Source organism: Mobula birostris, chromosome 2 (genome assembly GCF_030028105.1).
Source record: "Mobula birostris isolate sMobBir1 chromosome 2, sMobBir1.hap1, whole genome shotgun sequence".
NCBI lineage: Eukaryota > Metazoa > Chordata > Chondrichthyes > Myliobatiformes > Myliobatidae > Mobula > Mobula birostris.
In genome coordinates, this window is record NC_092371.1 from 153199775 (window position 1) to 153343953 (window position 144179).

Sequence of the window (144179 nt, forward strand, 5' to 3'; positions counted from 1 at the left end):
TCCCAGTATCAATAGACTTCTGGAATATCTTTTGCGAAACGGGAGCTAGACTGGAAGCACAATTCTTTAGAATCATAGCTGGTATTTGATCAGGTCCTGGTGCTTTCTTAGGCTGTAATTCCTCAGGAAGCTTCTTAATGCCTGTTACAGTTATAATGAGATCAGGAAAGGTTGGGGTATTGCGGAGGTCTAAAGTGGGGAATTCATTCAAATTTTCTGTTTTAAACACAGAGCAAAATGGCTTGTGCTTTGTCTGCAGCAAGAGATATAATATGGCCCTGGATGAGAGAGAAGAAATTCCATAAACTTCTTGCCTTGTAGATTTAATAAAGCTCCTGGAGGGTTTGGTTTTGTCACTCTTTAAGCCTTCACCTATTACCTCATTAACATACTGATGGTGAGCTTTCCTGATGTTTCTATCAATAAGTCAGCGCAAGGATTTGAACTTTTGCCAGTCTTCACTATGACCGGATTTCCTAGCTTTATTATAGAGTCTTTGCTTTCTACGTATCGCACGCTGGGTGGTTTACCCATGATAAGTTGAACCTGGATGAGCTCATTTTAGGGGGAAATACTTGTCAATTGCTGCTTGAAGGACCTCTTGGAAGTGAGACCAAAGAATATTAATACTGACTGATGTTAGATATTCCTTAGTTAGTGACTAATTAAAATCACTAACAAGTTTTGCAATTCCACTAAAATCTGCTTTCCTATACAGAAATATTTTCCTCTGGGGGGGGGGGTTCAATTAATTTTGCAGTGTTTTGCATTCACTACAACGACATCATGCTCTTTCTTCACCCCCACTTCCCCACCCACCTGACTTTACCTATCACCTTCTAGCTTGTCCTCCTTCTCCTCCTCCCATCTTCTTATTTTGGCATCTTCTTCCTTCCTTTCCAGTCCTGATGAAGGTCACAGCCTGAAACGTCAACTGTTTATTCCTCTCCATAGATACCACCTGAAGAGCTGAGTTCCTCCAGCACTTTGTGTGTGTTGCTTTATAATGTATTGAAATTGTTTCAAAGGCAAATATTCTAGTCACCAAACTCTAAGAAAGTTGTAATTGTATTAGAGAGAGGGCAGACAAAGTTCAGCAGGATATTGACTGGACTTAAAGGATGACAAGCAGAGACTGGACAGGCTGAGCTAATTTTCCTTGCATGCAGAGAAGACTGATATGGGACCCAACTGGAGTGTGCAAAATTCTGAGGAGCATTGTTGGGGCAATAGTAATAAATTTTTCCTTTTATCAGAGGCATCTGTAACCAGAGGACATAGATTCAAGTAATGAGTAGGAGATTTAGAAGATGTCTGTGGAAGAATTGTTCCACCCAGTAGGTGGATGTAATTTTAAACATAGTGCCCTAGGGTTGGAAGACAGAGTCTCTCAGAACATATATGATATAGACAGGCACCAAGGCAAAAGGTACTGTGGGCTGAGGCCAAATGCAAGATGCAGGAGCAAAATCTTATCTTCCATCTGGGTAATATTCAAAAGTCTCCAACTTAATAGCATGAGCATTAATTTCTCTAACTACCGGTAACTTCTCCCCTCTACTTCCCTTGCCCCATTTTCTGTTTTCCACCATTCTGGTGGCCCTCTCACCCCTTTTCTTCTCCTCTGCCAACCTCATCACCTCCCTGTCATCTTCCTCTGGTTATCCACTTCTTTCCCTTAACTCCATGGTCCACTGTCCTCTCCAATCAGATTCTTCTTTCTTAACCCCTTTACCTCTTCCACCTATCAACTCACAGCTTTTCTTATCATGCCCGCTCTCCCACCCATCCAGGTTGTCCCTCACTTGCTCTCATCTGTCATCTACCAGTTTGGATTCTTTCCCCTCCCCCCACCTTCTCGTTCTAGCTTCTGCCCCCTTCCTTTCTTTCCCTGATGAAGGATCTTGGCCCAAAATGTTAAGTTTATTTCTCTCCATAGATGATGCCTGACCTGCTGAACTCCTTCAGCAATGTGTGGATGTTTCTCAAGATTTCCAGCAACTGCAGAATCTCTTGTGTCTGTGTATGCTAGTAAGTTGAATTGGTGTGAAAAGGTACTTAATGACTGGCAAGAGCACGTTGTGTGGCAGGGCCTGTTTCTGTGCTGTATGGCTCTACGATTCTAGAAAAATGGGCGGCAGTATTTGAGTACAAAGGGAATAAATCTGATTTACTATTCTACTGCAATCATTCCTGATGTAATTGCTCTGTAAAAGAGAAAACTTACCGCATAGGTAGAAACGGTACAGAGAAGGCAGTCTCTCACATAAAGTCAGAAGGAAGAAACCCATACAATATTTAAACTGCTGAAAAAGATGCAGAGTTTATTTGTACTGCATCTCAGCACAAACTACTGTGGTGTGAGGCAACAGATCCTTAAAGTTCTGATGAAGAGATTGATACAATCAGACATTATATTCAACAACAGTGTCCCACAAGGCTGTGTCTCAACCCCTTACTATACTTACTATTCATCCATGGCTATGTGGCCAGATTCTGCTCCAACTCCATTTGTAAGTTTGTGGATAACACCACCTTAGTGGCTGGATCTCAAGTAGTAACAAGACTGACTACAGGAAGGAGTCAGAGAGTCTAATGACATATTGCCAAGACAATAGCCTCTCCTCAATGTCAGCAAAATGAAGATGCTGGCATTAACTTCAATAAACAGGGCAGAGTACACACCGCTGACTCTATTAATGGTGTTGAAGTAGAGATAATTGAGTACTTTAAGTTCCTAACTGTAAATAGCACCAACAATTTGTCCTGGCGCCAGTCAGTAAAGCAATTCAACACCCTTCCTTCCTCAGAAGTCCAAGTAAATTTGACATGTTCTTGATGACTCTTACCATTTTTTACACCGTAGAAAGCATCCTATCCAGGTGCACCACGGCTTGGTATGGCTACTGCTCTGTTCAGCAATGCAAGGAATCACAGAGAGTTACAAACACCACTCAGTGCATCGTGCAAATCAGCCTCCCCTCCACTGACTCTCTCTATGCTTCCGACTGCCTTGGAAAAGCAGCCAACATATCAAGGACTTCCCCCACCTTAGTTATTCACTTTTTCCTCTTCACTCATTGAAAAGATACAAAAGCCTAAGAGCACAAATTACCAAATTGAAAAACTACTACTCTTATTAGACTCTTGAATGAAACTCTCATCTATAAAGGCTGAACTCCTGAGCCACTTGATTTGTCTAACTGCACTGTACTTTCTTAGTAACCATAAAACAATATTCTGCCATCTGTCCTCTTTATTCTCCTTTGACATATTCATGTATGGAATTATATGTCTGGATTTAAGCAAAACAAACAGCTTTTCACTCTATCTGATACACATTCCAAAAATGTAGGAATGCTAGTATGAAGAAGAATACATGTGGCATGCAGTTTTATCCCCTCTCTTTACTAAGGAACGTGCTCAGTCTCAAATTTATTTAAGAAAAGTTTTGAAGGCTCTTGGTTGGGTGCAAAACATGGTGTGCTACAAAGACAGTGACTACTAGTGTTAAAAATATTTGTGATGGATTTTGGCAAGTGTTTGACTCAGTTGGGCAAGGATTGGCTTGCAAAATTTGTGACTTATTTAGAAGAATATATACTTATGTCTTGTATGATGCATTCAGAGACCATGATATCTTCAAAGCTGACCACACAAGACTTGTCAAATAAAAAGGAGGCACCTGAGGGCAGGATAGCACTTGGTCTCTGGGGTGAAGCAGTGGCTCTATCAGCATCATCACTGTTCCATCCAGTAGTGGTGACTATAAGGATAGGCTGAAAGCTCTTAAAACAAAGTCAACGGTGCTATCTGGGGAATGTCACAGAGCTCCATTCCGTTTTACTTCAGATTCTTGTCTGATCTCATAATGGGATGTTATATTATCACCAACTCTTTGAAATCAAAAATGGAATCATTTTTTATAGATCCTTTTCATAAGCAGGGATGGTAGTGAGTGGGTATAAGCTTCTACTACCTATGAAATGCTCCCGATGGTATGTCCCTCAAACAGCTTCTGAGAAACAAGTCCAGTTCCTGTTCTTCATGTGTGGCTTAGCTACTAAGCCCAGTGGAACTGTTTCTACTGGCAACAGAAGGGGCAAAGGCAGGTTACTAACACCTTAAAAGCATTTGCTTCTGGCAGACAGAGCTCGCCAGCTGTGGTTGGCAACTCATCTAGGAGAAGGAAAACGTTGATCTCAAACCTCTGTCAACTTGTGGCTATACTCACTCATGGGGAAGGCTTCGGGAGTAAACCCCAAGGAAAACTCTAGAGCTGGAGTCCCCAAGGCAGTCCTATGTTGAGTTCAATGATGCCTGCCAGCTCCTGTGATGCCACTGGTGCCAAAATATATCTGTCTCTGCCGATCCTTTGGATTCATCAGCTGTGTAGAGAGGGAGAGTCTGCTGCATGGGGCAACTGCTTGTTCTCCATATCGTACTGCCAGTGATGTTAATTCTGATTCTGAATTTAATTCTGAGGAATCACTTGATGTAGGTAGTGAAAGAATGTTTTCCTCAGAGCAATTTATAGATGAGGATTTCCCATTATGGTCATAGGATCAGCTGAACTGGCAAGAGGTAGTGCTGAATCAAGCCAATGATGTACTCTGAGAAGACAACTGTCCAAATGAAGATTTACAGCCTCATTTTGAGGATAGAGCAGAGAGACAGCAACTAAAATGAAAAGTAATGACTTTATATGTAATCTGGCTGTTGTATGGGCATAGCTGGGGATGAACCCAAGAGCAGGACACAAGCACAGAGACAGGGTCGTGAGGCATTAGTACAGCCGCGAATGTGGAACAGGTATTCATGAGAATCTTTACACAGAGACAAGGTTTATGTAGATTATCCAGAGAATGGTGTGGAGCTTAGAACTGACAGTCCTAAGGAATCAGGAAACAAGGTTTACACACACTAGAATAGACCAACGAACTGGCAAAGCATGACAGTGACACCATGTTTCTTATCCTCAGTTCGCTGATGGAAAGCAGGTGTGCAGTAATTAATGAAAACCGGGAACAATTGGAAATCAGACGACGGGATTAAGACCTAATCAAGGAGATAATAGCAAGATGGGGCATTGCTGGATGGGACCATGACAGTGGCAAAGTGAAAGTACTAGAGTCACCAGACCAGTGAGGAAGTATTCAACAAAAGGACCTTGATGAAGTAATTCAAGTTTATGGTCTGGACAGGTATTTGCTACCCACTGGAAATAGGGTCAGGAATGTTCACACCAACTGACATGCTTGGAAATATTGAAGTTACAAGTGATAATGACTGTCTTCCAGATGTCAACATGAAATTAATTTCTGTAGAAGGGTCACAACACAATTAAGACATAAGATTGCAAGTTCTGCAGCTAAACAACATTAGAGATTCAGTGGATGAAAGTCAACACAGCAAGTCTGCAGTGATTGTGTAAACATTGACAGAGTGGAAAAATGGGTAGAAGGCAATGTGGTGTATTCTGCTCAATAGATAGATAGGTATTTGCATATAATGACTGTAGTAGATATGTATTTAAAATAAGCAGGGCTGTTGGGTGGTTTGCTGCTAATCCTTACCTCCTAAAGTACAGGAACTTGTGATCTCTGGGCGTTACCGAGTTTAGAGTTTTCTCCTGCAGTTGTCCAAGCTCCAAAAGCATAGTATACTGTAGTTATGAAGAAGAATGACATTATCTAAAGACTTTGGCAAGGCTACTGATGCATCATCCTGCACATGCATTTGTTCTAGCATTGGTGAACAGAGTTGACATGTGCAAACTGTACTGCAAATGTCCAAGTATCTTGAGAGCATGTGCCAAACCATGATATCTAGCACCTCAAATACCTTCATTGTTCCATCTAATTCTTCAGAACTCTCCCCAACCACATTGTGAAAGAACCTTTAGCATAAGGACGGCTGCTCATAACCACTTTCTCGAGGTCAATCAGTGATGGACAATAAACTCACCCTAGCTTTATGATAATAGAATATAACTAAAGCCCATTTAATATGAGGGTTTCACACTACAGATCTGAGATAAAAAATAATTATTCAGTCACCCAAAGATTTCTGTGATAGATTTGTAAGAATGAGAGATACAAACTGCCATTTCAAAATGCTATGAGAAACTTCTAAATATTTTTAAAACATTAATATTTTTTGATTTTCATGTTAATGAAAATTGATAACCCCCTCAAACACAAAATTTCTTGAGTGGTTTTCAAGAGAAAATTCCAAATTTCCTTTCAAGGCTCATTTAAAATTTATAACTAATTTCTATTTTGTCTATTGAATCTAAGAATTAAGCAGTTGGTGTCATCTCAGAGGTTAATATATAATAAGCCTGGATCAGGAATCGAACCCATCTTTAAAACTAAACTGAGTTTTAATTGAGTCAGACTGAGGATAATCGGGCAATCCATTGGAGAATTGTGTTGGATAAATCATTATCTTGTTTGTTATTGACTTCTGTACTCAATTCCAAATAGCCTTAAATCCCAGGCCTTTGCAAATACTAAAGGTGAGAGGGGCTGAATTAATGATTTAAATAGTTTAAAGTACTGTTTGTGAACCAGCAGAAGGAGTGCCTTCATTGCTAATCAGTTACCTTTCTCCACAAGTCACTCTGATTCTGTATGCCCACCCTGGACCACCCCAGATATCTCTAACTATTGTTAGATCCTTCAACCACAATCCTCTTTCTCAAACACCATTAACCTCCTGAAAGCTAGTTGACCCCCAGTCAAGTAAGCATCTGCTTTCCGTGCCTCCCTTTGAAACCTTAAACCTGCTAACAGGTGACCATTGATGTTGGATCACCCTCTGGGATCTTGTCTAACTCATTATCAATAGTCTTACACACACCTCCAATGAATTCAGTGCCTTACTCGATCTTCCCTGTGAATCAATTTTCCCATCTAGCAAGTCATTGGGGCTGCTTCGCTGCCTTGTCCAAAAGCTCATTTCTGGAAAGCACTATAGGGATATTAAACAAAAACTATGCTATCTTAAAAATGCCTTGCCCCAGGCAGCTAATCTGATCAACCATTCTAGTTCTCCCCACAACCCCCTCTATCTATTACCCCCATCACTGCACTGCACTGTAGACACTTCAACCACCTTCTATAATGCTGTTTACATTGCAGATACATATCAGTATTCATGCACAGTCTTTATGTATATTTTCTTTCATATGTCCTTTAACTTTATTTTTATATAATTCTTTATAATTATTGAATTTTTTTTGCATGTCATTGCCTGACCAACACACCACAGCAAATATCCTAATACATGTAATTGTACAATGTATACAGTAAATAAAGTTAATCCTTGATCCTTAAAACTTGAAGTGACATTGAAAGGAAACATAGTAAACCTCTGCGTGAGAGCTGAGAAGCATATCCTTCTGAGTTTCTAGAAATTACTTCTCCTTCCTTCTAAACCTCTCATGATTACAGTAGAGGTGATTGTTTCCTGAGGAGTCTGAGAATTAAAATTAAATTTAAAGGTGCCGATAGGTAAAAATACAAGTGTTCAAAATACCATGGTGTGAATATTGAGGCAGAATTATTTGTTTTTACTTTTCCATCATTTTGTGTTTATATCAAAATTGGAATTTGCATTACGAGCAATCTATTTGCATATTTATTGGCTGGATTTAATCTTACACAAATAACAGCTTGCAGTTTTCATTGTAGAGAGGTTATGACCTCTGGAACAGATTCACTTGGACACAACCCATACAACCGATTAGTTCTGGAAATGACTGCTTGAATCTTATTCAGCAAATTTCCATAATAATTACTATTAAATAAAATTTTACACACAATGCTTCCTTGACTCTAGTTAGATCACTTCATATTTCTGGCAGATTTAGTTTAATGAAGCCAAGCTTTTGCATTCTGCTATATGTTGAAGATTAACACTTATGAAATATATTTCCTTTTTTAATTGCTTCTGATTATACATCGTTAATACTTTTCTTTAAACACAAAGGACATTGGTATAAATATAAGTAATCTCTCCATGTAATCAATATCCAGACTCATTTTATCTAAAAAAAACAATTATCGTGTACTATAATTAAGCTGTTCAATATAATGGTTTTTAAAATATATTAAACCTTTATCCTAAATTATGATGACGTAAGATGATTAACTCTGCATAATACCATAGATTTAAAACAATCTCCTTTCTACTTTAGAACAAAGGTTTGAACTTGGGTAAAATTAACTAGTCTGGGAGGTGTAAGAGACTGCGGTCAGTAATTGGCTGTTTTGTGGGAGAGCAGGCTGCAATAGGACAATGATAAGGGAGGGCAGTGAAGCATTTTTCTTTCCATTAGCTGAAATGGGCTATTGTGCACCAGAATCTGTTCAAATGTTGGTATGAAACCTGCAGTGTTACTCAGGGACATCACAATAATATCTGACAAATATTTCATATATCAGTTTTGTAAAGGAACACTGGGCAGAGCAGAAGGTTCAATATTGCTTTAAACGAGAGGCTTTGAAATCCTACAGGGACGTTACCCTGACACAAGAAAATGAAGAAAAATTATTGTGAGTCCCAAGATACCTTCAAAATTCACAAGGTCTCAATTTAACTTAAAATCAATATTCTTTCTCTCCCTCTTAGTTATCAATACAAAGAATTCTTATATTGTTTGCCCTAAGTGCTGTCCAATTGCTTCTTTAAATCTGCAGTTTTTCACATTATTTTGTAGTCAAACATTGAACTCTAGATATGGTGTCAATCCCAAAATTGTTTTTAACTGTCTTGAATTCCTCTACTTGAGTTTCCTAAGTGAAGTTATGGATTTAAGTATTTCAAGAGTGTTTATAATCGATTATCTGAAACCATCACCACTCTTTCAGAAGATTCACCACATTTTTCACGACTTTTCACTGCTTCTTTTTCTCTTTATGCATTACATATTTAGCTTACCTTTAATATATATACTTGTTGCAATTTAGTCATTATTATGTATTGCACTGTACTGCTACAGCATAACAACAAATTTCATGACATATGCCATGATAATAAACCTGATTCTGAATCTGATTCTGATTCATACAGTGTCACATGAATTTTTAGACCTTGTTTTCTTGCAAAGTGGTCACTGCATCTTTGCATTGTACACTGAGCCTGATAGTCCTGGACATAGCTTATTTCCTGAAGCTGTGCTCCTTACCTAAAATACATTGTGTGAGTTTTGTCATTTAAAAACAGAAAATGCTGGAGGTGATGATGGGGGAAAACTGTAATATTGCCATTGAATGTCAAGGGAAGATGGTTAGACACTCTGTTAGAGATCATCTGGCAATTGAATGGCATAAATGTTATTCAGTATTTCTCAGGGGAAGAACATCAGGTAGATAGAGGCATCACTATTTCCCTTGCAGCCACACTCCTGACTTGGAAGAATATTACAGGCTTCAAGATCCTGGACATCAGCATCTCAGAAGAAAGTATTCAGCTTCATCATGGGCCCTAGTCTCTGTACTGTCCAAGGCATCTTCAAGGAGTGGTGCCTCAAAAAGGCAGCAACCATAGTTAAAAGTCCCCACCAGCCAGGACATGTTACCATCAGGAAGGAGGTACAGAAACCTAAAGGCACACACACAACAATTCAGGAACTGCTTCTAACCCTCTGCCCTATACATTTCCACAATATATTTCTGAATGTATATTGAACCCATGGCTTTCCCGTGGATTGTCACTTTGTCATGGTGGAGAAGCTTGTGTGCTCCTGTGATCCCGAGAGCAATGCTGTCTGGAGCTATGCTCCTGGTAGGGTCACCCATGGCGGTAAGGTTGAGAGTGAGGTCTCTGACAAAGAACAATCAAACCAAGACCTCAACAGTGGAACAGGTGGATGAAGTTACTTCGAACTCAACGGCTGTGAAGGCGGATGAAGGCTGCAACAAATCCATCAGCTCCAATCGTCATGTTTTCCATGCCATTGGAATCAGTTGGTTGGTTTGTGAAGTAGCGTGTGCTTCTTGGAGTGCAACGTCAAATACACATTAAACAAATACACCCACAGGCATCTTTGCTCTGTGGGCCACTTCTTCAGAATGAAGACCATCATCCTTGACCTCGAGAGATAGCCACGATGACCAACCCATCAACACTACCTCACTACTATCTTATTTCTGGTTTTGCACTACCTATTTGAAATAACTATTTAATATATTTATATTTACTGTAATTCAGTTTTTTCCATATTTTCATATATTGCATTGTACTGTTGCTTCAGAGTTAACAAATTTCTTGACATAGGCCGGTGATATTAAACCTGATTCTGATTCTGTTTCTGGATCTATCCTGGGTCAACACATTGATACAATTGCAAAGAAGAGACACTAGCAGGTTTATTTCCATCAGAGTTCAAGGAGATTTGTTACTTCATTAAAGACTGGAGCAAATTTGTATAGATGTACCATAGAGAGCTTTCTGACTGGTTGCATCACTGCTTAGTATGGAGGATGCAACACACAGGAAAAAAAAAGAGGTTGCAGAAGGATGCAACATCAGCCAACTCCATCATGTGCACAACACCACCCCCTCACCCCCTGGCACTGTCAAGGACATCTGTAGAATCAGAATCGGTTTATTATCACTGGCATGTGACATGAAATTTGTTAACCTAGCAGCAGCAGTTCAATGCAAAACATAATCTAGCAGAGAAGAAAAAAAATAATAAATAAACAATTTAAATCAATTACGTATATTGAATAGATTTTTTAAAAACGTGCAAAAACAGAGGTAGAGCCAAAGATTCAATGTCCATTTAGGAATCGGGTAGCAGAGGGGAAGAAGCTGTTCCTGAATCACTGAGTGTGTGCCTTCAGGCTTCTGTACCTCCTACCTGATGGTAACAGTGAGAAAAGGGCATGCCCTGGGTGCTGGAGGTCCTTAATAATGGATGCTGCCTTTCTGAGACACCCCTCCTTGGGATCTTCTGGGTACATTGTAGGCTAGTATCCAAGATGGAGCAGACTAGATTTTGCAGCACCACTCCACTAGTTGGCATATCTCACTCCTGTATGTCCTCTCCTGTACCCATTACATATTTGAAATAACTATTTAATATATTTATATTTACTGCAATTGAGTTTTTTTCCATATTTTCATATATTTCATTGTACTGCTACTGCAAAGTTAGCAAATTTCTTGACATGTGCCGGTGATATTAAACCTGATTCTAATTCTGTTTCTGTTTCTGGATCTATCCTGGGTCAACACATTGATACGATTGCAAAGAAGAGACACTAGAGCAGTGGGCTAAGCACACACCCTTGAGATGCGTCAGTGTTGATTGTCAGCGAGGAGGATATGTTATCACCAATCCGCACAGATTGTGGTCTTCTGGTTAGGAAGTCAAAGATTCAGTTGCGGAGGGAGGTACAGAGGCCCAGGTTCTGCAACTTTTCAATCAGGATTGTGGGAATTATGGTATTAACTGCTGAGCCGATGATGCAGGTGTTTGTGTTGTCCAGGTGGTCTAAAGCCGTGTAGAGAGCCATTGAGATTGCGTCTGTCGTTGACCTATTGTGGCGATAGGCAAATTGCAATGCGTTCAGGTGATGTCTCAAGAAAGGGACATTCATCATTAAGGACCCTCAGCACCTGGGACATGTCATCTTCTCGTTATTGCCACCAGGGAGAGGTACAGAGCCAGAAGACCACACTCATTCATTATCACTAGAATCAAGCTCTGAAACATACTGCACAACAAATTAGGCCAAAGCCAGAATAGCTTCTTTAAGGGACATCTCGCCCCATTGGAATTTTCTGAGAAAATAACAGGCAGGATAGACAATGGATAGTCAGTGGATGTTGTTTATTTGGATTTTCAAAAGGCCTTTGACAAAGCACTACATACGAGGTTGCAAAGCGAGGTAATAGGCTATGGTATTACAGGAAAAATATGAGCATGGTAGAAGATTAGCAGATTGGCAGAAGGCAAGAAGTGGAAATAAATGGGGCCTTTTCTGGTTGGCTGCCAGTGATTAGTGATGCTTCACAGGGGTCGGCGTTGAGACTGCTTCTTCTCATATTATATGTTAATAATTTGGACGATGGAATAGATGGCTTTGTGGCCAATTTTACTAAGGATAGGTGGAGGAGCAGATAGTGTTGAGAAAGCAGTGATTGCACAGAAGGACTTAGGCAGATTAGGAGAATGGGCAAAAAAGTGGCAAATGAAATACAGTGCAGGGAAGTATACGGTAATAAACTTTGGTAGAAGGAATAAAGGTGTACACTATTTTCTAAGCAGGGAATGAATTAAAAAATCAGAAGTGCAAAGGAATTCGAGGTCCTTCTGTAGGATTCCTTAAAGGTTAATTCGTAGGTTGTATTGGTGGTAAGGAAAACATTCATTTTGAGAGGACTGAAATATTAAAAGAAAGGATGTATTGTCAATTGTTTATAAGGCATTTGTCAGACTATATTTGGAGAATTGTGGACAATTTTGGGCCCTATATCTAAGTAAGTATGTTTTGGGTTTGGAGAGGGTCCAGGAGAGGTTTATGAGAATAATCCTAGGAATGAAAGGGTTAACATATGAGGAGCGTTAGATGACTCTGATTATGTGTTTGCTGGAGTTTAGAAGAATGGAGGGGGGGGCATTTCATTGAAACCTAACGAATAATAAAATCTAATGAATTATGAAACCTACCAAAACCTACTGAATGGCCCTAATTTTGCTCCCAAACCTATGGTCTTATGACCAGAGGATTGCAGTGATTCATGAAGGTAGTCTAGTATTAACATCTCAAGGCAATTAATGATAGGCAATACTTACATGGCTTTACAGAAATGCTTGCATAATATAAATAAAAAGAAGCCCACACCTGAATGTTGCCAGGAATTTTATTTGTTCTGCCGGCACTGACTACTTCGTTATCACACAAGTTCCAACTGGAATTGAAAATTGAACAACCATCAGAGACTATTTCTGTTCCTGAAATGATGGAGAGAAAGTTCTTCAACTCTTTCTGACTGCACTATATCTCAGTGTAGGATCGTACCTATCCTAATACCCACCCCCTGCCTTTGTTCTTTAAAAAGTTTTTCCAAAATGTTTAAATATCATCAGGGAATGTGTATACTCCAGCTAAAATGAAATGAAAGTGTTTTGAGGTGTTATATTAGAACAGTATTTAGCATGTAGATAATTCAGTGTGTTAGAATTGGTTAATATGTATTTGTGGCGACCCACTTTCTAGCACACACAAACCGGCTCACAACAGCACGCGCAGGCAGGGGGCCGGCCCCAAAAAGGGCGCCAAGCCATCTTCACCAGCAGGAGGAAAATCCCACGCGTGGAAAGGGTCTGGGAATATGCATTCCCCATGGTAGTCCCACCCAGGGAGGGCAGGAACGGGAAGGCTTTAAAGCAGGCTGCGAAGTTTGAATAAATCTCTTTATCGCAACTCCAACTCACTGACTCCGTGTGGTTATTCTAGCGCTGTGTGTAGCACACCGCTACATATTCATATTAATTGCTGCTGAGAGAAGTTCATCATATTGCCTAACCAGAAAATAGTCTCTATAGTGATTATGTGAGGGACAAACTGTGCAGTCAGTGGAACTGAAGTGAACAATGGTTTTGAGAGAAGGCAGGGATGACTTGTGCACTAACAAGATGATTGGGATTTGTCAGGCAGTGGTGAGGCACCATAATGGCATCACGGTTAGCACATCATTATTACAGATAGGGGCATTCCGGAGTTTGGCATTCAGTTCCGGCACTGTTCTATAAGGAGTTGCTGTAGATCCTCCCCATGGAATGTAGGGTTTGTTCTGCGACCTCCAGCTTCATCAAACAGTCTAAAGACCCACATGGTAGGCTAATTGGTTATTGTAAATTGTCCCGTGATTAGGTTAGGGTGAATTGGGTCTTGTTGGGGTGGTGTGGCTCAAACGGCTGGAAGAGCCTACTCCACACTGTATCGGTAAATAAAATAAATAAAAAATAAATTACCTTGATTAAAGGAATAAACAAAAACAGAATGGAAAGTGTAACAAGTTGTGTGGAACATGGGCTTACTAGAGAAATCAAAAAGAGAGAGACAGAGAGAAACAGAGAGAGAGACAGAGTCAGAGAGAGACAAAGATAGGGAGAGACAGATAAAGGAATAAAGAGAGACAAAGAGAGAGATGGAGAGAGACGGAGAGGGAGAGGGAGAGGAAGAGAGAGAGAGGAGAGAGAACACACACACACACACACACACACACACACACACACACACACACACACACACACACACACACGCGCACGCACGCACGCACGCACGCTTGGGCTTGCCTGCTTGTGTACCTACAAGAAGTCAGAACACCAGGACATCAATCAATATGAACTTTGAGAACCTGTGAAGACTGATCTTTGTTATTGTCACCATTTGTTTTGATTCATCCCATGCAACTGCTTATCAGAGGGGGCTCTCTGATCTATGTGTTGTTCCCATGGTCACACACAGAGAAAGACATCAAGTGCTACTATAAGATGAATAGCTCAATGAAAGGCACGTTTTATCTGCCCAAAACTTACTGGTGTTCTGGCACAGTGAGATGTCTGTAGAGAAGTGCTGCCAATTGACACATTTGTAGGCTATTGCAGTACATGCTGAGGGATGCTCTGAAGCTTGGTGCAACAAATGAAATGGCTTTTTTGGGGAAGAACCGCAACCTCAGTTCCTTCTGCTGCTGTACATGGAGGGTAGTCTGGTGGGGAAGCCCCTCAAATATCTCAAAGGCATATCTCCTGTGGGGGGGGGGCTGCCAATGACTGACAATGGTGCTATGTTTTAAAAGTATGTTACCACTACTGTTTACATTGACCAGATGATACTAAGAATATAAACGTTTTGCACTGTTTGTTCTTTAGTAGTTGGATTTTATTACAAATAAAAGTTTATTTTTGAAACAAAAATGAGTAACAACTGTAGTCTCAAAGTAACTGGAATTTGAAAGAATAAAGTAAATTAATTTGATATGATTCTGAGCACTTGATTGTTTAAAATAACATTTCACTTTCTGTTCTGTTCACACTAAAGTGTCTGATGAATGCCCTATTTTCACAACTGCTGCTGGGCAACTGAGAGACCTGAATCAGATGCTAGTGTGCTTGGGCTCATGAAGTACTGGGTCCTGACCACCATAAACCTCTCTCTTTCCCTCACTCCACCTAAACATCATACTGAGATGCATCTGGGAGTAGTGTATGAAGTGAGCCCACTGCCCAGTTTTAATCTTTGCTTTGCTGGAATAGTAGCAATATCTTCAGATTTCACATCTGCATATTTTTACTAGAGTCAGAGTAGTGGTGGTCCCAGTGATATGATGGTGGTCTCCAGGATTCTGCAGAGGCATATGTATCAGCAATGAAAAATCTTCACATTTGCTCCCCTGAACTTAACATTTCGTTAAAGCTTTACAATAAAGTTAATCCATTGAAGCTTTGCAATTAAAATTGACCATGGGAAAGCAAATACCCATGTTTGTCTAATAATATCTGTGTTCTGTTGTAAGTAAACCTAAAGACAATAATTAGGCCACCCAGATTGAAAGTATAATAAAATGCTATTATTAAATGACCTGGGCTTTCCAGAACATATGTACTGACTTAATAACATTAAAAGATAGTGGCTAACCCATTAACAGTGTGAGTTACTCAATCATCCAAGCACTGAAGTTAATTCATCTACTTTTCATAGTCACTTGAGACGATTTACATTATTGAGGTCAGCCATCTGCCTCAGTCTCTTTATTCATTCACTGCCAATCGTGTAATCGGCTAAGTGTGAAAAGATGAAAACAGATATGTAACAGCACAAAAGTTTAAATTTATAATAAATGAATGTGGTAAAAGTTAATGATTAGCTTTATTTATCACGTGCTCCAAAGCATACAGTGAAATGTAGCGTTTGTATGAACAACCAACACAGTGCGAGGATTGTGCTGGAGCCAGCCTGCAAGTGGTGCCATGCTTTTGGTGCCCACAACTTACCAGCCATAAACTGTACACCTTTTGGAACGTGGGAGGAAACTGCCAGAGGAAGCTCATGCGGTCACGAGGAGAACGTACGAAGTGTTTACAGACAGCCGTGGGAATCAAACTGATGTCTTCTCATTGTTGGCACTGTAGAGCATTAGGACACTATAAAGCTGAAGCACATGAATTGTAATATTCTCAGCTCTGCCTCATTAACTCTTCCAGCTCAACTGAACATCTAGCTTTAGGACAAGACATCCAGATAGGCATAATTTGTTTCAAGAAGTCCTTTTTTTTATTTTGGCATCTCTGTATCAGCACTGAGTATGATCTGGTTTTAAATTAGTGAAATGGCAAATTGCAGAAGGCAGAAATCTAAAATATAAACAGTAAATACTATTAATAATTTTTAAACCAAAATAAACCTTATTCATAATAAAAAAATATTTACAAGAATAAACCAATAAGCCTTTTCATTCTTTACATTCATAGTCAATGCTTTCAGTACTATTCTAATACATTCCTTCATATCAAAAATACATTTTCAGTAGGTCAGGCAGCATCTGACAAGAGAAGAAGCAGAGTTAATGGCTGATGTTGAATTTTCATCAAAGATAGTAAATCTTAAAGTCAAACAACTAAGTTGTAGAGAAAGGAGCCTGGGTGTAAGAGAACAAAGGGAAAGGCCTATGGTTGGGTAGGGGGCAGAGGAGATCAAATAATAAAAGGACAAAACAGTAGTATGAAAGAGGATAATAATGGTGAAGAAACCAAAGCTAGTTGGGTGAAGAAAATCTAAATCATAAAATGGAATTAAAGAAGGCAACTAAACTGTGAATACTGAAAATTGAAAGCAAAACAAAACTGCTCATAATGAATACACACAAATATTGCCTTGTTATTCTGATGTCATTGTGCTAAGTGTACACACACTTCAGTGTCTTCTCCGGTGTATTCTCATAATATGTCCTAAACTAATGTGATCAGGTTTGCTTTATGATGCCCTTCCCACCATACATGGCAGAATATTCCATTCCTTTAGTAATGGGGATGTGTAAATGTGTATATGTTGTTTGTATACTGTATTTAAGCTAGATACTTTTATTTATTTTGTAATACAATTGTAGCTACATTGCAGGTTGCATCATATTCTGATACATGTGTAATCTTAAGTTAACTTTTTTGGCAATTAAAGATGTTATATCCTACTCCCAAATAAAAAAGGGCTCATTGCTCTCAGTAGGGGAGTAGGGGAGAGAGATAAGGGCTGACAGGAGTTCACTCTGGACAAAAACAGTACAAAACTATTACTTGTGGTAGATATCCTTTTTGTAAATATTGGTAGCTTCCTTTTCATTACTTTTAATTTTTGTAATTTTTGTAACTTATTGACATTGACATATTGAATAAACACCCTTATACTGAAGTGCTTAGAGACTCCAGCCATTTTTTTCTTGGTCATAACTCACACATCTAACAGATACATTATCATGCTTATTATCTTTATCTTCATTTCCAGCATTGTTCCTTTGTTTCGGATTTTCTTCATTGTATTTTCAGTTTCAGTCACTTTATGGCATGTAGTTACTGTTTGAGTGAATATTCAAGAAAAATTAAAGCCTTTTGAAAGATGTTTGCTTGTGTCTTTTCAAAAGCTCCAGTGTCCTCAAACAACTGCAAACAATACAGTTCGTATAAACTTGCTAACGAGAGTGATATACTCTAGGCCAAGGACAGTTTTGTGTTTGAATGGGGTTACAGTGTGGATCTTCTTTAAACATGAGACATTTAATTTCACACCAAACAAAGTGTGCAATTAATATTCTGCCAACTTTTGAGCATTTTAGAGGATTTAGACTCAGATGGGTGGATTACACCACCATGCAACCTGTCTTGACTTGTTTCATTGGACTGAACACTGCTCAGTAAGAAGCAGCACCATACGTGGCATTTACAATCTCTTTAAAACCTTTAATTCTACCAGTCAGTGACGACTGTGGAACTCCCTCCACATATTGGCTCCTCACAACGTATTACCTCCATTATATATTGCTCAAGGCAGCATGCACACCATGATACTACCCAGCAAATCCAGAACCCAGCCACTCACAGTGAACATAAGCACGAGGAAATCTGCAGATGCTGGAATTTCGAGCAACATGATTAAAGTTGCTGGTGAACGCAGCCGGCCAGGCAGCATCTCTAGGAAGAGGTACAGTCGATGTTTCAGGCCGAGACCCATCGTAAGGACTAACTGAAAAAAGAGCTAGTAAGAGATTTGAAAGAGGGAGGTGGGGAGAGGGAGATCCAAAATGATAGGAGAAGACAGGAGGGGGAGAGGTGGAAACAAGAGCTGGACAGGTGATTGACAAAAGGGATATGAGAGGATCATGGGACAGGAGGCCTAGGGAGAAAGAAAAGAGGGAGGGGGGAAACCCAGAGGATGGGCAAGGAGTATAGTGAGAGGGACAGAGGGAGAAAAAGGAGAGAGAGAAAAAGAATGTGTGTATATAAATAAATAACGGTTGGGACACGAGGGGTAGGTGGGGCATTAGCAGAAGTTTGAGAAGTCAATGTTCATGCCATCAGGTTGGAGGCTACCCAGACGAAATATAAGGTGTTGTTCCTCCAAACTGAGTGTGGCTTCATCTTTACAGTAAAGGAGGCCGTGGATAGACATATCAGAATGGGAATGGGACGTGGAATTAAAATATGTGGCTACTGGGAGATCCTGCTTTCTCTGGCGGACAGAGCATAGGTGTTCAGCGAAACGATCTCCCAGTCTGCATCAGGTCTCGCCGATGTACAGAAGGCCGCATCAGGAGCACTGGACGCAGTATATCACCCCAGCCAACTCACAGGTGAAGTGTCCCCTCACCTGGAAGGACTGTCTGGGCCCTGAATGGTGGTGAGGGAGGAAGTGTAAGGGCATGTGTAGCACTTGTTCCGCTTACAAGGATAAGTGCCAGGAGGGAGATCAGTGGGGAGGGATGGGGGGGACTAATGGACAAGGGAGTCACGTAGGGAGTGATCCCTGCGGAAAGCAGAGAGAGGGAGGGAGGGCAAGATGTGCTTAGTGGTGGGATCCCCTTGGAGGTGGCAGAAGTTATGGAGAATTATATGTTGGACCTGGAGGCTGGTGGGGTGGTAGGTGAGGACAAGGGACACCCTATTCCTAGTGGGGTGGCGGGAGGATGGAGTGGGAGCAGATGTGCATGAAATGGGGGAGATGCGTTTGAGAGCAGTATTGATGGTGGAGGAAGGGAAGCCCCTTTCTTTAAAAAAGGAGGACATCTCCCTCATCCTGGAATGAAAAGCCTCATCCTGAGAGCAGATGCGGTGGAGACCTAACCAGTTCCCCTCTACCACCACTCTGCTCCGTCTAGCGGAAATTGTCCTTATTCTTAATAATTTCTCCTTTGGTTCCTCCCACTTCCTCCAAACTAAAGGTGTAGTTATGGGCACCCGTATGGGTCCTAGCTATGTCTGCCCTTTTGTTGGCTTTGTGGAACAATCTATGTTCCAAACCTATTCTGGTATCTGTCCCCCCACTTTTCCTTCGCTACATCGATGACGGCATTGGCGCTGATTCCTGCACGCATGCTGAGCTCGTTCACTTCATCTACTTTGCCTCCAACTTTCACCCTGCCCTCAAGTTTACCTGGTCCATTTCCGACACCTCCCTCCCCTTTCTAGATCTTTCTGTCTCTGTCTCTGGAGACAGCTTATCTACTGATGTCTACTATAAGCCTACTGACTCTCACAGCTATCTGGACTATTCCTCTTCTCACCCTGTCTCTTGCAAAAATGCCATCCGCTTCTCGCAATTCCTCTGTCTCCGCCGCATCTGCTCTCCGGATGAGGCTTTTCATTCCAGGATGAGGGAGATGTCTTCTTCCTTTTTTAAAGAAAGGGTCTTCCCTTCCTCCACCATCAACTCTGCTCTCAAACGCATCTCCCCCATTTCACGCACATCTGCTCTCACTCCATCCTCCCGCCACCCCACTAGGAATAGGGTTCCCCTTGTCCTCACCTACCACCTTACCAGCCTCCGGGTCCAACATATAATTCTTCATAACTTCCGCCACCTCCAAAGGGATTCCACGACTAAGCATATCTTGCCCTCCACCTCTCTCTCTGCTTTCCACAGAGATCGCTCCCTACGCGACTCCCTTGTCCATTCGTTCCCCCCATCCCTCCCCACCGATCTCCCTCCTGGCACTTATCCTTGTAAGCGGAACAAGTGCTACACATGCTCTTACACACCCTCTCCCACTACCATTCAGGTCCCCGGACAGCCCTTCCAGGTGAGGCGACACTTCACCTGTCGGCTGGGGTGATATACTGCGTCTGGTGCTCACGATGTGGCCTTCTATATATTGGCAAGACCCAACACAGACTGGGAGATCGTTTCGCTGAACACCTACGCTCTGTCTGCCAGAGAAAGCAGGATCTCCCAGTGGCCACACATTTGAATTCCACGTCCCATTCCAATTCTGATATGTCTCTCCACGGCCTCCTTTACTGTCAAGATGAAGCCACACTCAGGTTGGAGGAACAGTAGCCTCCAACCTGATGGCATGAACACTGACTTCTCAAACTTCCGCTAATGCCCCACCTCCCCCTCGTACCCCATCCGTTATTTATTTATATACACACATTCTTTCTTTCTCTCTCCTTTTTCTCCCTCTGTCCCTCTCACTATACCCCTTGCCCATCCTCTGGGCTTTTCCCCCCCTCCCCCTTTTTCTTTCTCCCTGGGCCTCCAGTCCCATGATCCTGTGGGTGGAGAACAGGGACTCTGACAGCATTTGTATGCACACGAACTCTTAAATGGTGTTCCTCTCCCCACAGATGGCATTTTTTATTATTGTTTCTGATTTCAAACTCTTTTACACTTTCTGCAATCTTATTTCCAAGAAAGTTAAAAATAGAGAGAATTATGTGATGGGAATAATAAGTAAGATAATTTAGACTAGTTTTCTTTTTCATTTTATCCAGTCTCTGGGAATTGTGAATGATTAGCCTTTTGCTTTGAACTTGTTGGATCTGAGGCAGCTGATGAGCCCAAACTGGAAAATGCCAACTCTTCCATAGATGCTTCGAAGCTGCCCTGGTGCCCTGCAAGGCAGGTACATGGGCAGCTTATGAAGTGGTGACTTATTTCCGCTCCTTAAGTAGGGCCTCTGTAAGCTCCTAACACATCTTCCTAGGTTATCAAAGCCATCCAAACGTGCCTTCATTTTGAATTGTCATGGACCAGAAGTTTCCAGGAGTTGATAAATTGAATTATTATCAGATATAGTGAAGTACAATGAAAAATTTAATTTTGATTGTCATTCATACAGATATTTCATCACATCAGCACATCAAGGTAGTGCAAGGGAAAAGCCATAACAGAATGCAGAATGATATAGAAAAAGTGTAGTGCCTGCTAACAATAAGGTGCAAACCCATGAAAAGATAGAATGTGAGGTTGAACAAGAGGTCCTACAATCATACAGCAAGATAGAAACTGTCCTTGAGAACTGATGGGGGATTTGCATTTCTTCAAGGTGCAGTTTGAACGCATCATTAAATATTTTCCTGTGGTCTGCCTGCTAATCTCCTCCCATGGCAAAGCTTGGAACAGAGCGTCTATTTGGAAGAACTGATGATGGAATGTGAATGAGGTGGCTGACCCAACTTAGGTGATCAACTTTTGGTTCATTAACAAAAACCTCAGTACTGGGGAACGATATAGATATTGATTTATTTTTTATGCATTTTTGTTGTATTTCATGGTGAATCCACTTCCAGACAGAATGAGTGAATGGTTAAACACGTTGCAAATGCAAAATAATGTGAATAAATGTGAGGTTATTGACTTTAGTGCCAAAACTGAAAGCAAGATTCTTGTCTTCATGTTGGAGAATGAGAAAAGGAGGAGTGCAGCAGGACCTGCTGTATGTATTTTGAGGACCTGTTGATGAAGATGCAACAGGCAATCAAGAAGGCAAACAGTACATTTCCCTTTGTAAAAATGGTGTTTGGCTAGAGAAACAAGGGTGTCTTTAGTTATATGGAGAAAACACTCTGGCTATTGTGTTTCACCTTAGTCTCGTATCTGAGGATGGCTATTCTTACCATGGAAGCAGTTCAGAGATAGTTCAGCAGTAGAGTCCTTATGTATGAAGAAAGGTTGACTCAATTAGGATTATGTTCACTAAAACTTAGAAGGATGATGAAAACAACAGGAATTCTGCAGATGCTGGAAGTTCAAGCAACACACATCAAAGTTGCTGGTGAACGCAGCAGGCCAAGCAGCATCTGTAGGAAGAGGTGCAGTCAGAAGGATGATGAAAACTTTATTTAGGACTAAGATCAGGAGATCTTTTCTTTTCAGCCACCCAAAGAACAGTAAACCTATGGAATTCTCTCTAGTCATATCAGTAAATATTTTCTCGAAGTATTAGTAATGGCTAAAGAAGCTAAGGCATATGAAGAGAAAATAAGAACAAGGTATAGAATTTGGGTGAACATCCCTAATCAAATCGAATGGCAAAGCAAGCATAAATGTCCAAATGTCCAAATTGTGCTGCTCCTGAATTCAGTGCTTCTACTTTTCTATTTGCTTCTGGCCCATGGGACACCTATTGGATGTAGGGCAAAACAATGAAGAAAGAAAAATGCAAAAAATTTTCAAGTAATGATGCAGCCTTAGTTAACATTGGTCTTCACTGTGAGTGGACACAAATAAAAGTTGCTGGTGAACGCAGCAGGCCAGGCAGCATCTCTAGGAAGAGGTACAGTCGACATTTTGGGCCGAGACCCTTCGTGAGGACTAACTGAAAGAAGAGCTAGTAAGAGATTTGAAAGTGGGAGAGGGAGGGGGAGATCCAAAATGATTGGAGAAGACAGGAGGGGGAGGGATGGAGCCAAGAGCTGGACAGTTTTCCCACCACAGTTTTGCAAAGGTGGCTCTCAGGATGCACAAATACCCTGGTACTGATTGACGGAACAAGTTTGACTGTGACCATGTTTGATGCATTCTGTGGCAAAACAGACAATATGAAACTCCCTTCATCTCACTCAGAGCTTCCTTTATTTAAAGTATAATGCAAAATACCTTTGCACAAGATATCTGATACCTGAATTAATATAGTCCAATTAACACAGCCCATTTGCACAATGCGTTTGAGAATGTCAGTTTCTGAAGCGTATCTCCTAAGTGTCTTTCTCTTGTGAGGTGGTAGTCTATCTCCTTCATTGAAATATCTTTTCACACCACTCTCCTTGTAATTTCATAAATGATGATTACCTCTGGAATACATTTAAAAGAAGTTTGGAGGTTGGTTCTCATTTCTACAAATAATGACTTTAACTTGTACTTAAAACCCTTCCTACTAGGGCTACCATTCACTAATTGAGAAAGGGTAACATTAGTTTTACTCTTCATCACTTTTACTTTACACTGAAGTAATTAAATAGTTAATAGTGTTTGTATAACCATTGATCTAAATCACAACTGATTGCATGTGCTTCAGACATTATCTTCAACCTGCAGTACTCAATGAATCAATACTCTTCCAAGTAGGTTCAATGATAGCCATCAGTGTCTGACTTTTACACAAGAGGAGTAGTGACAAACTCATCTTTTCAATCAAAAACACAAGAGATTCTGCAGATGCTAGAAACCCAGAGCATCACACATCAGATGCTGAAGGAACTCAGCAGGTCAGGATGGATCTACGGAAGTGAATAAACAGAAGACTTTTTGGGCCAAGACCCTTCATCAGGACTGAAAAGGAAGGAGAGATGGTGGAGGGCAAGGAAGGAGGATAAGCTGAAAGGTGATTGGTGAAGCTAGGTGGGTAGGAAAGGTAAACAGCTGGTGAAGAAGGAATTTGATAGCAGAGGAGAGTAGACCATGGGAGAAAGGGAAGGAAGAGGGTCACAAGGCTGAGGTGATAATCAGGTAAGAGGCCAAAGCGAGCAATAGAAGAACGTGAGGAAGGGAAAAATATTGATTAAAGAGCCCTGAATATTTGTGTTAAATTTGACGTAGTAAAGTGTTGGATTTATTTTCGGTTAATTTTTTTTCTCTGATACACCATCTTTTGAATATCAAACCATAATGGACCAGGACCATCGCGGGCAAATAGAGTGTCAATATTTCTAAGATCAGTTAAATAAAAACTGAATATTGGACCTGGAGCCACACACACACACACACACACACACACACACACACACAAACATTATATTAAAGATAAGATTAATATTGGCCAATCTGAACATTAGTCACATATTCCTGGACAAATGTGAGTTGTTTTTACAAGAGTTGTGGAGACTGAGGGGAGATGGATTGAAGACTGTGAGAGCCACAGGAGGAAAGCTAGTATCTTCTTCCCAAGGGTGAAATGCTTAATACTAGAGGGCATGCATTCAAGGTGAGAAGGTTAAGTTCAAAGGAGACGTGCAGGGCAATTTTTTTTTTACACAGGGATTGATGTGCCTGGAATGTGCTGCCAAGGGTGGTGGTGGAGGAAATATGACAGAGGTATTTAAGAGACTAAGATAGGCACAAAAGTGTGCAGGATATAGAGACATATGAACATTGTGTCAGCAGAAGGGATCAGTTGATTTAGACATGTGATCACTAGTTTAATTAGTTCAGCACTGCACTCTAGGCCAAAAGCACTATTGGGATGATGTTTTTGCAGGGAAATGTACTATGGACATGTGGTCGATGTTTAGAGATCTTTTGTGGGCTGTAAGGGATAAATTTGTCCCGGTGAGGAAGATAAAGAGTGGTAGGGTGAAGGAACCATGGGTGACAAGTGAGGTGGAAAATCTAGTCAGGTGGAAGAAGGCAGCATACATGAGGTTTAGGAAGCAAGGATCAGATGGGTCTATTGAGGAATATAGGGAAGCAAGAAAGGAGCTTAAGAAGGGGCTGAGAAGAGCAAGAAGGGGGCATGAGAAGGCCTTGGTGAGTAGGGTAAAGGAAAACCCCAAGGCATTCTTCAATTATGTGAAGAAAAAAAGGATGACAGGAGTGAAGATAGGACCGATTAGAGATAAAGGTGGGAAGATGTGCCTGGAGGCTGTGGAAGTGAGCGAGGTCCTCAATGAATACTTCTCTTTGGTATTCACCAATGAGAGGGAACTTGATGATGGTGAGGACAATGTGAGTGAGGTTGATGCTCTGGAGCATGTTGATATTAAGGGAGAGGAGGTGTTGGAGTTGTTAAAATACATTAGGACAGATAAGTCCCCGGGGCCTGACAGAATATTCCCCAGGCTGCTCCACGAGGTGAGAGAAGAGATTGCTGAGCCTCTGGCTAGGATCTTTATGTCCTCTTTGTCCATGGGAATGGTACCGGAGAATTGGAGGGAGGCGAATGTTGTTCCCTTGTTCAAAAAAGGTAGTAGGGATAGTCCGGGTAATTATAGACCAGTGAGCCTACGTCTCTGGTGGGAAAGCTGTTGGAAAAGATTCTTAGGGATAGGATCTATAGGCATTCAGAGAATCATGGTCTGATCAGGGACAGTCAGCATGGCTTTGTGAAGGGCAGATTGTGTCTAACAAGCCTGATAGAGTTCTTTGAGGAGGTGACCAGGCATATAGATGAGGGTAGTGCAGTGGATGTGATCTACATGGATTTTAGTAAGGCATTTGACAAGGTTCCACACGGTAGGCTTATTCAGAAAATTAGAAGGCATGGGATCCAGGGAAGTTTGGCCAGGTGGATTCAGAATTGGCTTGCCTGCAGAAGGCAGAGGGTGGTGGTGGAGGGAGTACATTCAGATTGGAGGATTGTGACTAGTGGTGTCCCACAAGGATCTGTTCTAGGACCTCTACTTTTCGTGATTTTTATTAACGACCTAGATGTGGGGGTAGAAGAGTGGGTTGGCAAGTTTGCAGATGACACAAAGGTTGGTGGTGTTGTAGATAGTGTAGAGGATTGTCGAAGATTGCAGAGAGACATTGATAGGATGCAGAAGTGGGCTGAGAAGTGGCAGATGGAGTTCAACCCGGAGAAGTGTGAGGTGGTACACTTTGGAAGGATAAGCTCTAAGGCAGAGTACAAAGTAAATGGCAGGATACTTGGTAGTGTGGAGGAGCAGAGGGATCTCGGGGTACATGTCCACAGTTCCCTGAAAGTTGCCTCACAGGTGCATAGGGTAGTTAAGAAAGCTTATGAGGTGTTAGCTTTCATAAGTCAAGGGATAGAGTTTAAGAGTCGCGATGTAAAGATGCAGCTCTATAAAACTCTGGTTAGGCCACACTTGGAGTACTGTGTCCAGTTCTGGTCACCTCACTATAGGAAGGATGTGGAAGCATTGGAAAGGGTACAGAGGAGATTTACCAGGATTCTGCCTGGTTTAGATAGTATGCATTATGATCAGAGATTAAGGGAGCTAGGGCTTTACTCTTTGGAGAGAAGAAGGATGAGAGGAGACATGATAGAGGTGTACAAGATAATAAGAGGAATAGATAGAGTGGATAGCCAACGCCTCTTCCCCAGGGCACCACTGCTCAATACAAGAGGACATGGCTTTAAGGTAAAGGGTGGGAAGTTTAAGGGGGATATTAGAGGAAGGTTTTTTACTCAGAGAGTGGTTCGTGCGTGGAATGCACTGCCTGAGTCAGTGGTGGAGGCAGATACACTAGTGAAGTTTAAGAGACTACTAGACAGGTATATGGAGGAATCTAACGTGGGGGCTTATATGGGAGGCAGGGTTTGAGGGTCGGCACAACATTGTGGGCTGAAGGGCCTGTACTGTGCTGTACTATTCTATGTTCTATGTTCATGTGCTGTACTGCTCTGTGTTCTATCTATGTTCTGACTCAGTAGATAACAGCTAAAGCTTTCCTGGACCTGCAGGAAAGGTGCCCAGATCCTGTTGACCATGGCTTGTGTTGAGGCTAAACCACCCATTATCAGTGGTCTGACATGTGCTTACTGACAGTTCATGGTACTGCAGGGTATTAACCCTTCCATATTCTGCACATGTTACAAATTCCATATATGTTCAAACATGGAATACAAAATGCTGACACATTTGTCTATACCTCCCATCGTGTGACAATAATAAGCCAATACCAATACCATCTCCGGATTCATCACTGAATCCACGTATGCACTTAAATGTCTTTTAATGAAGTGGATATTTGTAACAACTTAAATCTATTGGAATAGCTTTGAAATGCTTCTATCAGTGATATTAAAAAATCTGGAAGCAAGAACCTGTCAAATGTTTCCAATGTATTACAGGAGTGAGGCCTCAGCAGTACTACAGGATGCAGGATGCAGTACTCATCAACAGAGGTGATAACTGCCTGTCCCAGTATTCATTAAGCCAGAGCAAGTGGACCAAATGGGAATTTTGCAAAGGCTAAGAATTGTTTTTCATCCTTTAGCTGATTGATTTTCAGCTATTACAATAAGCTAGGATATTGATACAGGCATTCAAGGGCACAGGAATTAGTTATGTACTGCATATGTAATAATGACCATTAAACCTCGACAGAATAGCATTTCAAAGATTCAAGGATTCAAGTAACTTTATTATCAAAGTATGCATGCAGTATACAACCCTGAGATTCATCTTCCCACAGACAGCCATGAAACAAAGAAAAATATCAAATCCCCAACGTGCAAAAAAAGAACAAATTACACAAACGGCAAATAAAAAACGAGCAAAAACCACAGAATACAAAACACCAAATTACAAAGTCATGGAAAAAGTCCAATCATATTCAGTTCAGTTCAATCTAGTGCCACGTCACTCAATTATCTACAGGCCACAGCACCAGTCTGCCATGAACAGAAAACACCCAAAACAGCAACAAAAAAAAGAGCAACCGACCAGAAACCAGAGACACGTCATAATGTGAACGACAGAGCCGAATCCACAAACCATGCCGATTAAACCTTGCCCAAGACCCAGGACTCCTGCACACCGAGCAAGAGGGCAAGAGAGAGATCGGTCACATGCAAGTAGATGGCACTGAATACTCACCCAACTTCCACTCTCGTCCTCGTTGATTTCAATCTTCCTCGACACTTTAACCAGCGGAATTGGCAAGAAATGGAGTCAATCATAGGTTCGCACCCTGCCTCCAGGCTTCTTGGCCTCGAGGCTGCATATTCGCCTCGAAACCTTGCCAAACTCCATTGGAGTGCCAGATCGCTCAAATCAGTCCAAAAACACACCACCAAAATGTAAATCACAAGCTCCAATAGTAGTAGAACCACATTTGAAAGAAATAAGATGATGTAAGCAAAATTAAACAGGTAGTTTCAGGAACTATCTGAAGGATGTCACCTTTGGTCGCATTGTTCACTGGCGCCATCTTCTCAATGAGGGATCCCATCTTCTTAGTGAGCATTGCTCCTTCTTAAAAAGAAGCAGTTACTGGAAATCCAACCTGCAATCAAAGATAATGTCTAATGAAAAATCTTAAAGGTAGTTAAAGAAGTGTAGTCCCGCAAGACTTTAATACAAAGTGACAGACTAATGAATATTTCGATATTCTAGAGGCAAAATAACCCATTTTGTCATTTTCCATATGCTGATTTCAAAACCGCACCAGTAAACTAATCTTTAAAAACATGCTGCAGGCATTTTGTAACCAACATTACATAGTGGGTCGTTTGTTGAAATTAACCATCGGTGCTTGGCATTTGATTGGGTTTGTTATCCTAAAGGTATAAGAATTACACAAAAAAACTGTCCAGAAAAGAACAGAAGCATTTTGAAACAAACACAGCAAGATATGGATCCTATCCTGCTAAATAATGATTTTCACTAAGCATTAATTAATATCCACCTGTCGTATCCTATGGCAATGCCAGGGACTAATTTTACTATGAAAGCATTCATGCAATTGAATCGGCGAAGGGTAACAAATAGATACATTGCATTAAGACTCTGTATTATGAAACTATAGTTGTGGAGGTCATCTTGAACACAGTCTTTCTTTTTCCTCTCTGGCTATCTGCAACCTTTGGTATAACTGAGGACACTTTACTTTGTCATTTGCATTTAGTAGGCATTATCCAGTCACAGCCAGAGAATAACCAGTACCTTTCATGAGATGTATACTCAATTCCCTCATATTTCTCATCTATTTTATGCCCCTCAGTATCATCGTCTGAAAACATAGCATCACCTTTCACACCTTCAAATCCTTGGCTCACTTCAATTCCTCCAGTTATTTGATTATTTGCTTAACATTAAGTACTAGATGGAAGAAATTATATTGGGTTCCAGTCTTAATCTCTGTTGCGTGTCTAACTCTACTCCCCATAACTAATTGAAATCAAACCAGACATCTTGCAACATTTACTAACATGAGTGAGCAGCCAAGGTTGCTTCATCACTTCTTACTTCCATCTCCATAACATCTTGTGCACCACCCCAGGAAAAACTCTCATCCATGGATTTGATATTGCTTGGCTTCATGTTTCATTGGCTGTAGATTTAGTCATCTCTCTCTCTTAGGTTATTAGGTTACTGGCGAATAATTCCAAGCTGAACCATGAAGGTTTTTAACCAGTATTAATGCAGTCAAAAAATTATCCTCACTAATATCATTAAACTGGGTCTTTTGCACTTTTTCAATGTGTGATGATTAAGCATAATGAGGCCGCGATTCTTTTTAAAAGGACAATGGATGATTAATACAAGAGTTCAAAGACAATTAAAAAAGATAGACAGATACTAGAGCAACACATACAAAATGCTGGAGAAACTCGGCAGGCCAGACAGCATCTATGGAAAAGTGTTCAGTCGAAGTTTCAGGCTGAGACCCTTCGACAGGACTACATTCAGCAGGTTACTAGAGAGTGGATGCAGTTCTTGGTCTGATGTGCAGCGTAACATTTTGGAAGCAGCTGTGTATTGCAACTACATATTCAGATTCTCTGCACTGCTACTTTCTTAGTTCCTAGAAAACAGAAAGCCAAATGGTAGCCTTAAGCAGGTTCTGATTTTCAGCATAACATACTGAGAATGAAGTAGTATACTGCCTCAAAGGAAGGGTAGCATGCTAATCAGAAAAGTAAAGAGACAAAGATCAATCCTGGGGGAACAGATGGTGAAGAAATGTAACGGCAAGTGTGAGAGGTTGTCAAAATATTGATATTGTTGCTGAAGGTGCCCTGACAATGATCAGACAGGCTTGGCATCAGTAGCAGTTTTACTACAGATGTCTGGGAATAGGTCATATGCTCACACAAGTATTTGGAATGAGAGGATGCTCTTGTTCAGATTCATTTCTTTATCACAAGGATATTGAAACATACAATGAAATGTATCATTGGCATTAATGAACCTCATGACCTAAAGATGTGCTAGGGGCAGCTTGCATGCAATGTCGCCACACACTCTGGTGCCAACATTGCATGCCCACTACGCTTGGAAAAACAACGCAGAACACAATGAAATGGAATGCAACAAGCTACAAAACAACAGGAACAAAACAAGACTCTTCCAACCCTCCTACTCAGCAACCTCACAGACAGTCTGCCAAGCCCCGGACACGCCAGACCTTCTCTGAGCTGTTTCAGATCAACGGTACTCTCCTTCCATGTGTTCGGAGCCTGTTGTTAATTTCAAACTTGCTTCAACCTTGAAAACAGTAGTTACAATTATGAAACAGTTTGACATTTGCATGCTTATATTGGTTTTCTGAACCTTGAACCAATAGCACTTTGAAGTCAATAGCACTTTGAAGTTCAAGTCATTATATGAAGCTGGTGATTATGTTCATACTTTGTTTATGTAACCGATATATCTTGCAGTTATTTGACATCAAGGCTGTCTGGAGCCAGTGGCCATGTGCATAACAGTGTATTTTGCCTCTTGCTGTGTCCTTACTGCTATAAAGTCAGATAATTGTAAAGCGCAGAAATGAGCTTTCCAGTCCACCAAGTCCAAGTCAATCTCTTTGCCCACCTAACTAATCACATTTGGCTGCATTATGCTCCTATGCCTTGCTCACTTAAGGACTTGTCAAAATGTCTCTTAAATGTAGTGATTGTATCTAAGTTCACTACCACCTCTGATATTGGGTTTCATATTATCAGCCACTCTCTGTGTCAATAAGCTTTCCCCTCAGATCACTTTTATAATTCCTTCCTCTCACCTGACTTGAATGCTTTCTTGTTTCTGATAGTTAAAATCAGTGGTTATATTCCTAGGCTCTCATTTAGATAGTTAAGCTCATACACTGAATCCAATAGTTATGCTCATGCAACCTGCCATTGCTGAGACGGTTACATTGAGACTCAATGCTACAAAAGGACATGGCACATATTCTATTTTTAAAGATACCTATATCATGAATCCCAATTATCCTCTAGTAGAAATGTACTTTCAACGTCTGTGCAGAAAGCTGTCTTTTATACTATATATAATGATTATACCTAGTCTGGAAAAGTTGCAAGTGACTTGGAGAAATAGAGTTATAGAGTACTTCAGCACAGAAACAGGCCCTCTGGTCCATCCAGTCCATGCTGACTAGATCTTCACCCTTGCTAATCTCCCTGCACCAGGATAATATCCCTTCAGACCTTTCCTATCCAGGTACCTCTCCAATCTTCTCTTAAATGTTACTATGGACTTGCATCTACCACTTCTGCCGGAAATTCCTTCCACACTCACACCACACTCAGAGTGAAGGAGTTCCCCCTCATATTCCCCTTAAGTATTTCACTTTTCACCCTAAACCTATGACCTTTAAGTCTAGTCTCATCCAATCTGATGAATCCACGGGTGGCAAGCAATCACCCTATCTATGCCCCTCTGGAAGATGTCCACTCATTCTCCTGTGCTCCAGGGAAAAACATTCTAACCTATTCAACCTTTCCTTATAAATCAGGTTCTCGAGACCCGGCAACATTCTTCCAAATCTTCTCTGCCTTAATTCATAACATAAGAGCATAGGAAATAGGAGCAGGAGTAGGCCATCTGGCCTGTCGAGCCTGCTCTGCCATTTAATAAGATCATGGCTGATTTGGCCTACCTGCCTGCCTTTTCCCCATAACCTTTAATTCCCCAACTATGCAGAAATCTAACCAACCTTCTCTTAACTATATTTACTGAGGTAGCCTCTACTGCTTCATTGGGCAGAGAATTCCACTGATTCACCACTCTCTGGGAAAAGCAGCTCCTCCTCATCTCCGTCCTAAATCTATTCCCCCAAATCTTGAGGCTATGTCCCCTAGTTCTAGTCTCACCTACCAGTGTGTACGGGGTCTTGCTTTTTGTTAAATTTAAAATGGCGTCTTTGTTATGTTAATCTGGGGAATGCGGCTTTGTTGTGTTAAACGCTGAAGAGAGTTTGCGCTAGCAGCTTGTTTTACTTTAGAGTGAGATAACAGTGGGTGGGTGGTTATGTATCGTTTGTTTTCGGATACAATGCTGTCTCATATGACTGGGGACGGGTTTTTGGCGGGGAGTCGGAGGAGAGACGAGGAGGACGGTGGACGGGGTTTTTGGCGGGGAGTCGAAGGAGAGACGGGGAGTCGGAGGAGAGACGAGGAGGACGGTAAATGGGGTTTTTGACGGGGAGTCGGAGGAGAGACGGGGAGGACGGAGGAGAGAGGGGGAGGACGGTGGACGTGCGGGGGTTTTTGGCGGGGAGTCAGAGGAGAGACGAGGAGGACGGTGGAGAGACGGGGAGTCGGAGGGGAGACGGGGAGTCGTAGGAGAGACGAGGAGTCGAAGGAGAGACGGGGAGTCGGAGGAGAGATGAGGAGGACGGTGGAGAGATGAGAAGGACGGTGGACAGGGTTTTTGACGGGGAGTCGGAGGAGAGACGAGGAGGACGGTGGAGAGACGGGGAGTTGGAGGAGAGACGAGGAGGACGGTGGACGTGTGGGGGTTTTTGGGGGGAGTCGGAGGAGACACGGGGAGGACGGAGGAGAGATGGGGAGTCAGAGGAGAGATGAGGAGGACGGTGAACGTGTGGGGGTTTTTTGGGGGAGTCAGAGGGAGACGGGGAGGATGGCGGACGTGCGGAGAGGCTTCGGTCGATCACTTCGGGTGGTCCCGAGCTGTGAGTCGACAGGATCCGGGTGGTCATCTGGATTCAATTAAGCTCCAACGGTAGCGTGTGAAGAACTTGGACTTTGATAAGTGTTGGCGCCTTTTTTTTCCATTACTTTCCTCTCTGTATCAAATTCATATTAATGTCATAGAATTAGTAATATCGATAAAGTGTATTTGTTAAAACTTACTGGGTGTGCTGGCTGATGATTGATGTTTGGGATTGATTCGGGCAGCGACTGACCCTGTGGGGAGTGTTGAGGCAGGTGTTGGGTGGGATTTCCCGTAGACATACACGAGCCAATATAACGGAACGTTACAAGTGGGGGCTACCGTCCCGGATTTGGACTTTTTGGTAAAGCTGTATAGTCGTCGCGTTAAGTGGTGCGAAGATGGATCGAGATAAGATTGTAAGTTGGTGTGAATTGGAGGAGGTACCGGTGAATCATGCGTGTGTGCTAAGTGGGGTCCATTATCGCATTCCAGCAGATGTACTGTGCAAGGGTTGAGTCTGATTAAAGGTATCGGGCAGGTAGAACTTGTAGCTAGAAGGGGTGGGAAAGAACTGGAGGCTAGCTGGATGTTGGTGCGGGCGAGTGCCGACGTCATGACTTCAGAACTACCAGCGACAGTCCAAGTCCCGGGGGAGGCGGGGCCGTGGGGTCTCCACACCCTCCCCGAGGACGCAAGTGAGGAGGTGCCGGAGGAGGAGCTAGATAAGGCCCCCGGGGGGTGCCAGTAGCAAGGGGGGTGAGGTGTGGAGTGGGAAGGCTTGGCCAGGCCCCGTCCCCATGGACGTGCTGAGACTTCCGAGCTAACGCCTGCCATTACCTCCCTGGCGAGAAGGGTTGAGGGGCAACACCGAAGCTGAGAATTTTCTCCGGAGCCAGGCCCACCCAGGAAGGGGAGGAGGACTATGATACCTGGGTTGAAGATACATCCCAATTGTTAGAGGTGTGGTCAGTTTCGGATGAGGAAAAGAGACAGCGATTGGTGGAAAGCTTAAGGGGCGGGGCGGCCCGTGTGGTCCGCGATTTGAGAGTGGAACACCCTTCGGCTTCCCTATCGGAGTGTTTGGACGCTTTGGAGGAAGTGTTTGGACTGTCAGGAGATCCCTGGAAACATTTAGCGGAGTTTCAACAAATGGGGCAGAGAAGAGGGGAAAAGCTCTCAGAATACCTTTTCCGGCTGGAAGGGAAGCTTACGAGGCTGCGGCGACGAGGGGTAGTGAGGGAGGACGAAGTGGCGAAGTTAAGGATGAGCCAGATATGTAGCGGTTCCCGGGAGGATGACAGGGTGGCTTGGGAGTGTATGGCAGTAATTTAAGTGGAGCCCCCCTCCATTATTCGGGCAGCTGATTATAGAGGTACGGGCAGAGGAGAGTGCTTCGGGCCGACCAGGGGGCTCGGACCCCCGGGGACGGTCTTCAGTGGTTCAGGAGGTGGTAGCCGGGGTGAGATCAGAGAAATCCAAGGGGTCCCCGGGGGGGCGTACCGGGAGGAGAGAGGCGGCGGGTAGCGGGTGCTATAACTGTGGGAGAGAGGGGCATTTCTGGCGGGAATGTGAGTGGTCGGGGGTGTGCTACAGCTGTGGGGAAGCGGGTCACTTGCGGAGGGAAAATGAGAGATGAGATGCGCCGAGGGGGGAGGGCCCCCGGGCCACTAAGAAGGGAGAGGTGCCAGGAAACTTAGGAGATGCTCAGTGAGGGAACGGACTGGAGTCTCGGGAGGAACACGTTCCCAGAAAACAGCTATGGAACCTCAGCAAGGACAAGCCCAAATTCCGGATGGACTGGTGGGACCCCATTCCAGCGTGTCCCTACGGATAGAGGAAGTCTTTGCGAAAGCCATCCTTGACACCGGGTCGCAGGTTACCTTACTGTACCGGCCGTTCTACAACAAATATCTGAAGCATTTGGCAGTAACTCCGTTTAATGCACTGGAGATTTGGGGCGTAAATGATGGTGATTACCCGTATGATGGGTACTTATCAGTGAGATTGGAATTTTCGGAGGGAGATGTGGGAGTGTCGGAAGCCTTTGAGACGCTGGTGTTGGTCTGGCCGGACCCGGTGGAAACCGGTGGTGCTGCCCTGCTAGTGGGGACTAACTCCCCTCTGGTGCGATGGCTCTTGGGAGGCTGTAAGAAGAAGGTGGGGGAGAACTTTCTGGAGACCCTCTCGGTACACCCAGTGTTCCGAGCGGTGTACGAAGGAGTGGGTGACCCCCAGGGGCTGGATCCTGAGCGCAAACGAGGGACGGTGTGGTGCACTCAGGCGAGGCCTAAGGTGATACGGCCAGCGGAGGCGGCATTAGTGATGGGGACCCCCAGATTCCCCGGATTACCGCCGGGCGAGGCCCTGCTAGTAGACGTCCCCGACGACCTGGAAAGGGAGTCCCGGTTCCCGGCTGGGGCGCTGGTGAGACCTGAATTGCAGAGGCCCTCAGCTGTACAGGCACGGTGGATGGGGATGATGGTAAGGAACATAACGGAGAGGGAAATCACCTTTAAGCGCGGTATGCCCCTCGCGCACTTGTTCCCGGTGACGGTGATGTCCAGCGCCCCCGTGAAGCCCACTGGAGGGAAACTATCGGAGAACGGGGGGGCGGCTGACTGAGGAGGCCTTTAATTTTGAAAACTCCCCTGTATCGCCGGCGTATAAGAGCAGGCTGGTGGAGAAGATGCTGAAGTTAGGGGATGTCTTTTCTCAGGGCGAGTTTGATGTAGGGTTTTCCAAGAGCACTCGGCACACCATTCGGGTAACAAATGACACCCCGTTTAGGGAGAGGTCGCGGCGGTTGGCCCCAGCAGATGTGGAAGATGTGCAGCAGCACTTGCGGCAGTTGAAAGATTAAGGGATTATTGCGGTGTCCCGAAGCCCCTATGCGTCCCCCATAGTGGTGGCAAGGAAGAAAAATGGGAAGGTACGCACGTGCGTGGACTATAGCACCCTGAACTGCCGCACTGTTCCCGACCGATATACGGTCCCGAGGGTGGAAGATGCCTTGGCTTGTCTGAGTGGTGCGCAGTGGTTCAGTGTATTGGATTTGCGGAGTGGGTATTACCGATTCCGATGAGCGAGACTGATAAGGAGAAGACAGCCTTTATCTGCCCCCTGGGATTTTTCCAGTTCGAACGAATGCCCCAAGGTATCTCGGGGGCCCCAGCCACCTTCCAGCGGCTCATGGAGCGGACAGAGGGGGACATGAACCTGCTGGAGGTATTGGTGTACTGGACGACCTGATAGTGTTTGGATCTACGTTGGAGGAACATGAGGAGCGGCTGCTGAAGGTGCTGAGTCCGCTGAAGGAGGAAGGGTTAAAACTTTCCCTGGATAAATGTCAGTTCTGTAAGACGTCAGTCAGTTATGTCGGACACATAATCTCGCGACATGGAGTGGCCACTGATCCGGGTAAGATAGCCGCAGTCACCACCTGGCCGAGACCTCAGAAGGTGAGCGCCTTACGCTCGTTTTGGGGGTTTTGTGGATATTACCGGCGGTTCGTGAAAGGATATGCGAAAATGAGTCATCCATTGAACCAGCTGCTGTGTGGCTATCCACCTGTGGGGAGGAGGAGGAAGGGAGACCGAGGGTCGGAGGTAGGAGGATATTTGAACCCGGGAGAGCCTTTTGGATTGAGGTGGGATGCTCAATGTGAGGAGGCGTTCCAATCTCTGAAAAGGGCGCTGACGCAGGCCCCAGTGTTGACATTTGCTGATCCCTGGAAGCCGTATGTTCTACACACTGATGCCAGTCACGAGGGTCTGGGGGCTGTTCTGTACCAGGAACAGGGCAACGGATTGAGGCTGGTGATGTTTGTCAGTCGGAGTTTGTCGCCATCTGAGAGAAACTATCCCACTCACAAGCTGGAGTTCTTGGCATTGAAATGGGTGGTGGTGGACAAGTTGGGCATTGGCACTATCTGGTACGCGGTTAGCCAGGGTGATATGGGGCAGGTGGAGAAGGCGAAACATGCCTCCGTTCCCCTACTACTGAAGGAGTGGCCTCGGTTGAAGCTGAAGAACCACGTCCTGTACTGGATCACGTCGCCTCCGGACCACCCCCGGCGCTGGCAGCTGGTCATGCCTGAGAAGTATCGGATGACTGTGCTCCAGGCTCTACATGATGATTCCGGGCACTTAGGGGTAGGGAAGACCTATGGATTACTCAAGGACCGGTTTTACCAGCCCCGGATGAGGGGTGAGGTGGAAGAATACTGTAAGACCTGTAGCCGTTGCGTCAGGAGGAAGACCTTGCCTGTGCAGGCGGCTCCGTTATCCCACTTGCAGAGTGCGGGACCCCTGGACCTGGTGTGTATGGATTTCCTGTCTATTGAGCCAGACACCAGCAATACCGCGAATGTCTTGGTCCTCACGGATCACTGCACTAGATATGCGCAGGCTTTTCCTACTAAGGATCAGAAAGCGACTACAGTGGCGAAGGTGTTATGGGAGAAGTACCTTGTTCATTATGGCCTTCCCCGGCGGATCCACAGTGATCAGGGACGGGACTTCGAGAGCAGGCTTATCCATGAATTGCTGGATATGCTTGGGGTTGAAAAGTCCAGAACCACCCCCTATCACCCGCAGGGTGATCTTCAACCCGAGAGGTTTAACCGGACCCTGCTGGACATGCTCGGCACTTTGGAGACTGGACAGAAGAGTAAGTGGAGTCAGCACATTGCCCATTTGGTTCATTGTTACAATTGTACTCGCAATGATGCTACGGGGTACTCACCCTACTATCTGATGTTCGGACGGGAAGCGAGGTTGCCCATTCATCTGTGTTTTGGGACTGAAGCGGGTGAATTACCTTCGAAGCCGTGTCTGAAGTACATGTCCGATATGAGGAGAGAGTTGAAAAGGGCGTACGAGTTGGCTGAGGCGGCAGCCACCAAGCAGAACCAGCGGAATAAGAAGAGGTATGATCAGAAAGTAAAGTTCGTCCAGCTATTGCCGGGAGACCGAGTCGTTATCCGGAATTTAGGACTACCGGGTAAGCACAAGTTGGCGGACCGTTGGGCAGCCTCCCCCTATGTGTTGGAGAGTCAGATGCCGAATCTCCCGGTTTACCGGGTGAGACCTGAGGACGGGAGGGACCTGTCAAGGTACTCCATCGGAACCACCTGTTGCCTCTGGGTCGAGAGGTGAAGATGGACCCAGAGCCCGAATGGGAGTTTACTCCTAGTACGAGGACTCTGCGAGGGCGCGGGGCGAGGGAGGAGCCCGCTGCGAATGAGATGAGGCCGGCCCCCCACCTTGAGAAGGGATATGTCATCGGAAGATGATGATTCGGACGTGTGGTACCAACTTCCGTTTGCTGATTCCCCGGTGCCGGGAGAAGAGACTCCTGGCCCTTCCATCACTGAGTCAGGGGAACCGAGGGAGGGTGTTGCAGAGTCACCTGTAGTACAGCCGGGATTGGGGGAGGAGAGGGTGGAGGCAGAACCCGAGCCAGAGGGCTCACATGGGCAGAGGGATCCCGGTGAAGGGGAAGGTCCATCAGATAGGCCCGGGAGGTCAACTGGGGTGTCTGAACAGGGAGAGTCAGCAGAGGAAGCACAGAGACCTCAGAGGAGTAGGCATCACCCAGAAAGACTAACTTATATAGCGCCGTGAGAGCAGGGTGTGATCTCTACTGCCCTGCAAAGTTATGTCACTGCTTTATGCACCTGGGTTGGGTTTTGTGTTTTACGAGGAGCACTGGTGAACTCTGTTAACGTCATGAGGGCATGACTTTTATTGGTGGGGGGAGAGTGTACGGGGTCTTTCTTTTTGTTAAACTTAAAATGGCGTCTTTGTTATGTTAATCTGGGAAATGTGGCTTTGTTGTGTTAAACGCTGAAGAGAGTTTGCGCTAGCAGCTTGTTTTACTTTAGAGTGAGATAGCAGCCTTCTATTAGCCAATAGGTGGTTATGTATCATTTGTTTTTGGATACAATGCTGTCTCATATGACTGGGGACGGGTTTTTGGCGGGGAGTCGGGGGAGAGACGGGGAGTCGGAGGAAAGACGAGGAGGACAGTGGACGGGGTTTTTGGCGGGAAGTCGAAGGAGAGACGGGGAGTCAGAGGAGAGACGGGAAGGACAGTGGATGGGGTATTTGGTGGGGAGTCGGAGGAGAGACGGTGAGTCAGAGGAGATACGAGGAGGACGGTGGACGGGGTTTTTGACGGGGAGTCGGAGAACAGACGAGGAGTCGGAGGAGAGAGGGGGAGTCGGAGGAGAGACGGGGAGGAGGGTGGAGAGACAGGGAGTCGGAAGAGAGATGGGGAGGACGGTGGACGTGCGGGGGTTTTTGACGGGGAGTCGGACGGGAGACGAGGAGTCGGAGGAGAAACGGGGAGTCGGTGGAGAGATGGGAAGTCGGAGGAGAGACGAGGAGGACGGTGGGTGGGGTTTTTGGCGGGGAGTCGGAGGAGAGACGGGGAGTTGGAGGAGAGACGAGGAGGACGGTGGACGGGGTTTTGATGGGGAGTCGGAGGAGAGACGAGGAGGACGGTGGAGAGACGGGGAGTTGGAGGAGAGACAAGGAGTCGGAGGAGAAACAGGGAGGATGGTGGAGAGACGGGCAGTTGGAGGAGATACGGGGAGGACAGCGGATGGGGTTTTGGCGGGGAGTCGGAGGAGAGATGGGGAGGACGGAGGAGAGACGGAGAGTCGGAGGAGAGACGGGGAGTCAGAGGAGAGATGAGGAGGACGGTGGACAGGGTTTTGATGGGGAGTCGGAGGAGAGACGAGGAGGACGGTGGACGGGGGTTCTGACGGGGAGTCGGAGGAGAGATGGGGAGTCGGAGGAGAGACGGGGAGGCAGTGGAGAGACGGGGAGGACGGTGGAGAGACGGGGAGTTGGAGGAGAGACGAGGAGGATGGTGGACGGGGATTTTGGCGGGGAGTCGGAGGAGAGACAGGGAGGACGGTGGATGGGGTTTTTGGCGGGGAGGCGGAGGAGAGACGGTGAGTCAGAGGAGAGCCGAGGAGTTGGAGGAGAGACGGGGTGTCGGAGGAGAGACAAGGAGGAGGGTGGAGAGACAGGGAGTCGGAGGAGAGACGGGGAGGACGGTGGACGTGTGGGGGTTTTTGACGGGAGTCGGACGGGAGACGGGGAGTCGGAGAAGAGACGGGGAGTCGGTGGAGAGACGGGGAGTCGGAGGAGAGACGGGGAGTCGGTGGAGAGACGGGAAGTCAGAGGAGAAACGAGGAGGACGGTGGACGGGCTTTTTGACAGGGAGTCGGAGGAGAGACGAGGAGGACGGTGGAGAGACAGGGAGTCGGTGGAGAGACGGGGAGTCGGAGGAGAGATGAGGAGGACGATGGATGGGGTTTTAGCGGGGAGTCGGAGGATAGACGGGGAGTCATTGGAGAGACGGGGAGGACGGTGGAGAGACAGGGAGTTGGAGGAGAGACGAAGAGAAAGGTGGACGGGGTTTTTTGCGGGGAGTTGGAGGAGAGACGGGAAGGACGTTCGGGGGTTTTTGGCAGGGAGTCGGAGGAGAGACAGGGAGACAGAGGAGAGCCGAAGAGTCGGAGGAGAGACGGGGTGTCAGAGGAGAGACGGGGAGGAGGGTGGAGAGACGGGGAGTCGGAAGAGAGACGGGGAGGATGGTGGACGTGCGGGGGTTTTTGACAGGGAGTCGGAGGAGAGACGGGGAGGATGGTGGACGGGGTTTTTGACGGGGAGTCGGAGGAGAGACGGGGAGGACGGTGGAGAGACGGGGAGTCGGAAGAGAGACGGGGAGGACGGTGGAGAGACGGGCAGTCAGAGGACAGATGGGGAGTTGGTGGAGAGACGGGAAGTCAGAGGAGAGATGAGGAGGACGATGGACGGGCTTTTTGACGGGGAGTCGGACGAGAGACGGGGAGTCGGTGGAGAGACGGGAAGTCAGAGGAGAGACGAGGAAGACGGTGGACGGGCTTCTGACGGGGAGTCGGAGGAGAGACGGAGAGTCAGAGGAGAGACGGGGTGTCGGAGGAGAGACGAGGAGGACGGAGGAGAGACGGGGAGTCGGAGGAGAGACGGGGAGTCAGAGGAAAGACGAGGAGGACGGCGGACAGGGTTTTTGGGGGGGAGTCGGAGGAGAGACAGGGAGGACGGAGGACGTTCGGGGGTTTTTGGCGGGGAGTCGGAGGAGAGATGAGGAAGACGGTGGACGGGCTTCTGACGGGGTGTCGGAGGAAAGACGAGGAGGACGGAGGAGAGACGGGGAGTCGGAGGAGAGACGGGGAGTCAGAGGAGAGACGAGGAGGACGGCGGACAGGGTTTTTGGGGGGGAGTCGGAGGAGAGACAGGGAGGACGGAGGACGTTCGGGGGTTTTTGGCGGGGAGTCGGAGGAGAGACGGGGTGTCGGAGGAGAGACGGGTGGAGAGATGGGGAGTCGGAGGAGAGACGGGGAGGACGGTGGACATGCGGGTCTTTTTGACGGGAAGTCGGACGGGAGACGGGGAGTCGGAGGAGAGACGGGGTGTCGGAGAAGAGACGGGGATGAGGGTGGAGATACGGGGATTCAGAGGAGAGACGGGTTGGACGGTGGACGTGCGGGGGTTTTTGACGGGGAGTCGGACGGGAGACGGGGAGTCAGAGGAGAGACAGGGAGGACGGTGGAGAGACGGGAAGTCGGAGGAGAGACGGAGAGTCAGTGGAGAGACGGGGAGTCGGAGGAGAGACGGCGAGGACAGTGGATGGGGTTTTGGCGGGGAGTCGGAGGAGAGACAGGGAGGACGGTGGATGGGGTTTTTGGCGGGGAGGCGGAGGAGAGACGGTGAGTCAGAGGAGAGCCGAGGAGTTGGAGGAGAGACGGGGTGTCGGAGGAGAGACGAGGAGGAGGGTGGAGAGACAGGGAGTCGGAGGAGAGACGGGGAGGACAGTGGACGTGTGGGGGTTTTTGACGGGAGTCGGACGGGAGACGGGGAGTCGGAGAAGAGACGGGGAGTCGGTGGAGAGACGGGAAGTCGGTGGAGAGACGGGAAGTCAGAGGAGAAACGAGGAGGACGGTGGACGGGCTTTTTGACAGGGAGTCGGAGGAGAGACGAGGAGGACGGTAGAGAGACAGGGAGTCGGTGGAGAGACGGGGAGTCGGAGGAGAGATGAGGAGGACGATGGATGGGGTTTTAGCGGGGAGTCGGAGGATAGACGGGGAGTCATTGGAGAGACGGGGAGGACGGTGGAGAGACAGGGAGTTGGAGGAGAGACGAAGAGAAAGGTGGACGGGGTTTTTTGCGGGGAGTTGGAGGAGAGACGGGAAGGACGTTCGGGGGTTTTTGGCAGGGAGTCGGAGGAGAGACAGGGAGACAGAGGAGAGCCGAAGAGTCGGAGGAGAGACGGGGTGTCAGAGGAGAGACGGGGAGGAGGGTGGAGAGACGGGGAGTCGGAAGAGAGACGGGGAGGATGGTGGACGTGCGGGGGTTTTTGACGGGGAGTCGGAAGAGAGACGGGGAGGACGGTGGAGAGACGGGCAGTCAGAGGACAGATGGGGAGTTGGTGGAGAGACGGGAAGTCAGAGGAGAGATGAGGAGGACGATGGACGGGCTTTTTGACGGGGAGTCGGACGAGAGACGGGGAGTCGGTGGAGAGACGGGAAGTCAGAGGAGAGACGAGGAAGACGGTGGACGGGCTTCTGACGGGGAGTCGGAGGAGAGACGGAGAGTCAGAGGAGAGACGGGGTGTCGGAGGAGAGACGAGGAGGACGGAGGAGAGACGGGGAGTCGGAGGAGAGACGGGGAGTCAGAGGAAAGACGAGGAGGACGGCGGACAGGGTTTTTGGGGGGGAGTCGGAGGAGAGACAGGGAGGACGGAGGACGTTCGGGGGTTTTTGGCGGGGAGTCGGAGGAGAGATGAGGAAGACGGTGGACGGGCTTCTGACGGGGTGTCGGAGGAAAGACGAGGAGGACGGAGGAGAGACGGGGAGTCGGAGGAGAGACGGGGAGTCAGAGGAGAGACGAGGAGGACGGCGGACAGGGTTTTTGGGGGGGAGTCGGAGGAGAGACAGGGAGGACGGAGGACGTTCGGGGGTTTTTGGCGGGGAGTCGGAGGAGAGACGGGGTGTCGGAGGAGAGACGGGTGGAGAGATGGGGAGTCGGAGGAGAGACGGGGAGGACGGTGGACATGCGGGTCTTTTTGACGGGAAGTCGGACGGGAGACGGGGAGTCGGAGGAGAGACGGGGTGTCGGAGAAGAGACGGGGATGAGGGTGGAGATACGGGGATTCAGAGGAGAGACGGGTTGGACGGTGGACGTGCGGGGGTTTTTGACGGGGAGTCGGACGGGAGACGGGGAGTCAGAGGAGAGACAGGGAGGACGGTGGAGAGACGGGAAGTCGGAGGAGAGACGGAGAGTCAGTGGAGAGACGGGGAGTCGGAGGAGAGACGGCGAGGACAGTGGATGGGGTTTTGGCGGGGAGTCGGAGGAGAGTCGGGGAGTCGGTGGAGAGACGAGGAGTCAGAGGAGATACGGGGAGGACGGCGGATGGGGTTTTAGTGGCGAGTCGGAGGAGAGACGGGGAGTCGGAATAGAGATGGGGAGGCAGTGGAGAGACGGGGAGGACGGTGGAGAGACGGGGAGTTGGAGAAGAGACAAGGATGGTGGACGGGGTTTTTGGCGGGGAGTCGGAGGAGAGACGGGGAGGACGGTGGATGGGGTATTTGGCGAGGAGTCGGAGGAGAGACAGGGAGGACAGTGGACGTTCGGGGGTTTTTGGCAGGGAGTCGGAGGAGAGGCGGGGAGTCAGAGGAGAGCCGAGGAGTCGGAGGAGAGACGGGGAGGAGGGTGGAGAGACGGGGAGTCGAAGGAGAAACGGGGAGTCGGAGGAGAGACGGGGAGGACGGTGGAGAGACGGAGTCGGCAGAGAGACGGAGAGGACGGTGGATGGGGTTTTGGCGGGGAGTTGGTGGAGAGACGAGGAGTCGGAGGAGAGACGGGCAGTCGGAGGAGAGACGGGGTGGACGGGGAGGAGACGGGGAGTCGGAGGAGAGACGGAGAGTCAGTGGAGAGACGGGGAGTCGGAGGAGAGACGGCGAGGACAGTGGATGGGGTTTTGGCGGGGAGTCGGAGGAGAGTCGGGGAGTCGGTGGAGAGACGAGGAGTCAGAGGAGATACGGGGAGGACGGCGGATGGGGTTTTAGTGGCGAGTCGGAGGAGAGACGGGGAGTCGGAATAGAGATGGGGAGGCAGTGGAGAGACGAGGAGGACGGTGGAGAGACGGGGAGTTGGAGAAGAGACGAGGCTGGTGGACGGGGTTTTTGGCGGGGAGTCGGAGGAGAGACGGGGAGGACGGTGGATGGGGTATTTGGCGAGGAGTCGGAGGAGAGACAGGGAGGACAGTGGACGTTCGGGGGTTTTTGGCAGGGAGTCGGAGGAGAGGCGGGGAGTCAGAGGAGAGCCGAGGAGTCGGAGGAGAGACGGGGAGGAGGGTGGAGAGACGGGGAGTCGAAGGAGAAACGGGGAGTCGGAGGAGAGACGGGGAGGACGGTGGAGAGACGGAGTCGGCGGAGAGACGGAGAGGACGGTGGATGGGGTTTTGGCGGGGAGTTGGTGGAGAGACGAGGAGTCGGAGGAGAGACGGGCAGTCGGAGGAGAGACGGGGTGGACGGGGAGGAGACGGGAGTCGGAGGAGAGACGGGGAGGATGGTAGATGGGGTTTTGGCGGGGAGTCGGAGGAGAGTCGGGGAGTCGGTGGAGAGACGGGGAGTCGGAGGAGATATGGGGAGGACGGCGGATGGGGTTTCGGCGGGGAGTCGGAGGAGAGACGGGGAGGACGGTGGATGGGGTTTTAGCGGGGAGTCGCAGGAGAGACGGTGGAGTCGGAGGAGAGACGGGGAGGCAGTGGAGTTATGGGGAGGACGGTGGAGAGACGGGGAGTTGGAGGAGAGACGGAGAGAATGGTGGACGGGGTTTTTGGCGGGGAGTCAGAGGAGAGACGGGGAGGACGGTGGATGTGGTTTTTGGTGGGGAGTCGGAGGAGAGACAGGGAGGACGGTGGACGTTTGGGGGTTTTTGGCAGGGAGTCAGAGGAGAGACGGGGAGTCAGAGGAGAGCCAAGGAGTCGGAGGAAAGACGGGGTGTCGGAGGAGAGACGGGGAGGAGGGTGGAGAGACGGGGAGTCGGAGGAGAGACGGGGAGGACGGTGGACGTGTGTGGGTTTTTGACGGGGAGTCGGACGGGAGACGGGTGTCGGAGGAGAGACAGGAAGTTAGAGGAGAGACGAGGATTACGGTGGACGGGCTTTTTGACGGGGAGTTGGAGGAGAGACGAGGAGGACGGTGGAGAGACAGGGAGTTGGTGGAGAGTCGGGGAGTCGGAGGAGAGACGGGGAGTCGGAGGAGAGACGAGGAGGACGGTGGAGAGACAGGGAGTTGGTGGAGGGTCGGGGAGTCGGAGGAGAGACGGGGAGTCGGAGGAGAGACGAGGAGGACGGTGGACGGGGTTTTTGGCTGGGAGTCGGTGGAGAGACACGGAGTCTGAGGAGAGACGAGGATTACGGTGGACGGGCTTTTTGACGGGGAGTCGGAGGAGAGACGAGGAGGACGGTGGAGAGACAGGGAGTTGGTGGAGAGTCGGGGAGTCGGAGGAGAGACGGGGAGTCGGAGGAGAGACGAGGAGGACGGTGGAGAGACAGGGAGTTGGTGGAGGGTCGGGGAGTCGGAGGAGAGACGGGGAGTCGGAGGAGAGACGAGGAGGACGGTGGACGGGGTTTTTGGCTGGGAGTCGGTGGAGAGACACGGAGTCTGAGGAGAGACGAGGATTACGGTGGACGGGCTTTTTGACGGGGAGTCGGAGGAGAGACGAGGAGGACGGTGGAGAGACAGGGAGTTGGTGGAGAGTCGGGGAGTCGGAGGAGAGACGGGGAGTCGGAGGAGAGACGAGGAGGACGGTGGAGAGACAGGGAGTTGGTGGAGGGTCGGGGAGTCGGAGGAGAGACGGGGAGTCGGAGGAGAGACGAGGAGGACGGTGGACGGGGTTTTTGGCTGGGAGTCGGTGGAGAGACACGGAGTCTGAGGAGAGACGAGGAGGTCGGTGGATAGGGTTTTTGGCGGGGAGTCGGAGGAGAGACGGGGAGTCGGAAGAGAGATGATGAGGACGGTGGAGAGACCGGGAGTCGGAGGAGAGATGAGGATGGTGGAGAGACAGGGAGTTGGAGGAGAGACGGGCAGGACGGTGGATGGGGTTTTGGCGGGGAGTCAGAGGAGAGTCGGGGAGTCGGTGGAGAGACGGGGCGGACGGCGGATGGGGTTTTGGCGGGGAGTCAGAGGAGAGCCGAGGAGTCGGAGGAGAGACGGGGTGTCGGAGGAGAGACGGGGAGGAGGATGGAGAGTCGGGGAGTCGGAGGAGAGACGGGGAGGACGGTGGACGGGGTTTTTGACGGGGAGTCGGACGGGAGACGGGGAGGACGGTGGAGAGACGGGCAGTCGGAGGACAGACGGGGAGTCGGTGGAGAGACGGGAAGTCAGAGGAAAGACGAGGAGGACGGTGGACGGGCTTTTTGACGGGGAGTCGGACGAGAGACGGGAAGTCAGAGGAGAGACGAGGAGGACGGTGGACGGGCTTTTTGACGTGGAGTCGGAGGAGAAACGGGGAGCCGGGGGAGAGACAGGGAGGACGGTGGACGCTCGTGGGTTTTTGGCGGGGAGTCGGAGGAGAGGCGAGTCGGAGGAGAGACGAGGAGGACGGTGGATAGGGTTTTTTTGGCGGGGAGTCGGAGGAGAGACGGGGAGTCGGTGGAGAGACAGGGAGTCTGAGGAGAGACGAGGAGGACAGTGGATGGGGTTTTGAATGGGTGTCGGAGGAGAGACAAGGAGGACGGTGGACGGGGGTTTTGACGGGGAGTTGGAGGAGAGACGAGGCGGAAGGTGGAGAGACGGGGAGTCGGAGGAGAGACAGGGATTCGGAGGAGAGACGAGGAGGATGGTGGACGGGATTTTGACGGGGAGTCAGAGGAGAGACAGGGAGTCGGAGGAGAGACGGAGAGGACGGTGGATGGTTTTTGGCAGGGAGTTGGAGGAGAGACGGGCAGTCGGAGGAGAGACGGGGAGGACGGTAGAGAGACGGGGAGTCGGAGGAGAGACAAGGAGGACGGCAGACGTTCGGGGCTTTTTGGCGGGGAGTCGGAGGAGAGATGGGGAGTCGGAGGAGAGACGAGGAGTCGGAGGAGAGACGGGGATTCGGAGGAGAGACGAGGAGGATGGTGGACGGGATTTTGACGGGGAGTCAGAGGAGAGACAGGGAGTCGGAGGAGAGACGGGGAGGACGGTGGATGGTTTTTGGCGGGGAGTTGGAGGTGAGACGGGCAGTCGGAGGAGAGACGAGGAGGATGGTGGAGAGACAGGGGGTCGGTGGAGAGACGGGGAGTCAGAGGAGAGACGAGGAGGACGGTGGATAGGGTTTTTTGGCGGGGAGTCGGAGGAGAGACGGGGAGTCGGAGGAGAGACGGGGAGTCGGTGGAGAGACGGGGAGTCTGAGGAGAGACGAGGAGGACGGTGGATGGGGTTTTTGGCGGGGAGTCGGAAGTGAGATGAGGAGGACGGTAGAGAGACTGGGAGTCGGAGGAGAGATGAGGAGGACGGTAGATGGGGTTTTGGTGGGGAGTCGGAGGAGAGTCGGGGAGTCGATAGAGAGACGGGGAGTCGGAGGAGATACGGGGAGGACGGTGGATGGGGTTTCAGCGGGGAGTCGGAGGAGAGACGGGGAGGCAGTGGAGAGACGGGGAGAACGGTGGTTAGACGGGGAGTTGGAGGAGAGACGAGGAGTCGGAGGAGAGACCGGGAGTCAGAGGAGAGACGAGGAGGACGGCGGACGGGGTTTTGATGGGGAGTCGGTGGAGAGACGAGGAGGACGGTGGACGGGGGTTCTGATGGGGAGTCGGAGGAGAGACGAGGAGGACGGTGGACAGACGGGGAGTCAGAGGAGAGACGGGGAGTCGGAGGAGAAACAGAGGACGGTGGAGAGACGGGGAGTCGGAGGAGATACGGGGAGGACAGCGGATGGGGTTTTGGCGGGGAGTCGGAGGAGAGACGGGGAGTTAGTGGAGAGATGGGGAGGACGGTGGAGAGACGGGGAGTCAGAGGAGAGACAAGGAGGACGGTGGACGGGGTTTTTGGCGGGGAGTCAGAGGAGGGACGGGGAGGACGGTGGATGGGATTTTTGGCGGGGTGTCGGAGGAGAGATGGGGAGTCGGAGGAGAGACGGGGAGGACGGTGGATGGGGTTTTTGGCGAGGAGTTGGAGGAGAGACGGAGAGGATGGTGGAGAGGCGGGGAGTCGGAGTAGAGGCGGGGAGTCGGAGGAGAGACAGGGAGGACAGTGGAGAGACGGGGAGGATGGTGGAGAGACAGGGAGTCGGAGGAGATACGGGGAGGACAGCGGATGGGGTTTTGGCGGGGAGTCAGAGGAGAGACGGGGAGGATGGTGGATGGGGTTTCAGCGTGGAGTCGGAGGAGAGACGGGGAGTCGGAGGAGAGACGGGGAGGCAGTGGAGAGACGGGGAGGACGATGGAGAGACGGGGAGTTGAAGGAGAGACGAGGAGGATGGTGGACGGGGTTTTTGGCGGGGAGTCGGAGGAGAGACGGGGAGTCGGAGGAGAGACGGGGTGTTGGAGGAGAGACGGGTGGAGAGACTGGTAGTCAGAGGAGAGACGGGGAGGACGGTGGACATGCGGGGCTTTTTGACGGGAAGTCGGACGGGAGACGGGGAGTCGGAGGAGAGACGGGGATTGGTGGAGAGATGGGAAGTTAGAGGAGAGACGAGGAGGACGGTGGATGGGCTTTTTGACGGGGAGTCGGAGGAGAGACGAGGAGGACGGTGGAGAGACAGGGAGTCAGTGGAGAGACGGGGAGTCGGATGAGAGACGGGGAGTCAGAGGAGAGACGAGGAGGATGGCGGACAGGGTATTTGAGGGGGAGTCGGAGGAGAGACAAGGAGGACGGTGGACGCTCGTGGGTTTTTGGGCAGTCGGAGGAGAGACGAGGAGTCGGAGGAGAGACGGGGTGTCGGAGAAGAGACGGGGAGGAGGGTGGAGAGTCAGGGAGTCGGAGGAGAGACGGGGTGTCGGAGAAGAGATGGGGAGGAGGGTGGAGAGACGGGGAGGACAGTGGAGAGACGGGGAGGACGGTGGAGAGTCGGAGAGTCGGTGGAGATACGGGGAGTCGGAGGAGAGATGAGGAGGACGGTGGATGGGGTTTTTGGCGGGGAGTCGGAGGAGAGACAAGAAGGACGGCAGACGTTCGGGGCTTTTTGGCGGGGAGTCGGAGGAGAGATGGGGAGTCAGAGGAGAGACGAGGAGTCGGAGGAGAGATGGGGAGTCAGAGGAGAGACGAGGAGGACGGTGGACGGGATTTTGACAGGGAGTCAGAGGAGAGACAGGGAGTCGGAGGAGAGACGGGGAGGACGGTGGATGGTTTTTGGCGGGGAGTTGGAGGAGAGACGGGGAGTCGGAGGAGAGACGAGGAGGACGGTGGAGAGACGGAGTCGGTGGAGAGACGGGGAGGACGGTGGACGGGGTTTTTGACTGGGAGTCAGAGAAGAGACGGGGAGTCGGTGGAGAGACGGGAAGTCAGAGGAGAGATGAGGACGGTGGACGGGCTTTTTGACGGGGAGTTGGAGGAGAGACGAGGAGGACAGTGGAGAGACAGGGAGTCGGTGGAGAGACGGCGAGTCGGTGGAGAGACGAGGAGGACGGTGATGGGATTTTTGGTGGGGAGTCGGTGGAGAGACGGGGAGTCTGAGGAGAGACGAGGAGGACAGTGGATGGGGTTTTTGGCGGGGAGGCGAAGGAGAGACGGGGAGTCGGAGGAGAGATGATGAGGACGGTGGATGGAGTTTTTGGCGGGGAGGCGAAGGAGAGATGGGGAGTCGGAGGAGAGATGATGAGGATGGTGGAGAGACGGGGAGTCTGAGGAGAGACGAGGAGGACGGTGGATGTGCGGAGGTTTTTGACGGGAAGTCGGACGGGATACGGGGAGGATGGTGGAGAGACGGGGAGGATGGTGGAGAGACGGGGAGGACGGTGCCGAGTCGGGGAGTCGGTGGAGATACGGGGAGTCGGAGGAGAGATGAGGAGGACGGTGGATGGGGTTTTTGGCGGGGAGTCGGAGGAGAGACAAGGAGGACGGCAGACGTTCGGGGCTTTTTGGCGGGGAGTCGGAGGAGAGATGGGGAGTCGGAGGAGAGACGAGGAGTCGGAGGAGAGATGGGGATTCGGAGGAGAGACGAGGAGGACGGTGGACGGGATTTTGACGGGGAGTCAGAGGAGAGACAGGGAGTCGGAGGAGAGACGGGGAGGACGGTGGATGGTTTTTGGCGGGGAGTTGGAGGAGAGACGGGGAGTCGGAGGAGAGACGGGGAGTCGGTGGAGAGATGGGGAGGACGGTGGACGGGGTTTTTGACTGGGAGTCGGAGAAGAGACGGGGAGTCGGTGGAGAGATGGGGAGGACGGTGGATGGGCTTTTTGACGGGAAGTCAGAGGAGAGACGAGGAGGACAGTGGAGAGACAGGGAGTCGGTGGAGAGACGGCGAGTCGGTGGAGAGACGAGGAGGACGGTGATGGGATTTTTGGTGGGGAGTCGGTGGAGAGACGGGGAGTCTGAGGAGAGACGAGGAGGACGGTGGATGGGGTTTTTGGCGGGGAGGCGAAAGAGAGACGGAGAGTCAGAGGAGAGACGGGGTGTCGGAGGAGAGACGAGGAGGACGGAGGAGAAACGGGGAGTCGGAGGAGAGACGGGGAGTCAGAGGAGAGACGAGGAGGACGGCGGACAGGATTTTTGGGGGCGAGTCGGAGGAGAGACAGGGAGGACGGAGGACGTTCGGGGGTTTTTGGCGGGGAGTCGGAGGAGAGATGAGGAAGACGGTGGACGGGCTTCTGACGGGGTGTTGGAGGAAAGACGAGGAGGACGGAGGAGAGACGGGGAGTCGGAGGAGAGACGGGGAGTCAGAGGAGAGACGAGGAGGACGGCGGACAGGGTTTTTGGGGGGGAGTCGGAGGAGAGACAGGGAGGACGGAGGACGTTCGGGGGTTTTTGGCGGGGAGTCGGAGAAGAGACGGGGTGTCGGAGGAGAGACGGGTGGAGAGATGGGGAGTCGGAGGAGAGACGGGGAGGACGGTGGATGGTTTTTGGCGGGGAGTTGGAGGTGAGACGGGCAGTCGGAGGAGAGACGAGGAGGATGGTGGAGAGACAGGGGGTCGGTGGAGAGACGGGGAGTCGGAGGAGAGACGGGGAGTCAGAGGAGAGACGAGGAGGACGGTGGATAGGGTTTTTTGGCGGGGAGTCGGAGGAGAGACGGGGAGTCGGAGGAGAGACGGGGAGTCGGTGGAGAGACGGGGAGTCTGAGGAGAGACGAGGAGGACGGTGGATGGGGTTTTTGGCGGGGAGTCGGAAGTGAGATGAGGAGGACGGTAGAGAGACTGGGAGTCGGAGGAGAGATGAGGAGGACGGTGGATGGGGTTTTGGTGGGGAGTCGGAGGAGAGTCGGGGAGTCGATAGAGAGACGGGGAGTCGGAGGAGATACGGGGAGGACGGTGGATGGGGTTTCAGCGGGGAGTCGGAGGAGAGACGGGGAGGCAGTGGAGAGACGGGGAGAACGGTGGAGAGACGGGGAGTTGGAGGAGAGACGAGGAGTCGGAGGAGAGACCGGGAGTCAGAGGAGAGACGAGGAGGACGGCGGACGGGGTTTTGATGGGGAGTCAGTGGAGAGACGAGGAGGACGGTGGACGGGGGTTCTGACGGGGAGTTGGAGGAGAGACGAGGAGGACGGTGGACAGACGGGGAGTCAGAGGAGAGACGGGGAGTCGGAGGAGAAACAGAGGACGGTGGAGAGACGGGGAGTCGGAGGAGATACGGGGAGGACAGCGGATGGGGTTTTGGCGGGGAGTCGGAGGAGAGACGGGGAGTTAGTGGAGAGATGGGGAGGACGGTGGAGAGACGGGGAGTCAGAGGAGAGACAAGGAGGACGGTGGACGGGGTTTTTGGCGGGGAGTCAGAGGAGGGACGGGGAGGACGGTGGATGGGATTTTTGGCGGGGTGTCGGAGGAGAGATGGGGAGTCGGAGGAGAGACGGGGAGGACGGTGGATGGGGTTTTTGGCGAGGAGTTGGAGGAGAGACGGAGAGGATGGTGGAGAGGCGGGGAGTCGGAGTAGAGGCGGGGAGTCGGAGGAGAGACGGGGAGGACAGTGGAGAGACGGGGAGGATGGTGGAGAGACAGGGAGTCGGAGGAGATACGGGGAGGACAGCGGATGGGGTTTTGGCGGGGAGTCAGAGGAGAGACGGGGAGGACGGTGGATGGGGTTTCAGCGTGGAGTCGGAGGAGAGACGGGGAGTCAGAGGAGAGACGGGGAGGCAGTGGAGAGACGGGGAGGACGGTGGAGAGACGGGGAGTTGAAGGAGAGACGAGGAGGATGGTGGACGGGGTTTTTGGCGGGGAGTCGGAGGAGAGACGGGGAGTCGGAGGAGAGACGGGGAGTCGGAGGAGAGACGGGGAGGACGGAGAACGTTCGGGGGTTTTTGGTGGGGAGTCGGAGGAGAGACGAGGAGTCGGAGGAGAGACGGGGTGTTGGAGGAGAGACGGGTGGAGAGACTGGTAGTCAGAGGAGAGACGGGGAGGACGGTGGACATGCGGGGCTTTTTGACGGGAAGTCGGACGGGAGACGGGGAGTCGGAGGAGAGACGGGGATTGATGGAGAGATGGGAAGTTAGAGGAGAGACGAGGAGGACGGTGGATGGGCTTTTTGACGGGGAGTCAGAGGGGAGACGGGGAGTCGGAGGAGAGACGAGGAGGACGGTGGAGAGACAGGGAGTCAGTGGAGAGACGGGGAGTCGGATGAGAGACGGGGAGTCAGAGGAGAGACGAGGAGGATGGCGGACAGGGTATTTGAGGGGGAGTCGGAGGAGAGACAGGGAGGACGGTGGACGCTCGTGGGTTTTTGGCGGGCAGTCGGAGGAGAGACGAGGAGTCGGAGGAGAGACGGGGTGTCGGAGAAGAGACGGGGAGGAGGGTGGAGAGTCAGGGAGTCGGAGGAGAGACGGGGTGTCGGAGAAGAGATGGGGAGGAGGGTGGAGAGACGGGGAGTCGGAGGAGAGACGGGGAGGACGGTGGATGTGCGGGGGTTTTTGACGGGAAGTCGGACGGGAGACGGGGAGTCGGAGAGACGGGGAGGATGGTGGAGAGACGGGGAGGACGGTGGAGAGTCGGAGAGTCGGTGGAGATACGGGGAGTCGGAGGAGAGATGAGGAGGACGGTGGATGGGGTTTTTGGCGGGGAGTCGGAGGAGAGACAAGGAGGACGGCAGACGTTCGGGGCTTTTTGGCGGGGAGTCGGAGGAGAGATGGGGAGTCAGAGGAGAGACGAGGAGTCGGAGGAGAGATGGGGAGTCAGAGGAGAGACGAGGAGGACGGTGGACGGGATTTTGACAGGGAGTCAGAGGAGAGACAGGGAGTCGGAGGAGAGACGGGGAGGACGGTGGATGGTTTTTGGCGGGGAGTTGGAGGAGAGACGGGGAGTCGGAGGAGAGACGAGGAGGACGGTGGAGAGACAGGGAGTCGGTGGAGAGACGGGGAGGACGGTGGACGGAGTTTTTGACTGGGAGTCAGAGAAGAGACGGGGAGTCGGTGGAGAGACGGGAAGTCAGAGGAGAGATGAGGACGGTGGACGGGCTTTTTGACGGGGAGTCGGAGGAGAGACGAGGAGGACAGTGGAGAGACAGGGAGTCGGTGGAGAGACGGCGAGTCGGTGGAGAGACGAGGAGGACGGTGATGGGATTTTTGGTGGGGAGGTCGGTGGAGAGACGGGGAGTCTGAGGAGAGACGAGGAGGACGGTGGATGGGGTTTTTGGCGGGGAGGCGAAGGAGAGACGGGGATTCGGAGGAGAGATGATGAGGACGGTGGATGGGGTTTTTGGCGGGGAGGCGAAGGAGAGATGGGGAGTCGGAGGAGAGATGATGAGGATGGTGGAGAGACGGGGAGTCTGAGGAGAGACGAGGAGGACGGTGGATGGGGTTTTTGGCGGGGAGGCGAAGGAGAGACGGGGAGCCTGAGGAGAGACGAGGAGGATGGCGGACAGGGTATTTGAGGGGGAGTCGGAGGAGAGACAGGGAGGACGGTGGACGCTCGTGGGTTTTTGGCGGGCAGTCGGAGGAGAGACGAGGAGTCGGAGGAGAGACGGGGTGTCGGAGAAGAGACGGGGAGGAGGGTGGAGAGTCAGGGAGTCGGAGGAGAGACGGGGTGTCGGAGAAGAGACGGGGAGGAGGGTGGAGAGACGGGGAGTCGGAGGAGAGACGGGGAGGACGGTGGATGTGCGGGGTTTTTTGACGGGAAGTCGGACGGGAGACGGGGAGGATGGTGGAGAGACGGGGAGGATGGTGGAGAGACGGGGAGGACGGTGGAGAGTCGGGGAGTCGGTGGAGATACGGGGAGTCGGAGGAGAGATGAGGAGGACGGTGGATGGGGTTTTTGGCGGGGAGTCGGAGGAGAGACAAGGAGGACGGCAGACGTTCGGGGCTTTTTGGCGGGGAGTCAGAGGAGAGATGGGGAGTCGGAGGAGAGACGAGGAGTCGGAGGAGAGATGGGGATTCGGAGGAGAGACGAGGAGGACGGTGGACGGGATTTTGACGGGAGTCAGAGGAGAGACAGGGAGTCGGAGGAGAGACGGGGAGGACGGTGGATGGTTTTTGGCGGGGAGTTGGAGGAGAGACGGGGAGTCGGAGGAGAGACGGGGAGTCGGTGGAGAGACGGAAGTCAGAGGAGAGATGAGGACGGTGGACTGGCTTTTTGACGGGGAGTCAGAGGAGAGATGAGGAGGACACTGGAGAGACAGGGAGTCGGTGGAGAGACGGCGAGTCGGAGGAGAGACGAGGAGGACGGTGATGGGATTTTTGGTGGGGAGTCGGTGGAGAGACGGGGAGTCTGAGGAGAGACGAGGAGGACGACGGATGGGGTTTTTGGCGGGTTGGCGAAGGAGAGATGGGGAGTCGGAGGAGAGATGATGAGGATGGTGGAGAGACGGGGAGTCTGAGGAGAGACGAGGAGGACGGTGGATGGGGTTTTTGGCGGGAGGCGAAGGAGAGACGGGGAGTCGGAGGAGAGATGATGAGGATGGTGGAGAGACGGGGAGTCAGAGGAGAGATGGGTGGAGAGACGGGGAGGACGGTGGAGAGACGGGGAGTGAGAGGAGAAACGAGGAGGACGGTGGACGGGGTTATTGGCAGGGAGTCGGAGGAGAGACGGGGAGGACGGTGGATGGGATTTTTGGCGGAGAGTCGGAGGAGAGATGGGTAGTCGGAGGAGAGATGGAGAGGACGGTGGATGGCGTTTTTGGCAAGAAGTTGGAGGAGAGACGGGGAGGATGGTGGAGAGACGGGGAGTCGAAGGAGAAACGGGGAGTCAGAGGAGAGACGGGGAGGACGGTGGAGAGACAGGGAGTCGGAGGAGATATGGGGAGGACGGCGGATGGGGTTTCGGCGGGTAGTCGGAGGAGAGACGAGGAGGACAGTGGAGAGACGGAGTCGGTGGAGAGACGGCGAGTCGGAGGAGAGACGAGGAGGACGGTGATGGGATTTTTGGTGGGGAGTCGGTGGAGAGACGGGGAGTCTGAGGAGAGACGAGGAGGACGGTGGATGGGGTTTTTGGCGGGGAGGCGAAGGAGAGACGGGGAGTCGGAGGAGAGATGATGAGGACGGTGGATGGGGTTTTTGGCGGGGGAGGCGAAGGGGGAGATGGGGAGTCGGAGGAGAGATGATGCGGATGGTGGAGAGACGGGGAGTCTGAGGAGAGACGAGGAGGACGGTGGATGAGGTTTTTGGCGGGGAGGCGAAGGAGAGACGGGGAGTCGGAGGAGAGATGATGAGGATGGTGGAGAGACGGGGAGTCAGAGGAGAGATGGGTGGAGAGACGGGGAGTCAGAGGAGAGACAGGGAGTCGGAGGAGAGACGGGGAGGACGGTGGATGGTTTTTGCCGGGGAGTTGGAGGAGAGACGGGGAGTCGGAGGAGAGACGAGGAGGACGGTGGAGAGACAGGGAGTCGGTGGAGAGACGGGGAGGACTGTGGACGGGGTTTTTGACTGGGAGTCAGAGAAGAGACGGGGGAGTCGGTGGAGAGACGGGAAGTCAGAGGAGAGATGAGGACGGTGGACGGGCTTTTTGACGGGGAGTCGGAGGAGAGACGAGGACAGTGGAGAGACAGGGAGTCGGTGGAGAGACGGCGAGTCGGTGGAGAGACGAGGACGACGGTGATGGGATTTTTGGTGGGGAGTCGGTGGAGAGACGGGGAGTCGGAGGAGAGACGAGGAGGACGGTGGATGGGGTTTTTGGCGGGGAGTTGGAGGAGAGACGGGGAGTCGGAGGAGAGACGGGGGAGTCAGAGAAGAGACGGAGTCGGAGGAGAGACGGGGAGGACGGTGGATGGGGTTTTGGCGGGGAGTCGGAGGAGAGTTCGGGAGTCGATGGAGAGACGGGGAGTCGGAAGAGATGCGGGGAGGACGGCGGATGGGGTTTCAGCGGGGAGTCGGAGGAGAGACGGGAGGCAGTGGAGAGACGGGGAGGACGGTGGAGAGACGGGAGTCGGAGGAGAGACGAGGAGGACGGTGGATAGGGTTTTTTGGCGGGGAGTCGGAGGAGAGATGGGGAGGACGGTAGAGAGACGGGGAGTCGGAGGAGAGATGAGGAGGACGGTGGAGAGACGGGGAGTCGGAGGAGAGACGAGGAGGACGGTGGAGAGACGGAGTCGGTGGAGAGACGGGAGGACGGTGGACGGAGTTTTGACTGGGAGTCAGAGAAGAGACGGGGAGTCGGTGGAGAGACGGGAAGTCAGAGGAGAGATGAGGACGGTGGACGGGCTTTTTGACGGGGAGTCGGAGGAGAGACGAGGAGGACAGTGGAGAGACAGGGAGTCGGTGGAGAGACGGCGAGTCGGTGGAGAGACGAGGAGGACGGTGATGGGATTTTTGGTGGGGAGTCGGTGGAGAGACGGGGAGTCTGAGGAGAGACGAGGACGGTGGATGGGTTTTTTGGCGGGGAGGCGAAGGAGAGACGGGGAGTCGGAGGAGAGATGATGAGGACGGTGGATGGGGTTTTTGGCGGGGAGGCGAAGGAGAGATGGGGAGTCGGAGGAGAGATGATGAGGATGGTGGAGAGACGGGGAGTCTGAGGAGAGACGAGGAGGACGGTGGATGGGGTTTTTGGCGGGGAGGCGAAGGAGAGACGGGGAGCCTGAGGAGAGACGAGGAGGATGGCGGACAGGGTATTTGAGGGGGAGTCGGAGGAGAGACAGGGAGGACGGTGGACGCTCGTGGGTTTTTGGCGGGCAGTCGGAGGAGAGACGAGGAGTCGGAGGAGAGACGGGGTGTCGGAGAAGAGACGGGGAGGAGGGTGGAGAGTCAGGGAGTCGGAGGAGAGACGGGGTGTCGGAGAAGAGACGGGGAGGAGGGTGGAGAGACGGGGAGTCGGAGGAGAGACGGGGAGGACGGTGGATGTGCGGGGGTTTTTGACGGGAAGTCGGACGGGAGACGGGGAGGATGGTGAGAGACGGGGAGGATGGTGGAGAGACGGGGAGGACGGTGGAGAGTCGGGGAGTCGGTGGAGATACGGGGAGTCGGAGGAGAGATGAGGAGGACGGTGGATGGGGTTTTTGGCGGGGGAGTCGGAGGAGAGACAAGGAGGACGGCAGACGTTCGGGGCTTTTTGGCGGGGAGTCAGAGGAGAGGATGGGGAGTCGGAGGAGAGACGAGGAGTCGGAGGAGAGATGGGGATTCGGAGGAGAGACGAGGAGGACGGTGGACGGGATTTTGACGGGGAGTCAGAGGAGAGACAGGGAGTCGGAGGAGAGACGGGAGGACGGTGGATGGTTTTTGGCGGGGAGTTGGAGGAGAGACGGGGAGTCGGAGGAGAGACGGGGAGTCGGTGGAGAGACGGGAAGTCAGAGGAGAGATGAGACGGTGGACGGGCTTTTTGACGGGGAGTCGGAGGAGAGACGAGGAGGACAGTGGAGAGACAGGGAGTCGGTGGAGAGACGGCGAGTCGGTGGAGAGACGAGGAGGACGGTGATGGGATTTTTGGTGGGGAGTCGGTGGAGAGACGGGGAGTCTGAGGAGAGACGAGGAGGACGGTGGATGGGGTTTTTGGCGGGGAGGCGAAGGAGAGACGGGGAGTCGGAGGAGAGATGATGAGGATGGTGGATGGGGTTTTTGGCGGGGAGGCGAAGGAGAGACGGGGAGTCTGAGGAGAGACGAGGAGGACGGTGGATGGGGTTTTTGGCGGGGAGGCGAAGGAGAGACGGGGAGCCTGAGAGAGACGAGGAGGATGGCGGACAGGGTATTTGAGGGGGAGTCGGAGGAGAGACAGGGAGGACGGTGGACGCTCGTGGGTTTTTGGCGGGCAGTCGGAGGAGAGACGAGGAGTCGGAGGAGAGACGGGGTGTCGGAGAAGAGACGGGGAGGAGGGTGGAGAGTCAGGGAGTCGGAGGAGAGACGGGGTGTCGGAGAAGAGACGGGGAGGAGGGTGGAGAGACGGGGAGTCGGAGGAGAGACGGGGAGGACGGTGGATGTGCGGGGGTTTTTGACGGGAAGTCGGACGGGAGACGGGGAGGATGGTGGAGAGACGGGGAGGATGGTGGAGAGACGGGGAGGACGGTGGAGAGTCGGGGAGTCGGTGGAGATACGGGGAGTCGGAGGAGAGATGAGGAGGACGGTGGATGGGGTTTTTGGCGGGGAGTCGGAGGAGAGACGAGGACGGCAGACGTTCGGGGCTTTTTGGCGGGGAGTCAGAGGAGAGATGGGGAGTCGGAGGAGAGACGAGGAGTCGGAGGAGAGATGGGGATTCGGAGAGAGACGAGGAGGACGGTGGACGGGATTTTGACGGGGAGTCAGAGGAGAGACAGGGAGTCGGAGGAGAGACGGGGAGGACGGTGGATGGTTTTTGGCGGGGAGTTGGAGGAGAGACGGGGAGTCGGAGGAGAGACGGGGAGTCGGTGGAGAGACGGGAAGTCAGAGGAGAGATGAGGACGGTGGACTGGCTTTTTGACGGGGAGTCAGAGGAGAGATGAGGAGGACACTGGAGAGACAGGGAGTCGGTGGAGAGACGGCGAGTCGGAGGAGAGACGAGGAGGACGGTGATGGGATTTTTGGTGGGGAGTCGGTGGAGAGACGGGGGAGTCTGAGGAGAGACGAGGAGGACGACGGATGGGGTTTTTGGCGGGTTGGCGAAGGAGAGATGGGGAGTCGGAGGAGAGATGATGAGGATGGTGGAGAGACGGGGAGTCTGAGGAGAGACGAGGAGGACGGTGGATGGGGTTTTTGGCGGGGAGGCGAAGGAGAGACGGGGAGTCGGAGGAGAGATGATGAGGATGGTGGAGAGACGGGGAGTCAGAGGAGAGATGGGTGGAGAGACGGGGAGGACGGTGGAGAGACGGGGAGTGAGAGGAGAAACGAGGAGGACGGTGGACGGGGTTATTGGCAGGGAGTCGGAGGAGAGACGGGGAGGACGGTGGATGGGATTTTTGGCGGAGAGTCGGAGGAGAGATGGGTAGTCGGAGGAGAGATGGAGAGGACGGTGGATGGCGTTTTTGGCAAGAAGTTGGAGGAGAGACGGGGAGGATGGTGGAGAGACGGGGAGTCGAAGGAGAAACGGGGAGTCAGAGGAGAGACGGGGAGGACGGTGGAGAGACAGGGAGTCGGAGGAGATATGGGGAGGACGGCGGATGGGGTTTCGGCGGGTAGTCGGAGGAGAGACGAGGAGGACAGTGGAGAGACGGAGTCGGTGGAGAGACGGCGAGTCGGAGGAGAGACGAGGAGGACGGTGATGGGATTTTTGGTGGGGAGTCGGTGGAGAGACGGGGAGTCTGAGGAGAGACGAGGAGGACGGTGGATGGGGTTTTTTGGCGGGGAGGCGAAGGAGAGACGGGGAGTCGGAGGAGAGATGATGAGGACGGTGGATGGGGTTTTTGGCGGGGAGGCGAAGGGGAGATGGGGAGTCGGAGGAGAGATGATGCGGATGGTGGAGAGACGGGGAGTCTGAGGAGAGACGAGGAGGACGGTGGATGAGGTTTTTGGCGGGGAGGCGAAGGAGAGACGGGGAGTCGGAGGAGAGATGATGAGGATGGTGGAGAGACGGGGAGTCAGAGGAGAGATGGGTGGAGAGACGGGGAGTCAGAGGAGAGACAGGGAGTCGGAGGAGAGACGGGGAGGACGGTGGATGGTTTTTGCCGGGGAGTTGGAGGAGAGACGGGGAGTCGGAGGAGAGACGAGGAGGACGGTGGAGAGACAGGGAGTCGGTGGAGAGACGGGGAGGACTGTGGACGGGGTTTTTGACTGGGAGTCAGAGAAGAGACGGGGAGTCGGTGGAGAGACGGGAAGTCAGAGGAGAGATGAGGACGGTGGACGGGCTTTTTGACGGGGAGTCGGAGGAGAGACGAGGACAGTGGAGAGACAGGGAGTCGGTGGAGAGACGGCGAGTCGGTGGAGAGACGAGGACGACGGTGATGGGATTTTTGGTGGGGAGTCGGTGGAGAGACGGGGAGTCGGAGGAGAGACGAGGAGGACGGTGGATGGGGTTTTTTGGCGGGGAGTTGGAGGAGAGACGGGGAGTCGGAGGAGAGACGGGGAGTCAGAGAAGAGACGGAGTCGGAGGAGAGACGGGGAGGACGGTGGATGGGTTTTGGCGGGGAGTCGGAGGAGAGTTCGGGAGTCGATGGAGAGACGGGGAGTCGGAAGAGATGCGGGGAGGACGGCGGATGGGGTTTCAGCGGGGAGTCGGAGGAGAGACGGGGAGGCAGTGGAGAGACGGGGAGGACGGTGGAGAGACGGGGAGTCGGAGGAGAGACGAGGAGGACGGTGGATAGGGTTTTTTGGCGGGGAGTCGGAGGAGAGATGGGGAGGACGGTAGAGAGACGGGGAGTCGGAGGAGAGATGAGGAGGACGGTGGAGAGACGGGGAGTCGGAGGAGAGACGAGGAGGACGGTGGAGAGACAGGGAGTCGGTGGAGAGACGGGGAGGACGGTGGACGGAGTTTTTGACTGGGAGTCAGAGAAGAGACGGGGAGTCGGTGGAGAGACGGGAAGTCAGAGGAGAGATGAGGACGGTGGACGGGCTTTTTGACGGGGAGTCGGAGGAGAGACGAGGAGGACAGTGGAGAGACAGGGAGTCGGTGGAGAGACGGCGAGTCGGTGGAGAGACGAGGAGGACGGTGATGGGATTTTTGGTGGGGAGTCGGTGGAGAGACGGGGAGTCTGAGGAGAGACGAGGACGGTGGATGGGGTTTTTGGCGGGGAGGCGAAGGAGAGACGGGGAGTCGGAGGAGAGATGATGAGGACGGTGGATGGGGTTTTTGGCGGGGAGGCGAAGGAGAGATGGGGAGTCGGAGGAGAGATGATGAGGATGGTGGAGAGACGGGGAGTCTGAGGAGAGACGAGGAGGACGGTGGATGGGGTTTTTGGCGGGGAGGCGAAGGAGAGACGGGGAGCCTGAGGAGAGACGAGGAGGATGGCGGACAGGGTATTTGAGGGGGAGTCGGAGGAGAGACAGGGAGGACGGTGGACGCTCGTGGGTTTTTGGCGGGCAGTCGGAGGAGAGACGAGGAGTCGGAGGAGAGACGGGGTGTCGGAGAAGAGACGGGGAGGAGGGTGGAGAGTCAGGGAGTCGGAGGAGAGACGGGGTGTCGGAGAAGAGACGGGGAGGAGGGTGGAGAGACGGGGAGTCGGAGGAGAGACGGGGAGGACGGTGGATGTGCGGGGGTTTTTGACGGGAAGTCGGACGGGAGACGGGGAGGATGGTGGAGAGACGGGGAGGATGGTGGAGAGACGGGGAGGACGGTGGAGAGTCGGGGAGTCGGTGGAGATACGGGGAGTCGGAGGAGAGATGAGGAGGACGGTGGATGGGGTTTTTGGCGGGGATACGGAGGAGAGACAAGGAGGACGGCAGACGTTCGGGGCTTTTTGGCGGGGAGTCAGAGGAGAGATGGGGAGTCGGAGGAGAGACGAGGAGTCGGAGGAGAGATGGGGATTCGGAGGAGAGACGAGGAGGACGGTGGACGGGATTTTGATGGGGAGTCAGAGGAGAGACAGGGAGTCGGAGGAGAGACGAGGAGGACGGTGGATGGGGTTTTTGGCGGGGGAGGCGAAGGAGAGACGGCGAGTCGGAGGAGAGATGATGAGGATGGTGGAGAGACGGGGAGTCAGAGGAGAGATGGGTGGAGAGACGGGGAGGACGGTGGAGAGACGGGGAGTCAGAGGAGAAACGAGGAGGACGGTGGACGGGGTTATTGGCAGGGAGTCGGAGGAGAGACGGGGAGGACGGTGGATGGGATTTTTGGCGGAGAGTCGGAGGAGAGATGGGTAGTCGGAGGAGAGATGGGGAGGACGGTGGATGGCGTTTTTGGCAAGAAGTTGGAGGAGAGACGGGGAGGATGGTGGAGAGACGGGGAGTCGAAGGAGAAACGGGGAGTCAGAGGAGAGACGGGGAGGACGGTGGAGAGACGGGGAGTCGGAGGAGAGACGGAGAGGACGGTGGATGGGGTTTTGGCGGGGAGTTGGTGGAGAGACGAGGAGTCGGAGGAGAGACGGGCAGTCGGAGGAGAGACGGGGAAGAGACGGGGAGGACGGTAGATGGGGTTTTGGCGGGGAGTCAGAGGAGAGTCGGGGAGTCGGTGGAGAGACAGGGAGTCGGAGGAGATATGGGGAGGACGGCGGATGGGGTTTCGGCGGGTAGTCGGAGGAGAGACGAGGAGGACAGTGGAGAGACGGAGTCGGTGGAGAGACGGCGAGTCGGAGGAGAGACGAGGAGGACGGTGATGGGATTTTTGGTGGGGAGTCGGTGGAGAGACGGGGAGTCGGAGGAGAGATGATGAGGATGGTGGAGAGACGGGGAGTCAGAGGAGAGATGGGTGGAGAGACGGGGAGTCAGAGGAGAGACAGGGAGTCGGAGGAGAGACGGGGAGGACGGTGGATGGTTTTTGGCGGGGAGTTGGAGGAGAGACGGGGAGTCGGAGGAGAGACGAGGAGGACGGTGGAGAGACAGGGAGTCGGTGGAGAGACGGGGAGGACGGTGGACGGGGTTTTTGACTGGGAGTCAGAGAAGAGACGGGGAGTCGGTGGAGAGACGGGAAGTCAGAGGAGAGATGAGGACGGTGGACGGGCTTTTTGACAGGGAGTCGGAGGAGAGACGAGGAGGACAGTGGAGAGACAGGGAGTCGGTGGAGAGACGGCGAGTCGGTGGAGAGACGAGGACGACGGTGATGGGATTTTTGGTGGGGAGTCGGTGGAGAGACGGGGAGTCGGAGGAGAGACGAGGAGGACGGTGGATGGGGTTTTTGGTGGGGAGTTGGAGGAGAGACGGGGAGTCGGAGGAGAGACGAGGAGGACGGTGGAGAGATGGAGTCGGTGGAGAGACGGGGAGGACGGTGGATGGGGTTTTGGCGGGGAGTCGGAAGAGAGATGAGGAGGACGGTAGAGAGACGGGGAGTCGGAGGAGAGACGAGGACGGTGGACGGGATTTTGACGGGGAGTCAGAGAAGAGACGGAGTCGGAGGAGAGACGGGGAGGACGGTGGATGGGGTTTTGGCGGGGAATCGGAGGAGAGTTCGGGAGTCGATGGAGAGACGGGGAGTCGGAAGAGATGCGGGGAGGACGGCAGATGGGGTTTCAGTGGGGAGTCGGAGGAGAGACGGGGAGGCAGTGGAGAGACGGGGAGGACGGTGGAGAGACGGGGAGTCAGAGGAGAGACAAGGAGGACGGTGGACGGGGTTTTTGGCGGGGAGTCGGAGGAGAGATGGGGAGTCGGAGGAGAGATGATGAGGACGGTGGATGGGGTTTTTGGCGGGGAGGCGAAGGAGAGATGGGGAGTCGGAGGAGAGATGATGAGGATGGTGGAGAGACGGGGAGTCTGAGGAGAGACGAGGAGGACGGTGGATGGGGTTTTTGGCGGGGAGGCGAAGGAGAGACGGGGAGCCTGAGGAGAGACGAGGAGGACGGTGGATGGGGTTTTTGGCGGGGAGGCGATGGAGAGACGGGAAGTCGGAGGAGAGATGATGAGGATGGTGGAGAGACGGGGAGTCAGAGGAGAGATGGGTGGAGAGACGGGGAGGACGGTGGAGAGACGGGGAGTCGGAGGAGAGATGGGGAGGATGGTAGAGAGACGGGGAGTCAGAGGAGAGACGGGGAGGATGGTGGATGGGCTTTTGGCGTGGAGTCGGAGGAGAGACGGGGAGGCAGTGGAGAGACGGGGAGGACGGTGGAGGGACGGGGAGTCAGAGGAGAGACGAGGAGGACGGTGGATAGGGTTTTTTGGCGGGGAGTCGGAGGAGAGATGGGGAGGACGGTAGAGAGACGGGGAGTCGGAGGAGAGATGAGGAGGACGGTGGAGAGACGGGGAGTCGGAGGAGAGACGGGGAGGATGGTGGATGGGCTTTTGGCGTGGAGTCGGAGGAGAGACGGGGAGGACGGTGGATGTGGTTTTAGCGGGGAGTCGCAGGAGAGACGGTGGAGTCGGAGGAGAGACGGGGAGGCAGTGGAGTTATGGGGAAGACAGTGGAGAGACGGGGAGTTGGAGGAGAGACGGAGAGGACAGTGGATGTGGTTTTTGGTGGGGAGTCGGAGGAGAGACAGGGAGGACGGTGGACGTTCGGGGGTTTTTGGCAGGGAGTCAGAGGAGAGACGGGGAGTCAGAGGAGAGCCAAGGAGTCGGAGGAGAGACGGGGTGTCGGAGGAGAGACAGGGAGGAGGGTGGAGAGACGGGGAGTCGGAGGAGAGACAGGGAGGACGGTGGACGCTCGTGGGTTTTTGGCGGGGAGTCGGAGGAGAGACGGGGAGTCGGAGGAGGGACGAGGAGTCGGAGGAGAGATGGGGTGTCGGAGAAGAGACGGGGAGGACGGTGGACGTGCGGGGGTTTTTGACGGGGAGTCGGACGGGAGACGGGGAGTCAGAGGAGAGACGAGGAGGATGGTGGAGAGACGGGGAGGACGGTGGAGAGTCGGGGAGTCGGTGGAGAGACGGGGAGTCGGAGGAGAGACGAGGAGGACGGTGGATAGGGTTTTTTGGCGGGGAGTCAGAGGAGAGACGGGGAGTCGGTGGAGAGACGGGGAGTCTGAGGAGAGACGAGGAGGACAGTGGATGGGGTTTTGAATGGGTGTCGGAGGAGAGACGAGGAGGACGGTGGACGGGGGTTTTGACGGGGAGTTGGAGGAGAGACGAGGCGGAAGGTGGAGGAACGGGGAGTCGGAGGAGAGACGGAGTCGGAGGAGAGACGGGGAGGACGGTGGATGGTTTTTGGCGGGGAGTTGGAGGAGAGACGGGCAGTCGGAGGAGAGACGAGGAGGATGGTGGAGAGACGGGGTCGGTGGAGAGACGGGGAGTCGGAGGAGAGACGGGGAGTCGGAGGAGAGACGAGGAGGACGGTGGATAGGGTTTTTTGGCGGGGAGTCGGAGGAGAGACGGGGAGTCGGTGGAGAGACGGGGAGTCTGAGGAGAGACGAGGAGGACGGTGGATGGGGTTTTTGGCGGGGAGTCGGAAGAGAGATGAGGAGGACGGTAGAGAGACGGGGAGTCGGAGGAGAGACGGGGAGGACGGTGGATGGGGTTTAGGTGGGGAGTCGGAGGAGAGTCGGGGAGTCGATGGAGAGACGGGGAGTCGGAGGAGATACGGGGAGGGCGGCGGATGGGGTTTGGCGGGGAGTTGGAGGAGAGACGGGGAGGACGGTGGATGGGGTTTCAGCAGGGAGTTGGAGGAGAGACGGGGAGGCAGTGGAGAGACGGGGAGAATGGTGGAGAGACAGGGAGTTGGAGGAGAGACGAGGAGTCGGAGGAGAGACCGGGAGTCAGAGGAGAGACGAGGAGGACGGCGGACGGGGTTTTGATGGGGAGTCGGTGGAGAGACGAGGAGGACGGTGGACGGGGGTTCTGACGGGGAGTCAGAGGAGAGATGAGGAGGACGGTGGACAGGCGGGGAGTCAGAGGAGAGACGGGGAGTCGGAGGAGAAACAGAGGACGGTGGAGAGACGGGGAGTCGGAGGAGAGACAAGGAGGACGGTGGACGGGGTTTTTGGCGGGGAGTCGGAGGAGAGATGGGGAGGACGGTGGAGAGACGGGGAGTCAGAGGAGAGACAAGGAGGACGGTGGACGGGGTTTTTGGCGGGGAGTCGGAGGAGAGATGGGGAGGACGGTGGACGGGATTTTGACGGAGAGTCAGAGGAGAGACAGGGAGTCGGAGAAGAGACGGGGAGGACGGTGGATGGTTTTTGGCGGGGAGTTGGAGGAGAGACGGGGAGTCGGAGGAGAGACGAGGAGGACGGTGGAGAGATGGAGTCGGTGGAGAGACGGGGAGGACGGTGGATGGGGTTTTGGCGGGGAGTCGGAAGAGAGATGAGGAGGACGGTAGAGAGACGGGGAGTCGGAGGAGAGACGAGGAGGACGGTGGACGGGATTTTGACGGGGAGTCAGAGGAGAGACAGGGAGTCGGAGGAGAGATGGGGAGGACGGTGGATGGGGTTTTGGCGGGGAGTCGGAGGAGAGTTCGGGAGTCGATGGAGAGACGGGGAGTCGGAAGAGATGCGGGGAGGACGGCGGATGGGGTTTTGGCGGGGAGTCGGAGGAGAGACGGGGAGGACGGTGGATGGGGTTTCAGCGGGGAGTCGGAGGAGAGACGGGGAGGCAGTGGAGAGACGGGGAGGACGGTGGAGAGACGGGGAGTCGGAGGAGAGACGAGGACGGTGGATAGGGTTTTTTGGCGGGGAGTCGGAGGAGAGATGGGGAGGACGGTAGAGAGACGGGGAGTCGGAGGAGAGATGAGGAGGACGGTGGAGAGACGGGGAGTCGGAGGAGAGACGGGGAGGATGGTGGATGGGGTTTTGGCGGGGAGTCGGAGGAGAGTCGGGGAGTCGATGGAGAGACGGGGAGTCGGAGGAGATACGGGGAGGACGGCGGATGGGGTTTTGGCGGGGAGTCAGAGGAGAGACGGGGAGGACGGTGGATGGGGTTTCAGTGGGGAGTCGGAGGAGAGACGGAGAGGCAGTGGAGAGACGGGGAGGATGGTGGAGAGACGGGGAGTTGGAGGAGAGACGAGGAGGATGGTGGACGGGGTTTTTGGCGTGGAGTCGGATGAGACACGGGGAGTCGAAGGAGAGACGGGGAGGACGGTAGATGGGGTATTTGGCGGGGTGTCGGAGGAGAGACAGGGAGGACGGTGGACGTTCGGGGGTTTTTGGCAGGGAGTCAGAGGAGAGACGAGGAGTCGGAGGAGAGACGGGGTGTCGGAGGAGAGACGGGGAGTCGGAGGAGAGACGGGGAGGACGGTAGATGGGGTATTTGGCGGGGAGTCGGAGGAGAGACAGGGAGGACGGTGGACGTTCGGGGGTTTTTGGCAGGGAGTCGGAGGAGAGACAGGGAGTCAGAGGAGAGACGAGGAGTCGGAGGAGAGACGGGGTGTCGGAGGAGAGACGGGGAACACGGTGGATGTGTGGGGGTTTTTGACGGGGAGTCGGACGGGAGACGGGGAGTCGGTGGAGTGACGGGGAGTCGGAGGAGAGACGGGGAGGACGGTGGACGGGGTTTTTGACGGGGAGTCGGAGGAGAGACGGGGAGTCGGTGGACTCCCGGGGTCAGACACAGAGAGGAGCTGTGCTGACTGAGCTGGGAGAAATCGAGGCAAAACTACTGGATAAAGTTCGTGGAATACTTTGGAGGTGGCTCTAAAAGTCTCTTGGACAACCGAGTGAGTGACGGCGCTGGTGTGGAAACTCGGTGTGCAGTTTTACTGCCGGTTTGGGCTGGGTTTGTTGGCGGCTGCTAACTGCGTAGCTCCCAGCTGCGGCCGCTGGCAACTCGCCAGGAAGCCGGTTCGCTCCAAAACCAGAGGCAAACGCCGTCGTTCCCCCCCATTGACAGCGGGGCAACGTTCCTCCTCCATTGTTTTCCTGATTTTCGTCCGGTGTTGGTGCCGGAGCATCTGGAAGGACGTTTCGGCCTCTCCCGGCCTGGGTCTCTGTAAGTCCGACGGAGCCTTTCCTGGCGTCGAGCCAGCGAGGAACTGTTGACTGCAAACTTTCCCGGCCAGTTATTCGACTCGTTCCAGGACTTCTAACCGGCACCGCTGTAGGATTCTCGGACTGGAAAGAGCGTCAGCATGCCGGACCGGTCTCCAGGGAGTCGCGGGCCTTCGGGGAGTTACACAAGGGCGGCTGCCTCCCCGGCCTCGGACAACGCCCTTTTTCGGTCGGTGAAGGTGGAACGTGGGGTGCAATGTATTTTGCGCCCTGGAATGACACTAGAAAAGTGTACGGAGGCAATGGAGGACCTTGTTGGGAAAGGTGGTATTCTGGCCACCGAGAAGGAGTTCGGAAAGGCGGTGTTTTATCTGGCGAATGAAGAACTAGTGCACCGGGCCCTAAGCAGGGGAGTCACGGTAGACAACATCTTTTTACCTATGGAGCTGGTGACGGCCCCCACGCAACGTATCGTGCTTGGGCATGTTAAGCCTTTCATTCCAAATGAGGACTTGCTACCCCCACTGGCCCGTTTAGGGCAAGTAAGGTCGGAGATCACTGCCATCCGACACAAATTTAAGAGACGCACCCTCCGCACCGTAATCTCTTTCCGGCGTCAGGTATTTATGCAGCTGGAAAGGGAGGACGATGTTGAGGGCCGGCTTACTGTCCGGCACGAGGGAGTGGATTATCAGGTGTACTGGAGCTCCGAGCGCCCACGGTGCCATGCGTGCAGGGGGGTGGGGCACTTTCGGAGGGACTGTCCTGCCGCCCGGAACCCGAGGGAGCCCATTTCGGGCACCAGTGCCCCAGCTACCTCTGCCCCTGATCCTACTCCTGCGCGTGCGTCTGTGCCTGCATCTGACCCTGCCCCCGCCCGTGATCCTGCCCCAGCCCCTCACCCTGCCCCTGCCCCTACCCCTGTCCGTACTCCTACGGTTGGGTCGGTCCCTGCTCCTCTCCCTGTGGTTCAGGTGGGGGACGGGGTGGAGTCTGTGCGGAGTAAGAAGGCAAAGGGGAAATCCAAACACAGTAAGAAGCGGGCCTTTAAGGCTGCAGAGCTCACGCCCATTTCGCCTGAAGTGGAGCGTGGGGCTCGGGGAGGTGCGCAAGCAGACGGGGCGATGGAAACAGAGAGCGCCGCCCCATCGGTAAAGCCTGCACCTGTGTGCTCCTCCGGTGTGAAGAGGAGAAGGGAACGTTCCCGCAAGAGGGCAGGGGATGTAGATGCGGAGGAGTCCCAGGAAGGGGTGGGAATCCGGGTAGGGGTTGGTTCTAAACCTGAGTCCCCAGATGTAGCCACCAGTCCTGGGGAAGATGGTGTGGTTGTGCAAAAAGCTTGTGATAGCCCTGTTTGCACAAATGAGGCAGCCCTGGAGGCCTCCACCCAGGACCTACAAGTCAGCGCCTCTCTGGAGTCCAGTGTACCGAATAATGTAAGAGGAGACGAGACAAAGCTCTCTCATTCTCAGCACCAGGCTGCTTGTGAATCCCTTGGACCAAAGGTGCCGGGTTCCCCTCTATGCCTGCCCCCTGGGGAGGGCGTTTTTCTGTGCACCTCGACCCCAGCAATTAATGACTTGCAGGGAGTCCCTGGGGATTGTCCCTCCACTGTCGCAAATGTGGATGAGGCTGATGCGACGGTGGAGCGGGCAGGTAAGAGCGAGGTGCCCGCTGCGCGGTATGGGTCACAAGCGCAGCCATCTTTTGGAACATGCGGGGAGGCCGATGGGGATTCTGTCTGCAGTGACGGGTTGGAGGGGGACTCTTTCGATAGTGAAATAATGGACATCCTCACCCCTCCTGAGAAGTCCCCATTGATACCTGTAGAGGAAATTAAGCATTTTATTCTCACCTCTGAGGGTGCCAAGCACCGGCCTCAACTAGCCTCGCTACGCTGGCCCAGCATGCCGAGGCTGGTGAGGTCCCTGCGAGTCATCCTCGGACGAAAGGGAAAGGGAAAGAGGAATGCGGTGGCGGGGAACGACAGACGGCAACTAAAATCTTTCCTAGATGACCTAGTAAGGGACAATAGAGGGAGAAGCAGCCTCGCTCCTACGGGGGATGGTGGGTCACAGGGTGTCGCTGGTACCGCTCGAGCCCGGAAGGCAAAAAGTAACCTTGCTTTCTTTCCGGACAGTGTGGTGGAGGGCGCCTCCGCTCTCACCGAAATGGGCACAGCTGCTGAGACCTAGTGTGCTCCCGCCATGAAGCTTACCATAGCTAGTCTCAATGTAAACGGCAGCAGGGGTCCTCTTCGCAGGCATAACAATCTCTCAGCCCTCAGGGATGGGCGGTATACGGTGAGTTTCCTGCAGGAAACCCATACCATCCCTGGGGACGAGTCTGCTTGGCTCCTGGAGTGGCGGGGCGGGGTCTACATGAGCCACCTCAGCTCCATTTCTAGCGGGGTGGCGGTCCTGTTGGCCCCGACCTTCCAGCCAGTAATTGAAAGAGTCCGGGACGTTGTGCCCGGCCGTCTGCTCCACCTGGTTGTGCGCCTGGATGGCGTACCATTGCATTTTATCAATGTGTATGCTCCCAGGCGCGGTGTGATGCAGACGCGCCTATTCTGCCAGCTCTCCACCCTGCTGAGCTCCATCGATCCTGGGGATTGCGTCATCCTCGGGGGAGATTTCAATTGTACCCTCGAGGCGGAGGACCGTTTGGGCCTCCAACGCGACCCAGCATTGGCAAAAAAGTTAAAGGAGCTAGTCGGCTCCTTTGACTTGGTGGACAGCTGGCGGAATCTTCACCCCAACTCTAGCGCCTTCTCGAGAAGGTCTAGAGAAGGAGGTTCCAGGATAGACCGCTTTTACATCTCTCGGGCCTACGTCTCCCGCGTGTCGGCGTCCTCCATGCGGCCGGTGTCGTGCTCGGATCATCACCTTGTGTGGATGGAATTTATTCCACTACACCCTCGGGTGGGATCCGGGTATTGGCATTTTAACAACCGGCTGCTGGAGGACAGCCGATTCCGGGATTCGTTCCGAGCTTTCTGGGTCTCCTGGAAGGAGAGGCGGAGAGAGTTCTGCTCCCTACGGCTATGGTGGGATGTGGGCAAAGCCCACATCCGGTTTTTATGTCGGGAGTACACTAGGGGGTCGACAAAGAGGCGGAGCTCTGAGGTTGAGCGGCTTGAGAGAGCGTTGCTTGACCTGGAGTCCCGCCTCGGTCCGACCGCTGGAGACCAACAGCTGTGGCAGGAATACCAGGAGAAGAAGGACGCACTAAGGAACCTGCAGCTCCAGCAGTCCCGAGGTGCGTACGTGAGGTCACGGATCCAAATGCTGCAGGATTTGGACCGTGGCTCACCCTTCTTCTACTCGTTGGAAAGGTGGCGGGGAGTTCAAAAGCAGCTAGTGGAGCTGCTGGCTGCCGATGGCTCCTCCATCACGGACCCTGATGGAATTAACAACGAGGTCCGTTCATTCTATCGGTCCTTATTCTCGCCTGATCCGTCAAATGCGGAGGCGTGTAATGAGGTCTGGGAGGATTTGCCGAAGGTCAGCCCAGAGGACGCAGTGCATCTGGATGCCCCCCTGACTCGGGAGGAGCTGTCCACTGCCCTTCGGCAACTCCGGAGGGGCAAGTCCCCTGGTTTGGATGGACTGAGTGTTGAGTTTTATCAGGCTTTTTGGGATGTCCTGGGGGATGATTACAGCCTTGTCCTAGGGGAGAGCCTAGCCACCGGAGAAATGCCCCTCTCATGGCGGAGAGCTGTTGTGGTCCTACTGCCCAAGAAGGGAGACCTCCGCCTGCTAAAGAACTGGCGGCCGGTCTCCCTCTTGTGCGTGGACTACAAGATCTTCGCCCGGGCAATGGCCAACCGTCTGGGTTCGGTAATTGGACAGGTGGTCCATCCTGACCAATCTTATACAGTCCCGGGCCGCTCCATCCAGGACAATGTCCACCTAGTACGGGACCTGATCCACCTACTCCAGGAGACTGGGACCCCGGCAGCGTTTCTTTCTCTTGACCAGGAGAAGGCTTTTGACCGGGTGGACCACAGTTTCCTGGTGGGTACCCTGCAGGCTTTTGGGCTCGGACCACACTTTGTGGCCCGAGTTCGGCTCCTGTACTCTGCCGCAGAGTGCCTAGTTAAGATTAATGGATCATTGACAGGACCTATCCACTTCCGAAGAGGAGTGCGTCAAGGGTGCCCCATGTCCGGTCAACTGTATGCGATCTGTGTCGAGCCATTCCTCAGCCTTCTTCGGCGAAGGCTGACAGGTCTGGTTCTGCGCGAACCGGACATGGGGGTCGTCCTCTCGGCCTACGCCGATGACGTACTCCTCATGATGACAGACCCCTGTGACCTGCGGAGGATGCGCGAGTGCCAAGATATTTTCTCGGCGGCATCCTCCGCCAGGATCAACTGCGCGAAATGTTCCGGACTCTTAGTAGGCCAGTGGCAGGTGGACTCCCTGCCGGAGGAGATGAGAGCTTTTGAGTGGAGCACCAGACGTCTTCTCTATCTGGGAGTCTACCTGAGTCCTTCTGGGGAGACCTGGCTGGCGAACTGGCAGGACCTGGAGACAAAGGTCATGGCCCGGCTAGGGCGCTGGTCAGGCCTTCTCAGGGTGCTTTCCTATCGAGGCAGGGTGGTGGTCATAAACCAGCTGGTGGCCTCCATGTTGTGGTACCGGATGGTCACCTTGGCCCCCCCTGCCCCTTTTGTCGCAAGAATGCAGAGGAAGCTAGTGGACTTCTTCTGGGGAAACAGGAAGCACTGGGTCTCTGCAGCGGTTCTGAGTCTCCCAGAAGGAGAGGGCGGACAGTCGCTGGTGTGTGTACGCACACAACTGGCGGCTCTCCGCCTCAGGACGCTGCAGAGATTCCTGTACGCCGAGCACCCTCCCAGGTGGCACGTGTTGGCGACTTTCTTCCTCCGGAGGGGCTGCTGTCTTGCCGAAGATATGCAGCTGCCACCGGCGGGCGTTAGCCGTGCTGCTTTGCAGAGGCTGCCCGGCTTCTATCAGGACCTACTGAGAGTCTGGAACATGGTTGCCTCAGGCCGGGAATCCCCTCCTCTGGCAGAGGGCGGGGTCCTGGCCGACCCTTGCCCCGTCTCAACGGATGTCAGTGCGGCTCAGGTGTGTGGAACGACTCGGGCTGAGCTGCTCGTCGGGCCCAGGCCCCGCAGCCTTACCCGAGAGACGAATCCACACAACTTGAGCCGTCTTTCATCAACACCCACAATCCCATTCAGGGATGCAGGCAGGAGGTACCTTTATGGGCTGCTGCTCCACACCCTCCACTTCCTAGCATTTGTCCACCATCCCGACACGCCATGGCGGTCGGTCTTTCCACCTGGAGGTGAGGGGGGTCCCCAATGGAAGTCCCTCTACAAGGGAGTCCTTCCCATGCACCTGGGGGATCTCGGCTGGAGGGTGCTGCATAAAGCGGTGCCCTGCAATAAGTTCTTTAGTTTGTACACGGATCTCCCAGCCGCGTGTCACTTCTGCGGGCTGGAGGAGACCGTGTACCATATGTACGTAGAGTGTGTGAGGCTGCAGCCCCTTTTCGCGTATTTGCGTGGGCTGCTTCTCGCCTTCTGGTTGCATTTCAGTCCCACCCTATTCATATATGGTCATCCAGTAAAGAGGGGGGCACAGAGGGATGAGGATGTCCTTGTCAACTTGCTCCTGGGGCTGGCGAAAATTGCCATCCGTGGCTCCTGGAAAAGGGTGGCAGGAGGTTCTCCCCGGGCGGACTGCCTGGCTATGTTTAGGGGGTATGTTAGAGCCCGGGTGAACATTGAAAAGGAATACGCTCAGTCCACGGCGACTGTAGAGATGTTCCGGGACCGTTGGGCTCCGCGGGGTGTAAATGCCATCATTGATGAGGATGACAATATATTGGTTTAACATGTATTGTCTGTTTGTAGTGTAGAAAATGTGTTAGTCACTGGGTTTGTAAATATTGTATAGCACCGACATTTGTAATAAAGAATTTTGTAAAAAAAAAAGAGGAGAGACGGGGAGGACGGTGGATGGGGCTTTTGGCGGGGAGTCGGAGGAGAGTCGGGGATTCGGTGGAGAGACGGGGAGTCGGAGGAGAGACGGGGAGTTGGTGGAGAGACGGAGAGTCGGAGGAGAGTCAGGGAGTCGGTGGAGAGACGGGTGTCGGAGGAGAGACGAGGAGGACGGTGCACGGGGTTTTGACGGGGAGTCGGAGGAGAGACGAGGAGGACGGTGGACGAGATCTTGACAGGAATTCAGAGGAGAGACAGGGAATCGGAGGAGAGACGAGGATTCAGAGGAGAGACGAGGAGGACGGTGGAGAGACGGGGAGTCGGAGGAGAGTCGGGGAGTCGGTGGAGAGACGGGGAGTCGGAGGAGATACGGGGAGGACGGCGGATGGGTTTTGGCGGGGAGTCGGAGGAGAGACGGGGAGGACGGTGGATGGGGTTTCAGCGGGGAGTCGGAGGAGAGACGGGGAGTCGGAGGAGAGACGGGGAGGCAGTGGAGAGACGTGGAGGACGGTAGAGAGACGGGGAGGACGGTGGATGGGGCTTTTGGCGGGGAGTCGGAGGAGAGACAGGGAGGACGGTGGACGTTCGGGGGTTTTTGGCAGGGAGTCGGAGGAGAGACGGGGAGTCAGAGGAGAGCCGAGGAGTCGGAGGAGAGACGGGGTGTCGGAGGAGAGACGAGAAGGAGGGTGGAGAGACGGGGAGTCGGAGGAGAGACGGGGAGGACGGTGGATGTGTGGGGGTTTTTGATGGGGAGTCGGATGGGAGATGGGGAGTCGGAGGAGATACGGGGAGGATGGCGGATGGGGTTTTGGCGGGGAGTCGGAGGAGAGACGGGGAGGACGGTGGACGGGGTTTTTGACGGGGAGTTGGAGGAGAGAAGAGGAGGACGGTGGACGGGGGTTTTGACAGAGAGTTGGAGGAGAGACGAGGCGGACGGTGGAGAGACGGGGAGCCGGAGGAGAGACGAGGAGGACGGTGGACGGGGTTTTGAATGGGTGTTGGAGGAGAGACGAGGAGGACGGTGGACGGGGGTTTTGATGGGGAGTTGGAGGAGAGATGAGGAGGACGCTGGAGAGACGGGGAGTCGGAGGAGAGACAGGGAGTTGGAGGAGAGACGGGGAGGACGGTAGAGAGACGGGGAGTCGGAGTAGAGACGAGGAGGATGGCAGACGTTCGGGGCTTTTTGGCGGGGAGTCGGAGGAGAGACGGGGAGTCGGAGGAGAGACAGGGATTCGGAGGAGAGACGAGGAGGACAGTGGACGGGAGTTTGACGGGGAGTCAGAGGAGAGACAGGGAGTCGGAGGAGAGACGAGGAAGACGGTGGATGGTTTTTGGCGGCGAGTTGGAGGAGAGACGGGGAGTCGGAGGAGAGACGAAGACGACAGTGGAGAGACGGGGAGTCGGAGGAGAGTCGGGGAGGACGGTGGATGGGGTTTTTGGCGTGGAGTCAGAGGAGAGACGGGGAGTCGGAGGAGAGACGGGGTGTCTGAGGAGAGACGGGGAGTCGGAGGAGAGATGAGGAGGACGGTGGAGAGATGGGGAGTCGGAGGAGAGACGGGGAGGACAGTGGATGGGGTTTTGGCGGGGAGTCGGAGGAGAGTCGGGGATTCGGTGGAGAGACGGGGAGTCGGAGGAGAGTCAGGGAGTCGGTGGAGAGACGGGTGTCGGAGGAGAGACGAGGAGGACGGTGCACGGGGTTTTGACGGGGAGTCGGAGGAGAGACGAGGAGGACGGTGGACGGGATTTTGACAGGAATTCAGAGGAGAGACGGAATCGGAGGAGAGACGAGGATTCAGAGGAGAGACGAGGAGGACGGTGGAGAGACGGGGAGTCGGAGGAGAGTCGAGGAGTCGGTGGAGAGACGGGGAGTCGGAGGAGATACGGGGAGGACGGCGGATGGGTTTTGGCGGGGAGTCGGAGGAGAGACGGGGAGGACGGTGGATGGGGTTTCAGCGGGGAGTCGGAGGAGAGACGGGGAGTCGGAGGAGAGACGGGGAGGCAGTGGAGAGACGGGGATTCGGAGGAGAGACGAGGAGGACAGTGGACAGGAGTTTGACGGGGAGTCAGAGGAGAGACAGGGAGTGAGAGGAGAGACGGGGAGGACGGTGGATGGTTTTTGGCGGCGAGTTGGAGGAGAGACGGGGAGTCGGAGGAGAGTCGGGGAGGACGGTGGATGGGGTTTCTGGCGTGGAGTCAGAGGAGAGACGGGGAGTCGGAGGAGAGATGAGGACGGTGGAGAGATGGGGAGTCGGAGGAGAGACGGGGAGGACAGTGGATGGGGTTTTGGCGGGGAGTCGGAGGAGGGTCGGGGATTCAGTGGAGAGACGGGGAGTCGGAGGAGAGACGAGGAGGACGGTGGATGAGGTTTTGATGGGGAGTCGGAGGAGAGACGGGGAGTTGGTGGAGAGACGGAGAGTCGGAGGAGAGTCAGGGAGTCGGTGGAGAGACGGGTGTCGGAGGAGAGACGAGGAGGACGGTGCACGGGGTTTTGACGGGGAGTCGGAGGAGAGACGAGGAGGACGGTGGACGGGATTTTGACAGGAATTCAGAGGAGAGACAGGGAATCGGAGGAGAGACGAGGATTCAGAGGAGAGACGAGGAGGACGGTGGAGAGACGGGGAGTTGGAGGAGAGTCGGGGAGTCGGTGGAGAGACGGGGAGTCGGAGGAGATACGGGGAGGACGGCGGATGGGTTTTGGCGGGGAGTCGGAGGAGAGACGGGGAGGACGGTGGATGGGGTTTCAGCGGGGAGTCGGAGGAGAGACGGGGAGTCGGAGGAGAGACGGGGAGGCAGTGGAGAGACGTGGAGGACGGTGGAGAGACGGGGAGTTAGAGGAGAGACGGGGAGGACGGTGGATGGGGCTTTTGGCGGGGAGTCGGAGGAGAGACGAGGAGGACGGATGGGGGTTTTGACGGGGAGTTGGAAGAGAGATGAGGAGGACGCTGGAGAGACGGGGAGTCGGAGGAGAGACGGGGTGTCTGAGGAGAGACGGGGAGTCAGAGGAGAGATGAGGAGGACGGTGGAGAGATGGGGAGTCGGAGGAGAGACGGGGAGGACAGTGGATGGGGTTTTGGCGGGGAGTCGGAGGAGAGTCAGGGATTCGGTGGAGAGACGGGGAGTCGGAGGAGAGACGAGGAGGACGGTGGATGAGGTTTTGACGGGGAGTCTGAGGAGAGACGGGGAGTCGGTGGAGAGACGGAGAGTCGGAGGAGAGACGAGGAGGACGGTGGACGGGCTTTTTGACGGGGAGTCGGAGGAGAGACGGGGAGGACGGTGGAGAGACGGGGCGTCGGAGGAGAGACGGGGAAGACGGTGGAGAGATGGGCAGTCGGAGGAGAGACGGGTAGTCGGTGGACGGGCTTTTTGACGGGGAGTCGGTGGAGAGACGAGGAGGACGGTGGATGGGGTTTTTGGCGGGGAGTCGGAGGAGAGACGAGGAGGACAGTGGACGGGGTTTTGAATGGGTGTTGGAGGAGAGACGAGGAGGACGGTGGACGGGGGTTTTGACGGGGAGTTGGAGGAGAGACGGGGAGGACGGTAGAGAGACGGGGAGTCGGAGGAGAGACGAGGAGGACGGCAGACGTTCGGGGCTTTTTGGCGGGGAGTCGGAGGAGAGACGGGGAGTCGGAGGAGAGACGAGGAGGACAGTGGACGGGATTTTGACGGGGAGTCAGAGGAGAGACAGGGAGTCAGAGGAGAGACAGGGAGTCAGTGGAGAGACGGGGAGTCGGAGGAGAGACGAGGAGTCGGAAGAGAGACGGGGAGGACGGTGGAGAGTCGGGGAGTCGGTGGAGAGATGGGGAGGACGGTGGATGGGGTTTTTGGCGGGGAGTCGGAGGAGAGACGGGGAGGACGGTGGATGGGGTTTTTGGCGGGGAGTCGGAGGAGAGACGGGGAGGACGGTGGACGTGCGGGGGTTTTTGACGGGGAGTCGGACGGGAGACGGGGAGTCAGAGGAGAGACGGGGAGTCGGAGGAGAGACAGGGAGTTAGAGGAGAGACGGGGAGGACGGTAGAGAGATGGGGAGTCGGAGTAGAGACGAGGAGGACGGCAGACGTTCGGGGCTTTTTGGCGGGGAGTTGGAGGAGAGATGGGAAGTCGGAGTAGAGACGAGGAGTCGGAGGAGAGACAGGGATTCGGAGGAGAGACGAGGAGGACGGTGGAGAGACGGGGAGTCGGAGGAGATACGGGGAGGACGGCGGATGGGTTTTGGCGGGGAGTCGGAGGAGAGACGGGGAGGACGGTGGATGAGGTTTCAGCGGGGAGTCGGAGGAGAGACGGGGAGTCAGAGGAGAGACGGGGAGGCAGTGGAGAGACGTGGAGGACGGTGGAGAGACGGGGAGGACGGTGGATGGGGCTTTTGGCGGGGAGTCGGAGGAGAGACAGGGAGGACGGTGGACGTTCAGGGGTTTTTGGCAGGGAGTCGGAGGAGAGACTGGGAGTCAGAGGAGAGCCGAGGAGTCGGAGGAGAGACGGGGTGTCGGAGGAGAGACGAGAAGGAGGGTGGAGAGACGGGGAGTCGAAGGAGAGACGGGGAGGACGGTGGATGTGTGGGGGTTTTTGATGGGGAGTCGGAGGGGAGATGGGGAGTCGGAGGAGAGACGGGGAGTTGGAGGAGATACGGGGAGGATGGCGGATGGGGTTTTGGCGGGGAGTCGGAGAAGAAACGGGGAGGACGGTGGACGGGGTTTTTGACGGGGAGTCGGAGGAGAGACGGGGCGGACGGTGGAGAGACGGGGAGTCGGAGGAGAGACGGGGAGGACGGTGGATGGGGTTTTTGGCGGGGAGTCGGAGGTTAGACGAGGAGGACGGTGGACGGGATTTTGAATGGGTGTCGGAGGAGAGACGAGGAGGACGGTGGATGGGGGTTTTGACGGGGAGTTGGAAGAGAGATGAGGAGGACGCTGGAGAGACGGGGAGTCGGAGGAGAGACGGGGAGGACGGTGGTTTGGGTTTTGGCGGGGAGTCGGAGGAGAGTCGGGGAGTCGGTGGAGAGACGGGGAGTCGGAGGAGATACGGGGAGGACGGCGGATTGGGTTTTAGCGGGGAGTCACAGGAGAGACGCGGAGGACGGTGGACGGGGTTTTTGACGGGGAGTCGGAGGAGAGACGGGGAGGACGGTGGTGAGACGGGGAGTCGGAGGAGAGACGGGGAAGACGGTGGAGAGATGGGCAGTCGGAGGAGAGACGGGGAGTCGGTGGAGAGACGGGGATTCGGAGGAGAGACGAGGAGGACGGTGGAGAGACGGGGAGTCGGAGGAGAGTCGGGGAGTCGGTGGAGAGACGGGGAGTCGGAGGAGATACGGGGAGGACGGCGGATGGGTTTTGGCGGGGAGACGGGGAGGACGGTGGATGAGGTTTCAGCGGGGAGTCGGAGGAGAGACGGGGAGTCGGTGGAGAGACGGGAAGTTAGAGCAGAGACGAGGAAGACGGTGGACGGGCTTTTTGACGGGACGTCGGACGAGAGACGGGAAGTCAGAGGAGAGACGAGGTGGATGGTGGACGGGCTTTTTGACGGGGAGTCGGAGGAGAGACGGGGTGTCGGAAGAGAGACGAGGAGGACGGTGGAGAGACAGGGAGTCGGAGGAGAGACTGGGAGTCGGAGGAGAGACGGGGAGTCAGAGGAGAGACGAGGAGGACGGGGGACGTTCGGGGGTTTTTGGTGGGGAGTCGGAGGAGAGACGAGGAGTCGGAGGAGATACGGGGTGTCGGAGGAGAGACGGGTGGAGAGACGGGGGGTTAGAGGAGAGACGGGGAGGACAGTGGAGAGACGGGGAGTCGGAGGAGAGTCGGGGAGGACGGTGGATGGGGTTTTTGGCGTGGAGTCAGAGGAGAGATGGGGAGTCGGAGGAGAGACGGGGTGTCGGAGGAGAGACGAGAAGGAGGGTGGAGAGATGGGGAGTCGGAGGAGAGACGGGGAGGACGGTGGATGTGTGGGGTTTTTTGACGGGGAGTCGGATGGGAGATGGGGAGTCGGAGGAGAGACGGGGAGTCGGAGGAGATACGGGGAGGACGGCGGATGGGGTTTTGGCGGGGAGTCGGAGGAGAGACGGGGAGGACGGTGGACGGGGTTTTTGACGGGGAGTCGGAGGAGAGACGGGGAGGACGGTGGAGAGACGGGAAGTTAGAGGAGAGACGAGGAAGACGGTGGACGGGCTTTTTGACGGGACGTCGGACGAGAGACGGGAAGTCAGAGGAGAGACGAGGTGGATGGTGGACGGGCTTTTTGACGGGGAGTCGGAGGAGAGACGGGGTGTCGGAAGAGAGACGAGGAGGACGGTGGAGAAACAGGGAGTCGGAGGAGAGACTGGGAGTCGGAGGAGAGACGGGGAGTCAGAGGAGAGACGAGGAGGACGGGGGACGTTCGGGGGTTTTTGGTGGGGAGTCGGAGGAGAGACGAGGAGTCGGAGGAGATACGGGGTGTCGGAGGAGAGGCGGGTGGAGAGACGGGGGGTTAGAGGAGAGACGGGGAGGACAGTGGAGAGACGGGGAGTCGGAGGAGAGTCGGGGAGGACGGTGGATGGGGTTTTTGGCGTGGAGTCAGAGGAGAGACGGGGAGTCGGAGGAGAGACGGGGTGTCGGAGGAGAGACGAGAAGGAGGGTGGAGAGATGGGGAGTCGGAGGAGAGACGGGGAGGACGGTGGATGTGTGGGGGTTTTTGACGGGGAGTCGGATGGGAGATGGGGAGTCGGAGGAGAGACGGGGAGTCGGAGGAGATACGGGGAGGACGGCAGATGGGGTTTTGGCGGGGAGTCGGAGGAGAGACGGGGAGGACGGTGGACGGGGTTTTTGATGGGGAGTCGGAGGAGAGACGGGGAGGACGGTGGAGAGACGGGGAGTCGGAGGAGAGACGGGGAGGACGGTGGATGGGGTTTTTGGCGGGGAGTCGGAGGAGAGACGAGGAGGACGGTGGACGGGGTTTTGAATGGGTGTCGGAGGAGAGACGAGGAGGACGGTGGATGGGGGTTTTGACGGGGAGTCGGAAGAGAGATGAGGAGGACGCTGGAGATACGGGGAGTCGGAGGAGAGACGGGGAGGACGGTGGTTGGGGTTTTGGCGGGGAGTCGGAGGAGAGTCGGGGAGTCGGTGGAGAGACGGGGAGTCGGAGGAGATACGGGGAGGACGGCGGATTGGGTTTTGGCGGGGAGTCAGAGGAGAGACGGGGAGGACGGTGGACGGGGTTTTTGACGGGGAGTTGGAGGAGAGACGGGGAGGACGGTGGAGAGACGGGGAGTCGGAGGAGAGACAGGGAAGACGGTGGAGAGATGGGCAGTCGGAGGAGAGACGGGGAGTCGGTGGAGAGACGGGAAGTTAGAGGAGAGACGAGGAGGACGGTGGACGGGCTTTTTGACGGGGAGTCGGAGGAGAGACGGGGTGTCGGAGGAGAGACGAGGAGGACGGTGGAGAGACGGAGTCGGAGGAGAGACTGGGAGTCGGAGGAGAGACGGGGAGTCAGAGGAGAGACGAGGAGGACGGCGGACGGGGTTTTTGTGGGGGAGTCGGAGGAGAGACGAGGAGTCGGAGGAGATACGGGGTGTCGGAGGATAGACGGGTGGAGAGACGGGGAGTTAGAGGAGAGACGGGGAGAACGGTGGACATGCGGGGTTTTTTGACGGGAAGTCGGAAAGGAGAAGGGGAGTCGGAGGAGAGAGGGGAGTGGTGGAGAGACGGGAAGTCAGAGGAGAGACGGGGAGTCGGTGGAGAGACGGGGAGTCGGAGGAGAGACGAGGACGGTGGACGGGGTTTTTGTGGGGGATTCGGAGGAGAGACAGGGAGGACGGTGGATGCTCGGGGGGTTTTTGGCGGGGAGTCGGAGGAGAGACGGGGAGTCGGAGGAAAGACGAGGAGTCGGAGGAGAGACGGGGAGGACGGTGGACATGCGGGGGTTTTTGACGGGGAGTCGGACCGGAGACGGGGAGTCAGAGGAGAGACGAGGAGGACGGTGGATGGGGTTTTGAATGGGTGTTGGATGAGAGACGAGGAGGACGGTGGACGGGGGTTTTGACGGGGAGTTGGAGGAGAGACGAGGAGGACAGTGGAGAGACGGGGAGTCGGAGGAGAGATGAGGAGGACGGTGGAGAGACGGGGACTTGGAGGAGAGACGGGGAGTCAGAGGAGAGATGAGGAGGACGGTGGAGAGACGGGGAGTCGGAGGAGAGATGAGGAGGACGGTGAAGAGACGGGGAGTCGGAGGAGAGACGGGGAGGACGGTGGATGGGGTTTTGGCGGGGACTCGGAGGAGAGTCGGGGAGTCGGTTGAGAGATGGGGAGTCGGAGGAGAGATGAGGAGGACGGTGGATGGGGTTTTGACAGGGAGTCGGATGAGAGACGGGGAGTCGGTGGAGAGACGGGGAGTTGGAGAGTCAGGGAGTCGGTGGAGAGACAGGTGTCGGAGGAGAGACGAGGAGGACGGTGGACGGGTTTTGACGGGGAGTCGGAGGAGGGACGAGGAGGACGGTGGAGAGACAGGGAGTCGGAGGAGAGACGAGCAGGACGGTGGAGAGACGGGGAGTTGGAGGAGAGACGGGGGTTCGGAGGAGAGACGGGGAGGACGGTGGAGAGACGGGGCGTTGGAGGAGAGACGGGGAGGATGGTGGAGAGATGGGGAGTCGGAGGAGAGATGAGGAGGACGGTGGACGGGGTTTTTGACGGGGAGTCGGAGGAGAGCCGGGGAGGACGGCGGACATGCGGAAAGGCTCCGGTCGATCACTCCGTGTGGTCCCGAGCCGAGAGTTGACCGGATATAAGATCTCCTCTCATTCTTCTGAATTTTGGTGAGTACAGTCCCAGGCGACTCAATCATTCCTCATAGTCTAACCCCCTAATCTCTGGAATCAACCTAGTGAACCGCCTTCAAAGTCAATATATCCTTCCTCAAGTAAGAAGGCCAGAACTGCACACTGTACTCCAGATGTGGCCGCACCAGTACCCTGTACGGTTGCAGCATAATCTCCCTGCTCTTAAATTCAATCCCTTTAGTAATGAAGGCCAACATTCCATTTGCCTTCTTGATAGCCTGCTGTACCTACAAACCAACTTTTTGTAATTCATGCACAAGCACTCCCAAGTCCCTCTGCACAGCAGCATGCTGCAATTTTTTACCATTTTAAATGATCTGATCTTTCATTCTTCCTTCCAAAGTGGATGACCTCACATTTACCAACAACGTACTCCATCTGCCAGACCCTTGCCCACTCACTTAACCTATCTATATCTCTCTGCAGACTCTCTGTATCTTCTGCACAATTTGCTTTTCCACTCAATTTAGTATCATCAGAAAACTTGGATACACGACTCTCGGTCCCCTCTTCCAGATCGTTAATGTATATTATGATCAGCTGCGGCACCAACACCAACCCCTGTGGCACAGCGCTCACCACTGATTGCTAACCAGAGTAACACCCATGTATCCCAATTCTCTGCTTTCTATTAGTTAACCAACCCTCTGTCCATGCTGATACATCGTCCCCAACTCTATGCATACTTATCTTATGGATAAATCTTTTATGCAGCACCTTATCAAATTCCTTCTGGAAATCCAAGTAAATAGCATCCATCTGTTCCCCTCTATCCACTGCGCTCATTATATCCTTAAAGAACTCCAGTAAGTTTGTCAAACAGGACCTGCCTTTGCTGAATCCATGCTGTGTCTGCCTGATAGAACATTTCTTTCCAGATGCCTTGCTATTTCTTCTTTAATGATAGCTTCAAGCATTTCCCCAAATACAGATGATAAACTAACTGGCCCATATTTACCTGCCTTTTGCTTACATCCTTTTTTGAACAGTGGCATGACTGTCACCTTCTTCCAATCTGCTTGGACCTGCCCAGAATCCAGAGAATTTTGGTAAATTATCACCAAAGCTACTATAACTTCTGCCTTTTCTTTCGGTACCCTGAGATGCATTCCATCAGAATCAGGGGACTTGTTTATCTTCAGGCCTACAAGTTTGCTCAGCACCACCTCTTTAGTGATAGCTATTGTATTGAGGTCCTCACCTCCCATCACATCTATCTCTTTGGTATGTTAGACTTGTCCTCCACCATGAAGGCTGCCACAAAATAGTCATTCAAAGCCTCTGCTATTTCCTCATTGCCAAATATCAATTCCCTCTTCTTCTCTTCCAAGGGACCTATGTTCACTTTAGCCACCCTTTCCTGTTTTATATAATTATAAAAACTTTTACAATCCAGTTTTATATTTTGTATTAGTTTATCTTCATATCCTAGCTTCCTTTTCTTTATTGTTCACCTAGTGGTTCTTTGTTGCTTTTTAAAGTTTTCCCAATCTTCCAGTTTCCTACTATTAGGGACTTTGTACACATGAGCTTTTAATTTGATGCCTTCTTTTATTTCCTTAGTTATCCAAGGCTGGCTGTCTCCACCCTTACTGTCCTTGCTTTTAACTGGAATATACCTCTGTTGAGCACGGTGAAAAATCTCTTTTAAAGACTTCCACTGTTCCTCAGTCATCCCAGTTCCCAGTCTACACTAGTTCAAGCTTATTGGTATTTTTCCTGTAGGTAAACCTTATAATTTACAAATTTTTATGTATTCAACGCAAACAACTTCTGTAGCATCAGCATTGTAGTGAGACTGCCATTTCTGTATGTAAAAAATTCATATCGAAGTTTTCTCAGGTGCTCTTGTTATCCAATAATTATGTGTATGACATCAAAATTTACTGCCTGATAATTGAATTGTACAGTAAATATATTCCATAATCTGATTTAATCCAACAGTAAACCAAATAATAATCAATACAATAAGACATAGTCTTAAATAATTTAGTAAACCTCATAAATGAAGTTATAATTAAGGGAACAGCCAACAGAGTAGCCTTCAGGTGCAATTGTTATTTAATATAGGGAATCCCACAGCAAATTGGCACTCAACAATCTCGCATGAACAATAGTGCAGATAATCTACTTCAGTGATACTGAGTAAAGGATATCTATGGACTAGAACACGAGAATACTTTCTCCAGTATTCTTTAGAGTAATGTATCCAGGAGTCATAGAATTAAAAAATCATGAAGCACCATTTTGCATTCAGCTGAAGACATGACAGAGTGACTCATCTGCTTGAGAGTGACACCGGACTCATCTGCTTTGGGAAATATGTTCTCCATCCTCATAGCCTGCTGGCCAGTGGTGCAGTGCGTTAGCACCAGACTTCAAAGCGAGCAGTCCCAGGTTCAAATCCAGCCAGCTCCTTGCACACTTCCCATCTCTGCTGGGTTGAACATCAAGTTAGCAAATCAGCCTCGTAAAAAACAGACAAAATGCTTAAGAAATGGTAAGGTTGCTGCCCGATGTGGAAAGGAATTTTAAAAAATCCTAACAGCCAGTAATATTTCAGTACTGCACAAAAATGTTAATCTAGATAACTTCTCAAACAAGATTTGATCATTCCATGTGTGTTAACCATGCAAACAAATGTTACTGGTCTCCCTTCACCCATCAGTCTCCTGAACCAGTACGGGTAACTTCACTCACCTCAGCACTGAACTGATCACTAAACACAACCTACGGACTCACTTTCAAGGGCTCTAGAACCCATGTCCTCAATATTATTTATTTATTTATTTGTTTATTGTATTTTTTTTTTCTCTCTCTCAGCTGAAGCTGGTAAAACTGAAGTATTGGCATTGACAAGAATATTCATTTCTTGATTGCTAGGAACCTTCAGACTATTCTAGTGGTATTTAGTATTGTGGCTTTCTGGAGGTTTACATAAATATTACTTGTGTAGGCCTAATTGTTTAATGTTATTGTGCAGTGGCTTTGGAATGATACCAGTTGTAGTTATTACTTTCAGGACAATGTATCCCCTATTCATGTTCAAAAGCCTTTCAATTTCTTCTTTTCATTCAGCATATTTCTGGTATTATTTACTTACTGATTTCTGCATGTTCAGAATGGCCATTCTGTATGTTCAGAATCGCCATGTCTATTAAGTGGATTCAGAATCACATTTAATATCACAGGCATATGTGGGAAATTTTTTAACTTAATGGCAGCAGCACAATACAATACATGACCGATATAGAAAAAAAAATCAATCAATTACAATAAATAAGTAAGTGTGTGTGAGTGTGTGTGTGTGTGTGTGTGTGTGTGTGTGTGTGTGTGTAATAAATAATTAAATTAAAAATAGTGCAAAAATTGAAAAATAAAAGTGAGGTCGTGTTCATGGGTGGGGAGAAGCTGTTCCTGAACTACCAAGTGTGTGCTTTCAGGTTTTTGTACTCCCTCAAGTTGTTCTTGCTTGCTTATCTTGCATTATTACTGTATATCTGGATGGTTATTATGGATTATCCTATCTGCAATGACAGATTAGTCGTTATATAATTTGTAGGACTCTGACTCTAAAGGTGCACTAGGATTGCATTTATAGTAAGGTATGGTGTCTTTTATGAGTTTGTATTTTAGAGGAAGATTTTGGCGAATGATGTTTGCCACCTGATTGTGCTTGTGTCAGAATGAGTTAAACTGCTGCAGGATCCTGTAATATATTGGATTATTTCTGGGTTATATTGGCATTTTCTGCATTTAGCATCTTAAATTTATTGGTCTTTTATTATGTATTTTGATAACTTTTTGTGTCTTATATTGCCACAAGGAATCCTCTGTTTCTGGTAAAAGGACTCCAACTCTGAGCCAAGACATTTGACACTTCCTCGTCAACATCTAGTTGACTCAGGTTGTTAGGATGTCTTCCATGAAGGGTTATGTTCTTCCATTGGTTAACTTTTTCTTCTATAGTGATACTTTTTTCATTTTTCTAGGCTGTACTTTCATTTAAGTTCAGTAGTGTGTACTTTTTAGCAGAATTGCATACGCTCTTGTGGAGTTCTGAATCCTGTTTTAGTTAATGAAAATATATCTTTAGAAGTTTTATCTGACTATCGAGTAATTATTTTATGTCTGTTATTCCTCTTCCTCTTTTTGTCCGAGGTAGTGTTGATCTGATCTATGTGTATTCAAATGTACATTGTGTTTTCTAAACTTTATCACTTCAGTTCTTATTTTTCTTTAAGTTTTCCAGATCAGTTTTGGACCAATATATAATGCCAAAACAATATGTCAGCATGGGTACAGCAAAAGAGTTTATTGCCTTTGTTATAGTTTTACTAATGTGTTTGGCAGGTATTCTTAAACTTTAAAGTAAATGGTGTCGAAAGCTTTTCCTCTAGTGCATTAGGATCCATTTTCTTTACTTGCTAATATCCCAGATACTTATGTTTCATATTCATCCAGCAGTTGTATTATATCCTGCTGCTGCTGTTTTATATTCTACTAGCACTATTGCACCTTTCTTTATGCTTAATATTCTGCACTTATCTAATCCAAAGTTCATGTTTATATCTTTTGAAAATTGTTCTATTTAAATTAATTGCTTTATCTTTACTAATGAAAAAGCATATAATTTTAAATCATCCATGTGTGTGAAAGTCTAAGTTATTTGTTGTTTTTGATTTGAAATCCTATTTTTGTCCAATTCAGCCAATTAGAAAGAGGGTTTAAGGTTAGACAAAATCATAGTCAGCTTAGAGCGTCACCTTGGAAAATGCCTCAGTTTATTTTGATAATGGTGGTTGTTGTTGTTTTTGTTCTTGTTCTTCTTCTTATCACTTGTTTTTATTTATATTTGCAACGTTTGTCTTCTTTAACACATTGGTTGCTTGTCAGTCTTTGAGTGTGCTTTTCAATGATTCTAATGTATTTCTTTGTTCTACTGTGAGTGCCTGTAAGAAAATGAATCTTAGCAAGGCACGTGGCGACATATACATTCTTTGATGATAAATTTACTTTGAACTTTTAATATTGGAGTGATAGATGAAACATCAGTGAATTGAATTGACTTTATTACTTACATCCTTCACATATGTGAGAAGTAAAAATCTTTACATTACGTCTGTCTAAGTGTGCAATATGCAATTTATAGTAATTTGTAATAAATATTATTACAGGACAGTCAATATAGCATAGAAATACAATTGTATCAGTGTGAATTAATCAGTCAATATAATATAGAAATACAGTTGTGTCAGCATGTATTAATCAGTCTGGTGGCCTGGAGGAAGAAGCTGTCCAGGAGCCTGAAGGTCCTGGCTTTTATGCTGTGGTACCATTTCCCGGATGGTAGCAGCTGGAATAGATTATGGTTAGGAGTGACTTGGGTCCTCAATGATCCTTCGGGCCCTTTTTACACACCTGTGTCTGTAAATGTCCTGAATAATAGGAAGCTCGCATCTATAGATGTGCTGGGCTGTCCACACCACTCCCTGCAGAGCCTTGCGATAGAGGGAAATACAGTTCCCATACCAGGCAGTGATGGAGCCAGTCGGTGTGCTCTCAGTTGTGCCCCTGTAGAAAGTCCTTGGATTTGGACATCCGTACCAAACTTCTTTAACCGTCTGAGGTGAAAGAGGTTCTGTTGTGCTTTCTTCACCACACAGACGGCATGTACAGACCACGTGAGATCCTCGGTGATGTGTATGTGGAGGAACTTAAGGCTGTTTACCCTCTCAACCCCAAATCCATTAGTGTCAATAGGAGTTAGTCTGTCTGCATTCCTTATGTAGTCCACAACCAGTTCCTTTGTTTTTGTGACAATGAGGAAGAGGTTGTTTTCTTGACACCACTGTGTTAGGGTGATGACTTCTTCTCCATAGGCTATTTGTGCAAAAAAATTGATTTTAATCTAATTCTATCCATACTAAGAGGACATTAGTCCTTCTGCACTGTCAAGAAATCTACCAAAATAAGCAAACTCAAAAGACAGCAGATCTTGTTTACTTTACAGAGCAACAAACCATCGTCTGGAGGGAATTAGCAGGTTGAGCAGCAATCTGTGGGAGGAAAAGAATTGTAGGCATTTTGGGTTGGAACTCTGAGAGTGGTGAGCCAAGATAGCCAGTATAATGGTGAGAAGAGGAATGGAGGGAAAGGGTCTCTGGTGTTCTAGACTGAGGAAAGTTGAAAGGTGACAAGCAGGTTGTGCCAAGTAGAGGAGAGGAGCACGGGTGGACTGGAGAGATAGTGGCAGTCGAAGGATAGATGGAGGAAGAGAGAGAGAGAGAGTGAGAGAGTGAAAGAGCCAAATAGCAAGAGAAATATTCAGAAGCAGATGGAACAAGGTAGGGAATGAGGCATAGGGAAAGGGAAAGTGAAGGTTGGAGACAGCGATTGGTGAGAGAAGCCAAAGCACAACGGGCTACTAGAGCTGGACTCTGATAAGTAAAGTGATAATCAGTACTATTATGGCAGGGGTGAAATTTATGTGTGAAAGTTACTGTTTGCACAGATGATATTCATGCATGGTTAGAGTCATATTTTAGAGTTTAGACCATAAGACGTAGGAGCAGAATAAAGGCATCTGGCCCATCAAATCATATTTTGTAGAGTATTTTGCTATTTGGGAATATTTTGTGTGCATTTAGTTCCTTTTTCTTACATAAGTTCTGTAAGGGAAATTTTTATTCCATATCTCAAACTTTTGTTAATGATTTTGTTAGCATTTTCCTTTACCTAGAGTGAAGGTTGGATTTCTGCGACTTAAACTGCCATAATGCAGGGATAATTTCAAAATTCAAAACGTGAATTTTCTTATCATGTGTACATTGAAAGATACACAGTGAAGTGCATCATTTATGTAACAACTAAGACATCTGAGGATGTGCGAGAGTCAGCCCGAAAGTGTCATCACACATTCCAATGCCAACATGGCATGCCCACAGTGTTTGGCAGAATAACACAGACTTTTAGTTGGAAATATCATTTATACTGAAATAGAGTTCAAAGGAATGGAAATAATGCTTTGGACTTCCAGTCCTTCTGGTTGCTTGTGGAAGCTCCAGACAGTCTTGTGTTTGTTCAAGCCTAATGTCTTTATATTTATAAAACCCTTAAGGCAGGCTAAAAGATAGTTACTGCAAACTTTACGTTGTTTACATAGACAATGTAAATTTATAAACCATCAGTGGACAAGTTCATTGGTTCAAAATAAGCTCAGTAAGGATTGACTTGTCTAAATCATTACTTGATGGGGATACAAGATGTTGTATCTATAATCTATAGAAGCTGCTGGAGACCAGTACAATCTCATTAACCATATATCTAACATCTGCCTGCATTTTGAACAGTTCAGCTCAGCACTGCTGAACTGGAATTAGAGCTACAAACATTGCAATGTATTTGCGAAGTGGAAGGCTGGATGAACAATTTTATTGAGAAGGCAGACTCCCCTTTGATGAAATAATACCAGGATATAACTGTGAATCTGTCTGGAATAAAGGCCCAGTATGCAGGGATGCATGGGTTTAGCCTGTTGACTTCATGTAATAGATAAGACTGACATGTTGCTTTGTGTGTCTGAGAAAGGACTAGGGAGGATGGTCAAACTGCCCTTGGCATTGTGATACAGATGACCATTTCATCGTAGGAAGTGGAGAAGAATGCTGTGGAGGTGAGGACTGAATAGTCAAGAGGGTAAAAACTGTTTTAGGCTACAGTGGCCAGGATATGTTTATTGTTTATTATATTATTATTATTATTTTATTTTGTTTTTTTTTCTTATATATTATGTATTACATTGATCTGCTGATGACAAGTTTCACGTCACATGCCGGTGATAGTAAACCTGATTCTGATTCTAAGTACAGTCTTGCCTTCCCACATCACCCTCCGTTTTCCTATCATTCATATGCCTGTCTCTGCAATTTGCTAGCTTTGCTTTAAATCTCTGCATATCACTGTGCACATTCTGTTACAGATACACAAGGCAGTCTGTTTATTCCTGCATGTGTCCATAAAGTCCAGCAATTACAGTAAATCAAAGAATTTCTGTCTGCTAGCAATATTGTCTGGCCTGTGTTATTGAAACATTGTTGATTACTGTAGCTTGCTATTTCTAATGCTATGAATTTTACAAAGACATTAATGTCCCACTCAATGGGATTTTACAATGAGGGCCAATAAGGTGCATTACACAAGACAAAATGTCGATACTCCTGCTCTCAGCATAACATTGGTTGATTTGATGGTATTCGTATCCAGGTATTGAAAAGGACGGTACATTTAGCAGCTAAACTTAAGATGCAGTAATTGACTGGGAACGAGAAGCTAATAAACAAATGGCTGGTATTTCTTCTGTCATTATAACACTATGGCTTCTAATCTTATCTTCTTTTTGAAACCATGTTATTAATTTGCTTTTTAACTGATAGCTGTGATTTCAGCTGACTCATTGTAACATGGCCTTGAATGGCAATTCCAAAACACAGAAACACAAGAGACTGCAGACAGTAGTGGACACAGATCGATCCATCGGAGGCACATCCCTCTGAACCACTGAAAGTATCCATGGGAGAGGTTGCTTCAAGAAGGTAACATGTTTCATGAAGGACCCCCACCGTCCTGGTCGTACTTACTGGACAGCAGGTTGAGTGGCGCCACAAAAACAACCTCTCGCTCGGTGGCTGCAAAACTAAAGAGCTGCTCGTTGAAGTCAGGAAGGGGGAAGAGGGTGAACATAAGCCAGTCTACATTGAGAAAAACAGCAGTGGCTAGAGTCAAAGCTTTAAATTCCCGGGCATTTACATATAGAACAACTTGCCCTGGGTCCAGCACATAGATGCTGTTTACCAGGAAAGCACGCTGACTTCTTTATTTTTCTAGGAGGATAAGGATTTTTAGCTTGTCATCAAACTCTAACAAACTTTTAAGGATGTGCTGTTGAGAACATCCTGACTGGTTGCATCATGGTCTAGTATGGCAATTCAAATGCACAGGGATATAAGATGATGCCGAGAAGTGGACCCAGCCCAGTGGATCACAGGCACAGGTCTTCCTACCATGGGCAGTAACCACAGGAGGCACTGCTTCCAGAAGAACACCTATCATCAAACCAACACACACAAAATGCTGGAGGAACTCAGCAAGTCAGACAACATCTATAGAAAGAAATAGAGAGTCTCACTTCTTGGGCCGAGGCCCTCCATCAGGACTGGAAATGAAGGGGCAGAGAACCCAGAATAAGAAGGTGAGTGAGAGCAAGGAGTACAAGCCAGATGGCAATAGGTGAAACCAGATAGGAAAAAAGGTAGGTGGGTAGGAGAGGGGAGATATAGCGAGAAGTTGGGAGGTGATAGGTGGAAAGGATAAGGGGGTCGAAAAAGAAGGGATCTGATCGGAGATAAGAGTGGACCATGGAGAAGGAGAAGGAGAAGGTTATCAGTGGGAGCTGATAGGCAGGTGAGGAGAAGAAAAGTGGTAAGTGGAGAGCCAGAACGGGGAATGGTAAAAGAAAGAAGGGGGTCAGAAATTACCAGGTTATAGAAATGAATGTTCATGCTGTCACAGAGTAATGCATCAGATCAAATTGAGTTTATTGCCATGTACAAAAACTTGCTGTTTTTCTTGTAGTAGCAACACAGCAAAACTAAACATGAGTTGTACAAAATGATGACCAGTTAGCTTTATAGGCATCCATTAGTCTCGTGAGACCAGGGAATTGCGTCTTGGAAGGTTTCCAGGGCGCAGGCCTGGGCAAGGTTGTATGGAAGACCGGCAGTTGCCCATGCTGCAAGTCTCCCCTCTGCACACCACCGATGTTGTCCAAGGGAAGGGCATTAGGACCCATACAGTTTTGCACCGGTGTCGTCGCATAGCTATGTGTGGTTAAGTGCCTTGCTCAAGGACACAACACGCTGCTTCAGCCAAGGCTCAAATTAGCAACCTTCAGATCACCAGACGAATGCCTTAACCACTTGGCCACGCGCCAACACCAGTTAGCTGATTGATAAGTATAAAGGTCAAGCATTTGGAGGACACACCACAATCAACAGCACACTGATGATGATGGAACATTTGCAAATAAATTGGAGAACAACTCAACCCAACCAAAGTAGTGTATAATTTACATTATTTTCTTGTAAATGCTTCATATTTGATGCTCTGCACTGTGATGTTACTGTAAGTTTTCTATAGTACATTATGCATATATTAATAAATTTGTCTTTTTGTTGCTATTGTTTCGCAGTGTATAGAAGACTGAAGTCCCAAACTCCCAGGTTCAGAAGCAGGTGCTTTCCGGCAGCCTGCTTGAACTAACTTGCATAACCCTCATCCTATCTGAGCAAGATAGATCAACAGAACTCTATGGGCCACATCTTGTACTGTCACAGATTCATCTCTGATCGTGTGTGTGTCTTTGTGCACTTGTGACTTGCTTTCACTATGATTTTTTTCTCTTCGCTGTATTATATAATTCATGTTTAGTTTTGCTACATTGCTACTGCAAGAAGAACAGCAAGTTCTTTTTTCTTATTGTACCTGCACACGACAATAAAATCAATTTGATCTGATGCATTACTCTGTGATGTAAGTACTGTGGAACTCTCATTAATTTACACATATCAAAATATTATTGCATCAATTGTCAGGAAGTGTAGAGGAGGCTTGACCCTAAAGCAGAGTAGCAGAGACTATTCAGCAGTAAACAATATTTACTATTAAACTGCAAAATAACAAATTAGGAGGAGCCACAAAACAAAAGTGAACAGATACTTAAAATGACAAAACACAAGATAACTGAAGGTTAGGAACAACTAATTAAGGCTGACTGGTTCAATAGGTGAAAAAGAACTGTGGATGCAAGTTGGGTTTAAATAGGCTGCGGGTGATGAGTTGGAAACGAGCAGCAGGTGACTCCTGTTAGCTGGGTGGAGACTAGGAGGTGCCTGCTTGTGCAGGCCTGACAGGACTCCTCCTCCTAAGACTGGCACACGACAGCCTAGGGCACTCAAATGCGTCTGGTGGAACACCTCGATGAGCGATGGATGCAAGATGAAACTGGATGGCACCAAAGCCCTTTACTTTGAGCTGTATCCTTCCCAGTCTACCAAGTACTGCACACCCCATCCACAACAACGTGAATCAATGAACCAGTACACTGGACTACCTTCTACCACCCTAGGTTCTGAGCTGCAGACTCAGGTAAGTTGAATTGTCCATGAATAACAGGCTTGAGGTGGGTGTGATCCTGAGGAAAAGTTGAATTGTCCATGAATAACAGGCTTGAGGTGGGTGTGATCCTGAGCAAAAGTGGCAACTGGAGATGGTAAGTGACAGGATTGATGCAATGGCTAGTTTTAAAGGGAACAATGAACTAGGGTGGGAGCTTGCGGAAGCAGTAGTGCATGCGACAGATCTCGGGTGGGCAGCCAGGTATGTTCCCCAGCCCGAAGTAGTTTGGCTGGATGTCGCCGGTGGTTGGTCTGGTAGCAGTCTGTGCAGTTGGCAGCTAAGATGGCCCTTGGTACTCTCTTCCATGCAATCCAGAAACAGCAAACTAGGGCTCTGATGGACGGGAACTCCACTGTTGGTCCCTCCATGGGAAACCGAGGGGGTTAGTAGTCATGAAGCACTTCAAAGGGTGACGTACCCAGGACAGAGGAGGTGTGCAGAACGTGGGGCCGCTTGGCTCAGAGCAGATACTTATGTGTGCAAAAGTTCGAGGAGGTGATGCATCGCTGAAGCTTCTCCACTCACTGTTTGACTGCCCATTGGTCTGTGGATGATAACCTGAGGACAAACTCACTGAGGCACAGAGGAAGGAGCAGAAGGCACACCAGAAGCAGGAGATGGCGGGCTGCCTGAGAGGTCTCTTGCAGCTTCTGTGTCATGCACTCCTGTCAATAAACATCCTCCTTCAGGTGAGCATACTCTGCTGAATTCACTCATCCTGTCAGAGAATGTAGAGTGGGCTTGACCCAAAACCTGAACAACAGAGATGATTTGTCCGTAAACTATATTTTGCTAATACACTGCAAAATGACAAGCCACAAGGGGCTACAAAACAGGTAGAAGTAGATATTTAACATGACAATACAACCAAGTAACTGAAGATCATAAGCAATTGGTTAAGGTTGGCTGGTCCGATGGGTGAAAAAGGACTGTAGATGAGAGCTGGGCTCAAATAGGCTGCAAGTGATGAGTTGGAAACTACTGGCAAGTGACTCCTGATAGTTGGGTGCAGACTAGGAGATGCTGGCCAGTGCGGACTTAATAAGACATCAGCAGCATCTTAACCCAGGTCGGAACCAAAGTACAGCTATTTGCATCAGTGTAAGTAGGCTGAAAATGTTGCTAGTGAGATGACTTCATCTGTGGTGCTAGTAGGGCCTCAAGGCTTGAATCTTACTGAATGTTAACATTCACCTGCTGTTTTCCACACACCTTTGCAGTGGAATTGACTTGCATCATGAAAGGAAGCCTTAAAGGCAAAATAATCCAGACTTTAGGCAGAAATCAATGAGTAGACTTTGCATTTATCTCAACCCAGCTGACGCTGAATTCCTTTGCTTAGGATCAACTTGCAGCTGTTTTAAAAATCAAATAAATTGCAGATCTCACAAATCTAAAATAAATCCCAGAACTTCTGGAAACACTAACTCTGCTTCCCTATTCACAGAAACCACCTGATCTACTGAGTACAGCATTTTCTGTTTTATCGCTGCTCTGTTACATTTGACAATCTGTCTGGACAGATAATTTTATCATCCACTATAATAAAAAGGGAAATAAGTATTTTATAGCAAATAATTATTTATTGATATTGAATGCCAAGATATTGTTAGCAAATCACTACTCCTCAATTTTAAAATGGATTGAATTTTCTCTCTCTATCTATGTGTACAGAAATAAAAATTCTGTCTTCATAAAACCTTTGTTACTTGTTCAAATCTTGGAAACGGATAAATAGTTGCTGAACTTTCATATATGATGTGCTTTAAATTATAACTCTCTTTTTGTCTTATATTTCTGTTGAAAGCTGAGGTTCTGTAATGCGTGCTTCAAGCAAAACAAAGACTCCTTTTCAGTTTTCATCCATGACAACAGCCTTAAACAATTTTTCTGAAGGAAGACAACGTCAGGGCATCTCACATAAGACCATATTTTATGAGATATCTACTTACAGGGCAAGTTGTAGTTGGTACATGATTTTTATGCCTTTAGGGTGACAAATAATAGCTGGGAGATTTTTCTATTTCATGTCCAATGAAAAGGCTTCAGGTATGCCCAACCTCACTGCAAATGGTCTTAACAATGTATCTTGGCTGCGTATTTCAAAAGGGTTGAGGCTGCTCATCTGATCCGTCTGTTGATCTCGGGGTCTAGGGAGAGACTGTCCATGATGGTAGAGCCAAGGTATGTAAACTCGTGGACTACCTCCAGCTCGTAGCTGTTGATGGTGATGGCAGGGGGGTGCTCAACGCCTTGGCCTAACACATTGGTCTTCTTCAGGCTGATGGTCGAGCTGAAGTCCTGGCAGGCTCTTGAGAAGCTGTCCATGAGGTGTTGCAGTTGCTCTTCAGAGTGTGTTGTCAGTGCCACGTCATCTGCAAACAACATATCCCTGATGAGTACTTCACGAACTTTGGTTTTTGCCCTCAGCCGGGACAGACTAAACAGCCTCCCGTCTGATCTGGTGTGGAGGTAGACACCATCAGTTGATGTTCCAAAGGCATGCTTCAGCATGACTGCGAAGAAGATGTCAAACAGGGTGGGGGCAAGCACACAGCCCTGCTTCACACCGCTGCGGATGTTGAAGGCCTCCAAAGAAGAGCCGTCGAAATGAATGATGCCCTTCATGTCTGTGTGGAATGACTGAACTATCCTGAGAAGCCTCGGGGGACAACCAATCTTGGTGATGATTTTGAACAGGCTGTCTCTGCTCACAAGATCGAAGGCCTTCCTAAGGTCAATGAAAGCAATGTAGAGTGGTTGTCTTTGCTCTCTGCATTTCTCTTGTAGCTGTCGAAGGGAGAAGATCATGTCGATTGTGGAGCATTCTGACCTGAAACCGCACTGAGACTCGGGATATACCCTTTCGGCTATTTTCTGCAGTCTGTTCAGGACCACGCAGGCGAAGACCTTCCCAACGATGCTCAGCAAGGAGATTCCCCTGTAGTTGTTACAGTCGCTTTTGTCCCCTTCGTTCTTATATATGGTGACAATATTGCAGTCTCTCATGCAGTTGCGGTCTCAACATTCGCCAAGCTGACAAAGGGAGTCTGGGAGAACAGAAAGCTGACGACGCACACCACAGTTGCAGTCTACAGGGCCTGCGTCCTCAGCACACTGCTTTACGGAAGCGAGACCTGGAGCCTCTACTACAGACAAGAGCGGCGTCTCAACGCCTTCCACCTTCGCAGCCTGAGACACATCCTGGACATCATGTGGACTGACCGAGTCACTAACAATGAGGTCCTGGCCTGTGTCCAGATACCCAGCCTCTTCACCCTGCTCCAACAACGTCGTCTCCACTGGCTGGGCCACGTACACCGCATATCAGACGGGAGGATCCCGAAAGACCTGCTGTACGGGGAACTGGCCTCTGGCAAGAGAGCACAAGGGTGGCCCCATGTTTGTTTCAAAGACGTTTGCAAGAGAGACATGAAGTCACTGAAAATGAACGTCGAGAGGTGGGAGGACATCGCAAGCGATCGCTCTCACTGGAGGCTGGAACTACGCAGAGGTCTAAAAAGAGGAGAAAAGAAGCTAAGGTTTGCTGCTGAAGAAAAGTGCACTCGTCGGAAAAACAGCACCAAGACAACACTGGAGGACAGTGCCTTCAAGTGCAGTCGCTGCAGCCGAGACTGTCACTCTCGTGTGGGCCTCTACAGACACAACAGATGCTGCTCTAACACAGACTGAAGCAAGACTTTCCAGGCACAGATCCATGGTCTCGCGAGACTAACGGATGCCACCGCTATTTCAAAAGGGTATCGTTAATATATATTAACATCAGTTCACTATTAAAATCTTTAATCACAGCTCCTCACACTGACCTACATAAGACAAATGAGTACAACCCTGTTGCTACCATTTCCTGCACTTCATCTCTAATTCAAAGACTTCTATTTGTGACATTCTATTCTCAAAGTCAACCACCATCTCTGTTTCATTTTAATCACCAATGCTATTCATTAAAATCTTTGATTCTCTTTGAAACCAGATTCTCTGAAGATGGACTTGAGAACAGTATATGTATTTTAATACTAAAATGGCAATATGAATAACATTGAGGCTCTGAAATATTTTGAAGGGACTAATGGGACTCATTTGGATTGGTGCCTTGGTTGGCATTGGCCTGCTGGGCCAAAGGGCCTGCCTCCACATTGTATGACCCTGACACTTACTTTTGGGTTTTGGTAATCCTATGGATCTTGTACAGTATAACACAAGATACAAAGCCTACAGTATAATAAGGAACTACTTTATATTTTAGTAACACATCATTGAATGCGCTATTAGGCGCGTATTGAGCATGTGCTATTAGGCATGTATTGATCTGTACGTGTGTGCCAAGTTCGGATTATGCCAGTAAAGAACAATGAAACTTAGCTCCCATCTCCGACGCTTTTATTAATAGCATTGTTGTGTAACCAGGCCACATATACAACAAATTGGCGACGAGGTTAATGAACCTACATCTTATCGGAATGTCGTGTTTTAGTTGGTAACGACACACGGAGGAAGAGCGCAAGGAATGAGCTAAGGAGCGGGAGAAGGAGGCAGAGCAAGGCCGCGAGTCTGAAAGGAAGCAGGAAAACAGCCGGAGTCAGGAACGTTGGGAGACCAAGTGACACAGTCAGAGCCACAGCACGTCCAGCTGAGAACACAGCTGGCGCTGACCCCCAGGGACTGAGGGTCTGCCTGTCCCAGAAGGGAGATAAAAAGGAGCGACACACACACATCTAGACGGGGTGCGCTCATGGCGCTAGCAAAAAGAACACGGGTCAAAAAGAAAACAAGGGGAAAACGGGGCTAAATTAATATAACAAAACTGGTGATAATTGGAACCATTACAGCATTTGATAGTGGCATTGAAGACTGGGTAAATTACATTGAGAGAGTGAAGTTATATTGTGAGGCTAATGATGTTAATGATGAAAAGAAAGCTAGCGTCAGTATTATGGGAGCAAAACCATACGGTTGCTACAGAGCTTGTTAACCCCTGAAAAGCCAGCTGACAAAACATTCAAGCAAATAGTAGACACTCCCCAAAAGCACTTAAACCACAAACCCCTGGTCATTGCTGAAAGATTTAAGTTTCACAAATGGAATCAGAGCAAAAATGAAAACATTTCTGAATATTGTGCTGAATTGCGCAAATTATCAGAACATTATCAATTTGGAGCTGGTCTATCAGACGCATTGAGGGACAGCTTAATGTGTGGCATGCACTGTGAAACCACACAGAAGAAGCTACTGGGTGAAAAAAGGACCTTACATTAGAGAAGACGCTGAACATTGCAATATCAATGGAAACAGCAGCACGGGGTGCTTCAGAGATACAACAAAAATCTCTAGAATATGCTACGAATAAAATGTCACTGAACAGAAATGAAGGAAAGAAATGTTATCGTTGTGGGAACATGTCACATGACCCTGGTGATTGTTGGTTTAAAGACAAAGAATGCAGAAACTGTGGCAAACAGGGCCACACTGGCAGAGTATGCAAAGCTAGTAAACAGCAGAAAAAGGACAAAATACATAGAAACAAGAAACCCCAGAAAGGAAAACACAACAATGTACACAAACTGGAAGAAAGCAGCTCTGATGAAAATGACTCAGACGAAAGTGAATTGTCTTGTCTGCAACTTCACAGCATGAAAGAGACAGATGATCGAAGAGTAATAAGGATCACTCCACAAGTGGCAGGTGTGAGACTGAAAATGGAGTTGGACACAGGCTCTGCTTTAACAGTGATCTCTGTACATGACTGCAAATGACTGTTTTCTCACATACCTCTGAAACGAACTAAACTACTGCTAAAGACTTACACAGGACAGAAATTGCATCCCAAAGGTGAAATTAAAGTGACAGTGACCTACAGAGACAAAACACAGCAGCTGAACCTCTATGCACTGAAAAATGGAGGACAACTGTTGCTGGGACATGAATAGCTCAGGAAAATCCAGTTGGACTGGCATACCATCAAGGCACTAGTTGTATTAACAAAGGAGGGCAGCTCAACGGGGAAGATGTCTGCAGTTCTCCTCTCACCCATAATCTCACTATTACAATGACAAGGAGGAGCTAGACAGTATCGATGGTGAGGGTGAACACAGTATCTGTGGCTGCGACTCGGATGAAGATACAGTGGATGCAAGGGAGACAGATTTTGCCAATCAGCAGGATGACGAAGACTACCTGGAAGTAAAAGAGCAGAGCTACCAAGAGAAATTGACATCTCTCAAAAGACAGCTGCAACAATTACAGGAAGGCATTTTGCAGGAGTATCAGAAAAGGATGAAGAAACTAGATCAACAATACAAGGAAAGAATACGAAATGCAGAGCTTTTTCTGCAACTGGAGACAGAACAAGTGGAAAGAAATTTTCTTAAAGAGAAGAAAGCAACAGTAAAGGAATTTGAAGATAAAAAGATTGAGTTAGAAGCAAAGAAAAAGATGATTGAGAATGAGAGGCCAACAATGGAGCTCACAGGAGACTCTATGGAGGTAAAGCCAATAATGACTAGGAAGCTAAGGAGGAGAACTAATGACTCTGTTCCAATTACAGACAAAAGATGAAAACCTGCACCTGTGCAGTTAAATTACTTGTTAACAGAGGAACGGATAATGGAAGATCTGTGAACTCTCAATAAGCTTAAATCGCCAAAAAAAACAGCATCTCCGTCTTCTCCTGAGCATCTTCCCAGCACTCCTGCTGAATCACCAGCACAAAGATATGAAGCACCAGCAGAAGATGGAAAGTTATATTACAATAAGAGATGGTATCATAAAGGTCAGGCTATCTATTTGGAATCCAAGGAGAATACGAAGATTGGCTGTGTAATTAGCTCAGCTGGAACAAATGAGATATGGGTAAGGAAGACAAGTGATAGCACAAAGATGCGTATATATATCTAGGACAGCTGCACAGAGCAGTCTTCGTTATATGGAGGCGATCTGCTGCCTAGAACTCTTAGCAAGTTGGAGGCGCACATCTTCTTAACTCCCTATGCTCAGAGGTCAACTTTTCATGACTTTTATATGGAAATCTGTATTAAAACAAACAAGTTTATTGACAGACATTGCCTGGAGAGGCAGAGAAACCAGCCCTCCCCCCCCCAGAGACTTGAGTTATAAATGAGTCTTAGACCAAAAGTGAAAAAAAGGCTTGTTATAATTTGATATTATTAAGTTACTAAGTAAACAAATGGTAGGCATTTATATGTTAAGGGTAAACATATTTGTTTAGCATAGTGATCCAATTAAAAAAAAAACAATTGATACATTATTAAAATAAAAGGGGAGGAGTGTACCGTATAACCTACAGTATAATATGGGACTACTTTATGTTTTAGTAACACGTCGTTGAATGCGCTATTAGGCTCATATTGAGCATGTGCTATTAGGCACGTATTGATCTGTCTACGTGTGCCGAGTTCAGATTATACCAGCAAAGAACCATGAAATTTAGCTCCCATCTCCAGCATTTTTATTAATAGCATTGTTGTGTAACCAGGCCACATACACAACAGATCTGATTATTACTGAAGTTTTGCAACCAAGCACAGGTTATTTTGTTGGTGTTGACAGACAAATGAGACTCCCTACAAACCTAGATGAGGAAACAGGTACTCCATTCTCCACCCTCAACACCATAGTTTTGAGCAAAGAAGTTATACCAAGTATCCTGGCTGACGTTTATTTGAAAATGTCACAAAAGCAGATGATCCAATGTATATGCAATGACTTTTATAGGACCATTCAATGCAGAAGTTAGATGCATTTTTCCTGTTTCACAGCAGTGACTAGCTTCAATGGCTTTAAAGCAGCTTGAAAAAACATGAAAGATGCTATGTAAATAAAGTCTTTTATAAGCAGGGTATAAAAAAACACACACACACATCACTCCTCCTAATGTGGAAAACTCAAGGAACAAATTGTTCTTCACTTCATAAATATTAATCTGTTAACAAACAATAATCTGATCTTCTAAACTGCTTATAGTTTCATCATTCAATGCTGAAAAGCTTTTTTTATCACTCTTGTTCAGGCTAACGTATCTCGTATATTTATTACTTTGACTATAGATAAAACTCTGTAGGATCTCTGGATGAATTGCCTATTAGACAGTTCATGCAACATTAACATTAATTGCATTTTATGCACAATTAGCTTGAAGCATCTTGAAACAATTACGGTTGTTTTAGGAGAAGACAATTTCCTCTGGAACTATGTGGGTGAAAATCAAAAAGGTTTATGTACTGTGCAAAATGTCTGCTCTACACTAATTAAAAGTCTTTATAAAATTTAGGCCACCATAACATAGTCGAATAAAACTTACAACTTTACAAAGCAGAGATAGCTTATCTCATATGTTGTGTAATGCAAAGGCAATTGATGTTTGCAATGATTCCCACACATTGAACTGTCCACAGTTCAATGGGTCTTTGCCTTTCAGCATCTTGATAAACATGGAGTAAGGTTAGGCATTTGCACCAAGATCCATAAGAAATGATAGCATTAGATCATGACATAATTCAACAGTCAAAGCTGAGTCAGCAGCTCATTTGACATTTCTCCTGATCTGTTTTTTTAACCTTTGAAGTACAATAGGTGGGATCTATATGGGTGTATGCAAGAGAAATCAGTCTGACAATACTGCTGGAATTTTTTGAAATTCTTGCTAGCAGAATAAATAAGGAAGAGGCAGTTGATGTGATTGTAACTAGCAGAAAACCTTTAGTAATATACCACACTAAATTAGAGCATGTGTATCAGAGATAATAGAAAAAGAATTAAAAATTAAACAGAAAATATGACAATGTAAAATGAAACAGAAATTCTATAAATACATAGCAAGTCAGGCAGACACATAGTAAGAGAAATAATTGGTTAATTTATTAATAATTCATGCTGAGGAAGGGTCCTGGACCCAAAATGTGAACTGTTTCTCTTTCCATGGAAGCTACCTAACCTGCTGAGTGTTTCTAACATTTTTGTTTTCTATATCACGGAAAAACACTGGCAGGAATCGAGTACAGGCATAAAATGAGGAATACTAATGCATAGTACTTCTTCGTTCAGTCCATTCCCACCTCTATCCCCCTTGATACAGTCCTTTCCCACTGACGTCCACAACACTTCACAGATCTCCTCAACAACTTGCAATTCCCTGGCCCTGGCCATCTCACTTTCACCTTTGACCTCCAGTCCATATACACTTCTATCCCCCATCAAGAAGTTCCTATAGATCTTCACTTCTGCTTCAACAAAGGAATCAAACTGTTCTCCTCCACCACCACCCTCCTCCATCTGGCAGAACTGGTCCTCTCCCTCAACAATTTCTCCTTTGGTTCCTCATAACTCCTTCAGCTCTAGGGACAGAGGAAATGAAAGGGTTGACTATTTTCTAAATAGAGAGAAAAGACAAAAAAATTGAGATGTAAACTGACTTGGAAGTCCTTGCGCAGGATTCCCTAAAGATTAATTTGTAGGTTGAGTCTGTGGTGAGGAAAGCAAATGCAATGTTAGCATTCATTTCAAGAGGACTAGAATATATAAACAAGGATATAATGTTGAAACTTTATAAAGTGCTAGTGAGACATCACTTGGAGTATTATGAGCAGCTTTAGGCCCCTTATCTTAGAAAGGATATGTTGAAACTGAAGAGGATTCAAATGAATCCGGGATTAAATGGATTATTATATGAAGATCTTTTGATGGCTCTGGGCCTGAATCCTCTAGAATTCAGAAGAATGAGGGGTGACCTCATTGGTACTTATCGAATGGTGAAATGCCTTGATAGAGTGGATGTGGAGATGTTGGGAGAGTCTAAGACCAGAGGACACAGCCTCAGAATAGAGGGTGTCCTTCTAGAATGGAGAAGAGGAGGAATTTCTTTAGCCAGAGAGTGGTGAATCTGTGAGACTCTTTGCCACAGGCAGCTGTAGAGGCCAAGTCATTATGTATATTTAAAGCAGAGTTTGGTAGATTCTTGATTGGTCAGGGTATGAAAGGATACAGGGAGAAGGCAGGAGAATGGGGCTCAGAGGAAAATTGGATCAAATGGGACAAGCTGAATCATCTGCAGTTCAACATCAGTAAGACAAAGGAGATGGTGATGGACCTTAGGAAGACTGAGCCTGCACTGCTTTCTGTTACTATTTATGGTGAGGACATGGGTGTGGTGAGGACCTACAAGTACCTGAGAGTGCACCTGGATGGCAGATTAGAGTAGAACACCAACACAGAGGCCATGTACAAGAAAGGCCAGAGTCGCCCTGACTTCCTGAAGAGAATGAGGTCCTTTGGAGTATGCAAGTCTCTCCTTCACATGTTCTACTAGCCTGCTGTCACCAGTACAATCTTCTATGCGATGGTGTGCTGGGGCAATGGCATTGGCACAGTGATGCCAACAGGCTTAATAAACTGATTAGAAAGGCTTGCTCTGTTATAGGAGTCAAACTGGACACAATGGAGGCTATGGTAGAAAAAGGGACCCTCGCATTAGGGTCATGGCAAATCATTGCATTTTTGGGCACCTTGGCTGAACAGAGGAGCACTTTTAGTAATATACTAAGACAACTGCACTGCTCCAAAGAGTACCATATGAGGTCATTCTTACCCTCAACACCCTCCTGTTAGACTATTGAGGCAACTTATTTTTTATTCTTTCTTACTTCTCTTCTAATATTTGTATATCTGTGCACTTGTAATGCTACCATGGCACTGTAATTTCCTTTGGGATCAATAAAGTATCTATCTATCTATCTTATCTATGGTGGAGCAGACACGATGGGCCAAATTGCCTCATTCTGGTTCTATATCTTATGGTCTTATGTTCTTTTATTTCTACCTCAAAACTTCTCTCAGACTTCATTCCTCCAAGAACAACCATTGTTTCTCTAGTTTAACCTGAAAGATGAAATCCTTCAACTCTGTAACCAATCCAGCATCATTTATGAAATTTTTACATTTCCTTTAGAATTTTTACTCTAGTGAACAGATTTGTTTCCACAAATATGAGCAATGAGACACTCTGATTTTCATTGATCAGAGAATACCTTGAGATCACTGTGCAAATTATGTTTGTTTCAGAAAGGAAATATTTATTCCTAAAGCATCTCTCATAACATTAGGATGTCTAAGAGTCCATTGGAGTCAGTTCAATAGGATTTTTCTTTTAAATTATTTATTTTTATTTATTCAAACAAAAAACAAACACAAAAAAAATACAGCATATCCACAAAAACCATGACCATAACAAAATCAAATTAAATATTGAGCAGCAAAAGGGAGAAAAATATAAAGGCAAAAGTAAACATACACAGCACAGGTGCACCACACCAAAAGTCTCAGTCCTCACCCCGTAAGAAAATCCAATACAGGACCCCATATCCTTTCAAAGATGTCTCCTCTGTCCTCATTATATAGTCTCAGTCTCTCCAAATGTAAAGTATTTGCCAGTTCTCTCAGCCACAGATAGTATGTAGGCACAGAGTCCATTTTCCACATGTGCAGGATTAACTTCTTAGCAATCACTATTCCAAATAATACAGCCATTTTTTCATACATATTGGCTGAAGATAGGGAGCTTGTTGCTCCAAGGAATGCTATGAGCGGGTTTGGTTCCCACTGATAGGATTTTTTTAAAAAAGTTTTTACATTGTTATGCAAAAGCTGTCATGAGCAGTGAGATCCAACAAATGGAAAAATGTAAATGAACACATTAGTGCTTTCCATCACTAGTGATTAGGGAAAGTGGAAAATAATCTCTTCTTCGCATTTGCTGCCTTTGTATCCACATGAAGAGAGCAGGCAACACCTTGGTTTAATATCGGATCTCTAGGATGCCATCTCACTCAGAACTAGACTCTAATAAAGGTGTCAATTTTGTGCACATCCTCTGGAGTGGGACTTGAACTCATAAACCTTTGACCCAAAGTTGAAGGAGTTATCCGCTGAAAGCAGACATACCAGGCGCTGGATTTAATGAGCAAAATCAGAACATCAGTAATTAGCTACTTTATATTTGCTTGCTAAGCATACTCTATTTTAATTTTGATTGAATTTACTTTATAAGGGTGGTCTTTCTGGACAAACACCAATGCCTGCACAATGAGAAACTGGTCAACAATGCCACAAATGTTTAATTGCATGTAATAAAATACAAATATGGATTGGCAATCTATTGTGAAATTCCTTCAAATCAGAAGAAAACTGGTTAAATGACATCATTTATAGAGCCTGATAAATAAAGTCCACAGATTATGTTAGATTAACAAGAAAGCATTGCTAATTTAGTATTTTATCTTTGGACTCTTGACAGCAACCATGCATGCTAATACATCAAGTGGCTGGCACTTGTCCAGTTAATTAAATCAAGGTAACAATCCTTCTGTGTTATTGATTATGTTGAACAAAACCAGACTTTTATATCTGGTTTAACTAAATGCATGGGGAAAATTAACTGCATAAAACACTGAACTTATGCAGAGGCATGCTGCATGCAAATAAATGTCCTCTTACAATTCCAAAGTCTTACTGCTTCAGAGCAGAGCAGATATAGTCCTCCAGGTGCTAATTTAAATGGAAAAGAATGCAAATATGGTGGTATGAAGGCATGAGTAATGGAGGATTTCCTTGTTACCTCTGGTGCTAAAACTTGCTCATGATGAAATTGAATTTCACTAAACCAGTGAAAAAAAAGGGGCTAGTATTGAGATTTGGCTGGGTAGTGCCTATTTTATCACGGATAGTCGGGCCTTCCTTGTGTCCTCTAAAGCAGGCAAAGAGAGCAAGGATTTTTCAAACTGTATGGGTACAGCCTGCATTACTGGCTTTGAAGCCAGTTTTTAAGATCTCAGAAAGAACTCTGTTAGTAAAATTCAGAGTATTGTAGTTGTTCTACACTCAATTTGCCTTCCACAAAGTGGCGTTCTATGCTAAGAAAGAGCTTCACCATCTTTCAAACTTACTCTTCTGTAAGTTTTTAATAAAAGAAAGAATTGACTTTACATAGCAGCTTCCACAGCTCAGATCTTCTGAAGCACTTTACACACAATGAAATGCTATGAGATTGTAGTCACCAATGTAAGAAAAGGCGTACCATTTTTAACTAAAACTAGAAAATGTTGGAAACACTCAGTCACATCTATGTAAAGAAAACGAGTTAATATTTTGGGCTTACAATCCTTGAGCTGAAATGTTAACCATTTCTCTATCCACAGAAGCAGCTGACCTACTCAGCGTTTCCAGAATGTTCTGTTTTCAGATTTTCACCGTTCAGTTTGTTTTAGGTTTATCTTTTTGAGCTCAGCTTCAATTCAAGCATCTTCTGCTGAATTTGTACCCACAGTTGACACCGATTAATATATGTTTGAAAGACATCCAGGCATCATGGTAGACACAAGGAGAGTAGGCGGAGTCTGGAAATCCATAGCAATGCACAAAACACTGGAGGAACTCAATGGATCAGGAGTCATCCATAGAGGGAAATAGACAGTTAGTGGTGGAGGGTCCAGTCCAGTCCAGTATTCATTTCAAAAGGACTAACATAAAAGCAATGATGTAAAGCCAAAGCTTTATAAGGCATTGGTCAGACCTCACTTGGAGTATTGTGAGTACTTCGGGCCGCTTATCTAAGAAAGGATATGCTGGCGTTGGGGAGGATCCAGAGGAGAATTATGAGAATGATCATGGAATGAAAGGGTTAACATATGAGCTATGTTCCCTATAAGCTGTGCACGTATGCACGCGCACACACGTTTTTCAACCAGTGCAGAAAGGAAATTAATGTGCGCACAAAAGATTAGTTACCTAAAATAATGCAGTAATAATTATACTTTTGAAAATAATCTTTTAGCTAAATGTTTCTGTTAACTAGTTAGTCGGTTTTTCAAGTACCACAATGCACGTCACTAATTTACGTCACCTCACCTTTCCCGTTCCGGTTTGTACAGCTGCATCACGGCAGCAGCCACCTTTGGTGGACAGTGTTCATATCATAAAGTTTACACAGATCTGTTTCAAATCCTGTAGATAGCTTACCAAGTTTTTATTGAAAAAGATCAGTCAAATGACCCTGTGGCTAAATACTGTCACAAGAAATTGATAAACAGCACAGACAAAGTTTTAATGATGTCTTTGATGAACTGGATGTGCTGTGCAAGATTCTGAAAAAGAGTGGCCTGACACACTAATCAGTGAGTCAAAATGATTCACTTCATTTTGCGTGAGGCAAAATTAACAAGATAATAAAGCAGTATCTGGGAGACAATGTTTCGTGGAGTGACAAAGTTAAAGTTTTGGCGATGAACAAGTTAATGCCTTGTCTAAAATATCATGATTTTCTCACTGAAAATACTGTAATAGTTAGACAGATTAATGATTTAAAATTTTCTGTGCAAGAAAAAATTAAATCCAAACTGATTTCAAACTTTGCTCAAATGGTGGCATTTGTACTTCAAAATGAGCAGTTTTGCGACCTTGCACAGTTGATGGACATTGAGGGAATCTTTCTTGCGTCTGTGAGCGAGGTTTTAGCCTAATGAATCAACTCAAAAACAAGCTGAGAAACCGCTTAGGTGAATGTCATTTGGATATGTTAATGAGAATCAAAAGCTATCAGTTGGATTCTATCAGTCTAGATAGAGTTTACAAAGAATGTGTAAATGCCAAAGACAGGAGAGAGAAAAAAATAACTGACTGAAATATGTATTTTTTTTTGTTATTCTGTGCAGTTTTATATCAAATATTTTGTAAACCTACATAAACTGTGCCATGTGCGCATTCAATGTGCACATACTTTTGTCACAGGAAAAAAATTTGCACAACATAAGATTTTTGCCCACACTGACTGCTAAAAATTAGAGGGAACATTGCATATAAGTCACATTTGATGTCTCTGGGTCTCTACTCCCTGCAGTTTAGAGAATGGGAAGGGGAGTTGGGATCTCATTGAAACCTATTGTAAGGCTTAGATAGAGTAGACAAGGATGTGGAGTGGATGTTTCCTACAGTGGGGGGAATCTAGAACCAAGGGGCTCAGGCTCAAAATAGGATATCCCCTTACAACAGGCATGAAAAGGAATTCCTTTAGCCAGAGGGTGATGAATCTGTGGAATTCATTGTCCCAGAATGTTGTCGAGGCCAAATCATTTGGTATATTTAAAGAAGTTGATAGGCTTTTGATTAGTAAGGGCATCAAAAGATATGGAGAGAAGGCAGGAGAGTGGCGTTGAGAAGGCAGGAGAGTGGAGTTGAGAAGGCAGGAGAGTGGCGTTGAGAAGGCAGGAGAGTGGCGTTGAGAAGGCAGGAGAGTGGCATTGAGAAGGCAGGAGAGTGGAGTTGAGAAGGGTAATAAATTAACCATAATAGAATAGTGGAACAGACTTAATGGACCAAGTGACTTAATCCTGCTCCAAGGTCTTATGATCTCTCTAAAGCTTCAGTAGGTAAATGAACAGAGGTATCAATAGAACATCCTATTTATAAGGCAGCAACCATTCACTTCTGCAGTGGTCCCCAACCACCAGGCCGCAAAGCATCTGCTACTGGGCCATGGGGAAATGGTACGAGTCAGCTGCACCCTTTCCTCATTCCCTGTCACGCTCTGTTGAAGTTGAACATAGGGTTGCCAACTGTCCCGTATTTGCCGGGACATCCCGTATATTGGGCTAAATCGGTTTGTCCCATACGGGTCCGCCCTTGTCCTGTATTTCCCAGCTAAGGTGGAGCGCTCCTATGAAACTTTTCGTGCCGAAATGGCATAAAGCGAAGAAGCAATTACCATTAATATATATCGGAAAAATTTTTGAGCGTTCCTAGACCCAAAAAATAACCTAGCAAATCATACCAAATAACACACAAAACTGAAAATAAATAACACTAACATATAGTAAAAGCAGGAATGATATGATAAATACACAGCCTATATAAAGTAGAAATAATGTACGTACAGTATAGTCAGGAAGATGAAGGCAAAACCAAATTTGTGGGGAAAAAATTGGCACGTACGCGCATGCGCACGTCACGCATGCACACACAGGTGCCCACGCAAGGCTTCGTGGTCATGGTAGTCTTTTCCCGGGGTAAAGTGTTGTGGGATTTGACTGCTACTTTTGTCCCTTATTTGGGAGTGAGAAAGTTGGCAACCCTAGCTGTAAAAGACATGTTGAGGTGAGTTTAACCCTACTTGAACACCCACCCTGGTCGGCCGGTCAGCAAGAATATTGTCAATATTAAACCAGTCTGTGGTGCAAAAAAGGTTGGAGATCCCTGCACTTCTGGCATAACAAAAGGTCAAAGTTACAACTCACAGTGTATTAATTGTTTAAAGGTACATATACACTCTGGCTTTAATCTGCTATTCTGGCATTGCAATGCAATGCTTCATAAGTGATGCTGACCCACCAGACTGCGTCTTGCTCCACATTATTAAAGTGAGTGTATTAGGTGCTTATTGGTTGGAATAACACTCACAACACTCTGGAGGAACTCAGCAGGTCGGGCAGCATCAGTGGAAAAGATCGATCGACGTTTCGGGCTGGAACCCTTCGTCAGGACTGTAGAGGGAAGGGGCAGAGGCCCTATAAAGAAGGTGGGGGGAGGGTGGGAAGGAAAAGGCTGGTAGGTTCCAGGAGAAAAACCAGTAAGGGGAAAGATAAAGGGGTGGGGGAAGGGAGGCAGGGAGGTGATAGGCAGGAAAGGTGAAGAAAGAATAGGGGAAAACACAATGGGTAGTAGAAGGAGGCGGAACCAAGAGGGAGGAGGTAGGCAGCTGGGGGAGGGGACAGAGTGACATAGGGATAGGGGAAGGGAGGGGGAGGGAATTACCAGAAGTTGGAGAATTCTATGTTCATACCAAGGGGCTGGAGACTACCTAGACGGTATATGAGGTGTTGCTCCTCCAACCTGAGTTTAGCCTCATCATGGCAGTAGAGGAGGCCATGTATGGAATGGGGGTGGATACTGGGAGATCCTGTCTGTTTTGGCGGACGGAGCGGAGGATCTCGACGAAGCGGTCCCCCAGTCTGCGTTGGGTTTCACCAATGTAGAGGAGGCCGCACCGGGAGCACCGGATGCAATAGATGACCCCAACAGACTCACAAGTGAAGTGTTGCCTCACTTGGAAGTACTGTTTGGGGCTCTGAATGGTGGCAAGAGAGGAGGTGTAGGGACAGGTGTAGCACTTGTACTTACAGGGATAAGTGCCAGGTGGGAGATCCGTGGGGAGGGACGTGTGGACCAGGGAGTCGCGGAGGGACTGATCCCTGCAGAAAGTGAAGAGGGGTGGAGAGGGAAAGATGTGCTTAGTGGTGGGGTCCTGTTGAAGGTGGTGGAAGTTGCGGAGGATAATGTGTTGGATCCAGAGGCTAGTGGGGTGGTAGGTGAGGACAAGGGGAACTCTGTCCATGTTGTGGTGGCGGGAGGATGGGGTGAGAGCCGAAGTGCGGGAAATGGAGGAGAGGCGGGTGAGGACATCATTAATGACAGCAGAAGGGAAACCACGATCCTTAAAGAAAGAGGACATTTGAGATGTCCTGGAACAGAAAATCTCATCCTCGGAGCAGATGCAGCGGAGACGGAGAAACTGGGAATAGGGAATGGCATTTTTGCATTGGGCAGGGTGGGAAGAGGTATAGTTGAGGTAGTAATGAGAGTCAGTGGGCTTGTGGAAGATGTCAGTGGACAGTCTGTCTCCGGAGATGGAGACCGAGAGACCGAGAGATCGAGAAAGGGGAGAGAAGTGTCCGAGATAGACCAAGTGAATTTGAGGGCTGGGTGGAAGTTAGAAGTAAAGTCGATGAAATTGACGCGCTCAGCTCAGCTTGGTTGGAATGATCTTCTGGAAGTCCTGTGGTCATCACATCCATTGTGCACATGCAAGTACAGACAGCTATTGACTGGAACATTCCAGGCTGCAGAAATACGTGACGAGAGATAAGCTGAAGCTTGGAGCAGACAATGCAAAGTTTATGTGGGCAACAACCACAGAATAGGACTGTTCTGCCTCTGGACATGGAGAGGCCGAGCCTGGTGGGAAGGCCCCTCAAACAATGAAAGGGTGATTCACCCCAGAGGGCTGCATGGCTAGCAGTTGTGCTGGACCTTATAAAAGTGCTAACAGGACTGAATGTGTTAACAGTAAGAATGGAAAGAGTTTTACTCTGTGCTTTTGTTTCTGTAAATTTATTATATTATTAATAACATTTATTTTGAAATTAAGATCTAAGTGCTGAGAGTCCCCAGGTTATGTAAGGGTCCATTCCTGAGAACCACCAGTAAGCCAATTTCTCCATATGCTACAGCCAACCATTTTTTTTAGTAACACAAATAACATATTGTTCCAAGTACACTTGTGAAAATTCTTACATTTCTTTAAATAATCACCCTTACCCTTGCCATAATGAAACTAATAGATTATGTACTCCATCCAGTCATTTATAATTACACGATGCAGTCATAAGAAAATCGCAGCAGTGCCTTTACTTACTTAGGAGGTTAAAGTGGTTTGGCTTGTCATTGGACGCTCAAACAGCCTTCTACAGTTGTACTGTTGAAGGTATCCCGAATGGTTGCATCATGGTCTGCATGGTAGCCTGAAAGAACAGGAGTGCAAAAAACTGCAGGGAGAAATGGACTCTGCTCAATACATCACAGTCACAGTCCTCTCCGCCGTCGCTAGTATCTACAGGAGGTACTGGCTGAAGAAGGCAACATACCACATCAAAGACCTCCATCAGCTGTACTATCCCATCTTTTTGCAACTTCCATTGGGCAGGAGGTAGAGAGACCTGAAGTCCCACTCCACAAACTTCACAAATACTGTTCTGTAACAATTCAGATCTTGAACTAACTAGCAAAACCCTAATCACCACTACAGTCTGATCAATTTGCAGTGAAATGGACTTTTTTTGGAATTTCTTGTAAAGATTGTGTATAATTTATGTTTAATTTAACTTTTTTCCTCATATTTACTGCTTACGATATATGATGCTACGTGCCTGTAATGCTGTTGCACATTTTTCATTGTACCTGTGCATGCCTCTACTTGTGCATATAAAAAACTTGACTAGAAAAAATATTGCTTAGTAAAAGCAAGTGGAATTTCCTTTCTTTGAAAATTACTAATTCAAATTCATACTATTCAATGTGTGTATAATTTTGCTGCCTAGATTTCTTTTGTCCATCTTTCATCATGTAGATAACTACTACACCTATACAATTTTTTGAAGCATTTTCAACTCACTAGTGGTATTGTGAGATTTAAAACAGCTTTATTAACTAAACATCCCTTGTATTTATGCAATGTATTTTGTTACTCGATGCTCCACATCTGATCAACTTTCTTTTCCAATGCCTGATGTAAATACATGAGCATGATTGCCAAAGGTCTAGAAGAAATAGTGCACAACACTGCATCATCCCTGAGGATGGCCTGATATCTGCTATATTTTTAGGTTTGACTGCTATTTATTTCTATTGCTTTGACATATCCATTCTGATCTGTTTTCATAAACATGGACCTATACAACTCACCTAATGACTTGTTCTCAATATTACTTTTTTTTTGCATTTTACATATCTTTTACACATTTACTAATGTGTAAAGAAAACATTAGTTGTTTATCAGTCATTGTGTATCGTTTTCCATTGATTTTGTTGTATGGAAAATTAATCTCAGGGTAGTATATGGTGACATATATGCACTTTGATAATAAATTTTCCTTGACCTTTAAACATTATTCCTGCCTTTCTCACTCCTTTCAACTTGATTTTTCAGAGTTAATTGGATTGGTCTGAACTTATAATAGACTGGTTTTCCATTTCATTCATTGGAACTGTAGGCATTGCAGCACTGGAATTTTCTCTAAGCATAGCAAGTCACGTCAAGTCAAGTCAAGTTTATTGTCATTCAACTATATACATGGATACAGTCAAATGAGACAATATTTCTCTGAACCAGAGGCATAAAGCACAATAGAACACATAACACATAATAACTTAAGAAAGAAAGCATAAAATCTACATATGAATCATACATAAGTAACAAGCTAAAGTGCATAAGTTAAATATTGTAAGGTATAGAAAGAATTAACCAGTGGCACTTTAAATGCAATGCAACAGTGAGTTCAGAAGCCTAACGGCCTGAGGGACGAAACTATTTCCCATCCTGACCATTCTTTTTTTTATGCATCGGAGTCTCCTGACTGATGGCAGAAAGTCAGAAGGGATGCTGGATGTCCAAGCAGCATACACGAAATGCTGGAGGAACGCAACAGGCCAACATCTCTCTCTGCAACTAGATACTGAATTCTTACCAGAAAGACCACAGTCAGTGCATGTGGGCAACAATGCCTCTGGTCCCACTACGCAGAGCACTGGCGCTCCCCAGCACTGTGTGTTCAGCCTGCTGCTGTTTACACTGTTGACACATGACTGTGTCACAGGATTCAGCTCAAACCGTGTCATCAGGTTTGCAGGTGACACACAGTTGTTGGCCTTGTCAACAACGATGACGAGATGGAGTACTGAGGGGAAGTGGATTGGTGTAAGAAGAACAACCCAAGTCTTGGGAGTCCTGAAGGGTCTTGGCCCAAAAGGTTGACTGTACTTTTTTCTATAGGTGCTGCCTGGCCTGCCGAGTTTCTCCAGCATTTTGTGTGTGTTGCTTCAATTTCCAGCATCTGCAGATTCTCACTTGTTTGACGATGCTGGATGGATGGATGGGATCTTCAATAATACTAAGGGTCCTATGTATGCAGCGATGCTGATTAATGTCCCCGATGGATGGTAGGGAGACCCCTATGATCCTGTCAGCTGTTGTTAGAGCCCATTGTAGGGACTTCTGGACTGACGCTCATCTACTTCCATACCAGACGAAGGGCGCTTGTCAGGATGCTCTCAGTAGTGCTCTGTACAATGCAATTAAGATGGTTGGGGGGTGGGGACCTCGCTTGCCTCAATCTTCTTAGGAAGTAGAGGTGCTGCTGTGGCCTTTTGTTCAGGGAGTTGATATTAGGGACCAGGTGAGGTCATCCATGATGTGAACTCCTAGGAACTTGGAGAACTTAACTTTCTCTACGAAGGAGCCATGCATTCGCAGATGGGGACAGTTCATCTGCACCTTCCTGAAGTCCACAATGACTTCCTTGGTCTTCTCCACGTTCAGATTTAGGTTGTTCTTACACCAATCCACCAGCTACCTCTCTTCCCCTCGGTACTCCATCTCATTATCGTTGTTGACAAGGCCAACAACTGTTGTATCATCTGCAAACTTGATGGCACGGTTTGAGCTGAATCCTGCGACAGAGTCATGTGTCAGCAGTGTGAACAGCAGCGGGCTAAGCACACAGCGCTGGGGAGCCCCAGTGCTCAGCATAATAGGACCACAGAAGATGCTGCCCATACGCGCAGACTGCGGCCTATCTGGTAAGAAGTTCAGTGTCTAGTTGCAGCGGGAGAGGTTGAGACCAAGTGAGAACCGTTTCCCCACCAGTTTCTGGGGTATGAAGGTGTTAAATGCCGAAATGAATTCTATAATCAGCAGCCTGGCATATCAGACCCCATTTTTCAGGTGGAATAGGACAGAAGCTATTGCATTATCTGTGAATCAATTTGAGCAATAAGCGAACTGGAAAGGGTTCAATGTATTTGGGAGTAAGGCTTTAACGTAGTCTATCACCAGCCACTCAAATGGTTGATGTTAATGTGACCAGACAACAATCATTTAAGCAGGTAACTGTCACGTTTTGTTCCTTTCTAATGCAAAAAAAACCCCACAAATTAAGCTCTCAACTACTGTAACAAGCTATGAAACATGCCATCTTTAATGGGAAGGACTGTCTCAGCTGGTCCTTCCTCAGTAAAGTTGGCCTGTTTCATAGTTACTATAACGGTGGGTGATTACATTCACTGTCTGTAATGCAGCTCTGTGAACATCATTTACCCTCTTGATTGTAAAATCTCATTAGATAAAACATTTATTTTGTCAGTGCTTTCTGCCAATATTATAGGTTTGAACTTGCTGAAGTAATTGTGTTGAATTGTTTCTGAGCAGTTTGGGGCATTATTAATTTGCATGTTAATTAACACCTGTACTCAAAAGTCTGTTCCTGGCACTATTGCTTGTGGCAAAGATGCTTCACAATTCTAGTCATTCATTGCCTGCAACAGCGATGTCTTCTGTGTTGCTTTGTTGAATCACAGATAAAATTACTTTTGTGGTTGTTTTAGCCTTTGATTTGCAGGCCATTGAAGTGTAATCTTTCTCTCAACAATCCCAACAATTGGCTAAGGTGAGTAATGCAATGACAGCAATAGACTGAATTGTCACATCAATAGGCTCTGAACTTGGTGCTATTACCATGTTCATTTATCCTGATGCTCGCTGACACCAGGTGTCACAAACAGTGTGTTTCTGGTGGATGGCATTTTTTGGCATTCTTGGACAGCACTTCCATCAACAACAATCTTACATGCATGATTTAATGTCAGATCTTGCATGCTTAACACCTTTACTTTTGTTTTTGGCTACAGGATCTTGATTCAAGAAGTGATGAAAACTGCAATGTTTATTAATGAAACAAAGTGCTCAACGATGGTTACTTCTGGTTCTTACAGGTTGAGATTAAAGTGATTTTACCACTACGTATCTTTAAGCAAGACCTACACTATCTTTCCTGCCATTGTATCTTATGCTTTTGGCCTAATCTTGTTCAGGAATATTCTTTCACTGTGCTAAGTACAACATTTTGGGCTCTCATATTATTACCTTTGCTTTCAGCTCATAAGGACTTTTCCACTTTAAAGAACCTATCAACAGGAACTCTGCAGATGCTGGAAATTCAAGCAACACACATCAAAGTTGCTGGTGAACGCAGCAGGCCAGGCAGCACCCGTAGGAAGAGGTACAGTCGACGAGTCCTGACGAAGGGCCCCTGCCTGAAACATCGACTGTACCTCTTCCTACAGATGCTGCCTGGCCTGCTGCATTCACCAGCAACTTTGATGTGTGTTGGTTAAAGAACCTATCCTTTTGTTTGAGATATGACCTGATCTGTTCTCCAGCTCAGTCATACATCTGAGAGTCTTGATATCTTCAGTCAGATTAGCCATGTAATTCATTCCTATTCCATAGAAACACAGCTGACATGCTGCAATCAATAGTTCTGTGAAAAGCCACTGCTATTGTCCTTTATCTCCATAGCTTTCTATATAATGCACGCTCACTGATACATAAAGAAGTTTTTAACAAATGAGATTCTACCCAAGAAAATCATCTTTGTTACTGTAAATTCGCATTGAGTTGTTAATATATTTGACCTTCGTCAGTCAGAGTATTGTGTACAGAAAATGGAATGTTGTGTTGCAGCCGTACAAGATGCTGCTGAGACTGTGCTTGGAGTACTGTGTTCAGTTTTGGTCACCCTACGGTAAGAGGGCTGCCATTAACTGGGAAAGCACACAGAGCAAGTTTATGTTATTGGGACTCATGGGACTGAGTTATGGAGAAAGGCTTGGGGGGCTAGGACTTTAATCCTAGGAGACTGAGCGGCAATTTTAGACATGTATGAAATCATGAGGGGCAAAGATAGGGTAAAACTAAACAAACTTTTTTTTTCTCCCAGGGCTGGCTGCAAGCAAAGTTGATGAAATTGAAGAGCTCAGCATGGGTGCATGAAGCAGTACCAATGCAGTCATCATTGTAGTGCAGATAGAGTTGGGAAGCATTACCAAGGAAGACTTGGGATATGGACAGTTCTATGTAGCCAATGAAAAGGCAGGCATAGCTGGGGTTGGGGTCCATGCGGGTGCCCATGGCTACACCTTGAGTTTGGAAGGTGGAAGGAAATAAAAGAGAATTTGTTGAGTGTGAGGACGAGTTTCGTCAGATGCAGGTGGGTGGTGGTGGATAGGAAGGTGGCTGTCGAGGAGGAAGCAGAGAGCTTTAATGCCTTCTCGATAAGAGTATATAGGGATTGGACATCATGGTGAAAATGAGGCAATTAGGGTCAGGGAATTGAAATTTTCTGAGGAGATCAAAAGCATTTGAAGCATCAATACATTATAATGTCACACATGAATTATATCTTAAGTGAAAAAAGGGAAAAAAATCAATACATGACATAACTCTGATTGATTTACATCTTAAGTGAGAAAATATAATTTCAACACTTCTCCAAACACAATCTTGCCATCTCCTCTTTCACCCTTTGATTGTACAATCAAGAAAAGCATTGATGGGGTCAAGAAGCTACAATATATGGTAAAGGTAGTGTTATGCTGGAAATGCTCACAAACTGTTATGCACAAGATGTAAGTAGAAAAAAAAGGTGTTTATTTTTACTTTCCAAATGTCTATGTGTACATGGTGAAATTAGCCATCTACTAGCACAAGAGATTCTGCAGATGCAGGAAATCTAGAGCAATACACAAAATGCTGGAGGAACTCAGTAGGTCAGGCAGCATCTATGGAAGGGAATAAGCAGTCAAAGTTTCAGGCCATCTATATTTAACCATCTATTTCCTTCTCATTAGCCCTACTGGATAAAGGCAGCAGATTTTTTTCTCTAAGGACAGGAGTGAATTAGGGAGGTTCTTATGCTAATTAGAGTGTCACTAATACAGCGCCAGCGACCCAGGCTCAATTTCACCACTGTCTGTAAGTAGTTTTATACATTCTCCCTATGACTGCGTGGGTTTCTTCCTGGTGTTCTGGTTTCATCCCACATTCCAAAGAGTTAGGTTAATGACACATTAACCAAATGCCCAAAAGGCTTGTTACTGTGCTGTATTTTTTAAAAAATCAGTGGTTTCATAGATATTGTTTCTGACTAATTGTTCTGTATTATTCAATTTATTGGTCTGCTTGGCTGGAAAATTATGTCTCCATTATGACAGAGAAAAGCCTGAGTTCTGTGTTTTTCTTTATATGACTATTCTCTCTCAACCACGTCATTTTGAGTGCAGTAACCTTGGGCCATTATTCCACATGACGTTACCTCCTATCTTCTTAAAACTTAAAAGAAGCCCATCAGGACTAGACTAGCTCTCAAAGCATTCCCACCACCCCTCTTCCGCCATTTATTTCCTCGTAAGCTATTCTCTTTCACATTCCCACTACCTTCCACCCACCCCTCTCATAATACTCCCAACACACATCTGCACCAGGGGCAAGATACAGTCATCTGATAACCTAGCAGTGGGTCTTTGAGATGTGTAAGCAAAACTGGAGCTCCCCAGGGAAATGCATCTGGTCACAAAGGGAAATTACCAGCACACAGTATCAAACGTGGATCACTAGAGATTTGAGACAGCATCTCAAACTGTTGCAGCAGAGAGTTTCCATGTGGTGATACTGTACTGATTGTGCTAACCTCGGCAGGGTGGTGGGAGAGCTATTAGTTGATTTATAATTCTGGTTTCAAATGATTATGTGTGCATTAGCACTGTTGCAAAACATCATCATTTTGGTCAACATATTATCCTTCATTGTGCAGAAGGTAACGTGAAGAGTGGCAGTGTTGTCAATTCTGCCATGTCATTTCTGCTTGCCAGTGAAACCCTGTGGAAGGAGTATGTCGGCATCTAGGTGGAGAAAAGTCATTCTTGTTAGTTTCACCTTTGGAAAACATACAGCTTGAGTAGCCTGCAGTGAGCTCTGTAACTGTGATACAAGAGATTCTACAGATGCTGGAAATCCAAAGTAACAACATAAGATGCTGGAGGAACTCAGCAGGTCAGGCAGCATGAACAGTCAACATTACAGGCTGAGACCCTTCAGTGGGTGCTCTGAAGCTGCCCAGTTGGATATTTTGATATCTGCACATACCCCTTAAGGAGATCCAATGTGACCAGATAGCATGCCTGCACAAATATCTCCGATCTATGCCAGTAAAGGAGAAAATGTGTGCTGCACAAGCCACAAATTCCTCGTTTGAAGAGCAACCAGCAGAGAGAAACATCAGTTCCACTGAAGTGATCAGGCCAGATCCATGAAGGATGAGATTTCACCTTGAAATGATCATCTATGCCACCTCCCCACTTTTATGATCATCTGTGTGTGAGAAATAATCACTAATAACACAATAGAACCAAAATCCTCGCCCCACATGAACAACCCACAGTATCACCTTCCATTATCTGGAACCTAGAAGAGGAGAAAAGACAGGCATCTACAGCCTCCACCTATCACCTCCCAGACACCATCACAACTTCCAGTTCTCCATCCTCCATTTCCCTATCAACTATCCTCACCTGGATCTACCTCTTTCTTGTCAGCACTTGTTCCACCCTCTCCACTCGTCTTCAAAGTTCAAAGTAAATTTGTTATCAAACTACATATTTGTCACCATATACAAACCTGAAATTCATTTTCTTGCAGGCATCTCAATAAACAGTCATTTTACAGGGAGCAGGTACTCTAAGGATTTCTCTTCCTCAGCAGAGGACATTTTGTCTTACCTATTGCCACTTCTCATGAGAATGCTAACTGGGCACAGAATGGAAACCATCTAGTTTCATGTTTCCCTACAACCCATCGGCCCTACTTCCTCACTATTTCCCAATAACCTCAGCTTTTACAAACAGTATAGCAGTTAGCACGACAGCCTTACAGCTCAGGGTGTTGGAGTTTGGTGTTCATTCCTGACGTCTAAGGAATCTCTATTCATTCTCACCTGAATTGGTCAGTTTTCCCCAGGTGCTCCAGTTTCCTCCCACAGTCCAAAGACAAGTTTGGTTAATTGGCCGTTGTAAATTGTCCTGTGATTAGGTTAGACTTCGGAATGTCAGGGGTTGCAGGGTAGTGGGGCTCAAAGGGCCAGAGGGCCTGTTGTGTACTGCATCTCCAAATAAATAAACAATAAATAAATCCATATTCGAATAATAACCATAAAAGAATCAATGAAAGCCCGCACTAACTTGAGTTTTTCAAACAGTATGCAAAAGATAACACTGTGCAAATATAAAAAGAAAGAAATAATAATATTAAATAAATAAGCAATAAATATCAAGAACATGAGATGAAGAGTCCTTGAAAGTGCGTCCATAGGTTGTGGGAACACTTCAATGATGGGGCAAGTGAAGTTGAGTGAAGTTAATGCCTTTGGTTCCTGAGCTTGATGATTGAGGGGTAATACCTGTTCCAAAAATTGGTAGTGAGAGTCCTGAAGCTCCTGTACCTTCTTCCTTCATTCTCTCCTCTCTGACTATAACTAATTAACTAATAACTGCTTCTTTCCTCCTCTTCTCGAAGACTAATGACAGCATTATCTGTCCTTTTCCCTCCACCGACTTGCTGAGTCCTTCCATCATTTGCCTGACTTACTGAATTCTTCCATCATTTTGCTCTTTTTGTTCCAGATTCCAGCCTCTGCATTTCCTTCTAGTCCCATGCAATGCAGGCATCACCATTAAACATCTTGAGTTTTTTTAAGGTCTATGTAATTCCTGAAACCTCCCTCTGCAGCACACAGTATGGCTAGCATTAAATCATTACTTGAATGTGCTTGCGATATGACACAGCCTTTTAGTAAATCAATTTAGAATTTTCCACTTAAAATTGCCACTTAAAATCTCCTTCGTGGATGGCTAATCACTTACTTTCAGGTAAGTGCAGCATTTACACAAACTAACTAAATGTACTGCAAGTGTGACAGGAATACTTTGCCGATATTGTTGGTCATTTCTCAATGGCAGAAGGAACAACTGACCTGCCTGTAACAGTATTTGGGGAGCAGATAAATCGGTGTTAAGATGCAAGATATTTACTCAGAGCACAACAGTCATATGGCCATATATCTTTATTTACATTATTCCCTAAAATCTGGTGGTGTTTTTTCTTGATTTCCTGCTTTAACATTGCAGGGAGATTGATGAGCTGCTGAGAGAAAAGGCATAGTTGTCTGAAATTGATTGCTTCACTCACACTATTTGCCTTAGGCTTCTGTCACTCTCCTGCCTCTGCCAGCAGACTGCAGGAAGACTGGTAGAATTTCCAGCTCAAAATAATTAACATTCAATTACCTACGGTGGCTAGCATAGGAATATCATTAGGTTGTCTGCAGTCTGTAATGCGTTGAGAAGAATCAGAAAGGTGACCATGTTTTAACTTCACTTAGGTTAGGTGAAAAATAATGAACAATACAACATGGGATAAAAATATTGCATTAGTACAATTACCACACTGCTTGTTGTCCATAAATTACATACCCAGCTAATAATAACTACAATTTCTAGAGTGGGTGGAAAGTGTTTGTTACCTGAAAAGAAGAAATCTAAGACTGCAGTTGTTTATAGAATTACAATTATGCACCTGCTGCTGTAAATATCCTGAATAGAGGAAAGTTCACATTCACAGATGCACTGGGCTGTCCACACCACTCTCTGCAGAGTCCTGCGATTGAGGGAAGTACAGTTCCCGTACCAGATGGTGATACAGCCAGTCAGAATGCTCTGGATGGTGCCCCTGTGGAAAGTCCTGAGGATTTTGAGAGTCATGCCAAGCTTCTTCAGCCATCTGAGGTGAAAGAGGCACTGTTGTGCGTTTTTCTATATATAGCTGGTATGTACAGTCCAGGTGAGATCCTCGGTGGTGTGTATACCAAGGAACTTGAAACTACTCAACCTTTCAACTACAGTCCCATGTCAATTTGTCTTAACAAATATAATCTACACTATAATGTTCATCACTTCTGAGATCAATGCTGCCCCTGACATTGCCTAAACTCAACCTTTCAACTACAGTCCCATGTCAATATGTCTTAACAAATATAATCTACACTATAATCTTCATCACTTCTGAGATCAATGCTGCCCTTGACATTGTCTAAATGATCATCTAATTTTATTGATTTATTTGTTAAAATACAAAGTGGAATAGCTCCTTCCGGCCCTTCAAGCCACACCCCCCAACTTAATGGTAGCCTAATCATAAGACAATATACAATGACCAATCAACCTACCAACTGGTACATCTTTGGACTGTGGGAGGAAACCAGAGCACCCGGAGGAAACCCTCACAGTCAAAGAGAATGTACAAACTCCTTACAGGCAGCAGGGGGAAATAATCCTGAGTCCTCTGTATTGCACAGCATTGTGCTAACCACTGCACTACCATCCCATTTGAGGCAAACCAGGTAATAAATGGAACCAAGTTAACGCATGCTTGGACAAAGTGTTTGAGAGTAATAGCGGACTGATCACCCTCTGCAGATCAGCAACATGAAAAAAGAGTTGCAATTATCGAAGACTTTAGCAGTAACATCCCTCAGCAGTGTCTCAAAGGCATCATGAACAAGTATCTTCTTTCTGACTGTTGGGAAACCAGACACAGTGACTATTTTGTCTTTATCGAAAGACATGGAGAGTGACAACATGGCTAATCAGTTAACAGCAAAGAAATACAGATATGTGACAAAATTGATGCAAGTACTCAACAGATCAAACAGATCTGTGGAAAGAAAAAAAATAACATTCCAAGTTACACACATCAAAGTTGCTGGTGACCGCAGCAGGCCAGGCAGCATCTCTAGGAAGAGGTACAGTCGGCGTTTCAGGCCGAGACCTTTCGAAGGGTCTCGGCCTGAAACATCGACTGTACCTCTTCCTAGAGATGCTGCCTGGCCTGCTGCGTTTACCAGCAACTTTGATGTGTGTCGCTTGAATTTCCAGCATCTGCAGTATTCCTGTTGTTAACATTCCAAGTTGATGACCGCAAAGTGGAATATGGCAGCTAGACTGTCTCAGCATCCCAGGAATAAAAGGGTTAACATATAAAGAATGTCTAATGACTCTGGGCCTGAACTTACTGGAGTTTAGAAGAATGAGGGAGGATCTGATTGAAATATATCGAATATTGGAAGGCCTAGAGTGGATGTGGAGAAGATGTTTCCTATTGTGGGAGAGTCTGGGAACAGAGGATACAGCCTCAGGATAGAAGTATGTCCCTTTAGAACAGAGATAACAAGATATTTCTTTCACCAGAGAGTGGTGAATCTGTCAAAGTTATCGCCACAGATGGCTGTGGAGTCTAAGTGTTGGGTATATTTACAGTGGAGGCTGGTAGGTTCTCAACTAGTAAGTGTGGCAAAGTTTATGGGGAGATAGCAGGAAAATAGGATTGAGATTGGTAATAAGTCAGTATTGGTGGAATGATAGAGCAGACTCAATGGGCTCATTGGCCTAATTCTGCTCCTATGTCTTATGGTCTTCTGGTCTTATCATTGTATGGCTCCTTCCTGCACAAATTTGAGCAGAGCGATGAAACTTGTAACATCACTGTGAACAATCAGTAAAGGCAGGCAGGTCCCCACTTTAACAATGGGCCCTGATGAGCTGTCTTAGCTTAAGGGTCAAAGTACTGGGAAAGATCAGGACTTTGCCAAAGGTGCACATAGGATTATGGAAGTGGACAGGAAGTGAAATTCAGGAACCCTGCACGTACATTGCAAATGTGAAAATTAGGAGATCTACAAGTAAATTGCTGCTTCACCTGGGCTGAAGAGGATTTAAGTACAGTCAGTCGGGCAAGTTTGATGTTGTTGCTCAGTTTTGAGGCAGGTGCCTCCTATCTCTCTCCAGTGTTGATTTGATCTTTCTCATGGCTTCCAGTTCTTGGCAGGTTGCTCAGATAAAGAGTGTCCCATTTTGGATACAGTTGTGGCAGGGGTGGGGTGAGGAATAGCCTCTCAGCATAAAATGACAGCAGCAGCCAGATCAGTGGCACTGATTAAAGACTAGGCAAGCAAAAGTGATAGGGACTCTCCAGCCAATGACACAGGTAGATGTTTCTGTGGCCCTGAGTGAAACTACAAAATGGTGACAGTGCTAAGATTGTCTTTGGACAGGCGAAGTAAGTTCAAAATGGGGAGAGAGCATTGCCAAAAGTCAGAATCAGAGTCAGGTTTATTATCACTAATTTTCAGAATGTCCTAATAAAGGGTCTCAGTCCAAAAAAAGCACTGTTTATTTCCCTCCATAAATGCTACCTGACTTGCTGAGTTTCTCCAGCATTTTGTGTATGTTGTGAATTTTTTGTGGCAGTAGCACAATTCAAGACATAAAATTACTATAAAAAATAAATTGTGCAAAAGAGGGACAACTTGTGCTCTTGGTTCACGTACCGTTCAGAAATCTAATGGTGTGGTCAGTATTGGTACTAATTACATTGGGAATGAGGACCTGCAAAGGGAAATTAGGGAGTTAGGTAGAAAGCTAAAAAACAGGACCTGTCAAGATGACTTCCCGTGCTACTTGCTAGTGAGGCAAGAAGTAAGAAGATAGTAGAGATGAATAAATGGTTAAAAATCTGGTACAAAAATCATTCTTGTACTCACTGGAATTCAGAAGAATGAGAGGAGGTCTTATAAAAACATAAAATTGTGAAAGGGATACATAAGATAGACGCAGGAAAGTTGTTTTCCCTGATGGGTGAGAATAGAACTAGGAAACACAGCCCCAAGATTTGGGAGTGTATATTTAGGATGGAGATGAGGGAGAACTGCTTTTCCCAGAGGGTGGTGAATCTGTGGAATTCTCTGCCCAATGAAGCAGTGCAGGCTACCTCTGTAAATATATTTAAGACGAGGCTGGATAGATTTTTGCAAAGGAAGGGAAGTTAACGGTAATGGGGAAAAGGCAGATAGGTAGAGATGAGTCCATGGCCATATCAGCTGTGATCTTATTGAATGGCAGAGCAGGCTTGATGGGCCTGATGGCATACCCCTGCTCCTACTTATGTTCTTATGTACAAAAGGGAGTGCTTCAGGTGCACTGATCACTGGGTTTCTCTTCCATTAAGGACAGGTCACACTAAGCTGCCGAGGCATCAGTATCCTTCAGGGAAGTTTGCTAGTACGACTCAGAAGCACTTAAACTAGCAGGGCAGGTGGATTAGGAACCAGCATAGTTGGTCTGTGAGTTGAGGGATTCAGGGTGTGATAGAGGTTAGGTCTTTTAAGTAGGAAAGGAAAGAAGAGCAGTGTCAAGTTAGTGAATAACATGGGACTGCTTGGCTGAAGTGTATTCCTTGCACAAAATTTTATAATTATGACAGACAAACATAGGTATATGGAAGTGTGAAGTTGGGGCTATTACAGAGAGCTGACAGAAAAGGGCAGGACTAGCAGCTGAACATATCTTGGTTTAGATGTTTCAGATGGAATAGAAGGATATTTTAAACAACTGGGAGAGATGAGCTACTGGGAGCATGTCACATCTGTACTTAGAGAGGAAATCTGTAAGACTCATTCAGTAAGGAAATGCGAGGAGAGATTGGGAATAAGAAAGATGCAATCACTGTGATAAGGTTATGCTATCCAACATATGTAGGCAGGTTATATAAATATGTAACTACAGCAGTGAGTATTGTAGTAGTTGACTTTAACTTTGTCAGTATTGATTCCCTTAATGCTGGTGGCTTGGATGGAGCAGAATTTGGTAGGAGCCTCCAGGAGAGTTTCTTGACACCATCATAAAGTCATAGCAGAGAAACAGTCCTGTTCTGTGACTCTAGATACACACTTGCAATTGATTCGTAAGCACTTCCTGAGCTCTGGGTCAATTAAGGACTGTTAACATTCTATCAACAAATTAGTAGGCAAGAGTCCTTATCCATGATTGGCCTGGGTGCCAATCTCAGCTGACCCAATGACAGTCCATAAGCAGTACAGGGCCAACAACAATACTCTAAGAAAGAGCAACCCTGCTCTCAAAGCTCCCCTATTAACTTTATCAATCAGCTTTCCAGGCTGTCAACGCAGTTTTTCTATGTTGTTGATTAAAGTGCAATCATTGACCAGGAGGTCACAGAGTCTCTCCTAAAAGTCTTCATTGAATGATGCCCTGGGATCTTTGATATCCACTTGAGAGAAGAAACGGCTCTTCATTTGCCGTCTCTTTCTTAAGTTTCACAGCTCTAACGCTGAAGCAGTCTCTCAGTTTTGGACGGAAGCTATTTGATAACAAAGGTGGTGTGAACTACTTTGGGAAGATTTACTGCATTCAGTCTGGTACATGGTTGCTTTTAATGTTGTCATTGCTCATAGATTTTTGCTTTAATTTCCTGGTATGGTTTGTGAAATCATGACGGTTGAATAAGTAGCAAAATGTTACCCGCCAGGCCGAGTTTCTGAAATTTCATATAAATGCTTGATATTCAATATCAATGTTGCTATTCATGTGAGCTTCTTGATACATACCTTCAAAAGCTACATGCAAACTTACAGATGTAATTCAAGTCACAGAGTCACAATTCATCTGACCGAGCTTTTGTCTGCCTAAAGCAATGATTACAGACAGGTCCACACCTAATCTGGCTGGTGGCTGGTTGATCATTTATTTCAGACTTTAGGTGTTGAATAAGTAACCATCGTAACAATGTCAGGTTTCATAAAAGTAACAGGTAGCAACAAGGAAACTCAAAGGAGTAAAGCAGAATCCGTCTCCAAGCAATACGGCTATGATTCTAGAACTGATTGTCTACCACACATGGATTCCCAACGCAAAATGTTTGTACTAAGTGACAAATAGAATTATACTGTGAGATGTGGTTCTCAGTGGGTAGACAGTGCAACAGAATCACATGCAACTCAAGTCTCTGAAGGTGGTACACAGAGTCACTAAGGTTTATCTAAAGGATAATACTGATCGCTCATGTCATAATACATCCTAATTATCAGTGCATATGGTAAATTTGACATCAAGCTATGCTGATTTCACTGTCCAAGCAACTTGTGGTTGATATAACTAGACTAAATACCCTTGCAAAACTAAACTCAGCAGAAAGGAAACATGAACTCTTTGCCTAACATATTGGATTCAGATGGAAATTAAACATTTTGCCACCATGTTTTTGCAAAATGCATTGACATTTGAGACATGACTTGATAAGAGTTTTACAAGATGATAAGAGGAATAGATCAAGTGGATAGTCGAAGACTTATTTCGTTTGGGGAGATGGCTAATACGAGAGGACATAATTTAAAAACTGATTGGGGGAAAGTATGGGGGAGTGTGGATGTCATTAGTAGGTTTCCTCACACAGGGAGCACTGGGTTTTTGGAACACCCTGCTATGGGTGGTAGTAGAGGCAGGTAACTAGAGACATTTAAGTAACATTAGACAAGCATGTGGATGAGAGAAAAATGGAAGGCATTGTAACAGGGAAGGGTAAATCTGATCTTGGAGTAGGTTATAAGGCTGGAAAAACATTATGGACTGAAGCACCTGTACTGTGCCTTATATTCATTGTTAAAAAACAAATGCTATTTGATTGCTTGATGAAAATAATGGGGGAATTGGCAAATGGGGGGTGTGGGTGGTTGGGGGCAGGGGGAGTGGAGGGAAATATCTGCTGCCTTTGGATTAGGAGCACCATTAATTCAGGCAAAAATCAATATTCAGCAGTAAATCAGACAACTGGTATATCTCCAGCAGAGATTTTCTCTCACAGGGAGTCATTATCAGTTCTCTCTGGTGCAGTGCATGATGTGGGCAGTGGTAAGCAAACCAAGAAAACACGTAGTAAGAAGGAGACTAAAGAACCTTGCTGATCACCAATCCACTAACCCATAGAAGGTCAAATAAGGGGCTTCAAAAGTGCATTCAATGTTCTGTTAATGTGTGCATAGTTTGTACTTCAGTTATTTTTCCTCCATTCTCTTTCTACATTCTATCTACCTTCGCTGGGAAATTATCCTAACCTCCTTCTTATTTCCTAAATGATACTTTGAAATGATGACTCTTAATGGGCAGCTAACTTTCATGCAAGTGCAATGTAACATTAATGACTAACGTTGCTAGGCATGACAAGTGACCCTTCCTGAAACACATTTTCAATAGTTCACAGTTGTGTGCAAGTCTATAGATGTACATTAGAAGATAAAGTCATCAATCACATTTACTGACTACTCAAGCAGAGGAGGTAATCTTTCCCAATTCGCTCAATCAGCACACTGCATAATTTTGAAAACATTAATTAAATCTTCTATTAGACCTCTTTGCTTCAGTGGTGACATTGCTAGGGTATGAATGAATTTACTGAACTGAAATGGCACTGACAACATTAATCACTTGGAAAGTCAAGTAGAAACTATTTGCACTTGGCTTCAGCATTGAAAGAGTTGTCCATGTCTTCTCCATCTGTAATATACCAAAATGAGAGCTCCTCTGGGTCTTCTTGAACTTGATTACAGCAGTCCATGGGACTAGCTGTTTAAGGTGGAATGAAGTTTATGAATTCCGATTTCTGCAGAAAGGATATCTGTGGATTGTTTCCAAAAAAAGTAGTTGAGTGTTTGGCAGAGCTACAACCTCACAGTTCCAGCATCTCAAGTTCGATCCCAATCTCAGGTGCTGTCTATGTGAGTTTGCATGTTCGCCCTGTGACTGTGTGAGTTTTCTTCAGTTTATCAGGCTTCCTCTCACATCCCAAGGATGTCTGGGTTGACAGGATAATTGGCCACTTTTACAATTTTCATCACGTGTAGGTGAGTGATGGAAGTGTGGGGAGAATAAATGTGCAGGGTAGCTTTATTGAACAGTTGTGTCCATTGGCTCTGCTCCATCATAGTCCTTCCCTTCTTTACTGCTGTTTGCCTGTCCTGGGCCAGTAAGAATGGACACCACATGCTGAAAATTGGCAAGCCTTGCTTTTAGATATTAAAGCAGTGGAAATGGCAGCCAATATTACTCAAGGACCCCAGTGTAAAGATATGGATCTGAGGTCATGGCAAGGGTAAGCATTTGCATCCTTTGCATTTCCTGGAATCAGTTGTCAAAGGACAAATGGAAATATGTTTGTTCATTTAAAACAAAATCAAAGATTTCAAATTAAAATTAACAATATTAGAATATCATTGCTAATTGTAAGCATGTTATTTAAGGAGGAGCCCGAGATGTTTAGTGGACTGAGGATGAGTGAAGGTACAGTACTGTGCATGTCTTAGGCACATGTAAAAGAATTCGGTAAAGCAAATATACTTCCAAAAATAATAAAAAGAGTCTAAATATTCAAAAAGAATACCATAAAGAGCAGTAAGCACTAATCATTAATTGGTGTGACCACCTTTTGCCTTTAAAAATGCAACTATTTTCTAGATATAGTGTTGTGTAGTTTTGTAAGAAAATCAGCTGGTAGGTCAGTCCATGCATCCTTCAGAACTTGCCACAATTCTTCTGCAAACTTTGGCTGCCTTGTTGGTTTTTCTCTCTCTCCAGGTAATCCTGGACAACCTCAATGATGTTGAGATCAGGGCTCTGTGGAGGTCACACCATCTGTTGCAGAATTTCTTCTTCTTCTTTTCACTGAAGGTAGTTCTTTATAGCCTTGGCTGTGTGTTTGGGATCATTCTCCGACTGCAAAATGAAGTTGGGACAGATCAGATATCTCCCTAATTGTATTGCGTGATGGACCAGAGTCAGCTTGTACTTCTCAGCATTAAGAATTCCATTAATACTGACCAGAATGCCAACTCTATTTGCAGAAATGCAGCCCCAAACCTGCAGGAAACCTCCATCATGCTTCACTGTTGGCCGTAGATATTAACCCACGTAGTGCTCTCCAGTTCTTCTGGGGACAAATTGCCTCCTGTTTGAGCCAAAAATCTCTAATTTTGACTCATCAGTCTAGAGCACTTGCTGCCATTGTTTAGCACCCCAGTCCTTGTGTTATCGTGCATAGTTGAGTCTCTTGGCTTTTTGGCAGGAACTCTTCCATAAAGACTATTTCAGAAAAGATTTCTCTGGACTGTAGAGTGTTGTATTTGGGTCCAAGTGGTTTCTGCGAGTTCAGAGCTGATAGCAGTCCTGGCCTTCTTCCAATTATTTATTTAGTTATATATTTTTATTATTGAGGTACAGCGCAGATTAGGCCCTTCTGTCTCTTCAAGCCATGCTTTCCAATACCCCCTAAAGCACTTTCATGCTCTCCAAAACTCCTCTAAAGCGCCTTCATACCTGTCAATGCCCCCCTTAGGCCCAGTATACTGCCTATCATCCCCAAAAGTGTAAACACATGTCCAGGGTATGCTAACATGAGAAAAATTACTCTGCTTTAATTTTTTTATGTCTTTAAACCTAGCTTACACAGTGTCTATGCACTGTACAGCAGCTTTGATATCAATGTGATCCTTGAGCTTGATGGTTTTTAGCAGGAGTTGAAATATGTGGTTCAAGCTTTGACAGTAAGAGCCTTAAGTCCTCAGGCGTACAATGTCCCAGTAGTTTCTGCTTTTTCTGAGTAGATGGCTCTCTGCACCAAAGTCTCCTTCAACAAGGTAGGAGGATAGAAATGCAATGAACAGAAATTTCGCTCTCTTCGAAGACCAGTAAACTTCATATGACAGTGTCACCATATACCACAAAAGCCAACAGTTTTGAAAAGGATTTTTGCTGCTTCATCATTCTGAATTTTAGTAAATTCTTCTTGCAAACTCTCTTCCTGTTCTTCCAACTTGCAAAGAAATGGGTTAATTACCCAGTCCAGAATTTCCAGATCATTCAAATCCTTGAAGATTCTGAAAGTCCTTCTTCAGTGACTGCAGGTATAAATAGTACTCTTCCAAATTGTCAACTGTGAAAGAGAGTGCCATATTTTCCATGCAGGGAAACCATGAGAACATTCTTCTGTCAATGTTTTGCTTATATATTCCTAATTTTCTGCTAAAAATTGACACTGCACCCTTTGCCTGGATTAACTTGAAATTGTCACCCTACAATTTCATAATTAGAGTGTTCATTTTGTCATGCAGATTGGCTATGTATGTCACATCTCCACTATGAAGTTCAATCTCGGGTCCCAAGCTCTTGTTGACTTTAAGCAAAAGTTCAAACACAGTGTCAAAAAGATCAAAGAAAAGTTTTAAGCAGCAGCCTTTTGAAGGCCAACACATTTCAGTGTGAAGAAGCACTGTATTCTTCATAGTTACCTTGGCATAACTGGTGAAATATTCAGCTATTTAATGGAAGAGCTTTAATTTTGCTGATAGCAGAGTCACCCTTAAAAAGAGTCATGCTAGTTGAGGTTTTTGGCTGCAAGATATTGACAATGAATTATACTGAGGATTGCAGACAGACTTGGAATTTCTTTCTTCATAAATGCCACTAAACCAGCACAGTGACCTGTCATATATAATGCTCCATCTGAGGCACAAGAAATCATATTCCTAATCAGAATACTTCCATGCTCAATATACATTTTGAGCTTGCTGTAGATTGATTCACCATTGATATCTGTTTTTCACTTTTTACAAAAGAGAATTTCTTCATAAACTTTCCCATTTTTGATAAACCATATGTATGCCTCATTGTTCTGCTGTTGACTCATCCAGTTGGATTCCAAATTCTATTTTTTGTAGCTTTGTGCATAGTTGATACTTAATGTTTCCTCTCATTTTGTCAATATGATGAGCTCCAGAGTCATTGCTCAGAGAAATTGATTTTAAAATACTGGTATCCACTTTGAGAACACTGGTGAACACTTCTGATACAACAGGCATTACTGGTCTTTCACCAATTGTATGAGATTTTCCACACTTTGCTATCATTCTGGAAATGTTGAAGAAACAATGAGACCATTATCAAGATTACTTTTAGCTTCCTCGGCAAATGGCTTGAGTGTGCAACATTTTTCAAATGCTTCTTTCTTCATCTGGAACTGAGTAATACCATAAGTAGCCTTTTCAGGGTGTCTTCTCCTGAGGTGTTCCTGCAATTTTGATGGTTTCATAGTTTCAGTAGACAGTACAGTATTACAAATAAGACATGGGGCATCACTGATCTGATGGGAATGTAATAAAACATACTCAAACTGGGAATACCTATCGGATGTTGAAGACGGCAGTGAGTTGACACAGATGGAACAATGAAACAGCAAGGTGAAATTGAAGATGATCACGATAGGGAAAATTGATAAGGATTCAGATTTTAATCTGTATATTAGTCAGGTTATAGCTAATGTTCAGCAAGCTACATTTATACTATTCCAATTAGCATGATTAACCAATCACATAAGGACTCATAATCCCCAAAGATGGTTCTTGATCCCACGTTTTAAGCCGAAGTTACTTTGAACACCTCAAGAGGAATCCTTGTGTTTAGCAAGTTCACTGATTGGCTTTATTTCATCATTTCAAAGCCAGCGCTGTATCGTTGTGCAACCTGATTTCCATAGATCTGTAGAGAAAGTTGGGAGAGTGCACTTGACTTACTAGCTATTAAATCACATGACCTCATTCCGGCATGAGTCAAGGATAAATGTTATGTGCCCTGGTTGCTAATTTATGTACCCTCAATAATGTCTGTTTGGTTGATAAGGTCAGATGAGATTGCCAAGTTTCAGACGTGATATGATGATGAGTACTCACAGCCTGCAGAGCTATGTTCCTGTGTTCCAATGCTTCATCGGTCTACTTGAAAGTGCCTGCTCTACTAATTGGTGGTCCGGTCTTGTACCTCAAGTTAGGGTACCGCTTACAGCACCCCCAATCTCCAAGAATCTTGGATGCCTCCCAACAACTTCTATTTGCCCTAACACCCCCTTAGGACATGTAACCACCCCTATTGGGATCACTGTCCTAGCCTAATCACAGGACAATTTACCATGACCAATTAACCTCCCAACCCATATATCTTTGGACAGTGGGAGGAAACTGGATCATCTGGAGGAAACCCATGCAGTCATGGGGAAAACGTACACGCTCTTGACAGGCAGTGGCTGGAATTGAACTCCGGTCACCTGTATTCTAAAGCGTTGTGCTAACCACTTTTTACAGCCCTTTCAGAAGGAATATCAGTTTGATGTATCTATCAACTGCTGCACTCAGTTTCCAAGGCCAACCACTGCATTTCTGGTCCTCAAACTTGTCCATTTCTTTGTATTTCTTCAGAGGACCTTGGACAGCACATCTTAAAATTTCTGCTCAGGAGAAACTTTACCGATGCAGGATGACCACCTTGTGTCCTGTTGCTATGCTTTCTCTTGCCACGGTACAATAATTGATCATTTGAAGGTTAAACTGTCACATCTACCACGCCCTCACCTTTTAGTGTGGTTATCCTTTGCCTACTTTGATTCCTTCTACACCCATTTCTGTTTCAGTTAATGAGTTTAGTTCATTCAACTTATTATGTAATTGATCATTAGCACCTGTTTGTTATCTTTGTTTAATCATGCACAGGGATATATACTTGCAAAGTAATCAAATTTTTATTTGAAGAGTGGTCCATTACTTAATATATTACTTTCTTTAATGAAATGTAAACATTTCTCAGTTATATTTAACATTTTGGAAAATTAATGTTTGTAAATCTAAAATTTGCTCTTTTCTACTGACACACTAATGCAGAAGACAAAAGATAAACACCTAAAACAAAATTTACATTACACATCTGTGCCTAAGACTTTGGCATAGTACTGTATGATATGAGCAGGTAGAGCCAGATGGAGGAGAGGAAAGGCTGGAGTTGGGAGATGAAGGCAGGTGAATTCTCAGTGCAGCAGACAAGGGAAAAAGAAGCAGATGGGGTGAAAGGTGGAGACTGTCTATATCAGATTTTCTGTCAATATTTGTTTCCAAAGATAATAACTGGAGTTTAAAGACAATAATACCTTATTTCAAAACTATTCAACTCAGTGCAGAATAATTGAATCAATTGGATTGTTGGGTCTTCTCCTAAACCAAATGCATTAATTAGTGCTTCTGTAACACTTAAGCCAGAATGTCAAAGACTGCACTGAGGGACTTCAGTGGCTTACTGCGAGGTACAGACTTCATTTTCATTCTGTGCCTTTCCCAAGTGTCAAATGAAAGCAGAAAAAAAAAGGTCAAACTTTACCCGTAAATGCCCTGTTGTAAAAGGGATCACTTTCTGATCAAAACAACCATCTATTATGTTGCTGCTTTGCTCCATCAACCATGATTTCCTATAGCACTGATGGTAACCATCTGCCCACTATAGTTCTATCAGTCAGGAAACAAACTTCTGGTTTTATGTGGCATGACTAACTCATTTAAGCAACAATTTTCTGGTGGACAATGAAACAAAGAAAGCAACCGAATACTTTGTTATTCATACTTTTTCTGGTAAATGATCGCTGCAAACAGTGGACTGTGACTTCCCTGGCGCAGCTGAGCTGAATCATCTGTATGATCTGGCATTTTTGCAGTGTGACTGGAGTCTCACTGGGGCAAAACTGTTGTGGCATGGCCGAGCTGGAATTGCTGGAGCGGACTTGGAGGCAATTTGATATGGCAGAGCCAAGGAGTGGCAAGGAAAGATCTGAGGTTTGATCCATTAAGAGCCAAGCCAAATTCGAAAGGTTGGAAACTGGCCTTACTGATGCAGTGGAACCTGAGCCCTTGGGCAAGGAATGACCTGAGGTTTGGACAATTTAAGCACCAGGCCAGATTGAAATGGTCGAGGTGTTTGGGTCGGCGGCAAGAGATTGGCTGGTTCGACTCGCTACTCTGCAGATTTATTCATCTCCGAACTGGACTGAACTCTCTGAGGCCTGCAACTAGTGGACCTCTGGATCAGCTACAGTGATGCTTGGCATTGTGAATTTCAGTTCTAAGTGCTGTTTTCTTACTTTTATTGTTTGCATGACTTGTTTTTTTCTCTCTCTACACACTAGGTATTTGGACAGTCTTTTGTTTTTAGTGGGTTTGATTGGGGTGCTTTGTTTCAGCTGCCAATGAGGAGATGAATCTCAAAGTTGTATAAAGTGTGCATACTTCGATAATAAATGTACTTTGAACTTTAAAATTGTAATGGAGCACCTTAGATGAGATTAACAATGAATTTTTGCTTTAAATATAGAAAATCTCCTAGTGGATGGTATACTTGCTTTCTTTTGTTGGCTGGAGTTAAAGATGCAGTTTTTAACTTGATTCTTACTAGTTGTTCTTTTTCACAATTACCACATTATTTTCTGTTAGATGGTGGCCAATGAAGAATAGAACATAGAACCATACACGACAGTATAGATCCTTGAGCACATTGCTGTTGTGTTGAGAATCAGAATCAGGCTTAATATCACTGGCATATGTCGTAAAATTGATTGACCATAATAAACCTATTCTCTGATCAACCTAATCCTTCCCTCCTACGTAGTACATACCACTGAAGTTTTCTTAAATTCATGCGCCAATCGAAAATGTAGGAAGCTGTCAACATTCAGTAAATTTCCAGCTACAAACTAGTCCTCATGGTTGAGCATTGACCATGGAGATGTACATTTAATTACTTCATGTAAGATGATAAATTATTATTTAAGTGTTCTCTTGAATACATAGGAAGTAAATCGGGAGGGCTAAAAGAAGGCATGAGGTTGTTATAGCAGACAAAGTGAAGCTGTATCCCATGGGCTTCTACAGATATATTAAGAGACAAGAAGAATAACAAAAGACAAATTTGATCCTCTTGAAGATTAGAGAGATCACCTATGCATGAAGCTGAAAGAAATGGGGAAGATCTTAAATTAATTTTTTGCATCTGCATTTACTTGTGAGATAGACACAAAGATAGAGGCATGAAGCAAAACTGCAGTGGTGTCATTAACCATATACAGATTACAGAAGAAGATGTGTTTGCTGCCTTGTGACAAATTAGGGTGGATAAATCCCCAGGGCCTTACAAGGTGTTCTCTTGGATCTCGTAGGAGAATAATGCAGAAATTGCAGGGGCCACAGCAGAGATATTCAAAATGGTCTTTGCAACAGGTGAGGTGTCAAAGGATTGGAGGTTATCTAATTTTGTTCCCTTGTTTAAGAAAGGGTCTATGAATAAGTCAGGAAATTATAGGCTGGAGAGTTTGACATCTGTATTGGTTGAGTTATTGAAAGATAATCTAAGGGGCAGGATATATATTTGGATAGACGGAGACAGATTCGATACAGTTAACATGGCTTTATGCATGATAGGTACAGTAGTTTCTAACCAACCTTATAGAGTTTTTCAAGGAAGCTACTGGGAAAATTGATGAAGGCAAGGTGGTAGATATTGTCTACTTGGACTTTATCAAGGCCTTTGACAGGATCCTGCATGAGAGTTGATCAAGAAGGTTCAGTCTCTTGGCATTCAGGATATGGGAGTAAATTGGATTAGATATTGGCTTTTCAGGAGAAGCCAGAGAGTGGTAGTAGACGACCACCACTCTGACTGGAGACCTGTGACTAGTGGTATGCTGAAGGGAACAGTGTTAGGTCCATTGTTGTCTGTCATCTATATACAGATTCTGGATGATAATGTAGCAAACTGGATCAGCAAATTTGTATATTACCCCAAGATTGGGGGTATAGTGGACAGTGAAGACCATTAAAGCTCGCAGTGGAATCTGGACTAGCTAGAAAACTGAGCTGTATAATGGCAGATGGAATTTAATGCAGACAAGTGTGAGGTTTTGTACCTTAAGAGGACAGGCAAAGATAAGGCTTATATGGTGAGCAATAGGGCACTGAGAAGTGTGGCAGAACAGAGGGATCTGGGAATACAAATCCATTATCCTTAAAATTGGAGTCACAGGTAGATAGGGTCATTAAGTGAGCTTTTGATACTTTGACCTTCATAAATCAAGGTACTGAGAGCAGGATGTTAGGTTGAAATTGTGTAAGATATTGATAAGGCCTAATTTGGAATACTCTATGTAGTTCTGGTCATCTACCTACCAGAAAGATATTAATAACATTGAAAGAGTGCAGCAAAAATTTACAAGGATGTTACCAAGACCTGAGTTATAGGGAAAGGTTGAATAAGTTAGGATTTTATTCTCTAGAGAGATTTGATGAACGTATACAAACTAATGAGCGGTATAGACAGGGTAACTGTAAACATGGACTAGATTGGCTGAAGGACCTGTTTCTGGGCTCTAGTTCTATTACTCTGTAACTCTATTTGTGAAGAAACACCTAATTCAGACTGGACACTCTTTTACTGTGGTAGAAGAGGAAAAGGGTATTTCAGTTAGTCTGCTTTATAAAGGCTGTCAGATGAAAATCCAGTAATTTAAACAGACGGATAGAGGTGCTGAATTAGGTATATGGCACTCTTATCTTCATCCATTGAGGCACTGAGTACAAGGTCATTTTCCTTTCATTAAAGGGGGCTGAGGGGTAACCTTAAAGGAGCTTATAAAATCATTAGAGCTATAGATGGAACAAATCTCACCCTTTACCCTCTCTTCTTTAGACTGGCAATCAGCCCTCTCTGCTCTCAGTCCAGACTGAGGGTGTCAACTTGAAATGATTACTCAGAGTACAGAAAGGAGATGGAGAGCCTAGTAATGTGTTGCTATGACAACAAATTTTCCCTGCATGCCAGCAAAACAAAAGAGTGGTGAGGTTGCACGTGCTTCTATTTACATCAATGGTGCTGAGGTCGGGCTGACAGATTCCTTCAATTCCCTGTGGGTGAAAAATACCAATGGCCTGTCCTGATCCAGTCACAATGACAAGAAAGCTCACCAGTACCTCTAATTCCTTAGGAGGCTAATGAATTTGACATATTCCCTCTGACCCTCAACAACTTTTACGGATGCAGCACATTAAGCATCCCATCCGGATACATCATGGTTTGATATGGCGGCTGATCTGCCCATGACCACAAGAAACTGCAGAGATCTGTGGACACAGCGAAGCACATCACGGAAACCAACCTGCTTCCATGGATTCTGTCTACACTCGCCACTGCCTTGGTAGAGCAGCCAAGATAACTAAAGAGCCCCACCCACCCAGGAAATTCTTTCTACTCCCCTCTCCCATCAGGCAGAAAATACAAGAGCCTGAAAAGCACACATCAGCAGGCTCAAGAACAGCTTTTAATAAGACTATTAAATGGTTTCCCAGTACAATAAAAATAGGACCATAAGACCATAAGATACAGGAGCAGAATTAAGGCATTTGGCCGTGAATTCATCGCGGCTGATACAATTTATCCTCAGCCACAATCTCCTGCCTTTTCCCCATATCCCTTCATGCCCCAACCAATCAAGAATCTATTATCCCCTGCCTTAAATATACATAAAGACTTGGCCTCCACAGCTGCCTGTGGTAATGAATTCTATAGACTCACCACTCCAGCTAAAACTCCAAGTGAGGCTTCACCAGTGCTTTATAAAGCCTCAACATTACAAATAACCTCTTGATCTCACAATCTACCTCATTATGACCTTACACTTCATAGTCTACCTGCACTGTACCTTCTCTATAACTATAACATTTTATTCTGCACTGTTATTGATTTCCCTTATACTACTTCAATGCATTATTGTAATGAATTGATCTTTACCAATAGTATGCAAGACAACTATTTAAGTCTATTCAAAAAATTCAAAGGAACATCTAAACAAGACTGATGCATTTTGGAAACAAGTCCTGTGGACTGATGAAGTTAAAATAGAACTTTTTGGCCGCAATGAGCAAAGGTATGTTTGGAGGAAAAAGGGTGCAGAATTTCATGAAAAGAACACCTCTCCAACTGTTAAGCACAGGGGTGGATCAATCATGCTTTGGGCTTGTGTTGCTGCCATTGGCACGGGGAACATTTACTGGTGGAGGGAAGAATGAATTAAATTAAATACCAGCAAATTCTGGAAGCAAACATCACACAGTCTGTAAAAAAGCCAAAGATGAAAAGGGGATGGCTTCTACAACAGGATAATGATCCTAAGCACACCTCAAAATCCATGATGGACTACCTCAAGAGGCGCAAGCTGAAGGTTTTGCCATGGGCCTCACAGTCCCCCGACCTAAACATCATCAAGAATCTGTAAATAGACCTCAAAAGAGCAGTGCTTGCAAGATGGCCCAAGTATCTCACAGAACTAGAAGACTTTTGCAAGGAAGAATGGCAAAAATCCCCCAAACAAGAATTGAAAGACTCTTAGCTGGCCATAGAAAGTGTTTACAAGCTGTGATACTTGCCAAAGGGGGTGTTACTAAGTACTGCCATGCAGGGTGCCCAAACTTTTGCTTCGGGCTCTTTTCCTTTTTTGTTATTTTGAAACTATAAAAGATGGAAATAAAGAAGTTTTCTTGCTTAAATATTAAAGAAACATGTCATCTTTAACTTTATGCCTTTTGGAAATCAGTTCATCTTTTACTCGCTTAGCTATTCACAGTAACAGAAATTTCGACTAGGGGTGCCCAAATTTTTGCATGTCACTGTAATAACTTAAAAAAGAAGGCTACCCAGCCTTTCTGAAATTCTGTATAAATAAGATTGTGTGATCCCATCCTTGCATTCAGTTTTGCTAGACTGTTTTAATCCCTTCTTTGTATAGAGTAATTTTGGCACATGGGCTAATTTCAATATCATTGGTAAAACTTGACCTTTACATTGCTAACTTACTGTAAGTCCCACATCACTGGAACATGCTCAATAGATATACAGTACCTGGTTATTGTTGTTTCAAGTTTTCTGAAGGCTGCTTTATTCCAGGGGTGATAGTAGGGACAATCTCCCTGTCGGTACCTCCAGTTGAACTATGACTTTTTGTGTGTTTTCCCCCTAGCCGTCAGTCTGTGGTTCTGTATCGCCACGTGCTCTTGTATGTTTTCATGCCATATGTAATCCTGTCCCCGCTCCTGCTCTACTCCGGACCCTGTATTACTGAGTACTCCGCCTCTCACCTGTTTCTCGTTATTACCTGTTTTGCTGCCACTTCTGTCTCATTGTGCTCCACCTATTATCTGCCTCTCTGTTTATTGCTCAGTGTATTTCAATCCCGTGTTTTCACCTGTTTGTTACCAGGTTGTGCCAATGAATTTTCCTGAGCCTTTCCAGCATTCGTATCTGTACTGCCTGTCTGAACATCGACTCTGCTTGTTTCCCGATTCTGGTTTTTGGACTTCACTGTATGTTTTGATCTCTGCCTGAACTTTGACGCCGAGCTTGGTTTGCACCTCGGGATTTGTTACTCAATTAATATCACCGTGTCCACAGTACTGGGTCTGCGATTGGATTCCTGTTCCAGTGTCCTGACACTCCTATACCTATTAAGTGCCCTCAAAAGCATGCATCTGAAATAGCCTCGGACAACCAAGTCCAGTTCCTGGCTTTTATGTGTGACTTAGCTCCTGACCCTGGCTGAACCATTTCAAGTGACAGGAGAAGGGGCAAAAACAAGTTACTGGCACCTTAAAATCAGTTTGTGCAGATGAGGTCTGTCAGCTGTGGTTGACAGCTCCTCCAGGAAGAGGAAAGCTGATGTTATACCTCTGCTGCCTTGTGGCTATACACATTCATGGGGAAAGCTTTGGGAGTAAACCCAGAAAAATAATCCAGAGCATTAGTCCCTATGGAATTCTTACGTTGAGTTCAACACAGACTGGCAACTCTTGCGACGCTGCTAATACCCAACTGTTTCGGCCTCTGCCATTCCTTTGGATTCATCTGCTGCGTGGAGAGGAGTCTACTACATGGGAAACAGCTTACCCTCCTAAAAACTTTGCTTCAAAGGAACTAGAGTGGTTTAAGAAAATTGGAGAAGGTTTTAAAATGCTTCCTACTTGTCTCGCACCTACAAAATAAGCAGCAAGCAAAAGAGTTGTGAAGGATTGGTTGAGGTCTCTTTGATCTTTATGCCAATACCCAGGGCCAGCATGAACATCTATATATCAATGAAATACACAACAGGATGACTTCTGATGTGAGTTGGCTACCATCTTTTAACTGAGAACCTGCAGCTGGGTAACAGGTTGTCACTCACAGGCCTGTGATGGCACACTAATTTTTATATCTGGTCAGAATGCTTAAAGGAGCGCTGAAGCAGTTCAGTTCAGATTCCATAGAGTTCTATAGTTATACAGACCATTTGACAAGCTACTCCTGCCCAGGTCAGCTTTTAATAAGGATTTCTCAGTTCATTCAGAGAGAGCTAAAGAGTCCATTTAAACTCATCATGGGTGAACAAATTATCCAAAACATCTCTATGATCATTGTACAGAAAGAAATACCACTCAAGGGTATCACAGTGCCTTGCAGTGCTGGAGATTTAGGTTCAACATGACATCAGAGTAATAAATGTGGAGGAGAATCCTGTGCCTGTATGAGGTTTCTCCATTCTTTCCATATGTCAAATACAAGTGTTTTTTTTAGCTTAACTGACCATTGTAAATTGTCCCGATGCTATCTCTTCTACTCGGCCTGTCCACATACTGTGTAAGGAAACATTCCTGGACATACTTAACAAATTCTGTCCCATCTAAATCTTTTGCACTAAGGAAGTGACAATCAATATAAAGGAAGTTGAAGTCAACCACAGCAACGTCCCGCTATTTTTGCACCTTTCCAAGATATGCCTACTTACCGGTTTTTCAGAGTTACTGCTGCCCTTTGCAGGGGGTGTCTATTGAATAGTCCCAATAGACTGATTGCTCTCTTCCTATTTCTGACTTCCCCACGCCCCCCAACAGGAGTTCCTTATATGATGTCCTCCCTTTCTGCTGCTCTGATACTTTCCTTGCCGTCTTTCTGCAAATTGTCTCTACCTTTTAACTAACACTCTGGTTTCCATCCCCCTACCAACTAGTTTAAATTTTTTTGCAACAGCTCTACCATACCTATGTGCATAGGTACATAAGGTACATAAGATACCTAAGGCTATCTTCTCTCCCTCAGGCTCCCTCCGATCCACACTATGGATGGTCATCTGTATTGCTGCTGCTTTGCTCAATCCCTCAGTGTATTACCCTGGTTACATTGGTCCTTCACATCTCCATGTAATCTTACTAAATTGGCATTTGTACTTTCTTCCTGACATTTGTAATTCCTGTTGCATTTTGTTCTTCTGCTACCCACCTCACACTGAAGTCTGCCCACTCGTTCCCTTTCTGTTCCTTACTGTTCCCTTTCTGGTGAGCCTTTCCATTAATAACTGCTACCTCTTCAGGCAGCTGCACTACTAACAGTTTCAGACTGTGCTTGACCCCCTAGTCTTGGGACCTCCTGACATGATTTCCAAACATTGCCCTGTCTTTCCTCCCCGCTTGGAACTGCTGTCTTTATGTGGGGCATGTTAGCTGCTCCATGGGTCACATATGTTCACTGTCCCTGTCTTGTCCATGTTATTTCTCCTTTTCCTCAGTCTACAATCACACTACCTTACTCAGTGTGTCTACTCCCCAGATAGTACCTTAATTGTTTAGGCACACCCAAAAATCTACAGGAAGCTGTACTCCCTCAATCTCAAGTACCTGGAGGTGACTCGTTTCCACCCTCATTGTTTCACCTCCTGCATTGGTAAAGTAAATCATCTCTCTACTCATGGGCAAGGGTAGATCAGTTATTGATACTGATGACCCGGTGTCCACTAACATTTCACATTGCTGGCCCTCTAATAAACCAATTATGTACATCTGTGGATGACCTCCACTGGCAATAGAGGCCGCTGCCAGCCGTTTGTCTGACCTGGACGCTGATCTCACCAGCTCTATAATCTGGTCAGCAGTCAAATCAGACACAAAGGGCACTGCTGCAGATTCTGTCTGCTTTAGTTAGTGATTCTCACACTCTCCTCTCTTTTCAGGGCACTGCCTCCAACCACAGCCTGAGAAGCCACAGTTTTAATAAATCATCCCCTTAACCTTTCCACACCTTGCTAGATGCCCTGGTTGTTAGCACACAGAGCAAGTTCTCTGTGACACAACAACAAATACATCTGCTTCAGCTACTTTACAGCCTCTCTTCCACCTCCCCTGGTCTATATCAGAAGGCTTTTTTTTCCAGAAGGCCTTTGACAAGGTGCCACATATGAGGTTGTTTAACAAGCTATGAGCCTATGGTATTATAGAAAAGATTCTAGCATGGATAAAATGGTTGGTGATTGGCAGGAGGCAAAGAGTGGGAATGGAATAAAGGGAGCCTCTTTTGGTTGGTTGCCGGTGTCTAGTAGTGTTCCACAGGAGTCTGAGTTAGGACCAATTCTTTTTACATTATATGTCAATGATTTGGATGATGGCTAAGTCTATTTGCACCTCTGTTTTTTGTATTTTCTCTCCATTTACAAAGGTGGAGGGGCAAGTAGTTTTGCCAAAGTAGAGAGGCTACAGAAGGACTTGGACAGATTAGGAGAATGAGCAAAGAAAGGGCAGATGGAATACAGTGTCAAGAAGTGTATGGTCATGCACTTTGGTAGAAGAAATGAGAGGATTGACTATTTACTAAACAAGGAGAAAATC